The sequence below is a fragment of the Plecotus auritus genome (assembly GCF_963455305.1).
Source record: "Plecotus auritus genome assembly, chromosome: X".
Lineage (NCBI taxonomy): Eukaryota > Metazoa > Chordata > Mammalia > Chiroptera > Vespertilionidae > Plecotus > Plecotus auritus.
In genome coordinates, this window is record NC_137784.1 from 93,394,983 (window position 1) to 93,539,161 (window position 144,179).

A 144,179-nucleotide genomic window follows, 5' to 3' on the forward strand; every position below is an offset into this window, starting at 1 on the left:
CTGTCTTTGAGGTCCACAGATGGTTTATTGAATGATTACCCATCTCCCTAGGAACAACTGTACACCCTTATAAACCTGGAGACCAGGTTTGGGTAAATGATTGGAAAAAGGAGCCACTCAAGCCTACCTGGAAGGGACCCTATCCAGTCATATTAACTACCCCCACAGCTCTCAAGGTTGCAGGACTAAACACCTGGACCCACCACTCCTGGGTGAAGGCAGCCCACCAGTTGAGTGACGCCCAGCCTGAGTGGCAGGTGACCTCTGACCAGAAACACCCCCTGCGGATCACCCTCAAGAGCCAGGCAGACCTGGCTCATCAACCTGCTGCAAGAAATTCAGAAACACCCTGTTGAATTCTTCCTTACACTAATCTTTCTTATCTCCTCCTAAAGGTAATGTGCTCTGGTATTTCTGGGTAATCATTGGTTTTATCTTTCTAATAATTCTTATTTTGTCTTATTATGAATGCCGGAACCCGAGACTAGTACCAGGAGGTGAACTCATCTGCTCTTGCTGGGACACAGAAGCGCCATAAAATTACTGCTTCCCACACAGCAAGGAAACAAAAGCCTCATCATGAATCATTGGACTACACCTTGTCATGCCATCCTTGGCTACATCTGCCTTGCAGGAATAGTCATAATGCTACTCTTTGTTTTGGCGGTTCACTGTTGTGGACCCCCACTGAACAGAAAATAGAAGGAATAACATGTTCCCACTAATAATACTAGCCAGCACATATTTGCCTCCCATAGGGGCCACTGCCACATGTCCTTGCTTAGAAACTTGCTAACCTTGCTAGGCCAGGTAGTCTACGGGAAAGCCCAATCAAGCCAGATTTTTGTTAGCTATACTTATCAGCCAGTGGCATGTTACAACTCCACTACCAAATGCATTTTAAGGTTTGGGGATAAAGACAGCAAGGAATTGTATTGGATGGAAAAAATTAATAGGACCTGTCACAGCCAATGTGCAGCTAACTAATGTTGCTCCTATTTGTTTCAGCAGTACCCAGAGCCAACATCCAACAGGTTGCCTCCCAGATGAACTATGCAACTCTACCCTCAAGGCTGAAAACACTACCTACCCCTGGTGCCCCACTGCAGGAACATTCTACATGTATGGGACCGCTGATTATCTCTGCCTGCCTGCAAACTGGACGGGAATGTCTTTAAACTTCAGATGGTCCTACAAACCAGAATAATTTCCTACAAACCCCTCTGAGAGGAAGAAATGGGATGCTAACCCCTTGGTCATCACCCCTTTTCAGCATGAAGCAGCTAAGAGTGGTCATCATCCATGTTCACCATAACATCCCATAGTCGTTGTACCACAAGGCTAAGAGAAGCTTGTGGGACAAGGGAGGAGGGGAATGAGAAGGCTAAAAAGGGCTAATTCCAATGTAACCCTGATATTTGCGGGGCGGGGGGGGGGGGGCTAGCAATCTGGATCCGTGCTAGCAAGCCCAGTGTATATTCTTAATAACCTATAATTAAGTCATTGCCTCTTTCCCAGAAACTGGTCTTGCAGAACCTGTTACAGAGGCCATAAATCTGTGAACAGTGCACTGCCCCAGAGGGAGGGTTATTAATGCTGGCACCAGGCCAGACCATCAGATATGGCCTAGAGACCCCCAACACCTGGGGGCCTTCTTGCAAGGCCCGCGAAAAGGACTGGAAGCATAATCCATATTTGCGGGACAAAGACCCCAGGAAGATATAAAAGAGAAGCCCCCTGCATGTTACTTTACTTAGATTTGGAAAGTTATTCCCTGAGTCTGCTGGCGTAAATAAAGTGTCACTCCTTTTTTCTAAAAGTGTTGCTTGGTTTTTCTTTGGTCTTCTGCAACAACTTCAATGCAATTTTAGGTATAGAAAACCCATGAAAAGGAATCTGACTTACTCTAAATTGCAGGCTTCTTAGAAGGTCATATCTTTGAACTAGATGAAGTTTTATAAAACTTTAGAGAATTATTAATTGGAATTAATACAAAAAATATACAGAAAATGGTACTCCCTTCATAGCATGCCTAAGTGAAATATACAGATAAGCACTAGTCAGAAGAGAGTGATATTCAGAAGTACATTTCAACTTAACAAGGAGAAATTTTAAAATCTCTTCCACTACTATTTACAGAGTAAACTAAAAGTTACTATTCAAGCATTAAATCTCACCATTAATGAGACACCATAAATAAAAACAAAATTACCTTTACTTGAAATGTATACATTGCAGTGTCAGCTAGCATGTCTCTCTCCCAGCTGTTTTCCTGGGAGGCAATCAAGTTGGTTGCCCTATTTGAAAGAAAGTAAAAGTCTTTAAGGTGGCATTTTAAGGTTTGGGGATAAAGACAGCAAGGATTAAGGTTCAGTAAAAATAAAAAGTTAAGCCAGTGAATGGGAGGTTATAGTCTCAGGAAGTTTAAGGGACTAGATTTAGCTGGAAATAGATTCTACCCTTTCCACATTGTTAACAAAGCAGATAAATCAGGCAGAATATAAATCCTTTAGTAGCAGGGGCATATGTAAGAGTAGGACTAGAGCTGTTTGTACTCTCCCTGGATTTCTGGATATTGGCCAAACCAGAGTTCTGGCTATTGGGCAAGCTCTCTGAGTCCTCATCCTAGAGTCACTTCATTTAAACTCTTCTCAGAAATTCAGTGTGTACTTCAAAACATTAGAATCATCTCAGGCACTTTTAATCATGGACAAGGGGACCGAGAACAGGAGAGAAATGTTCCTATGGTTGGGCACCTCACAGAGAGCGAACACGGGGTATGCACGCTTCCCCTGCACATTTTAGGGAGACACAGGAGGACGATCTCTGCGTGAACGTGGGTCGTTACCACAGTGGTAAGTACAGTAAGTCCACCCGGCACCCTTATCTGTGCCCATACGCAGTAAGGTAACCTCTCACTCCTTGTGAGTGAGAGGCAACCCTCACTCCTAGTTTGTGAGTCAGGGCTCCCTGCACCCTTGGCTAGAAGGGGGGATGCCCCACTAGCAAGGGAGAGTCACAGAGACACCCTTGGTTAGGAGGGGGGACGCCCCCACTGGCAAGGGAGAATCACAAAGGATACGGAATGTCCTTTCGTGAGTTACAAGAATACTAGAATACTAGATACTAGACATCCCGGCACGTGTTTTTTTGTTGTGTTTTTTTTGTTTGTTTGTTTTGTTTTGTTTTGTTTTTTACATACAAATAGGAAGCATATCTTCATATCCACAAGCAATGAAGAAAAAGTACCCGATTTACTTTTGTACCCATGCTTGGCCCCAGCATCAACTAGCGAATGGGAAAGCTAGCCCCCAGAGGGAAGTTTTAGTTATAACACTATCCATAGTTAGATCTTTTCTGTAGAAAAGATGGGAAGGATAGGAAGTAGTCAGAAGTCCCATATGTCCAGGCTTTCTTTATTCTAAGGGACAAGCCATAGCTATACAGGAACTGTAAACTTGATCCCCCGCTCCTGGCAATAACAACCCAAAATCCCCCAAAGAAAAAGGCGAAGGCCACGCCTCCGCCCAGGGCTGGACCAACCTTAACTTGCCCCAAGACAGATGGAGGGTCTGGTCGTACTTTAGCCCAGATCCCCTTCTTACTCCAGGACATGAGACAAATAAAAAGTGATTTAGAAAAGTTCTCAGAAAACCCTGACAAATATATTAAAATCTTCCAAAACCTCATTCAAATGTGTAATCTCTCATATAGAGACGTCATGCTCATATTAAACCTGACCCTCTCAGCCACTGAAAAGCAAACTATATTAGAAAAAGTAAAAGAACTTAGGAATGAATATTTTATTACTTATGCACAGGGAATAACGGACTCTGAGAAAGGAAAAGGAATTTCTTAATAGGACAGGAGGCATTCCCTCCTGTAGACCCTCAATAGAACCCTGAAACCAAGAGATAGAAAATAAAACACAGCCAGTTCTATATTATAGAAGGCCTCAGACGTAATAAAACAAAGCCTGTTAATTACTCTAAACTAACCACCATTACTCAAGAAGCTGACCAAAACCCCTTGGCTTTTTTAGAAAGGCTCAGGGAAGCATTGGTTAAGTACACCAACATTACCACAGATTCAGAATTGGGACAACTCATTTTAAAGGACAAATTTATCACTCAGACGGCCCTAGACATCAGGAGAAAGTTGCAAGAATTGGCAATTGGTCCCAAGAGTACTTTAGAGAATCTCCTGAAAGTTGCCACCTCTGTGTTCTGTAATAAAGACCAGCAGAAGGAAAAGAGGAGAAACAAAAAAGACCAGGACAAGGCTACTAAGAGCCTCCAGTCAGGACCCAAAAGTAGGCAGTCAGCCTCAGTCACCTGTTACAACTACAGACAGGTTAGACATATGCACTGGAATTATCCCACAGGGCATGGTGGACCCCTGAAGGCCTGTCCTGTCTGTCAAGAAAACCACTGGAAGTCAGACTGCCTCTGGAGACAGAGGTCCCCTGTAGGGAGTGGCTATAGGGTTAAGCCTCAGACTGACCTGTTGGCAAAGCCACAAACAAGTCCCAGCTTAGAGGGCACAGCCCTCTTAGCATAATTAAGCTTGACCTTATGAAGCTCCCTAGATCCTTCCTGGGTAGCTAATGGGCTGTGGGAGGTGCAGCAAGTGCTGCCAAAACAAGTGAAACTCACAAGAACATTGTAACTATGGTGACCACTACCTTGTTTACCTCTGACTATAAAATAAAGCATCAGCTTGCAGTCTGGATCTGTTCTGTGGTCTCAGCCAGGCACAGAAGATCCACCAGCTTATTCTCTTTGTCTGTCTTTTCTACATCCTTCGCTGCCCTCCCTCAGGCTCGCAGAATCCTTGGCTGTGCTGGCGTGGCACAGTCCCCTGGGGTAGGACTGGTCATCCAGCTGGCCCAACAGGACTGATGGGGCTCAGGGTCTTCCAACCTGGCTCCTAATAGGACTGTCATTTCGACCCAGGAGCCCCAGGTAAGCCTGACAATTGGGGGTAATGAAATTAATTTCTTCCTTGATGCTGGAGCCACTTTCTCTGTACTCCTCTCAAACCCTGGTAAATCGTTCTCAGAGGCTGTAGCTGTTACAGGCGTGTCTAGGAAGCAGATAGAGAAGTATTTTTTCTCAGCCTTTAGGGTGCAGCTGGGGTAAGTTGCTCCTTTCCCATGCATTCCTGATCATACAGAAAGCCTCATATCCATACATCAAAGGCAATATCCTCTCAAACCTGAAGCTAGAGAAGGACTCAAGATTATAATAGACAATCTATTTTAGAAGCCTAAGATTTATTGAAACTATGTTATAGTCCTTACAATGCTCCCATCTCAGGAATACAAAAACCTAATAGGGATGGCCTAGAGCAAAGAATATCCTTACATGATATTATTCTACAATGTCATTAAAATTTTAGATATTTTACAACAGCATATTGTACAATTATCCCAAACAAACTTACAAACTAATTCTTGGAATGTTTGGCAGCAATTAAAAAAAAAAAAAAGGACATGAAAGGATATAATCCCTTTCAGAAGGAATTAAGGCGCTGGAAAGGCACTTAAACATTCTATATTGGCCCCTCTTGCCTTTTGTGCCAAGAGGGACCCTCTTCTCACAATCCAATTGCCCTCAGCTGTTGCCTGAGCTTTCTATTCATGCTGAGCTTGAAGCCTCATGGTGGCTGGTACCATGGATCTGTCTCTCGCCCAATCGTGTGAGCTGGGCCCTCCCTGGAGAAGAAACCTGAGTTCCCCGAGATATGTGATCAGTGCTGAGGCCCCACCAGCAGGCCAGGGGATCCCAAGGCAGGTACTGGGCGTGGAGGCCACGGGGGCATAGGCTACCAAGGAGACAGAACTGAACCTCACATCACCCTGCTTGGCCCCAGAGGATGACTGGTTAGCCAGAGATGGGTAAGATTCCTCAGAGAAGGAACAACCTAAGACAGGCACAGTCGCAGAGGGGCCATCAGGAGAGAACTTGGGGATCAACAGAGGTGGGGCACAGACCCTCACCCCCCCAACCTTGCAGGGGCCTGAACCCTCACCCCTTCTGAGCGAGGTCTCCTGCCCCCATGGCTGCTTTGCTTCCCACACCCAGCTCAGATCGGGACACAGGTGACAGACAGTGACTTGGCCCAGCTCAGATTGGGACCCAGGTAACAGACAGAGACTTGGCCGACAGCAGCTGCCCTATATCTAAATCCAGCCTAGCACCAGGAATGCTCAGGGCCTACTCAAGAATGCAAATAATCCTTTCCACTAATATTTACACAGTAAATTAAGATTGTTGGTAGAGTATTAAATTTGACAGTAAAATAATAATCAAGTTTTCAGATTAATTTAAATAGGCTAATTGAAATAAGTGAATATTCAAAAAAATTTAATTGTACTGGACAAAAAGCTGTTCCTAATGTGGTAACTAAAATTTCTATTGGTAGTTCATCTCATGGTAAAATTCCTGAACATGCAATGAAACTAAAGCAGTCATATTTTTGTCAAAAAATTAAAATTAAAGTCATCAAGACTGCATTATAAAAGTTACAAAAGCCTCCATTAATCAAAAAAGGGGGGATAGTAGGGTAATATCATGTAAGGAAAAATATCCTATAAGTAAATTACATCTAGAAAACTTTTACTTTACAAAATTATTTTTCATTTGTAATGCTAACAGCAAGACACCCATGAAAAACACACATGGTGTCTAAATAAGACAAAGGAAAATCGTTTGGGCAAAAATAAAAAGGATCCCAAATCAATTATCTAGAAAAGATTCCTTTATTAACTTTTGGTCGAGAATATGTTTGTATATTTTCAGAAAACAACTCCAAGACCATGTGGATTCCTGCAACAGAGAGGAATTGACAGGTCTGCTCCAACCACGAAGACAAGAGAAACAGTCCAGAGATGGAAGACGCTGACGACGCCTTGCCACGCTAGCAGTCAGCAGCTGTGCGATGCAGCAGGTTGCCTAGGACCAAACCAGAGAGGGTCGGACCTGCATTGCCACCATGTGCCCACCATCCAGATATCATTGCTGACATGTACACTTAAGGAACTGTTTGACATTGAAACGGGGACTCAGAACTGTTGGACATTGAAATTGGGACTCAAACATTTTTGGTTATTATATGTTTATTTCTAGTCTGCAGAGGCAAGATTTTTTAAAGGAATGAAATGAGGAAAAAAATAGATACAGAGGCAAAGAAGCATTGAACAGACTGTCAAACTACAGCGGGAAGGCAGAGGAGGTTGGGGTGGGGGGCTGTAAGAGATCAACCGAAGGACTTGTACGCATGCATATAAGCATAACCAATGGATAAAAAACACTGGGGGGGGGGGCAGGTAAAGGCATGTACTGGGGGGAAGGGGAGGCCGGGGGAAGGTCAATGGGAAAAAAAAAAAAAAGGAGACATATGTACTACTATTTGTAATACTTCAAACAATTAAAAAATAATAATAATAATAAATTAAATTAAATTAAATAAAAAAAAGAACTAGTTTAGGACTTACAACTAGTAAATGAAGTAGTAATTCCCATTTACCCCATTGTCAGCTATAGAGAAGTAACACTCTCTCTTTACCAACTAATCAAGGAGGCCCCAAAAAGACAGTCTCTCTGTTTTAGTCTGGAAACCCAAGACTGAGCAAACTTTTAAACTAAAAAGGGCCCTTTTACAGGCTATTAGGCAAGCTCTCTGAGTCCTCATCCTAGAGTAACTTCCTTTAAACTCTTCTCAGAAATTCAGTGTGTACTTCAAAACATTAGAATCATCTCAGGCACTTTTAATCATGGACAAGGGGACTGAGAACAGTAGAGAAATGTTCCTATGGTTGGGCACCTCACAGAGAGCTTTAAGTCTCCCAACAGGTCAGCAACATCAACTCCTGGATCCACCTGTCTCGAGTAAAGCCTTGAATACAAGCACAGAAGGAGGATGAAGCTGTATTGCCACCCACTGAATCATTGAATTTCTACTCGTGTGAGCCTCTGGAAGACCTAAAACTTCTCTTTCGAAAGAATCCTAAAGAGCCAATGAGTACCAAATAAGTAATATGCTCTGGTATTTCTGGATAATCATTGTCTTCATCTTTCTAATAGTGCTTATTTTTGTCTTTTTATGAGTGTCATCGGAACCCTAGGCTGGTACCAGGAGGAGACCTTTTCTGCCCTTGCTGGAACACAGAGACACCATAAAATACTCCTACTTATAGCCCTTTTCTTTACCTTCTATACAGATCACTACCACCAACCTAACCAGAGCTATCTCTCAAGTATCTGAGAATACTAGCCAAAACTTTAGGGACATTCAAAAGGTCTGTAGATTCTTTAGCACACATAGTCCATACTCACAAAGAAGCCCTCGATTATCTACTAGCTGAACAGGGCAAAATCTGTGCCATGATTAATACTTCTTGCTGCATCTACTTAAAACCCTCTAAGGTGGTAAAGGAATGAACTTGAATCCCTCAACAAGCAGCCTGACTGAAAGGAAAAGGCCTCACAATCGCTCTCCCCAGAAATTTAGACACAAATTAAAGAAATAATACCATCCTAAAAGGCTAGTTAGACCCTTTTCTTGGCCCTCTGTGCATACTTTCTTATTACTCATCTTTGACCATTGCCTGTCTAACCTTTTGGTATGTTTCATATCCTCAAGTTTAGAAACCCTGAAGCTACAGATGGTCCTCCAAATGAAACCACAGATGGAGGCCACTGATTCCTTCTTCCATGGACCCCTAGATCTCCCACCTCTGATGGGACCCTAACTGCTGCCCCAAACAATGTCCATTTGGCAGCAGGAAGTAGTCAGAAAGACCAGTATCCCTTGTCCCCAACAGCTATTGGGGTTTCCTAATCAGAGGGGAGACTGAAAGGCTTAGCTAGCTAGTTTATTTAGGCAAGTTTAGGAAGTTTTAGAAATGAAAGGGGTCTATAGGGAAGGAATATATAATGGAGACTTGAAGATGCCAGGGTGTTTATCTTGTACAGAGAGTAGAGAAATGGAATAGGCAAATAGAAATATATCTGATCCATGCAATTAAAGACAGCCATAAACCAAAAGGCATTTCAGGCCTGAGCAATTAAAGTGACCATAAGTTAGGCCAAAAGTAGCCCTGACCTGAGTAACTGGGAGGGCCATAAGATAAGGCTTGCTCTGCCGACACAATTAGGAGAGCTATAAGATAAATTAACAGTGACTCCAACCAACAAGATAAGAGGGAGAGAAAATGGGGGACACCATGTGGGATTTGAGTTTTGAAAACTAATTCTATGTAGCAAAATGACTAATAAGAAGAGGTCAGGTTCAGACAAAGAACTGCAGCCTATTTAATGCCTCAAGACAAAGAAAGCAGTGGTCACCCTTCTCAGGGGCTTCTCTATCTATCCTGGAGGGACAGAGTTTTAGGCTTAGAATTTAGAATTAGGTTTTAGAGGTAGTGTCTGCTTGCAATAAAGTTTCTGTACTTTTCACCTATCACCTTTCGTCGTGGCTTCATTCTTTGAAACCATCGAGACAAGAACCCAGGAATTCAGTACGTTCCATTTCATTTTTTCACGTTTCACTCCCAAACTTTTATTGTGTAGTTTGTGACATTTGAATTTTTCAAACATGATATCTAGTCATTTTATTATTTTCAGCCTTTTATGCACTGCATTCCTCTCACTTATTTCATTAAATGTGAAGCATACTTTAAACTGTGAATGTATTTAAAGCTTCTTCTGATGAATCCTCTCCACAGGTTGTTTATAAAGGCAAACAACCTTATTCATGGTGAACACTTTCATTTCAACTGCAATTTTTTTAAAAATTAGACTTTTACCTTTCAAGATTGAACACTCTCTCTATGGCTTAGTGCAAATTGCAACATCACATTGTTTTATTAATGCAGTAGGCAGTTATATAGGCATGAGCAGGGCAGGAAAGATGGGCCAGGTGAAGAGGGTCACCAGGGTGGAGAGCCTGGGTGCCTAGCAATGGGCAACCACTCCCTTAAGCATTAACCACTGGAGATGACAGCTAGGCCTCAGCTCTGTTCCAGGCCCAGTAAAGCAGCAAAACCAGGTGGAACGATGCTTTGGCTGACATCAGGACCAGCTTCATTGACTAATGAGCCCCTCCCCTAGTGCCAACCAATCAGTGGAGACAAAGACTTGAGGAGACACACCTGGAAAGCTGATGAATATTCTATTGAAATCCTCCACTGAGACCTCAAATAAAAGCCCTCAGGATGAAGGACCAGCATGGTTCTCACTATGGAGCATACCCTGTGGTTCCTCACCCCCATCTTTCCCTAGGACACAGGCACTCTCTCTCTTTTCTGAGGCACGCCCAAAGTTCATATCTCTCTCCCTCATTCTCCTAAGCACCAAAGGCCCTTCTACTACTCCTGTGATACTCTAAATAAACTTTCTCTTATAATTTGAGTCTTCACTCTGAATTCTTTCTTCTCTTAGCCAGAACTCAAGAACTGAGGTTGCTGAACTGAGGTTAACACCAGGTGCCATATTTCCACTGCTAACATTTAATACATCACTGAATAGAATCTGACCCATCCCTTGACTTCTGTATGTGCAGCACTCTCACCATGTGAATAGAATCTAGAAAATGTACTGCTACTTGAGGTTTTGAGTGCTATAAATACTTAAATAAAACAATGCCTTTATAATCAGATTTATTCAACACTTGTAGAGAAAATTCAGTTCAATAAGACTCATAGTTAACATTTGGCCATAAGACGAAATGACTGAGTCAACAGAGTGTCTCTTGACGAGAAAAAACTTCTTGTTTTTTCTGAAAAATCTGAAATTAAAAGAGAGCTTCATTATCAACAAATAGTCATTAATAACACAAACTATTTGATGTAATAATTCACAGGAATATGCAAAAAAAATCATTCAGCAGAGAAATAAAGAAAGTGAAACCTTTCATACACATTCAGAGCTCTCTTTATCTTTAAAAGACTTGACTTTGAGATATTTTCCTCCAAGCCACAATTCCTCCTGAAATCCCTCCAACCCACAGTGATTCACCTTCTGAAATTCTATTACATTATCTGTACAACTCAAATAGCAATCATCTAACATCAGCTCATAATACAAATTATATTTTTATATGAATTTTATCTCCCTCAACTATAAAATGAGCTCTTAAAGGTTAGGCACCCTGGTTTTGAATTTCTGTGGTCCTTTGCCTATGGTATATTAGTAATATATTTCAGAGTATGTCCATTTTAAGTCACTTTATCCTTTCTTTTCTCCAGTAACTCTTTCCTTGTATTTCCCCTAATCTAAAGGTAAATAGTATATCATGTTCTAAAGCATTATTCTTTTATTTCAGCAAAAGTAAATCCACCCCAAAATGTAGCTTTCTAGGGTTAATTTTTAAATTGTTGTATTTTCTGAAGACATTATCACAATCCATATATCAATTGTACACTCAGAGTATGCAGGCAAAATCATAAAATGCAGGTCCATCAGTCCTAAATGCAGGACATATTTTTGTTATCTACTGTCCCAGAGTGGGCATTATAATGTTATACAACTTACCATTCTCTGTAAAGCTTTTTGCTTATTCATAAGCATACAAGTTATTAACAAAATTAAAAACAAGATAAAAGCAAATGGTATCAAGAAAGTTAAGATTTCTTCCTTCTGGACACCTAGGTGGAAAAATCACATAAAAAGTGGGAAGGGTTAGATGTTTACAGTTATTTTTGAAACAAAATTATTTTATAAATAATCTAGTAAATGGTGAAGAGCTGAGTTTTAACTCAGAAACTGCTGCATCTTTGCCATTGCATAGATACCACAGTTCTGTTGGGTATAGCATTCCTTTCATTTGTGCACTTTTTATATAGAACAACTACCTTACTGGACTGTGACATCTCTTCATTTCACTTGGAAAAATAGCTCCCCAAAGCCCAATTCTTATTTTCTAATATGTTTTGTTTAAAAATTGACCTTGTAAATTTTTCATATGAACAAAATGATAAAACATTAGCCAAGTGATAAGATAAACATATCTTATGTATCTCTTTACTCTTAATAAGTCAAATGTTTATATCATATAATGCTATAGTGAGCAAAAGCTGGTCTTCAATAGAAGTCCAATAATAGACCTAGTCTTTAAAGGTCATGATTTTAAAGTTGTCTCACATTTCAGTGACTAAAGAGATAAAGTTTTTCTCTTTTAGGGATGAACTTTTAATGGTTCTTCTACATAGCAAAAAAAAATGAGCAATAACTAGACAGACTTAAAAAGTAACCCATCTGGTGCAGCTCAGTTGTTGACCATCGACCTATAAACCAGGAGGTCATGGTTTGATTCCCCATCAGGGCTGACATCAGGACCAGCTTCATTGACTAATGTCCAGGTTGTGGACTCAGTCCCCAGTAGGGGGCATGCAGGAGGCAGTTGATCAATGATTCTCTCATCATTGATGTTTCTAACTCTCTCTACCTCTCCCCTCCTCTCTGTAATAAATAAAACATGTTTAAAAACAAACAAAAAAAAAAGACAAAGCCTGTCCTTCAAAACTAGTATCTCTCACTTGTTTTGTAGTACTACTAGAGAGCATCTTGAATCCTAGGCTTTACCTGCACTTAACCCTACCTACTCCCAACCCAACCTTTTTCTTTGTCCTATTCCCTTAGGATCTTATTTTATACTAAGTTAAATTCATATGGTCAGTTCAGTTAAGATTTGCAAGGATATAATCCAGAGAAATGACTAATAGTGTAAGTTTTTGGCATGCAAAAAACAGTGGGAAAGCAGGCTTCTTTCCTGAAGTTACAGTTGCTTTCTCTCTCTATAGAATCAATCCAAGCCCAGCCAACATGGCTAAGTGGTTGAGGTTCAACCTATGAACCAGGAGGTGACAGTTTGACTCCTGGTCAGGGCACATGCCTGGGTTGTGGGTTCCATCCTCAGTAGGGGGCATGCAGGAGGCAGCCAATCAATGATTCTCTCCCATCATCCATGTTTCTATCTCCCTCTTCCTTCCTCTCTGAAATCAATACAAACATGTTTTTGGGGTTTTTTAAAAATAGCCTAAAGCCCTAGCTGGTTTTGCTTAATGGATAGAGCGTCTGCCTGTGGATGGAAAGGTCCCAAGTTCGATTCCGGTCAAGGGCACATGCCTGGCTTGCAAGCTCGATCCCCCCAGTAGGGGGCATGCAGGAGGCAGCCGGTCAATGATTATCTCTCATCATTGTTGTTTCTATCTCTCTCTCCCTCACCCTTCCTCTCTGAAACCAATAAAAAAAAATAGCCTAAAGAACTAAGACCACATGCATATCAAGAAATTGTTGACTCTTAACCCAAAGTTATTAAGAATTTACCAAGAGATACCCATCAGGGAAAAAGAAATCTCAGTCATCAATATCATGGTTAAGACTACATGTGAAATATATAAAAAGATGTATATTTTGAGGATGTGGCTAAAAACTCACCATACCATAAACTATGAATTGACAAATAACAAGATATTTAGGACATGACTTTTTCAATGCCATTCCCATAGAGCCCCAGATTTTTTATAGCAGTGACAAAAAGTAAAAAGTAGAACCAGTAGGTGCTCATTCTGATTTCATATGATCTCTTGGTTAATTGAGTTATCCCTTTCTCTATTTTTTCTCCATGGCCCTCCCTTAGTGATTATGCGATATATTTGGCTTCTTTGTTGCTTATCTCTACTCAACTTGGGAATAAAATATAAATTTCATGAGGACAGGGATTTTTTTTATTGCTATATCTCTCATGCCTGAAAAGTGTGCTTAATAAATATTTGATAAGTGAAAGAGAACAATGATAGCAGTATATTAATAGATATAAATATAAGTAGTCAAAGAGCAATCCTATATAATAAAAGCCTAGGTGGTGTCACATGACATCGTCACACGATGGCTGCATTGATGTCATCACAAGATGGCCACCACAAGATGGTCACCACAAGATGGTCAGCAGGGGAGTGCAGTTGTGCATGAACAGGCCAGCAGGAATGGCAGTTGGGTGTGATCAGGCCAGCAGGGAGGGCAGTTGGGGGTGACCAGGCCTGCAGGGGAAGGCAGTAGGGGGGACAGGCCTGTGGGGGAGGGAAGTTGGGGGTGAGATCAGGCCAGCAGGGAAGGGAAGTTGGGGGCAACCAGGCCGGCAGGGGAGGGCAGTTGGGAGCAACTGGGCCTGCAGTGGAGGGCAGTTGGGGGGGGGGGAATAGGCCTGTAGGGGAGGGCAATTAGGGGCTACCAGGACGGCAGGGGAGGGCAGTTGGGGGCCCTCAGGCCATCAGGGAAGGGCAGTTAGGGGCGAGATCAGGCCAGTAGGGGAGGGCAGTTGGGGGCAAGATCAGGCCGGCAGGGGAGGGCAGTTGGGGGCGAACAGGCTGTCAGGGGAGGGCAGTTGGGGGAAACCAGGCTTGCAGAGGAGGGCAGTTGGGGGCAACCAGATCTGCAGGGGAGGGCAGTTTGGGGGGACAAGGCCTGCAGGGGAGGGCAGTTGGGGGCGACCAGGCCTACAGGTGAGGGAAGTTGGGGGTGATTGGGCCGGCAGGGGAGCAGTTAGGTGTCAATCAGGCTGGCAAGGGAGTGGTTGGGGGAAATCAGGCAACCAGGCAGGCTAGTGGTTAGGAGCCAGCAGTCCCGGATTGTGAGAGTGATGTCTGACTGCTGGATCAGGTCTAAACCGGCAGTCAGACATCCCCCAAGGGATCCCAGATTGGAGAGGGTGCAGGCCGGGAGGGACATCCCCCCCCACACACACACAAATTTCGTGCACCGGGCCTCTAGTTTTAGTATAATGAAACAGCATGAAAGGAGATGAATGATAGATAGAAATTCCAGTATCTGTTTGTATCTATATCTGTATATATATTTTCTGTATATATATTTATATACCTGAAAGAGCAATGTTAGTTAATTTATTACGATATTTTCTCATTCTCAAGGCTTTTTTAGTTTATATTTCTATTTCAATATATATTTTATCATGTCACTTTAAATCAGTGTTGGAAGGGAATAGAATATGTATTTTACTAATGATTTCATATTAATTAGAAAAATATTCATTAGACACAGTACTAGACACTCAAAAACAAGTATATGCTGATGTATCCTTGTTTTAAGATTTCTGTCCTCCTAAAAATTAAAAGCATAGGAATATATTGTTAATATAGGTTTCTCCAAAAAAGAACTAATATGTTCTCTTTACTGACCATCAGAAACACAAGATTGTTGATAATAGAAATATAACAAGGATCTTAATTAAACTAGTTAAATTATTCCTAGTTAAAACTGAATATTAGATTTTCCATTAATCTATGTTCCATTGAAGTGCTTGCTAATTTATCTTCTCTGATTATAGGCTATATGAAAGAGCCTTTTGATTTCTATAATTACAAAATACACTGAAAGAAAATTAATTTTACTAGCAAATTGCTCCAGTTATTTAGTTGTTATTCTTTTATCTCATACCTCTCCAGCATTCTATTTCACTCCATTCACTCCAAATTCCATCATCTGTGCAATAAACATTCATTTTGCTTCTCACTAAAAAGCATACTTCTTGGCTTTCATTTGATGTTCTTGTGACATACATTTCATTTTCAAATGTGGTAGTCTAAAAGCCAAGAAAAAAATAAGATGGCATTATTTGATCTAATTGCAGCTAGACCAATCCCATTTATTTTGTCAATTTCAAAGTGGGTTTTGTTACATGAGATATATGCATCAAATGACTACAAATTTATATACCAAAATCCTAACAGTGATTATCTCCCTGTAAGGTGGGTTCCTTTTTTTTTCCTTCCCTTCCTTATCTATATTTTACATTTTTTCTATAGTAACTAGAGGCCTGGTGCATGAAATTCATGCACTCATGGGTGGGATCCCTCAGCATGGCCTGTGCCCTCTTACATTCCAGGAGCCCTTGGGGGATGTCCGAGTGATAGCGGGGAGCAGGCCTAAGCCATCAGTCAGACACCCTTAACACTGCCGTGGAGGCGAGAGAGGCTCTTGCCACCGCCGCTGTGCTCGCCAGCTGTGAGCCCAGCTTCTGGCTGAGAGGCGCTCCCCCTGTGGGAGCACACTGACCACCAGGGGGCAGCCCCTGTGTTGAGCGTCTGCCCCCTGGTGGTCAGTGTGCATCATAACGACCGGTCATTCCGTAGTTCGGTTGATTTGTATATTACCCCTTTATTATATAGGATAATGGATCACATGCAGTAAAGGGCATGTGTGACAGGACAAAATTTCTAGGTAGCTTTGGTGTTTATAACACCCAGTATTTGGATTGGTGTCAAATTTCCCAGATTCCATGAACTGGAAAATGCTACATACACAGAATTAGAAAAAGACAGCCATCATGTGAATGTTGTTTCTATGGAAACTATAAAATTCATACACATGAAACTCCTCCCCCCCACTTTATTCTTACTTTAGTTAACTGCTATAAGACCTGTGTAGCAGTGCTCAGGGCTTGGCATGAAACTACCCTTGCAGACATGAGAACACAAAGCTGGATGATCTCAAAGGAAAAAAAAATTACTGAAGCAATTACTTTAATTTTACATTTCAAAGAGCTGAAAAGTGTTTCTCATCGAAAATAACAGCTTTGCTTTTATTGTAACTTTTTCTCTGGTTAAAGTGGACTGGGAATAAGATCTGGATTTTAGTGCTAGCTGTGTAATTTGACTGTAAATCAATTTACACAGCTAGCACTTCCTTGGGATTTGTAAATCAATTCAACTCCATTTTTCTCATGTTTATTAAATAAATTGATCAGAACTAATGCCTCACCTAATCTCCACCATCCTCTAAATTGGAAACCAATGAATAAAATTAACATATAACAATGTGAGGCTAAAGGCATCATCACCACATTGTTGATGCTGGAGGGTAATCGGTCTTGCAAACATCGCCTACTTCCCCAGTTAGCCTCTCTTTCTTGCTACAAGCAATTTTCAGGAAGCACAACAAAACTCTAATTTTGACCTTATGGCTACTCCTCAAAAAGAGGTATTTATGTTTTCTTTCTTTCCTTCCTTCCTTCCTTCCTTCCTTCCTTCCTTCCTTCCTTCCTTCCTTTCTTTCTTCCTGAGATCTCTTCATAATCCATCTTTTTCATGTACTTGGCAACTTTAATTTATTGACACATTATTGAAAATAAGTGACTGGATTATATCTAAGATCCTATGTAGCTTTGAAATTGGTATGATTGATTATACTTTCAGACAGCAAAAGTCTCTTTTGTCCACTAGATGATTTGAATTTTTGGAAATTAAAATAACATAAACATCACATTCTATTCATTGTGTGACTATCAATTGATTGGTTTTCATGTTTGCTATTTTATTTAAAAGGCTAGATTTATGATTTTCCCAAATAAATATAATGTTCATACCACCCAAGTAGTATCATCTTCCATGAACTTAATTTCATAAATGAAACAATTTGCTGGAATGGGTCCTTTAGGTATGTTCCATTCCAGGTTAATATCCTCTGAGTTCTTCACAATAATATTAAGATAGTCTGGTGGCAAAGGTTTAACTGAAAAGCAAAAGGAAACCAGTTTAACATAGAGGTTACTGAAGTTTAGTAGTAGCACTTATTAAAGCAAAGGAAACCGGTTATTGAGGGGAGCTCTCCCTGTCCCCACCTGTTGCCGGGGGTATGTGGGTTTCTTGCAATGTCACAAGAAAAACAATTTCCTGAGACTCACATGGTAGAATGAGTGGAATTTATTTGTGTGGAATTAAATCCCTGAGTTTCCAAGGTCCCATTTCCCTCCATCCTGCCAAGGAAAAGGTCCAGCTGTGCCTTTAGCAGGGCTAGAATTAAAGCCATTGCTCAGAGTTTCCATTCCATATTTGCACAGTCTAACCCAGCATCAGGCTGGGTTAGTTTGTGTTCTGAACTGCAGTCTATCAATCCATTGCATATGGGGTCTGCAAGGCGACATGGCTATGGAAGGAACATGGGTAGGAGCAAAGCCAGAGGAGCAAGAGAGACAAGGCTGCCAAGACCATCAAGAGCCAAGAGCCAATAACAAAGAGCCAAGAGCATGAACTCCTTTGTCTTGGGATTATGTATCTCCAAATTTTTGTGGGCTTGCTCTAGTCATTGATCTCTGTTCCCAGGTTTGACTGGCATCAAGTACCTTACATCATCCCAACTCATTGAGCATATGCCCATTCCCCCTCTCCCCCCCTGCCCCAGTGATCTGCAGGGAATGGACCAGTGGTTCCCTGGTGAGTGTAAAGTTACAGCTTCCTGGTGAAGCTGCCAAGATGGCCATGCTTATAACGTATGGCTTCCTTTTGTTCCTTCCTATTATTAACTAGAGGCCCAGTGCACGAAATTCGTGCACGGGTAGGGTCCCTAGCAGCTGCCAGCTGCCGGCGGGGGCCTCCCTTCCCTGGCTGCCAGCTGCTGGTCTGGGCCTTCCTTCGTTCCGCACCGCCCCCTGGTGGTCAGTGCACGTCATAGTGAGCAATCAAACTCCCAGTCAGTTGAACTCCCGAGGGGACACTTTGCATATTAGGCTTTTATATATATATATATAGATAACTAGCTAATTACAATGGTATCAAACCTAGTAACCTAAGCCTTCAGGATAAATCAGGTGGCTCAAGACCATTCTCTATAATGTGAATGAAAATCAAAGTTGCTTGCCAACCAAGTTTGGGCTATTAATAAATCTTGGTTATTTTGGAAAGTAATTTTTGATGAGTCACATATTGACAAACATTAAAGCCCAAGAGAAAAGTTAGAAGATCCTAATCATTACAGGCATTTTTTTTTTTTCATTTTGTAGTGAAGGGACATAGAATACATTGCTCAAAAATGTGCCACTTCAACATGTGGATTGTTCTGAGCTTAAGACAATCAAGGTCCAAAAGACTCAGGAATAGTTTTATTTATTTTACTTTTTTAAACCTCCCCTTAACTGATTAAGAGAATTTAAATAGACGGCCTGGTCCAGGATGAGAGCTATCACCAGAGATAACTACAAAGAGTATGGGCCAGGTGTGGTGAGCTGGGGGAAGCTGGCAGGGATTATTTGTTCTAAATCCTTTCTGTGTCCCACTGTCTCTGTATGGTATTGCAAACATTTATTTACCAAACCTTTACTCTTCCCATCTTCCTGTGAATTGTTTTCCTTCCCTGTGAAGCCCCAGACCCTTAGCCCCTTCTCCTTAGCTCAAGATAGCATATAAGCCTCAATTGCCTTATTATCTTTGGGCCTTTCATATCTATGTGAGGCTCTCATACATATGTAATTAAATTTGTTTTTTTCCCCTGTAAATCTGTCTTATATCAATTTAATTATTAGACCAGTTAAAGAACCTAGAATGGTAGAGGAAAAAATTTTATCCCCTACAGCAGTGGTTGGCAAACTGCGGCTCGCGAGCCACATGGGGCTTGCGAGCCGTGGTTTTCCACTCTGTTGACTAATGAGTTTGCCGACCACTGGGATAGGGGCTTTAATCACAAGGAACAACAACAGCCTGTAATTATTGGAATCGAGAGTCTAGGTCAGTGGTCAGCAAACTCATCAGTCAACAGAGCGGCAAACCGCGGCTCACAAGCTGCATGTGGCTCGCGAGCCGCAGTTTGCCGACCACTGCCCTACAGTACCATTAGAAACAACTACTACAATCATAGAAACAACACAACCATAGCTAATTTATTTAGAGCTTATGATGTCTCAGGCACTGAACCAGGGATGTTATATCATAAATTCATTCATATTTCACAATAAATCTATGAGGTAGCCCTTTATTATCCTCATTTTACTGATGAGGAAATTAAATAGATGTTAAAAGTATCTTGCCCAAGGCCATATAGCTAAAAAGTGGTAAATCCAAGATTCAGACCACAGTGTGGCTGATTCTAGAACCTGTCATTGTTGTAACTGTTAGAGATAAGAACCCAGACTCAGAAAATATCCAAATATATGCTTATTGAGACCTGGAACTAATTAATTCCATAATTACTCCATCACTAACACTAGACAATAATACTGTATAGCAGACCAACCCTTTGAAGCTGGGTAGTAGATTGTGAGTTCTAAATGAAAATGACACTTTACCCATCATTCAATTACTTATCTTCCATACTTTTATATTTAATAAGAGTTTCCTTGATTGCTTCATTGGCCCTCATTTTTCTGGCTTTGAATTTTAGTAGGTATCTATCTCTATCAACTCTATCTCTATATCTCTCTCTATGTCTATCTCTTCTCTTCCAAGTGGTTGTAAATGGATTAAGCTAGAAACATTTTGAAGTTGTTTGTTTACATCACCTATATTTTGAAGCTGAAAAATGAAATAGCTGGGTCTGATAAGCTGGGATTTTGATGATCCATTAACACAGATGTAGAAATCTTTATAGTCTGGTTCCTCCAAATAGGGAAACCTGCATCCAATATTTTTTCCATTATCCTCAATGTAATCAGAACACTGTAATGCATGGTCCAAGCCCTCATACCTGTAAAGGGAAGTTTTGTAAGAATTGTTTTACTGATATCTTCTGATATTGTGGTGCCCAATTTTCAATTATCTTGAGTTACTAAGCGAATTAAAAATCACTTAATAACATGCAATGTTTATTGAGTACCAACTATGTACCAGATCCTATGATAAATGCTAAGGATTCCACAGTAAGGAAAGCAGACATAGCCCATGATTTCATGGAGCTTACAATCTGATGAGAACCTTCACAAAATGTCAAAGATAACGCAAGTTTATGTTGACTCACCAACAGGATTTGTGAATCAAAGAGTAAGATTTCTATTAAGAAAACCAGAAATTTATATAATTCTGGATTATACTGCCTTTTTTATTATTATAGTTGGTTTATAATATTATCTTAGTTTCAGATATACAACATAGATTCAACATTTGTATACCTTACAAAGTGATAATCACAATAAGTCTAGTAACCATCTGTCACCATGAAAAGTTATTACAATTATTGACTATATTCCCTGTATGGTACACTACATTTCTGTGGCTTATTTATTTTATAGCTGGAAGTTTATACCTCTTTTTCCCCCTCACTTTTTTCACCATTTTCAAGCCTCTTCTCCTCTGGCAACCTTTATGCACTGTTGGTGAAATTGTAAATTGGTGTAGACAATATGGAAAACATTATGGAGGTTCCTCAAAAAAATTAAAACTAGAACTACCATATGACCCACCAATTTGCACTTCTGGATACTTATACAAAGAAAATAAAACACTAATTTGAAAAGATATCTGTACCCTATGTTCACTGAAGCATTATTTACAATAGACAATCTTTGGAAGCAACCTAGGTGTCTATCAATAGATGAATGGATAAAGATGTGATATATATAAACATTACTCAGCAATAAAAAGGGATGAAATTTTGTGATTTGCAGCAAAACTTATGCTAAATGATACTTCCTCTTTTATATTGTACTGGAGAACTTACATTTGAAGAAAGCAGATTTACAAAATATTGTTATCTATACTAATAAAAGGGTAAGATGCTAATTAGGACGTTCTTCCAGACAAAGCCATGGTGGTGGGGCTGAGGCAGAGGCAGTTAGGGGGATCAGGCTGGCAGGGCAGAGCAGTTAGGGGGATCAGGCCGGCAGGGGAGAGCAGTTAGGAGGATCAGGCTGGCAGGGGAGAGCAGTTAGGGCAATCAGGCATGCAGGCAGAGGTGGTTAGGGGCGATCAGGCAGGTATACAGAGGCGGTTAGGGGTGATCAGGCAGGCAGGGGAGCAGTTAGGGGCATCAGGCAGGCAGGCAGAGTGGTTAGGGGTGATCAGGCTGGCAGGCAGGCAAGCGGTTGGGAGCCAGCAGTCCTGGATTGCAAGAGGCATGTCTGACTGCCAGTTTAGGGCCGATCCGGCAGAGATCGTACCTAAACAGACAGTTGGACATCCCCCAAGGGGTCCCAGATTGGAGAGGGTTCAAGCCAGGCTAAGGGACATCCCCCCCCCCCCCCCCCCGTGCACAAATTTCATGCACCGGGCCTCTAGTTTTTAATAAAATAAATGAAAATTCTCTGAGGATATAATACTCATCAAGAGATAAACCTCCAGAAGGCAGTGAGGGAGAAGGAATAATGGCGGCGGAATAGACAGACGTGTTCCGAGCCTTGTCCCGGAGCAGAAAGAAAGAACAGCTGAGGGTCACACAAGGAGTGTTTGTTGGCTGGTTGGGAGACAGCTGAATTCCAGAAGGAGGTGGGGGACTGCTAAACGGGGTTCCCCTGACCTGGCAGCACCAACTGAGGCTGGGTCCCCTCCCGGAGCTGCGGGGTTGGACGCGGAGTCTGTGCCACCTTGATCCGGAAAGTGGAGCTTATCGGAAGCCTGAGAATCCACAACTGCGGCACCCAAGGAACAGCTGCGAGCCCCAGAACAACGCTCCCCAACTGGCGCAAACACACGGGTTCAGAGGAGCTCTACACTCCACCACGGAAAGGTCAGATTTCGCCTGGGATAAGGTGAGGTCTCTGGTCCCGGAGGGAGAGAGGAACGCGCGTTTTGCGGGAGCTGGAGGACCAGGGAAGTCTGTGCCTAGAAAAATCCGTGGCTGTAGGGGCTGGCGTGATCTGTGATTGTGGAAAGGGGTCCTCAGAGCTGCTAAGAGAAGGGCACTCTAAAAAGCAACCCATTTTGATCTGAAGTGCAGGGACACCCTAAGAATTTCAGGCAGTCCAGACTTACGCGCAGCCCCTGCGTTCCCTGGGTGCCTGGGCTTATGCGCAGTCCCGGAGTTCGCACAACTGGGCTTTTTCCTCTTGAAATTCTTGCTTCTGATTACTAAGCCCAATACATAGGATCACCGAGTTGGGGACACCCTGGGAGACTGCAGGGGAAAGTTGTTTTTCTGGAACCTGGGGATCGGAGCAGGGAGTGACCATCGGAGAGTCAGCTCTGAGGGAGCCCACTCCCACAAACCAGTAGCGAGTGCCACAGGGAAAGAAGGCTCTAACACTGCCTAGAGAGGCCATAGATAGACCCGGAAGTCAATCCAGAAACACTGCCACCCAGGGGCTGAATCACAAATTGACTCTTGTGTAATCAAAAATAAAGGAATACGAGAAATTAAGACACACCGCCTGCTTAAAATCAGGACTGGCTTACAACACCGAAGAGCAGTGGAACGCAGGGAACTGCAATACTGTCTGGACTGAGAAACAGGCGTGCCAAACAGAAAAACAGAGGAAGTGAATGACCTTCACTACTTCACATTTTATTTTTACCTTTTATTTTTTTATTTATTTTATTTTTTTTAATTTTTTTTATTTTCATTTTTTGCATCTTTTAATCAAGAAAATTTTTTTTCTTTTTTCATCACTTGATTTTACCTTTTTAATTATTACATTTTTATTTTCAATCTGTATTATTACTACTGCTATTTTATCTTTTTTTTTTTTTTTAAGTGTCATTTTATTTTCTCTTCATTTTATTTTGGGATTAGGGTTCTACATTCTATTTTTATCTTTCCTTTAGCATCGTTTTACTCTATCTCAACTCTACCTTTAGGCCATCACTCTCTTCCTAACCTCCCCCTTTTCAGTGTCCTGTTTATCTTACCCTTTTACTGCTTTAGATTTTCCCTATTCTTTCTGTTTACCCCTTGTTAAAATTTCACCCTACTTACATATCTAATCTCCAATCACCTGCTCCAAGTCCACATACACCTCTCCCTTCACTGTCTGAGCTATCCATAAACTTGTCCTTCTCTCTGTCCTTTTGTTGTTGTTTGCTTGAATGTAGATTATACCAAATTTTTATGCTTTTTTGTGAGATTGTTTTGCTTATTCTTCTTTTGTTTATTTTTTGTTTGTTTTGTGCTTCAGCTTTCCCTTGCCTCACTCCATATTAGCTGGTGTTGTAGTTTGTATTGATCCCAGGCACTTGTTGCTGGCATTTGCTGGGATTAGTGATTGTTCTATTGGAGTTTTATCCCCAATATATATAGTCTGTTCCCCTTTCTCTCTTAGTCACTTTCTTGTCTCTCTTACTTTTTTTTTTCTCTTTACTTTCCCTTTTCCCAATTTCATTTTCACACTCCTTTTTTCATTCTTTCGTTCTTTCTTTCTTTTTTCCTCTTCTTCTTTCTCTCGTATCACCTAATTTGCCTTTCTCTGGTGGTCACCTTTATTGGAGGTTATTAATATCGTGAATACATTCCTGTTCAGTGCCTTGTGAGTTGTACCCGGTAGTGATGTATTTTGTGCCTTTAAATCAACCCAGGAGAGAGAGAACTACATAACCAGACACCCAGAGAAGAGAGACCATGGGGAGACAAAGAAGCAGCCTGCATATGAAAGAAAAGCAGGCATCACCAGAAAAGGAAGTAAACGAAATGGAGGCAAGCAACCTTCCAGAGAAAGAATTCAGAGAAATGGTCATAAGGTGGCTGAAAAGAATGGAAGACAAATTCGACAATATGAGCAAAAACCAAGAGGAAATGAAGAAGAACCAAGAAGAAATGAAAAATGACATCGCTGGTGTAAAGAACTCAATAGAAAGCATCAAGAGTAGACTAGAAGAAGCAGAGGACCGCATCAGTGAGCTAGAAGACAAGATGGAAAAAAGTACCCAAGTAGAGCAACTTCTAGAAAAAAAAAAATTAAAAGGCAGGAGGAGAGTCTAAGGGAACTTTGGGACAACACGAAACAAAACAGCATCTGCATAATAGGGGTTCCAGAAGGAAAGGAAGCTGAGCAAGGAATAGAAAACCTCTTTGAAGAAATAATGACAGAAAATTTCCCTGATATAGGGAAGAAAAAACCCACACAAATTCAAGAAGCTCACAGAGTCCCAAGCAAAATGAACCCCAAAAGACCGACGCCAAGGCACATTATAATTAAATTGGCAAACACCAACGACAAAGTAAGAATCTTAAAAGCAGCAAGAGAGAGACAGAAAGTTACATACAAAGGAACCCCCATCAGACTAGCAACTGCTTTCTCAAAAGAAACTCATCAGGCCAGAAGGGAATGGAATGAAATATACAAAGTCATGCAAAGGAAGGGTCTGAATCCAAGAATACTGTACCCAGCAAGGCTGTCAATCAAAATTGAAGGTGAAATCAAGAGCTTCACAGACAAAAAAGGACTACGGGAATTTATTACCACCAAACCAGCAATGCAAGAAATGCTAAAGGGTCTGCTGTAAAAAAAAAAAAAAAAGAAAGAAAGAAAGAAAGAAACAGGAAGCAAAGAAGTAACACAGGGGTAAAGAATAGGAATGGCAACAAATAAGTACCTATCAATAATAACTTTAAATGTAAATGGATTAAATGCCCCAATCAAAAGACATAGGGTAACGGATTGGATAAGAAAACACGACCCATATATTTGCTGTCTACAAGAAACCCACCTCAGAAAAAAAGACGCACACAGACTGAGGGTGAAGGGATGGAAAAAGGTTTTCCAGGCAAATGGAACTGAAAAAAAAGCTGGGGTAGCAATACTTATCTCTGACAAATTAGATCTCAAACTGAAGGACATAACAAGAGATAAGGAAGGCCATTTCATAATACTAAAGGGAGCAATCCAACAAGAAGAAATAACTCTGGTAAACATATATGCACGAAATACAGGAGCACACAAATACATAAAAAAACTCCTGGGGGATATCAAGGGAGAGATTGACAGCAATACAATCATAGTAGGAGACTTTAATACCCCACTATCATCATTGGACAAATCCTCTAAACAAAAAATCAGCAAAGAAACATCAATCCTAAATGACTCACTAGACCAGATGGAATTAATTGACATCTTCAGAACATTTCACCCCAAAGCCACAGAATATACATTCTTCTCAAGTGCACATGGGTCATTTTCAAAGATAGACCATATGTTGGGACATAGGCAAAGTCTCTTCAAATTCAAGAAGATAGAAATCATATCAAGCATCTTCTCAGACCACAGTGGCATAAAACTTGAAATCAACTACAATAAAAACAACCCAAAGAAATCAAACACATGGAGACTTAACAGCATGCTATTAAACCATGACTGGGTTACCAGAGAGATCAAAGAAGAAATAAAAAACATCATGGCAACAAATGACAATGAAAAAACTACAATCCAAAATCTATGGGACACAGCAAAAGCAGTCTTGAGAGGGAAGTTCATAGCTCTACAAGCCTACTGCAAAAAACAAGAAACAGGGGTAATAAATTACCTAACCCAACAACTCAAAGAGTTAGAAAAAGAGCAACAAGAAAAGCCCAGTGTAAGCAGAAGGAAGGAAATAATAAAGATCAGAGCACAGACAAACGACATAGAGACCAAAGAAACAATACAAAAGATCAACAAAACCAAGAGCTGGTTCTTTGAAAGGATAAACAAGATTGATGAACCTCTAGCCAGGCTCACCAAGAAGGAAAGAGAGAGGACCCAAATAAACAAGATCAGAAATGAAAGAGGTGAAATAACAACAGATCCTGCCGAAATACAAAGGATTGTTAAAAAATACTACGAACAACTCTATTCCAACAAACTGGACAACCTGGATGAAATGGACATATTCCTAGAAAACTCAATCAGGAAGAATCTAAACAGCTCAACATGCCAGTAACTATGGAAGAAATTGAAGCAGTCATCAAAGAGCTTCTGGCAAACAAAAGCCCGGGGCCAGACGGCTTCACAGGAGAGTTCTACCAAACATTCAAGGAAGAACTAAAACCTATCCTCCTCAGACTATTCCAAAAAATTCAAGAGGAAGGAACACTTCCAAGCTCCTTCTATGAAGCCAGCATCACCCTAATACCAAAACCAGATAAAGACAACACAATGAAGGAGAATTACAGGCCAATATCCCTCATGAATGTAGATGCCAAAATCCTCAATAAAATTCTAGCAAATAGGATCCAGCAGTACATCAGAAAGATCATACACCATGACCAAGTAGGGTTTATCCCAGGAATGCAAGGATGGTTCAATATCCGCAAATCAATAAATGTGATACATCACATAAACAAATTGAGAGATAAAAATCACATAGTCATATCAATTGATGCAGAAAAAGCATTTGACAAAATCCAACACACTTTCTTGATAAAAACTCTCAACAAGGTTGGAATAGAAGGATCATACCTCAACATAATAAAAGCTATATATGATAAACCCACAGCTAACATCATACTCAATGGGCAAAAACTAAAACCATTTCCCCTAAGAACAGGAACAAGACAGGGATGCCCACTCTCACCACTCCTGTTTGACATAGTACTGGAAGTATTAGCCACTGCAATTAGACAAGAAGAAGAAATAAAAAGCATCCAAATTGGAAAAGAAGAAGTAAAGCTGTCCTTATTTGCAGATGACATGATATGGTACATAAAAAACCCGAAAGACTCCATCAAAAAACTAACCAACTTAATAAATGAATTCGGCAATGTAGCAGGATACAAAATTAACACCAAGAAATCTATGGCATTTCTATACACCAACAGTGAACTTACAGAAAGAGAGACTAAAAAAGCAATCCCATTTTCCATCGCACCAAAAAAATTAAGATACTTAGGAATAAACCTAACCAAGGAGGTAAAAGACCTATATGTAGAAAACTACAGGACACTGAAAAAAGAGATAGAGGAAGATGTAAACAGATGGAAGAACATACCATGTTCATGGATTGGTAGAATCAACATCATTAAAATGTCCATACTACCCAAAGCAATCTATAGATTCAATGCACTCCCCATTAAAATACCAATGGCGTATTTCACAGACCTAGAAAGAACTCTCCAAAAATTCATCTGGAATAAAAAAAGACCCCGAATAGCCACAGCAATCCTGAGAAAGGAGAATAAAGTAGGAGGGGTCTCAATACCAGATTTCAAGCTGTATTACAAAGCCACTGTCATCAAAACAGCCTGGTACTGGCACAAGAACAGACATATAGATCAATGGAACAGAATAGAGAATCCAGATATCGACCCAAACCAATATGCGCATTTAATATTTGACAAAGGAGGCATGAACATACAATGGAGTCAAGACAGTCTCTTTAATAAATGGAGTTGGGAAAATTGGACAGATACATGCAAAAAAATGAAACTAGATCACCAACTTACACCGTACACAAAAATAAACTCAAAATGGGTACAGGACTTAAATATAAGACGGGAAACCATAAAAATACTAGAGGAATCCACAGGCAGCAAAATCTCAGACATATGCCGAAAGAACTTCTTCACTGATACTGCCCCTAGGGCAATGGAAGCCAAAGAGAAAATAAACAAATGGGACTACATCAAAATAAAAAGCTTTTTCACAGCAAAAGAAACCATCAACAAAACAACAAGAAACCCCACTGTATGGGAGAACATATTTGCAAATGGTATCACTGATAAAGGTTTAATTTCCAACATCTACAGGCAGCTTATACAACTTAATAAAAGGAAGATAAAGGATCCAATAAAAAAATGGGCAACGGACCTAAATAGAATCTTTTCGAAAGAAGACAGAAGGAAGTCCAAGAGACACATGAAAACATGCTCAAAGTCACTAATTATCCGAGAGATGCAAATCAAAACAACAATGCGATACCATCTCACACCTGTCAGAATGGCTATCATCAACAAATCAACAAACGACAAGTGTTGTCGAGGATGTGGAGAAAAAGGAACCCTCGTGCACTGCTCTTGGGAATGCAGACTGGTGCAGCCACTGTGGAGAACAGTACGGAGTTTCCTCAAAAAACTGAAAATGGAACTCCCATTTGACCCAGTAATCCCACTCCTAGGAATATATCCTAAGAAACCAGAAACACCAATCAGAAAGGATATATGCACCCCTATGTTCATAGCAGCACAATTTACAATAGCTAAGATTTGGAAACAGCCTAGGTGCCCATCAGCAGATGACTGGATCAGAAAACTATGGTACATCTACACAATGGAATACTATGCTGCCATAAAACGAAGGAATTACTACCATTTGTAGGCACTTGGATGGAATTAGAGAACATTATGCTAAGTGAAATAAGCCAGTCAATGAAAGAAAAATACCACATGATCCCACTCATTTGGGGATAATGAAAAACATTATAAACTGATGAACAAAAAGATAGTTACAGAGGCAGTAAAGCATCAAACAGACTGTCAAATTACAGTGGTAAGGTTAGGGAGAGGTGGGGGAAATAAGAGATCAACTGAAGGACTTGTATGCATGCATATAAGAGTAACCAACGGATGCAAAACATTGGGGGGTGAGGGTATGTATGGGAGTGGGGTGGGGGTGGGGGGCAATGGTAAGATATGTACACATATAATACCTTAATAAAAATTTGAAAAAAAAAAAAAGAGATAAACCTCCTAGCCAGTTTGGCTTAGTGGATAGAACATTGGCCTGTAGACCAAAGGGTCCAGGTTTGATTCCTGTCAAGGGCATGTACTTGGTTGCAGACTCCTCCCTGGCCAGGGTCCTGGTCAGGGCACATGCAGGAGACAACCAATTGATGTGTTTATCTCACATCAATGTTTCTCTCTTTCCTTCTCCCTTCCACTCTCCCTAAAAATCAATAGGAAAAATATCCTCAGGTGAGGATTAAAGAGATAGAGAGAGAGAGAGAGAGAGAGAGAGAGAGAGAGAGAGAGATTAACATCAGAAAAGCCAGAGCCTGGTCGGTGTGGCTCAGTGGTTGAGTGTCAACCTATGAACCAGGAGGTCACAGTTCGATTCCTGGCCAGGGTTCGATTCCCAGTCAGGCCATATGCCTGGGTTGTGGGTTTGATCCCCAGTGAGGGGCATGCAGGAGGCAGCCAATCAATGATTCTCTCTCATCATTGATGTTTCTATCTCTCCCTCTCCCTTCCTCTCTGAAATCAATAAAAATATATTTTTGAAAAATTCAACAATAAAGATTTTTTTAAAAGTTTGTAAAAGAGAGAGCCAGAGGTCATTCCAGATAGCAATGCACATAAGACATAAAGGAGCATAACATCAGGGGATGGTGGTTGGTTGGGAATAGATCAACCAAAGAACTTGTATGCAGATATACATAACCTGTGGTGGAAGCCTGGGGGGATGGGGAGATCGGGGGCGGGTTCTAAGGGGTCAATGGGAGATAAAAGGGGACATATGTAATAATTTCAACAATAAACATTTTTTTAAAAAAAGAGCATAACCATGTGTGAGGGAAAAAATGTAAAGATGGGTCTAAATGGAGAGGAACATTCACAGTGGTAATAGTAAAAGGTAATGCTGGAAAGGCAGTGATACAGTGAGGCAGAGACTTGAATGGCAGTTTAGATTTTATACTGGAGGCAATGAGTAGCCACTGGAGCAAAAGAGTGGCATATGCATATTGCAGTATAGGAAGATAAATTTGGCTACAATGTGCAGAATGAATGGGAAGGGAGAGATTGGCAGCAGAGGGACCATCATTTGGGGTGCTATGGCAATCATGCAGGTTTGGGATGAGGTGAGCCTAAAGTAGTATTCTTACAGAAGAGACAGAAAGTAAAGGACAGATATGACCTTGCAAAGGAGTTTCAGGACATGATCAGTGTTATCATGAAACAACTAAGGAATGAAGGAGATAGAAGATTCAAGCTGGCTCTAAGTCTCAAAGTCTCAGGGATAGTTACCAACGATGAGAAAGTCAGAAAAAGAATCCAGTCTTAATAGGTACTTGCTTTTTCAAAAACATGTCAATTTGTTTAGGTTATAACTCCCATCTATCTCAAGAATACAAAATTAAATCTAGTATAGAAACAGTGATTGCACTCCCTATATCACCCATAGAGTACCTTCCAGAAGCCACAGCCTAAACCTACTTATTCCCATTTAAAACCCCAAACAGCCCAGCTGGTGTGGCTCAGTGGTTGAATGTTGACCTATGAACCAGGAGGTCAGGGTTCGATTCCCAGCCTGGGCGGGGGTGGAAGGGCACATGCCCAGGTTGCATGCTTGATCTCCAGTAGAGAGCATGCAGGAGGCAGCCGATTAATGATTATTTCTCATCATTGATGTTTCTATCTCTCTCTCCCTCACCCTTCCTCTCTGAAATTAATAAAAATATATTTAAAAAAATAAATAAAACCCAAATAATTGTAAAAAAACACTTCATAAACACAGCACTGAAAAATATAATGAATTTAATTAAGTGAAAATATAGTTACTCATACTATGGATTAACTTTAATAGATATTTTCCTAATATGGAATTCTTATTATAAAAATACTTACCAGTAAAACAAGTAGTAATTGGTATCAAAGTTGGCATCCATACCAAGATTCCAAGAGCACAGTAAATATTGCCAGTTGTAATATATACAATCCATATCCTGAATTTTAGTTTCCAGATTTCCTAAGGAATAAATGAACTGTGAATGCTTGAAAGGCATGGTGATGAATCATTTCAGAAATCACTATATAATTTTTTTTCCTTTCCTTTTACCTCTCCATTTCATTTAGCAATCAGCATAACCAAGAATATTTCAAAGGGGCCCTTTGAGCCATCTTCGCTGACATCATGCTCCAGTTCCTGGTTGGATTTACTTTTGGCAACCTGGTTTTAATGTATCTGGCTCAAAATTATGTCATGCCAAACCTGGCTAAAAAACTTGAAGAAATTAAAAAGGACATGGATGCCAAGAAGAAACCCCCTAGTTCATGAGGCCAACTCCAGCACTGGCTCCAGGAAATCCTGACTCTACTCTTCTCCAGGGCCTCCTTTACATCTGAACCAAAGCTTCTGTCTTCTGTCCAGTCTCAGCCTTTGCTTGGAGCACATATGGGGCCACAAGGTAAGAAGTGTGCTTACTTTCCCAACATCCTCACCTCTTCCCTTCCTCCTTCTAGCACCTTGGGAGGTCCTAAGACTGGATTTATGGTACTAGATTAGTAAACATGATCTTAAATTAGCTGTCTCTCCCTTATTCTTTGGGATTTTTCACTGCCTTTTTCAAAAGAAAAATCAATGAGTTTTGTATAGCTGATCAGATATAAATAATGCTACTTCACAGGTTAGCAATTATAATGGGTGTTTAAACATTTGGTACTAAATTATGTTGTTTCAAGGTCAATAAAATTAAAATCTAGAAGCCAGTTTCTGGTAAATTATCCCTTTATTTTATACTGTTCTCAATATAACTGACATATATAACTCCATAGTTGCTAATTTAACTAATAAATCAATTTGCTACTCATCAACTGAGAAACTATATTCTGAGAACCCCATCAGGAATTGGGGAATTAAAAAATAATGGCCAGAAGAGGGAGAAAAATGGCGGTGGAATAGACAGACGTGTTCCAAGCCTTGTCCCGGAGCAGAAAGAAAGAACAGCTGAGGGTCGCACGAGGACTGTTTGTTGGCAAGTTAAGGGACAGCTAAACTCCAGAAGAAGGTGCGGGACTACTAGACGGGGTTCTCCTGACCAGGCAGCCCCCACTGCGGCTGGGTCCCCTCCCGGAGATACGGGCTCAGATGCGGAGACAGCGCCATCTTGAAAGGGAAAGTGGAGCTGATCGGAAGCCTGAAAATCCACAACTGCAGCACCCACAGAACAGCTGCGAGCCCCAGAACACCGGTCCCCAATTGGCGCAAACATGCGGATTTACAGGAGCTCTACACTCCACCACTGAAAGGTCAGATTTCGCCTGGGATAAGGTGAGGTCTCTGGTCCTGGTGGGAGAGAGAAACGTGCATTTTGTGGGAGCGGGAGGACCAGGGAAGTCTGTGCCTAGAAAAATCCATGGCTGTTGGGGCTGGCGTGATCCGTGAATGTGGAAGGGTGTCCTCAGAGCTGCTAACAGAAGGGATCTCTAAAAAGCAACCCATTTTGATGTGACGTGCAGGGACAGCCTAAGAATTTCAAAAGTGTGCCAGCTGCTTACACTTGTGCGCAGACCCATTATTCGCACACTTGGGCTTTTTCCTCTTCAAATCCTTGCTTCTGATTACTAAGCCCAATACATAGGATCACCCAGTTGGGGACACCCTGGGAGACTGCAGGGGAAAGTTGTTTTTCTGGAACCTGGGGGTCAGACAGGGAGTGACCATCAGAGAGCCAGCTCTGAGGCAGCCCACTTCCACAAACTGGTAGTGAGTGCCACAGGGAAAGAAGGATCTAAATACAGGCTAGAGATGCCAAATAGATCCCAGAAGTCAATCCAGAAACACTGCCACTCAGGGGCTGAATCACAAAATGACTCTTGTGTAATCAAAAATAAAGGAATACAAGAAATTAAGACACACCGCCTGCTTAAAATCAGGACTGGCTTACAACACTGAGGAGCAGTGGAACGCAGGGAACTGCAATACTGTCCTGACTGGGAAACAGGCGTGCCAAACAGAACAACAAAGGAAGTGAATGACCTTCACTACTGCACATTTTATTTTTTTATTTTAATTTTTTGCATCTTTTACTCAAGAAACTAATTTTTTTTCTTTTTTCCTTACTTGATTTTATTTTTTTAATCATTACATTTTTATTTTCAATCAGTATTATTACTACTACTATTTTAACTTTTTTTTTAAGTATCATTTTATTTTCTCTTTATTTTACTTTGGGATTAGTGTTCTACATTCTATTTTCATCTTTCCTTTAGCATCACTTTACTCTATCTCAACTCTATCTTTAAGCCATCACTCTCTTCCTAACCTTTCCCCTTTTGTTGTCCTGTTTATCTTATCCCTTTCCTGCTTTAGATTTTCCCTGTTCTTTCTGTTTACCCCCTGTTAAAATTTCACCCTACTTATATATCTAATCTCCAATCCCCTGCTCCAAGTTCATATGCACCTCTCTCTTCGCTGTCTTAACTATCCAAAAAATTGTTCTTCTCTCTGTCCTTTTGTAGTTGTTTGCTTGAATGTTAATTATATTGAATTTTTATGCTTTTTTGTGAGATTGTTTTGCTTATTCTTTTTTTGTTTGTTTGTTTGTTTGTTTGCTTTGTTTTTGTTTGATTTTTGCTTCTGGTTTCCCTTGCCTCACTTGATATTAGTTGGTGTTGTAGTTTGTATTAATCCCCAGGTACTGGTTACTGGCATTTACTGGGATTAGTGGTTGTTCTATTGGAGTTTTCTCCCCATATATATAGTTTGTTCCCCTTTATCTCTTAGTCTCTTTCTTGTCTCTGTTACCTTTTTTTTTCGTTTTCCCAATATCATTTTGACACTCCTTTTTTTTCTTTCTTTTTCCTCTTCTTCTTTCTCTCCTACCCCCTAATTTGCCTTTCTCTGGTGGTCACCTTATTAGAGGTTATTAATATAATGAATATATTTCTGTTCAGTGCCTTGTGTGTTGTACCTGGTTTGTTGTATTTTGTGCCTATAAATCAACGCAGGAGAGAGAGAACTACATAACCAGATATATGGAGAAGAGAGACCATGGGGAGACAAAGAAACAGCCCGCATATGAAAGAAAAAGCAGGCATCACCAGAAAAGGAAGTAAACGAAATGGAGGCAAGCAACCTTCCAGAGAAAGAATTCAGAGAAATGGTCATAAGGTGGCTGAAAACAATGGAAGACAAATTCGACAATATGAGTAAGAACCAAGAGGAAATGAAGAAGAACCAAGAAGAAATGAAAAATGACATCGCTGCTGTAAAGAACTCAATAGAAAGCATCAAAAGTAGACTAGAAGAAGCAGAGGACCACATCAGTGAGCTAGAAGACAAGATGGGAAAAAATACCCATGTAGAGCAACTACTAGAAAAAAAAATTAAAAAGCAGGAGGAGAGCCTGAGGGAACTTTGGGACAACACGAAACAAAATAACATCCTCGTAATAGGGGTTCCAGAAGGAAAGGAAACTGAACAAAAAATAGAAAACCTGTTTGAAGAAATAATGACAGAAAACTTCCCTGATATAGGGAAGAAAAAAACCCACACAAATCCAAGAAGCTCACAGAGTCCCAAGCAAAATGAACCCCAAAAGACCGATGCCAAGGCACATTATAATTAAATTGGCAAACACCAACGATAGAGTAAGAATCTTAAAAGCAGCCAGAGAGAGACAGAAAGTTACCTACAAAGGAACCCCCATCAGACTAGCAACTGCTTTCTCAACAGAAAATCATCAAGCCAGAAGGGAATGGAATGAAATATACAAAGTCATGCAAAGGAAGGGTCTGAATCCAAGAATACTGTACCCAGCAAGGCTATCAATCAAAATTGAAGGTGAAATCAGGAGCTTCACAGACAAAAAAGGACAAAGGGAATTTATTACCACCAAACCAGCAATGCAAGAAATGCAAAAGGGTTTGCTGTTAAAAAAAAAATAGGAAGCGAAGAAGGAACACAGGGGTAAAAAAAAAATGGTGACAAATAAGCACCTATCAATAATAACTTTAAATGTAAATGGATTAAATGTCCCAATCAAAAGACATAGGGTAACGGATTGGATAAGGAAACAAGACCCACATATCTGCTTTCTACAAGAAACCCACCTCAGAAAAAAAGACGCACACAGACTGAGGGTGAAGGGATGGAAAAAGGTTTTCAAGGCGAATGGAAATGAAAAAAAAGCTGGGGTAGCAATACTTATAACTGACAAATTAGATCTCAGTGTGAAGGACATAACAAGAGATAAGGAAGCCCACTTCGTAATACTAAAGGGAGCAATCCAACAAAAAGAAATAACTCTGGTAAACATATATGCACGAAATACAGGAGCACACAAATACATAAAAAAACTCCTGGGGGATATCAAGGGAGAGATTGACAGCAATACAATCATAGTAGGAGACTTTAATACCCCACTATCACCATTGGACAAATCCTCTAAACAAAATATCAGCAAAGAAACATCAGTCCTAAATGACTCACTAGACCAGATGGAATTAATTGACATCTTCAGAACATTTCACCCCAAAACCACAGAATACACATTCTTCTCAAGTGCACATGGGTCATTTTCAAAGATAGACCATATGTTGGGACATAGGCAAAGTCTCTTCAAATTCAAGAAGATAGAAATCATATCAAGCATCTTCTCAGACCATAGTGGCATAAAACTGGAAATCAACTACAATAAAAACAATCCAAAGAAATCAAACACATGGAGACTAAAGAGCATGCTATTAAACAATGACTGGGTTATCAGAGAGATCAAGGAAGAAATAAAAAACATCATGGCAACAAATGACAATGAAAACACAACAATCCAAAATCTATGGGACACAGCGAAAGCAGTCTTGAGAGGAAAGTTCATAGCTCTACAAGCCTACTGCAAAAAACAGGAAAAAATGGTAATAAATTACCTAACCCTACAACTCAAAGAATTTGAAAGAGAGCAACAAGAAAAGCCCAGTGTAAGCAGAAAGAAGGAAATAATAAAGATCAGAGCAGAGATAAACGACATAGAGATCAAAGAAACAATACTAAAGATCAAAAAAACCAAGAGCCGGTTCTTTGAAAGGATAAACAAGATTGATGAACCTCTAGCCAGGCTCACCAAGAAGCAAAGAGAGAGTACCCAAATAAACAAAATCAGAAATAAAAGAGGTGAAATAACAACAGACCCCACTGAAATACAAAGGATTGTTAAAAAATACTATGAACAACTCTATTCCAACAAACGGGACAACCTGCAGGAAATGGACATATTCCTAGAAAAATATAACTTTCCAAAACTCAATCAGGAAGAATCTAAACAGCTCAATGTGCCAGTAACTATGGAAGAAATTGAAGCAGTCATCAAAAAGCTTCCAGCAAACAAAAGCCCGGGCCAGACGGCTTCACAGGTGAGTTTTACCAAACATTCAAGGAAGAACTAAAACCTATCCTCCACAAATTATTTCAAAAAATTCAAGAGGAAGGAACACTTCCAAGCTCTTTCTATGAAGCCAGCATCACCCTAATACCAAAACCAGATAAAGACAACACAGTGAAAGAGAATTACAGGCCAATATCCCTCATGAATATAGATGCCAAAATCCTCAACAAAATTCTAGCAAATCAGATCCAACAGTACATCAGAAAGATCATACACCATGACCAAGTAGGATTTTTCCCGGGGATGCAAGGATGGTACAATATTCGCAAATCAATAAACATGATACATCACATAAACAAATTGAGAGATAAAAATCACATAATCATATCAATTGATGCAGAAAAAGCATTTGACAAAATCCAACACCCTTTCTTGATAAAAACTCTCAACAAGGTGGGAATAGAAGGATCATACCGCAACATAATAAAAGCTATATATGATAAACCCACAGCTAACATCATACTCAATGGGTAAAACCTAAAACCATTTCCCCTAAGAACAGAAACAAGACAGGGATGCCCACTCTCACCACTCCTGTTTGACATAGTACTGGAAGTATTAGCCACTGCAATTAGACAAGAAGAAGAAACAAAAGGCATCCAAATTGGAAAAGAAGAAGTAAAGCTGTCCTTATTTGCAGATGACATGATATTGTACATAAAAAACCTGAAAGACTCCATCAAAAAACTAACAGACTTAATAAATGAATTTGGCAATGTAGCAGGATACAAAATTAATGCCAAGAAATCTATGGCATTTCTATACACCAATAGTGAACTTACAGAAAGAGAGACTAAAAAAGCAATCCCATTTACCATTGCACCAAAAAAATTAAGATACCTAGGAATAAACTTAACCAAGGAGGTAAAAGACCTGTACGTGGAAAACTACAGGACACTGAAAACAGAGATAGAGGAAGACGTAAACAGATGGAAGAACATACCATGTTCAGTGATTGTTAGAATCAACATCATTAAAATGTCCATACTACCCAAAGCAATCTATAGATTCAATGCACTCCCCATTAAAATACCAATGACATATTTCACAGAACTAGAACGAACTCTCCAAAAATTAATCTGGAATAAAAAAAAAAAAGACCCCGAATAGCCACAGCAATCGTGAATAAGAAGAATAAATTAGGAGGGATCTCAATACCTGATTTCAAGCTGTATTACAAAGCCACTCTCCTGAAAACAGCCTGGTACTGGCCCATGATCAGACATATAGATCAATGGAATAGAATAGAGAATCCAGATATCGACCCAAACCACTATGCGCAATTAATATTTGACAAAGGAGGCATGGACAGACAATGGAGTCAAGACAGTCCCTTCAATAAATGGTGTTGGGAAAATTGGACAGATACATGCAAAAAAATGAAACTAGATCACCAACTTACACCATACACAAAAATAAACTCAAAATGTATACAGGACTTAAATATAAGACGGGAAACCATAAAAAAGCTAGAGGAATCCACAGGCAGCAAAATCTCAGACATATGGTGAAAGAACTTCTTCACTGATTCTGCCCCTAGGGCAATGGAAGCCAAAGAGAAAATAAACAAATGGACTACATCAAAATAAAAAGCTTTTGCACAGCAAAAGAAACCATCAGCAAAACAACAAGAAACCCCACTGTATGGGAGAACATATTTGCAAATGTTATCACTGATAAAGGTTTAATCTCCAACATCTACAGGCAGCTTATACAACTTAATAAAAGGAAGATAAATGATCCAATAAAAACATGGGCAACTGACCTAAATAGAATCTTTTCTAAAGAAGACAGAAGGAAGGCCAAGAGATACATGAAAACATGCTCATAGTCACTAATTATCTGAGAGATGCAAATCAAAACGACAATGTGATACCATCTCACACCTGTCAGAATGGCTATCATCAACAAATCAACAAAGGACAAGTGTTGGCGAGGATGCGGAGAAAAAGGAACCCTCGTGCATTGCTGGTGGGAATGCAGACTGATGCAGCCACTGTGGAGAACAGTATGGAGTGTCCTCAAAAAACTGAAAATGGAACTCCCATTTGACCCAGTAATCCCACTCCTGGGAATATATCCTAGGAAACTTGAAACACCAATCAGAAAGGATATATGCACCCCTATGTTCATAGCAGCACAATTTACAATAGCTGAGATTTGGAAACAGCCTAGGTGCCCATCAGCAGATGACTTGATCAGAAAACTATGGTACATCTACACAATGGAATACTATGCTGCCATAAAAAAGAAGGAATTATTACCATTTGTAGGCACCTGGATGGAATTAGAGAACATTATGCTAAGTGAAATAAGCCAGTCAATGAAAGAAAAATACCACATGATCTCACTCATTTGTGGATAATAAAAAACATTATAAACGGATGAACAAATGATAGATACAGAGGCAGTAAAGCATCAAACAGGCTGTCAAATTACAGCGGGAAGTTTAGGGAGAGGTGGGTGAAATAAGAGATCAACCGAAGGACTTATATGCATGCATGTAAGAGTAACCAACAGATACAAAACATTGGGGGGTGAGGGCATGTATGGGAGTGGGGTGGGGGGGCAATGGTAAGATATGTACACATACAATACCTTAATAGAAAAAATAATGGCCTATGTCCTCAGTAGACTTCATAGTTTAGTATGCATATTTTTCCTTAATGATGCATTTGATCTGGCTCTTTTTTTTCTCAAAAGAATCATACTTATTTTAAGGGATTATAGATGCATTTGACATTACATGATGGGTTAGTGACAAGTTGTCTTTAAAGGAAATTTTATGCCTTTTCACATTAAGAGAAATGTTTCAACATAACTATAGTGATTCTCACAATAAAACTTTTTGGCTGTAATCAGAAATTATCATTGTAATTTGTCAAATGTATAATTAGTTCATTTGAAAAAAATTAAACAAAAATGTTTTAATACATCATTTTTGGAAAAAAAGAATATTTCAAAGGGAAGTTGTTGGAAATCACTTCACTGTCAAAGGGGCTTACAAAATCAAAAAACCTTTGAGGGCTCATTTACTAGTGTAAATACTATTATAAGCATATACACAAGAACTAAACATATACACATTTGGCAAATGCTCACATGCATGTTTATTAATATGACCCCAAAACTGGGAACTATATTAGCCTGATAAGATATAGGTTTTGCCAAATGTGTTTGCTAATATAAAGAATTCAAAAAGTCCAATCACACACTCCTAAGAAGGATTCTATTTTGTGCCACACTCTCAACTGTACATGCACTCTCCTGTATAAGAGTTAAAGGACTTTTTCCCTATATGGATTGTTCTGACAGTATTAAATATGAAAGGAGAGCTTTGTTTTAACCTTGAGGTGATGTCCAATAACTAGCTTCTGACCATGAACTCTGAACTTCAGATCCATTTGTGCATTGCCCTTGTAGAACTGTATGTATCTTTGCTTCAACGCCTTTGTTAAGATCAAACCCGTCTTTGTAAAGGAGATTCTTAGTGATGATGGTCTGATAAAAAGATGAGACAAAGTCAAGTTTAGAAACAGTGATGGCATCATGAGCCACATTAATAAGGTTAATAGGTCATTAATACCCTGAGGAGTTTCAATATCTATAAAATTCATCATGATTATGTGATACAATGTCTCCGTTATATTTCTGGCAGAACTCACTTCAGTATAATATATTATTTGAAGAGATCATTTGAAACTTAATATCTCATTCAAAAAACAAACAAAAAAAATCTGGAAGAGAAAAAAAGGCTCTATGGCAGGATTTGAGCTTTAAGCAACTTGAAATCAACAGATACTTTTCACATACTATATACATATTACATGGCAAATGATTTATACCTTTCAAATGCCATATGAATTCTTCAGAAATAATATAAAATAAAATCTTGTGGGTAACTGGAGAAAGCAAGACAAATTGTGAGCTCCTAGGCTAAAATCATATATCATTAATCCTGGTATTCCTGATATCTAGCAGAGTGCCTGGCACAAAGAGTTGCCCAGTAAATGATTTGAATTGCCCCTTGAAACTACCTAGCTGAATTAAGAAGGTAACAGAATTCCTTGTACAACAGAAATCTTTAAACGAACATGCTTGTTGACTATGTAAATAGTTAATATTTCAACTTACTACAATATATGCAAAGAACCATGTTATGTTCTATGGGGTAAGTACAAAGATAAATAAGGCTTGATTCCCACAGAGTAAAATCTCACAGTTGAGTAGCATATATAAGACCCATATACAGGTATATAAGTATGAAATATGATAAAATATATAAGTACTCTTCAAGTTCATATTCCATGGAACCAAGTATTTTTCTATATACTTCCAATGGTAGTCTTAATACTGGATGGGGTGAAAATAGATGTGACAAGAAGCACAGTAGAGAGCAGCAACCATGGTGGCTTGTTATCCTATATAATAAAAGGCTAATATGCAAATCAACCCAACGGGGGAATGACTGGTCGCTATGATGAGCACTGACCAGCAGGGGGCAGACACTCAATGCAAGAGCTTCCCCTGGTGGTCAGTGCGCTCCCACAGTGGGAGTGCTGCTCAGCCAGAAGCCGGGCTCATGGCTGGCAAGCACAGCAGTGGTGGCGGGAGCCTCTCCCGCCTCCTTGGCAGAGCTAAGGACCCCTTGGGAGATGTCCAACTGCCAGGCAGACATCCCCTGAGGGGTCCTAGGCTGAGGGATCCCCCCCCCCCCCACAGTGCACAAATGTTGTGCACCGGGCCTCTAGTATCTTAATAATAGCTATTGAGATACAGAAATTAGAGTGGACACTGACATCAGGAATCATAAGAAAACTAATAATTGCTCTGATATCACAAATGCATGCTTTACTTACCCTCCAGTTTTCACTATCAATGCTTCGGTATTTTAATTCATATTCTACCGTGTGTTCCTCACAATTATCCAGAAACAGTGGAGGTTGCCATTGCAAATAGAGATAACCTAAATATCCAGGATCCACTATCTCAAAATCCTCAGGAGGATTAACTGAAATAAAATTAAAATATTTTTACTTTTTTCCTGTATCTAATGACAAAGATTGCTAAATCTAGATTACTTCCATATGTCCATCAACTGATGAATAGATAAATAAACTGTGGTTCATCTATAAAATGGGTACACGCTACACTATGAAGAACCTTGAAAACATAAAGCTAAATGAAATAAGCTACTACAAAAGATCACATATTACATGATTCCCTTTATATAAAATATCTAAAATAGGCAAATCCACTGACACAGAAAACAGATTAGTGGTTGCCAGGGGCTGGAGGGGAAGAAGAAAGAGGCATGACTGCTGAATGGATATGAGGTTTCTTTTTGGGGTGATGAAAATATTCTAGAATTTGATACTAGTGGCTGTTACACAACTTTATGAATATACTAAAAACCACAGAACAATGCACTTTAAAAGTGAGAGTTTTATGCTATGTAAACTATATCTTGCCCAGCCAGTGTGACTCAGTGGTTGAGTGTCGACCCATGAACCAGGAAGTCACGGTTCCATTACCAGTCTGGGCACATGCCCAGGTTGTGGGTTCAATCCCCAGTGAGGAGCATGTAGGTGGCAGCTGATCAATGATTCTCTCTCCCTCTCCCTTCCTCTCTGAAATCAATAAAAACATCTATAATAATAAAAGCATAATATGCTCATTAGACTGGATGACCTTCCAGACACAGCCAGGGTTGCAAGGGAAGCCCGGGTCCCAGGTGCCTGCCAGCGGCCAGAAGGAAGCCCAAGACCCAGGTGCTGGAGGGAATCCTGGGTCCCGGGTGCCAGAGGGAAGCCAGTGCCAGAAGCCAGGGGAAGGAAGGCCTACTCTTGCACGAATTTTTAGAAAATTATATTTCAATAGAGCAGTTTAAAAATCTGGATTACTGCTATATAGTTATCCCCTCTTTCAGAAATCGCATATGCAAAATGTGATTTTGCCTAGCTAGGTACTAAGTTTTCACAGAAACAAAAATTTCAACACAGAATTATCTCTATGGTCATATAGATCATAATTTGGTCTAGGATGGGAACACTTTATTACATAAATCTCTCTAATAGCAAGAACCAAACAGTATTAATTCAGTGTATACTATATCCATATAACATCATGGCACATACACAAAAGGAATCCTATCTAATAAAAGAGTAATATGCAAATTGACTGTCACTCCAAGACACAAGATGGCTGCCCCCATGTGGTCAAAGATGGCTGCCCCCATGTGGACACAAGATGGCCACCACAAGATGGCCTGCAGGGGAGGGCAGTTGTGGGCAGTTAGGGGTGACCAGGCCAGCAGAGGAAGGCAGTTGGGGGTGATCAGGGCAGCAGAGGAGGGCAGTTGGGGGAGACCAGGCCAGCAAGGGAGGGCAGTTGGGGGGGAAAACAGGCCTGCAGGGGAGGGCAGTTGGGGGAGACCAGGCCAGCAAGGGAGGGCAGTTGGGGGGAAACCAGGCCTGCAGGGGAGGGCAGTTGGGGGGGACCAAGTCAGCAAGGTAGGCAGTTGGGGGGGCCAGGACTGCAGTGGAAGGCAGTTGGGGGGGGACCAGGCCTGCAGTGGAGGATAGTTCGGGGGGGACCCAGGCCTGCATGGGAGGGCAGTTGTGGGCAATCAGGCCAGCAGGAAGGGCAGTTAGGGGTGACCGAGCCAGCAGAGAAGGGCAGGAAGGGGAGACCAGGCCAGCAGGGGAGGGCAGTTGGGGGGGACCAGGCCTGCAGGGAGGGCAGTTGTGGGCAATCAGGCCAGCAGGAAGGGCAGTTAGGGGTGACCGAGCCAGCAGAGAAGGGCAGGAAGGGGAGACCAGGCCAGCAGGGGAGGACAGTTGGGGGGGACCCAGACCTGCAGGGAGGGCAGTTGGGGGGTACAAGGCCAGCAGGGGAGGGCAGTTCGGGGGACCAGGCCTGCAGGGGAGGACAGTTAGGGGTGACCAGACTGGCAGGGGAGGGCAGTTAGGGGTGACCAGGCCTGCAGGGGAGGGCAGTTAGGGGCAATCGGGCCAACCGGGGAGCAGTTAGGCATTGATCAGGCTGGCAGGGGAGTGGTTAGTGGGTGATCAGGCTGGCAGGCAGAAGTGGTTAGGGGCAATCAGGCAGAGGCAGGCGAGCGGTTGGGAGCCAGCAGTCCTGGATTTTGAGAGGGATGTCCAACTGCTCGTTTAGGCCCAATCCTGTTGGGATCGGGCCTAAACAGGCGGTCAGAGATCCCTCAAGGGGTCCCAGATTAGAGAGGGTGCAGGCTGGGCTGAGGGACACACACACCCCTGTGCACGAATTTCATGCACCGGGCCTCTAATAGAAAATATAAAAGACAACTACATGACTAAGGGCCTTAAAATTAGGCAGATCTTGTTGGTTTAATCTCATTAATTAAATCTTTTAGTAAACTAAAGTTCAGAGTGATACCTAGAGTATGGCAAACCAGGGCCACTCTTTGAGAGGATTCAAGAAGGGGCAGGCAGACTGAATAGAGTGACACCTGGAAACAGCCCCTTTTATTTTGGGGGAAGAGGCAGTGGGAGGCAATGGCTTCCTGATCTGGTAACTTAAAAGCAACAAAAACAAACAAATCCTATATAATAAAAGGCTAATATGCAAATTGACCGAACGGCACAACTACCGGTCGCTATGACACCACTAACCACCAGGGGGCAGATGCTCAAGGCAGGGGCTGCCCCTAGTGGCCAGTGCACTCCCACAGGGGGAGCGCCACTCAGCCAGAAACCCTGAGCCAGGCTCACAGCTGATGAGTGCAGCGGTGGTGGCAGGAGCCTCTCCCGCCTCCATAGCAGTGCTAAGGATGTCCAACTGATGGCTTAGGTCTGCTCCCCGCAGGCCTAAGCCAGCAGTTGGACATCCCCCAAGGGCTCCCAGACTGCGAGATGGCACAGGCTGGGCTAAGGGACCGCCCCTTCCCCCCCGGCCGAGTGCACAAATTTCATGTACCAGGCCTCTAGTATTCTATAAACTTTTGTACTAGCAAAGCTAGCAGTTCTATACTATGACCCTCATGCTGGCTTTCTGTTGCTAAATCCCTCTCATTTCTTTTTTATAAAAAATACATTTTTATTGATTTCAGAGAGGAAGGAAGAGGGAGAGAGAGAAATATCCATGATGAGAGAGAATTATGGATCAGCTGCCTCCTGCAAGTCCCCCACTGGGGATCGAGCCCACAACCCATGCATGTGCCCTTGACCGGAATCGAACCTGGGACCTTTCAGTTCACAGGCCGATGCTCTATCCACTGAGCCAAATCGGCTAGGGCTAAATCCCTCTCATTTCTACTCTGTTGTTCATTTTAATACTTTATAACAGTGAGGTGATGAGGGGGGGGGGGGAATCCACAGGAAAAAAATGTGGCAGGATTTTAAACAAAAGTTAAGGATAGTAATTAAAGAGTTTCAGTTAGTTGGGTACTAGGCAGTGAGGTTTCAGATAATTAAGCTATTCATTGGATAGGACTATATAAAACATTTGGAAATGTTTTGGAATTAATTCAGGAAGCCAATAAACAAAAAGATATGTTCTTACTAGTCATCTCATGTATAAATAGCTATTGAGTTTGGCTTTTATCCCACAAAATGTTTATCATCAGTTACCTTACACATGAGGCTGACTAGTAAGAACATATCTTTTGTGCATGGACTTCCTGAATTAATTCCCAATAACAATCCACCTACTTTTCATGCATTTTCTTAGGGAAGGTTGAAAAGGCAGTTAATATCCTTAATTTTAAAACTTCTCCATTGTTGGTTTACCTTTTATCTCAGTGTTTGAAGACAAAGTAGAGCCAAATGCTGTGCAAATAAGAATGGCATATAGGCATCTGACATCCAAATGAATGAAAGCCATTTCTCTAAAATTGAATACCTTGAAATTCCACTCTAAGAAAAAAAAATACATTTTAACTTTATCTTACTTCAAATAACCAAATGACTAAATGTGAGTGAAAACACATTTGAGAACTTTCTGCATGCCTTCCTACCAAGATTTAGGAAAATTGTGCCTCTCTGAACCATGAACAACAACAACAAAAAATCAAGTTTGTAACCAATATATTTGGAAATTGAGGATTCTAGTCTCATACTTCTTATAAGGCTGAAAACAAAGCAAAACCTGTATCCCTTCACCCGCCTCCAACTCCCACACCCACACCCACACTTTTCTATACATTACATCTGTGGCCAGGATGGGATGACTTAGCCTTCAGCCTGAAGACTGAGCCAGAACCACCAGAGTGCTCTAACTGGTTCACCGGAGGGAGGGATTATGACATCATTAGTCTCCATAGCAACCCTCTCCCCTAGCAACAAAGAAAACACTAATACAAACTTTTTTGAAATAAAAAGTATTTGAAAGTTATCTGACTACTAAGAATGCTCAGAATCCACACCAAAAGCCTCAAATAACACAAAGCTTTGTTCCATTTCTTCATAAATATTAAATCATCATTACCTCTCATATCTGTTTCACTCTTCCCTGTGTTTTCTGTATCAGTAAATGGTATCATTATCTTCCCAGTTGCCCAAAACAGAAACCTGGGAGTTTTCCTCAATTTCTCTCTCTCTCATCTAATATCTCAATTATTACTACCATTTTCTAAATTGATCTTTTCATCAAGGATCTCCTTATCCAGTCTTTCCTGCCTCCAAACCATTCTCCACTCATGTAGCAAAATGACTTCTCTAAAAGGGAATTCTGAACTTAATAGCCTTTTCTTAAAGCAGTATTTCACTGCCACAGAATACAATTTAATAATCTTTTTGGAGATTCCAACATGGTGGCTAGCAGAACTGGAGTGAGGGAGAGAGTGAGTGAGTAAGGGAGTGAGAAGGGAGTGCGTGGATGTGCAGTGTGTGTGTGTGTGTGTGTGTGTGTGTGTGTGTGTGTGTGTACCAGTCAGATCTCATAGGAGTCTCCGGGGTGGGTGGTTAAGGCTTTCCTGGGCAAAGAGCCCCTGCTACCACCATAGGTATTCCCTGGGTGGGCACGGGTCTGGCTCAGAAACCACACCATCTTGAAGGGGGGAGTGGCAGCGTCTAGGAGCACAGCCTCACCACCATCCAGACTAGCCTTGGACACTGACTCTGACCATGCAGTAAGTTGAAGGACAGCAGGACCTCACCTGCACCCTGCTGCATCCACTGCTCAAGACAGGCAGCTAGTAGAACACCAGTGGGACCTCACAAGCGTCCCCTGACACAGGCACTGACTGAGAGAGCCAGCGAGTGGAATGGCAGCTGGACCTCATGCATGCCCCCACCCCCACCACAGGTACTGCCTGGGACCACCAGAGAGTGGAATGCTAGTGGGATCCCTAGCACCTGTAGCTGACACCTACAGGTCCAACTCCATGGGGAAAGGGAGTACAGCTCAGAACAGGAACAATCAAGGTGTAAGACTCAAGGCAGACCCAGCCTCTGAGCCAGGGAGTCCTGACCACTGGACTACTAGGGGCTGCAATCTCTCAGACCTCAATCAGGTTGCAAAAAGGGCAGTGATTCAGGATAGACACACCAAGGGACCAGATTTAACATCAGAACAAAATCCAGCTAGCCCCACAAATCCAGCTAGCGGACCTAAAGGTCTTTGAGTATGTGAGTATGTGTGGTTTGGTTTTTTGGTGTGTGTGTGTCTGAGTGGGTTTTTTGTTTTTTGTTGCCCCCCCCTTTTTTTTCTTTCTTCTTTTTTCTTGCATATCTCTAATTTCTCTCTTTCTTTTGATTCTATTCTACTTTAGCCTTTTATTATTGTTATTATTAATTTTTCTTATTTGTTTTGTTTTTCTCTTTTTTCCCGTTTCTTTTCTGTTTTTACTTTTCCTATTTATGAATTCATATACCCATTATTACTATGCTTTAATTTTATTATTATTATTTCATTTATTTTCTGTTTCCTCTTATTTTTTCCTCCTATATTAGTTCTTTTACCTTCTTCCTTGCTTCCATATAGCCATTTTTTTGGTCTTCTTCTTCCTTCCTTTTTCTTTATATACCCTCTAAGTCTTTGGTCATGTGTCTTTTAGTATTCTTTTTATTTCTTCTGTGCTTTGCTTTGCTTTTTCTTCTTTTTCCTTCTTAGTCTTTCCAGTTGTTGATGCACTGAGTAGCTTGATTTTTGTGGTGTTTTGGTTTGGCCCTGTTGTGTCTTATTCCATTCTGTCAGCACTATATAACAGCTGGCACAAAGATGTTGGGGTTGAACCTCACTGGCAACAAGTCCAAGGGGGAGATCCTTCCCAGGAATGGGACATCAACAATCAAGTCCCAGTTACAACAGGAGATCCCAAATAATGCACACAAGGAGTATTCCTAGAGCATGTAGTTCAGGTGAACAAAGATACTGCACCACTGGACCCCTCAAGATACTTTCTACACCAGGCCATCCCACAAAGACTGGAAGGCATAACAGTTCTATGTAATACATAGAAGTAAATACAAAGATAACAGGTAAAATGGAGAGACTCAGAAGCAACCCCCAAATAAGAGAAAAGAAGGAATCTCCAGAAAAAGAAATAAATGAGATGGAGGCAAGCAACCTATCAGACATGGAGTTCAAAGCAATGGTTATAAAGATTCTTAAGGAACTTAGTGCTAATTACAATATCATGAAAAGGGAACTAGAAGCCATGAACAAGAACCAGGCAGAAATGAAGAATGATATATTTGACATCAAGAACACACTGGAAGATATTAAAAGTAGATTGGATGAAGCAGAGGATCAAATCAGCAATTTGGAAGACAATTTAGAAATAAATACCCAATTAAAGCAGCAAATGGAAAAAAGAATTAAAAAGCAGGAAGATAGCTTAAAGGAGTTCTGGGGTGACATGAAATGTAACAACATCCACATTATAGAAATACCAGAAAGGTAAGAAGTTCAGCAAGGAACAGAGAACCTTTTTAAAGAAATAATGACAAAAAAGTTCCCCAACCTGGTGAATAAAAATGTCACACAAGTTCAGGAGGCACAGAAAGTCCCAATCAAGATGAACCAAGGAGACCCACACTTATACACATCATAATTAAAATGGCAAATGTTAAAGACAAAAAGAATCTTAAAGGCAGCAAGAGAGAGAGAGAAAAGTACCTATAAAGGAGTTCCCATTAAAATGTCAGCTGACTTTTCAATAGAAACATTTCAGGCCAAAAGGGAGTGGCATGAAGTACTCAAAGTAATGAAAAGCAAGGGCCTATATCCAAGAATACTGTATCCAGCAAGGCTATCATTTAGAATTGAATGTGAAACAAAAAGCTTTCCAGACATAAAAAGGTTAAGTAGTACATTACCACCAAAACAGAAACACAACAAATGTTAAAGGGACTGCTCTATGAAAAAGAAAAGGGGAGAGAGGATCATAGGCAAAAAAAAAAAAAAAAAAAAAATGGCAATAAATAAATACTTATCAATAATAACCTTAAATGTAAATGGATTAAATGCTCCAGTCAAAAGACATAGGGTGACTGAATAGATAAGAAAAGATGACCCATATATATGCTGTCTACAAGCAACCCACCTCAGAACAAAAGATGCACAGACTGAGAGTGAAAGGATGGGAAAATATATTCCATGCATATGGAAAGGAAAAGAAAGCTGGGATAGCAACTCTCATATCAGATAAAATAGACTTCAAAACAAAGGCCATAACAAGAGATAAAGAAAGCCACTTCATAATACTAAAGGGAATGATTCAACAAGAAAATACAACCCTTATAAACATATATGCACCTAATACAAGAGCACCAAAGTACATATAACAAGTACTGATGGACTTTAAGGGAGAGATTGACAGAAATACAGTCATAGTAAAGGACTTTGACACCCCACTGACATCACTGGATAGGTCTTCTAGACAAAAATTGAATAAGGAAACAGGCCTTAAATGACATACTAGATCAGATAAATATATCTGATATTTACAGAACATTTCTCCCCAAAGCAACAGAATATACATTCTTCTCAAGTACACATGGGGAATTCTCAAAGATAGACCACATGTTGGGCACAAAACAAGTCTATACCAATTCAAGATTAATATAAAACCAAGCATCTCTGGTCACAATGGCATGAATTAGAAATCAACTACAATAAAAAATTTAAAAACACTCAAATACATGGAGACTATATAGCATGTTATTAAACAATTAGAGGCCCAGTGCACAGATTCGTGCACTGGTGGGGTCCCTCAGTCTGGCCTGCGCCCTCTCGCAATCCAGGGCCTCGCAGGGGGATGTTGAAGAGTTGGTTTGGCCTGATCCCTACAGGCCAGGCCAAGGGACCAAACTGGTGCATGAATCCATGCACTGGGCCAGTTTCGACTTGATCCCTGCAGGCTAGGCCGAGGGACCCCACTGGTGCATGGGCCTCTAGTATGCATATAAGATCTTTGGTTAATATCTTCCCACCCTCCCTCTCCCCCCTTCCCTATGAGATTCATCACTCTGTTCCATGTTCCCATGCCTGTGGTTTCCACTCCTGCATTGAGCTTCTGTCCCCTGGTGGTCAGTGCACATCATAGCTACCAGATGGTCAGCTGGCCAGCTAGTTGGCCAGTTGGCCAGTCAGCCAGTCACTTAGGCTTTTATATATATAGATGAATGGGTTACCAATGAGATCAAGCAAGAAATTAAAAACTTCCTAGAAACAAATGAAAATGAACATATAACCACCCAAAACCTATGGGAAAGCAGTCCTGAGAGGGAAGTTCATAGCACTATAGGCCTACTTCAAGAAACAATAAAAACAACTAATGAGCCATCTAATCCTACAACTAAATGAATTAGAAAGAGAGCAGCAAGAAATGCTCAGAGGGAGTAGAATGAAGGACATAATAAAGATCAGAGCAGAAACAAATGACATAGAGACTAAAAAAAAAATAATACAATAGATCAGTGGTCAGCAAACTGCGGCTCACAAGCCACATGCGGCTCGCGAGCCACGGTTTGCCGCTCTGTTGACTAATGAGTTTGCCGACCACTGCCTTAGGGAAAAACACTTAAAAAACATTTTAATAATGTACTAATGTCTTTAACCTGAAGTCAAAACTTCTGGGTAAGGGTAATGCCTTACGCAGTGGTTGGCAAACTCATTAGTCAACAGAGTGGCAAACAACGGCTCGCGAGCCGCATGTGGCTCGTGAGCCGCAGTTTGCCAACCACTGCAATAGATCAATAAATCCAAGAGCTGGTTCCTTGCAAAGATAAATAAGATTGTTGAGCCCTCCCCTAACCGGTTTGGCTCAGTGGATGCAGAGCATCAGCCTGCGGATTGAAGGGGGTCCCAGGTTCGAATCTGGTCAAGGGCATGTACCTTGGTTGCAGGCACATCCCCAGTAGGGGGTGTGCAGGAGGCAGCTGATCAATGTTTCTCTCTCATCGATGTTTCTAGCTCTCTATCCCTCTCCCTTCCTCTCTGTAAAAAATCAATAAAATATATTTTTTTAAAAAGATTGGTGAACCCATAGCCAGACTCATCAAAAAACAAAGAGGACTCAAATAAACAAAAATAAACAAAATCAGAAGTGAGGAGGAGACAAAATGGCGGTGGAATAGACAGACGTGTCCTGAGCCTTGTCCTGGAGCAAATAGAGTGAGCGGCTAAAACAAGTGGAATTCAGCCCAAATTTCCGAAGGAGATACAGCTGGTGAGACAGTTTGCAGCCGGAAAGGGCAAAGGTCCCCTGGATAAAGGTGAAATCAAGGATCTAGGCAACAGAGTCTGCCGGACCTCTGTGCCCAGAGGGTCGGTGAGAAGCTACATGGTGCCAAGCTGCGTCCCTGAGGACAGGCAAAGCGTCTGACTGTGAAAAAAGGGTCGATGGGACTGCGGGAGGTAGGGGATTTTGGACCTTGGAGTCTGGATTTTGGATCTGAGCTCAGAGGCAGCCCTGAAGGGCTGGCTGAACCACGCAGTGCCAGCAAGAGAGGAGCTTGCAGGGACGCAGTCCCTCCTCGCTCTGGGGCCTGTGCCTTTCTTCACTGAACCTAGTTCATAGGACATTTCAGATACAGACACTTACCTGTGGCTGAGGTGCGGGAGAAGGTGTGGACTTGTGGAATCTGGGGAGAGTGGGCGGCATTCCAGGAAAGGTGGTAGCGAGTCTGGCGCTGAGTCATACCTGAGCCCCGGTGGCCATTTTCTCCTGAGAGATAGCCCCTCCCTCCAGTCTCCAGGCAACCAATACAGCCACACCCAGATCCCACCCTGAATAATACAAAGGAATCTGAATACTCCCTGAGGTCACAGGAACTGGCCTAAAGAGAAATCTTTAGCCCCAGCAACCGGAAAATGAGAAACAGTACAGTACAGAAGACTGGGATCATAAGCCAGCCAAAGGAACAACACTTTACTTTTTTCACTTTTATTTTTATTTTTTATTATCCCTTTTCTTTCTTTCTTTTTGTTTCTTCTTTTCTTCTTTGTTTTCCTGTTTTTGTTTGTTGCTTTATTTTCTATTTCTTTTCGCATTATTTTTCCATTACTATTTTTATTTGCTATTTTTAATTTTTTATACCATTTTTAAATCCATTTTTTTGTAAATTTATTATTATTTTCTTCTCATTCTCTTTATTCTTATCCACTTTCTACTTCCTCAATACTAAATTGAGATCCTCTCCATACTCATCCAATTCTTAATCTTATTTTCAGTATATAAGCCCAACCTCTACAGATTCTGTCCCAACCCTCTTTGCTGGGTGTGTGGTGTTTCTATTTTTTTTGTTTTATCTATTGGTTCTATATATATTCTCCTTTTTCTTCCTTTGTCTTTTATCTCTTATCTTTTTTTTCTCTCTCTGATAGCATTTGTGCTCTCTTTTCGCTGCCGTAACTCTCTTTTCTCAGGTGGTCACTTATATTGCGGTTATGGGTGTTGTGAGTACATTTGTGCTTAGTTCCCTCTGTGTTGTGTTTTGTTGAGGTGAATTTTATCCGGTCTGGCAAAGGGGCCTGAGAGCAAGCCACATAATCAGACACTTGGAGAGGAAACTCCATCCACTAACGGCTCAATAACACCCCAGACCCAACTATAAAGGCAGGAAGAATGCAGCAGTGAGGGAAAGAGCATGAGTGAGTGAGGGAGTAAAAGAGGAGTGTGTGGTCAGGTGGTGTGTGTGTGTGTGTGTGTGTGTGTGTGTGTGTGTGTGAGTGAATGAGGCAAAGTTAGATCCCACAGGACCTTCAGGGGCAGGCTAATCAGGCTCACCTAACTAGGCAGCTTCTGCTACCATTGCAAACAGAACCAGGAGTCCAGCTTGTCCTCAGAGGGCTAGACTTTTTGAAAGGAAGAGCTGATATAACTGGGTTCCCAGCCTCAACTCCACCCAGAGTGCCCTCAGATAACACTTCTCCTCGGACGAGGGGCAGTCTGCTCATGTGGCTGCTGCTCCTCATGTGGGAGTTAGCTGCTTGTGCTGTTGATGCTCCTCAGACAGGGACAGGCTGCTCACCCGGCTCTACAGCCACCCCTGCCACGGACATGCTACCTAGGCTGTGATCCCACGGTCAACGAGGCTCCAGCCACCCTGGGTGCAGGCTCCTGTGAGTTCAGAAGCAGGCTCCCCTCTGACCAGCCCAACGCTTTAGCCCAGGGCACTGCAACCATGTGAACAGCAGACACGTGAGCAGCTCGCTCCTGTCCAAGGAGCAGCAGCCCCGCAAGCAACCCGCCCGAGGCCTAAGATATGCAGCTTCACATGGCCTGCCCCTGTCCAAGGAGCAGCAGCTGTGTGCGCAGCCAGTTCCCCTGTCTGAGGAGCAGTAACCATGCGAGCAGCTCGCCCCATCTGAAGAGCAGCAGCCGCTTGAGCAGCCCACCCATGACTGAGGAGTGGCAGCCCCACACAGCTGGACCCCATATGAGGAGCAGCAGCTGCATGCAGCCCGCACCCTGCACCTGTCCGAAGAGCAGCAGCTGTGCTGCACGAACAGCCAGCACCCTTCCAAGGAGCAGCAGCTGTGAGAGCAGCCCAGCCCCATCCGAAGAGCAGCAGCTGTGTGAGTAGACAGCCCCCTTCTGAGGAGCAGCAGCCGCACAAACCACTTGCCCCCATCTGAGGAGCAGCACCTGTGTGAGCAGCCCACCCCCTTCTGAGGAGCAAAAGTTCTATGAGCAGCACACCCCCTTCTGAGGAGCAGCAGCCACATAAGAAGATGGCCCACATCCAAGGAGCAGCAGCCCTGTGCAGTCCGCACTGGTCCGAGGAGCAGCACCCACATGCAGCCTGCACCTGTCCGATCAGGAGCCTGGTGAGCAGCCTGTCCCTGTCTGAGGAGCATCAACAGCACGAGCAGCTCACTCCCACATGAGGAGCAGCATCTGCATGAGCAGACTGCCCCCGTCCAAGGAGAAGCAGCTGAATGAGAAACCCACACCTGTATGAGGAGCAGCAGCCCTGCAAGCAACTTGCCTTGTCCCAAGAGCAGCGGCATCACGAGCAGCCCGTCCCATCTGAGGAACAGCAGCAGCATGCAGCCAGCCCCCATCCAAAGAACAGCAGCCACATGAGAAGTCCGCCCCTGTCCGAGGAGCAGCAACCACGTAAGCAGCCAGCCACCGTCCAAGCAGCAGTGGACACGAGCAACCCATCCCCATCCGAGGAGCAGCAACCTCATAATCAGCCCACCCCCATCCAAGGAACAGCAGCTATTCGAGCAACCTCCCCCACTAGCCAGAGGAGGCACCATTGCTGCGAACAGCACCCACCAGAGGAACCGCTGCCAACTGAGAAGCAGCTGCTACCATGACTGCCCAAGGAGCAATTGCAACCCGAGAAGCCACTGCCACCCAAGGAGCAGCCCTTGCACGGCTCGACAGCTAGATCAGTTGGTGAGACCAAAAATGGGTAGAAAAAGATACCACCAAAGGAAAGGAAAGGAGGAATCGCCAGAAAAGCAGCTAAGTGAAACAGAGGCATGCAATATGTCAGAAAAAAAGAATGCAGAATAAGGGTCATAGAGTTCATAAACCAGATGTAAGAAAAAATCAACACCTTATGTAAGAATCAAGAAGAAATGGATGAAAAAATCTACAACATATGTAAGAATCAAGAAGAAATGAAGAGTGATATAGCTGAAAGAAAAATCACCATGGAAAGTTTCAACAGTAGACTAGGAGAAGCAGAGCATCGAATTAGAAGACAGGGAAGTAAAACACAGCCAAACTGAATTGCAATTGGAGAAAAAAATTAAAAGACAGGAGGAGAGCCTAAGGGAGCTATGGGACAACATTAAACGAAGCAACATACGAATAATAGGGGTGCCAGAACAATAGGAAGAGGAACAAGGGTTAGAAGACCTATTTGAAAAAATAATGTCAGAAAACTTCCCAGATGTGGTGAATAAAAAAGTTACACAAGCATAGAGAGTCCCAAACAGGATGAACCTGAAAGACCTACACCAAGACACATCATAATTACGATGGCAAATATTCAGGACAAAGAGAGAATCTTAAAGGCTACAAGAGAGAGACAGAAAGTTACAAGGGAGCTCCCATTAGATTATCAAATGATTTCTCAACCGACACACATCAGGCCAGAAAAGAATGGAAGGAAATTCACAAAGTGATGCAAACCAAGGGACTGAATCCAAGAATACTCTAACCAGCAAGACTATCATTCAAAATTGAAGGGGAAATAAGGAACTTCACAGACAAAAAAAAGGCTAAGGGAGTTTATCACTTCCAAGCCAGCAATGGAAGAAATGCTAAAGGGACTGGTGTAAAAAGAAAAAATAAAAAGGTAAGAAGGAACACAGACACACACAAAAAATGGCTACAAACAAGTACCTTTAAATAATAACTTTAAATGTAAATGAACTAAATGCTCAAATCAAAAGACATCAAGTGGCTGAATGGATAAAAAACATGACCCATATATATGCTGTCTACAAGAGACCCACCTCAGAAAAAGGGACTCACACAGACTGAAAGTGAAGGGATGGAAAATCACATAGTCATATCAATTGATGCAGAAAAAACATTTGACAAAATCCAACACCCTTTCTTGATAAAAACTCTCAGCAAGGTGGGAATAGAAGGATCATACCTTAACATAATAAAAGCCATATATGAAAAACCCACAGCCAACATCATACTCAATGGACAAAAACTAAAACCATTTCCCCTAAAAACAGGAACAAGACAGGGATGCCCACTCTCACCACTCCTGTACAACATAGTGCTGGAAGTACTAGCCATTGCGATCAGACAAGAAGAAGAAATAAAAGGCATCCGAATTGGAAAAGAAGTGAAAGTGTCCTTATTTGTAGATGACATGATACTGTACATAGAAAACCCTAAAGACTCCATCAAAAAATTATTAGACTTAATAAATGAATTCGGCAACGCAGCAGGATACAAAATTAATGACAAGAAATCTATGGCATTTCTATACACCAATAATGAACTTACAGAAAGAGAGACTAAAAAAGCAATGCCAATTACCATTGCACCAAAAAAAAATTAAGATACCTAGGAATAAACTTAAACAAGGAGGTAAAAGACCTATACACAGAAAACTACAGGACACTGAAAAAAGAGATAGAGGAAGACATAAACAGATGGAAGAACATACCATGTTCATGGATTGGTCGAATCGACATCATCAAAATGTCCATACTACCCAAAGCAATCAATAAAATCAATGCACTTCCAATTAAAATACCAACAGCATATTTCACAGACCTAGAACAAACTTTCCAAAAATTCATCTGGAATAAAAAAAGACCCCGAAGAACTACAGCAATCCTGAGAAAGAAGAACAAAGTAGGTGGGATCTCAATACCAGATATCAAGCTGTATTACAAAGCCACTGTTCTCAAAACTGCCTGGTACTGGCACAAGAACAGACATATAGATCAATGGAATAGAATAAAGAACCCAGAACTCGACCCTAATCACTATGCTCAATTAATATTTGACAAAGGAGGCATGAACATCCAATGGAGTCAAGACAGTCTCTTCAATAAATGGTGTTGGGGAAAATTGGACAGATACATGCAAAAAAATGAAACTAGACCACCATCTTACACCATACACAAAAATAAACTCAAAATGGATAAAGGACTTAAGCATAAGACGGGAAACCATAAAAATACTAGAGGAATCCACAGGCAGAGAAATCTCAGACATATGCCAAAGCAATTTCTTCACCGATACAACTCCTAGGGCAATGGAAACTAAAGAGAAAATAAACAAATGGGACTACATAAAAATAAAAAGCTTTTGAACAGCAAAGGAAACCATCAATAAAACAACAAGAAAGCCCACTGTATTGGAGAACATATTTGCCAATGTTATCACTGATTAGGGTTTAATCTCCAACATTTACAGGGAACTCATACAACTTAATAAAAAGAAGATAAATAACCCAATCAAAAAATGGGCAATGGACCTAAATAGATACTTTTCAAAAGAAAATAGAAGGAAGGCCAAGAGACATATGAAAACCTGCTCAAAGTCACTAATCATCAGAGAGATGCAAATCAAAACAACAATGCAGTACCATCTCACACCTGTTAGAATGGCTATCTTCAACAAATCAACAAACGACAAGTGTTAGCAAGGATGCGGAGAAAAAGGAGTCCTCATGCACTGCTTGTGGGAATGCAGACTGGTGCCGCCACTGTGGAGAACAGCATGGAGTTTCCTCAAAAAACTAAAAATGAAACTCCCATTTGATCCAGTGATCCCACTTCTAGGACTATATCCCAAGAAACTAGAAACACCAATTAGAAAGGATATATGCACCCCTATGTTCATAGAAGCACAATTCACCATAGCTAAGATTTGGAAACAGCCTAAGTGCCCATCAGCAGATGAGTGGATTAAAGAGCTGTGATACATCTACACAATGGAATACTACGCTGCGGTAAAAAAGGAGTTCTTACCATTTGCAACAACATGGATGGAGATGGAGAGCGTTATGCTAAGTGAAATAAGCCAGACAGAGGAAGATAAATATCACATGATCTCACTGATTTGTGGAATATAATGAACAACATAAAGTGATGAACAAAAACAGATCCAGAGACAGAGAAGCATGGATCAGACTGTCATCCTCAGAGGGAAGGTAGGGGAGGGTGGGGGGAGGGGGAGAGATCAACCAAAGGACTTATATGCATGTATATAAGCCTAATCAATGGACACAGACAACAGGGGGTTGGGGACATGAATGAGGGGTGGGGGTAATGGGGAATAAGGACACATATGTAATACCTTAATCCATAAAGAAATTTAAAAAATAAAAGAAAAAAGTAACACATTCTTGCATCTAAAAAAAAATAAGTGAAAGAGGCAATATAACAATGGGCACCACAGAAATACAAAAGATTGGAAGCAAATACTATGAACAACTATATGCCAACAAACTGTACAACCTGGGTGAAATGGACAAATTTGTAAAAAAATACAATCTCCCAAAACTAAATCAGGAAAATCAGAAAACCTAGGTAGGACAATAACCACTGATGAAATGGAAGCAGTGATTTAAGAACTTACTGCAAACTAAAGTCCTGGACTGGATGGATTCAGAGGAGAATTTGATCAAACATTTAAAGAAGAACTAACACCTATCCTCCTCAAACTATTCCAAAACATTCAGGAGAAGGGAAGACTTATAAGCTCCCTTTACAATGCCAGAATTATTGTAACTCCAAAACCAGATAAAGACACTACAAGATAGAAAATTATAGGCCAATATCCCTGATGAACATAGATGCTAAAATCCTCAACAAAATATTAGCAAATCGGATCCAGCAATATATTCCAAAGATCATACACCATGATCAAGTTTAATTTATTCCAAGGATGCAAGGATGGTACAATATTCACAAGTCAATAAATGTCATACATCACATAAAGAAATTGAAAGATAAAACCACAGCCCACTGGCATCTGGTTAGGTCAGTGGTCTGCAAACTGCGGCTCGTGAGCCACATGCAGCTCGCAAGCCGCGGTTTGCCACTCTGTTGACTAATGAGTTTGCCGACCACTGACCTAGACTCTCAATTCCAATAATTACAGGCTGTTGTTGTTCCTTGTGATTAAGCCCCTATCCCAGTGGTCGGCAAACTCATTAGTCAACAGAGCGGCAAACCGCGGCTCAAGCCACATGTGGCTCAGGAGCCGCAGTTTGCTGACCACTGGTGGTTGAGTGTTGATCTATGAACCAGGAGGTCACAGTTCGATTCTTGGTCAGGTCACATGTCTGGGTTATGGGCTCAATCGCCAGTGTGGGGCATGCAGGAGGCAGCCAATCAATGATTGTCTCTCACCATTGATGTTTCTGTCTCTCTCTGCCTCTCCCTTCCTCTCTGAAATCAAGAAAAATACATAAAAAAAGGAAAAAGAAAAGCCACACAATCATATCAATAGATGCAGGAAAAGCATTTGACACAATCCAGCACCCTTTTTAGATAAAAACTCTCAGTAAAGTGGGAATAGAAGGATCATACCTCAGCATAATAAAAGCCATACATGACAAAACTACAGCCAATATAATACTCAGTGGGCAAAAACTAAAAGAAATTCCCTTACCAACAGGAAGAAGACAAGGATGTCCTCTTTCACCACTCTTATTCAACACTAGTGGCCCGGTGCATGAAATTCATGCACATTAAAAGGGGATTAATTAGAGGAAATAATTTAATATTGCTATTTGCCCTTTCTCTATAATAGAAGTGTCAGAGATGAAAGAAAATTAGTAAAATGTATATGAAACCCTTCCTCCTGTCAGAATCTGGGGTACACCACGAGACCCAGAGTCAAGTCCCCGCCCACCCACATGCGCCTCAAAATCACATGAGACCCAGACCCAGCCAGCCCCCGCCCCCATTGGGCTAGATCCAGACCTGGCCCGTCCCACCCTTGTCAAGCCCTGCCAAGCAGGGGACGTAGCCTCAGGTCCCCTGACCCAGCGCCAGGACAGAGGGCGTGGCCTGAGGTCCCCCAGCCCAGACTGGGGCAGGAGGCATGCCTTGGGGTCTCCCGTCAAGCCCCACCAGGTGGAGGACATGGCCTGAGATACCCTGTCAAGCCCTGCTGGGTGGGGGGCATGGCCTGAGGTCCCTCGTCAAGCCTTGCCAGGTGGGGGGGGGGCGCAGCCTCAGGTCCCCCGGCCCAGCACTGGGAGGGGGGCACAGCTTCAGGTCCCCTATCAAGCCCCACCAGCAGAGGGTGCAGCCTCAGGTCTCCCGTCAAGCCCCTCTGTGCAGGGGGTGCAGCCTGAGTTCACCCAACCCAGCACTAGGGGTGCACCTTGAGGTCCCCTGTCAAGCCCCGCCAGGCAGGGGGGCACAGCCTCAGGTCCCCTGGCCCGGTGTTAGGGTGGGGGGTGCGGCCTGAAGTCCCCTGTCAAGCCCCACCTGGTGGGGGGCGCGTCCTAAGGTCCCCTGGCCTGGCGTTGGGGTGGGGGGAGCAGCCTCAGGTCCCCTAGCCCAGCACCAGGACAGGAAGTGCACCTTGAGGTCCCCCATCAAGCCCCACCGGGTGGGGGATGTGGCCTGAGGTCCCCCGGCCTGGTGCCAAGGTGGGAGGCGCAGCCTGAGGGCCCCTGTCAAGCCCTGCCAGGTGGGGGTGTGGTCTGAGGTCCCCTGTCAAACCCAGCCAGGCAGGGGGGGCACAGCCTCAGGTCCCCTGGCCTGGTGTTGGGGTGGGGGACATGGCCTGAGTTCCCCCGACCCAGCACTGGGGGTGCACCTTGAGCTCCCCTGTCAAGCCCTGCTGGGTGGGGGGCATGGCCTGAGGTCCCCTGTCAAGCCCAGCCAGGTAGAGGGGCGCAGCCTCAGGTCCCCTGGCCTGGTGCTGGGGCGGGGGGCACAGCCTGAGGTCCCCTGTCAAGCCCCACTGGGCTGGGGGTGTGCTCTGAGGTCCCCCGGCCTGGTGCCAGGGTGGGGGGTGCGGCCTGAGGTCCCCCAGCCTGGCACTGGGGTGCGGGAGCAGCCTGAGGTCCCCTAGCCCAGCACCAGGACAGGAAGCACACCTTGAGGTCCCCCATCAAGCCCTGCTGGGCGCAGGGCATGGCCTCAGGTCCCCTGGCCTGGCACCAGGGTGGGGGGCGTGGCCTGAGGTCCCCCAGCCTGACACCAGAGCAGGCGGCGCAGCCTGAGGTCCCCTGTCAAGCCCTACGGGAGTGGGGGAGAGCGTAGCCTCAGGTCCCTGCTGATTGCTCATTAAGGCTCCTTCTGGGAACTTGGCTTCAGCTGTAGGTGCAGCCATCTTTGTGATGGAGTGATGGTCAATTAGCATATTCCCTCTTTATTAGATAGGATAGTACTGGAAGTCCTAGCCACAGCAGTCACATAAAAAGAGGGATAAAAAGCATCCAAGTTGGAAAGGAGGAAGTAAATCTCTCATTATTCAAAGATGACATGATATTGTACATGGAAAACCCTAAGGACTCCTCCAGGAAAATACTAGACTTAATAAAGGAATTCAGCAAGATAATAGGATACAAAATCAACATCCATAAATCAATGGCATTTTTATGCATCAATAATGAACTCTCAGAAAGAGAAACTAAAAAAGCATTCCCATTTACAATTACAGCAAGAACAAAAAAAAAAAAAAAAAAGATACCTAGAAGTAAACTTAACCAAGGAGGTAAAAGACCTGTACTTGGAAAACCATAGGATATTGAAAAAAGAAATAGAGGAAGATTCAAACAAATGGAAATATATACTATGTTCATGGATTGGAGGAATTAACATAATTAAAATATCTATACTACCCAAAGCAATCTATAGATTCAACACAATCCTTATTAAAATACCAATGGCATACTTCACAGATCTAGAAGAAATACTTCAAAAATTTATATGGAACCATAAAAGATCCCGAATAGCTACAGCAATCTTGAGAAAGAAGAATGAGGTAGGAGAGATCACAATGCCAGATATCAAACTATACTACAAAGCCATTATAACCAAAATAGCCTGGTAATGTCACAAGAAGAGGCATATAGACCAATAGATCAGAACAGAGAGCCCAGAAATTGACCCACACCATTAAGGTCAATTAATGTTTGACAAAGGAGGCAAGAACATACAATGGAGTAAAGAGAGTCTCTTCAACAAATGGTGTTGGGAAAACTGGACAGACACATGCACCAACTTACACCATATACAAGAATAAGCTCAAAATGGGTAAAAGAATTAAATGTAAGGCATGAAACCATAAAAATCTTAGAGGAGAACATAGGCAGCAAAATCTCAGACATCTCACGTAGCAATCTGTTTGCAGAAACATCTCCCAGGGCAAAGGAAACTAAGGAGAAAATAAACAAATGGGACTATATCAAAATAAAAAGCTTCTGGACAGCAAAAGAAACCACCATTACAATGAAAAGGGAACCCACTGTATGAGAGAACATATTTGCCAATGATACATCTGATAAGGGGTTAATATCCAAAATACATGATGTACTCATTCATATCAACAAAAGGAAGACAAACAATTCAAATAAAAAATGGGCAGAAGCCTGTATAGACATTTCTTAAAAGAGGACATACAAATGGCCAAAAGACATATAAAATAATGCTCAGTCACTAATCATCAGAGAAATGCAAATTAAAACTACAATGATATATTACCTCACACCTGTCAGAATGGCTATCATCAATAAATCAACAAACGACAAGTACTGGCAAGGAGGTGGAGAACAGGGGACACTAGTTCACTGGTGGGAATTCAGATTGGTGCAGCCACTATGGAAAACAGTATGGAGTTTACTCAAAAATTTTAAAATGGAACTTCCATTTGACCCAGCAATCCTACTTTTGGAAATATATGCTAAAAAACCCAAAACACCAATCAGAAAGAATATATGCACCCCTATGTTCATAGTAACATTACTTATAATAGCTAAGAATTGGAAACAGTCCAAGTACCCATCTGTAGATGAATGCTTTAAAAAGCTATAAGACATTTACACAATGGAATACTATGCAGCTATCAAAAAGAGGGATTTCCTACCCTTTGGGACAGCATGGATGGATCTGGAAAATATTATGTTAAGTGAAATAAGCCAATCTGAGAAAGACGAATATCACATGATCTCACTTATTTGTGGAATCTAATGAACAGAATGAATTGACCAACAAAATAAGACCTTAAGGAAGGCATGGAACAGACTGATATACTTCAATGTGGGGGTGGGGAGACATGAAGAGATAAACCAATGAACTTATATACTTATATGCATAGCCCATGCACATGGGCAATAGGGTAGTGAAGACATGTGGAGGAAGGTAGGTAAAGGGGTAAATGGGAGATATCTGTAATACTATCAACAATAAAAAAGTATATTTAAAAAAAAACAAAAATAAAAATTCTCCCCCCCCAAAAAAAAAATAATCTTATCCTTGAAAAATATTGGTTTTATGATCAAACTTAAAGGATTCAAGCCCTAGCTGGTTTTGCTCAGTGAATAGAGCGTCAGCCTGCAGACTGAAGAATCCTGGGTTTGAGTCCAGTCAATGCCACATGCCTTGGTTGCAGGCTTGATCCCTGGGCCCCAAGTGGTGTGTGTCTGGGAGGCAACCAGTCCATGTGTCTCTCTCACCTTGATGTTTCTCTCTGTCTTGATGTTTCCCTCTGTCTCTTCCCTTCTCTCTAAAAAAGAAGAAGAAAGAAAGAAAGAAAGAAAGAAAGAAAGAAAGAAAGAAGGAAGGAAGGAAGGAAGGAAGGAAGGAAGGAAGGAAGGAAGGAAGGAAAAGAAAAGAAAAAAAATTCAATAAAAAAATGTCCTTGGGCCGAAACCGGTTTGGCTCAGTGGATAGAGCGTTGGCCTGCGGACTGAGGGGTCCCGGGTTCGATTCCGGTCAAGGGCATGTACCTTGGTTGCGGGCACATCCCCAGTAGGGGGTGTGCAGGAGGCAGCTGATCGATGTTTCTCTCTCATCGATGTTTCTAGCTCTCTATCCCTCTCCCTTCCTCTCTGTAAAATATCAATAAAATATATTTTTAAAAAAATGTCCTTGGGTAAGGATTAACAAAACAAACAAAACAAAAAACGTAAAGGATTCATATCCCCACATATCTATTCAATCAAAATCTCTCCTTTTGAGAACCAAAATGGCAACTTAGGTAAATACCAGTACTTGCATCCTTCCACCACCACATCAAAATTACAACTAAAATAGAAACAACCATCATTCAGAACCACCTGAAATCTGGCTGAATGGAAGTCCTACAACTAGAGAAGTAAAGAAAAAAGTACATTGAAACTAGTAGGAGGAGCAGAGTTGCGGAACGGGCTGGTTTGACACCCACATGTGGCATGTTTTTAATCGGGAAGGATATCTTGGCCATAGAGGTCCCCTGTGAAGAGCAAGAGGTTCCAGCCCCACATCAGACCTCTAGTCTAGGGTTCCAGAGCTGGGAAAAGAAGTCCCTGTAACTTCAGGCTGTAAAAACCAGCTGGGATTGTGGCTGAGTGACACAAAGGATTCCTCTTAATGGGCCAGTGCACACACTTACATGGTCTCACTTCCTCTGAGTTCCAGCACTGGGCAGCACCATTGTGGGGAGAAGGGATATAAGGGGAGGAACTGTATTGTCTGGCATTGAGGCAGGAACTCGAAGGGGGAGCTTTCTCCCAGACAGAGGTCCTCACAGGGGTCATTGTTCACTCAGGCTCCAGACTTTCTTAAAATCTCTTTAAAAAGAAGCAGCTGGAGTCAGCATGCCCTATACCAGTGGTCGGCAAACTGCAGCTCGCAAGCCACATGCAGCTCGTGAGCCATGGTGTGCCGTTCCATTGACTAATGAGTTTGCTGACCACTGACCTAGACTCTCGATTCCAATTACAGGCTGTTGTTGTTCCTTGTGATTAAGCCCCTATCCCAGTGGTCGGCAAACTCATTAGTCAACAGAGCGGCAAACCGCGGCTCGTGAGCTGCAGTTTGCTGACCACTGCCCTATACCTATCAGTAAGAGGGTTGAGACCTGGCACTAGCACCAGCCTGCCTTGCTTCACAGCTTGGCCTCCCCTGGTTACTTCCAAGCCCAATACAAAAGCAGCCATCAGCAGATCGCTCAGTAGTTCCTGCTTGGTGGCCCTAGGCAGTGGCTGACTTTGCACCTCCCGGGATACCCAGAGCCAGTGCATCCTATGGACAGCTTCAGACCATACCGGATTATAACTCTACACATCTATAAGCAACATACTCCAGAGCCCCACTGAAGCAAGTCCTGCTCCATAAGAGTGTCTCCTGTACAGCTGCTCTTCCACTGTAGTAATAGCTGGTCCTTATAGCCAATTGGACTGAAAGTAAAGTCCTTGTAGGGACACCATCAGCAATCAAGGCTCAACTACAACAAGATTGTGCACACAGCCCACATAGGGGTGCACCTAGAGGGCCCAGCTTAGGTGACTGGGGAGGCTGAGTCACTGGGCCTTAAGGACCTACTATACAAGACCACTCTACCAATCCCAGCAGATATAGCAGCTCTACCTAAGATATAGAAACAAATACAGGGAAGCAATGAAAATGTGAAGACAAAGAAACATGTCACAAATGAAAGAACAAAAAAACTTCCAGAAAGGAAAATAAATGAAATGGAACCAAGCAACCTACTGGATGCAGAGTTTAAAACAATGGTTATAAGGTTGCTTAAGGATCTTAATGAGATCTTCAAGGGACTTTCTGAGACTTTCAAGGATCTCAGTGAGAATTTCAAACACATGAAAAAGGACCAGTCAGAAATTAAACATACACTAACTGAAATGAAGAATAATTTACAGGGATTCAACAGTAGAGTAGAAGATTCTGAGAATCAAATCAACAATGTGGAATATGAGGAAGCAAAAAATACCCAATCAGAAGAGCAAAAAGAAAAAAGAATCCAAAAATATGAAGATAGTGTAAGTAGCCTCTGGGACAATTTCAAGTGTACCAACATTTGCCTTATGGGGGTGCCAGAAGGAGGTGAGAGAGAGCAAGATATTGAAAACCTCTTTGAAGAAATAATGACAGAAAATTTCCCCTACCTGGTGAAAAAAATAGACTTACAAGTCCAGGAAGCACAGAGAGTCCCAAACAAGAGGAATCCAAAGAGGACCACACCAAGACACATTATAATTAAAATGCCAAGGGTTAAAGACAAAGAGAGAATCTTCAAAGCAGCAAGAGAAAAGCAGTTAGTTACCTACAAGGGAGTACCCATATGTCTGTCAGCTGATTTCTTAACAGAAACTTTGCAGGCCAGAAGGGAATGACAATAAATATTCAAAGTGATGAATAGCAAGGACCTATAACCAAGATTACTCTACCCAGCAAAGTTATCATTTAGAATTGAAGGTCAGATAAAGAGCTTCACAGATAAGAAAAAGCTAAAGGGGTTCATCACCACTAAACTAGCATAACATGAAATTGTGAAGGTTATTCTTTAAGAAGAGTAAGAAGAAGAAAAAGAAGGAGAAAAGGGTAAAAAATATGAATAAAATGGAAATAAATAAATATCTATCAACAATTGAATCTAGAAATAAAAATAAATGAACAAAAAAATCAAACAAAATAAACTGATGAATGAAATAGAATCAGACATGGAACAGAATGACGAATCTCAGAGGGAAGGGGTGGGGGATGTGTGGACAGATTAGCCAAAAATCTTATATGCATGTATGAATTACCTATGGACACAGACAATAGAGTGGTGAAGGCCTGGAGCAGGGCAGGAACAGGGTGGATAGCGGGGGGGTGGTGGGGAAGAGGGGTTCATCTGTAATACTCTCAACAATGAGATAGCACCTCACACCTGGCAGAATGGCTATCATCAATAAATCAACAAACAACAAGTGCTGGCAAGGATGTGGAGAAAGGGGAACCCTCATGCACTGTTGGTGGGATACAAACGGGTGCAGCCACTGTGGAAAGCAATATGTAGTTACCTCAAAAATTAAAAATGGAGCTGCCTTGTGACCCAGCAATTCTAATTCTGGAAATATATCAGAAGGAAACTGAAACACTAATTCTAGAGAATATATGCATCCTTGTGTTCACTGCAGTGTTGTTTACAATAGTCAAGATTTGGAAGCAGCACAAGTGCCCATTAGTGGATGAGTGCATAAAAAAGCTGTGGTGCATTTGTAAAGAAGGGGATCTTACCTTTTGTGACAGCATAGATGGACCTGCAGTGTATTATTCTAAGTGCAATAAGGCATCAAAGACAAGTATCATATGATTACACTTATATATAATTTAATTAACAAGATAAATTATCAAACAAAATAGAAACATGCATAGATACAGAGAACAGACTGACAGTAGACAAAGAGGAGGGGGTTTGGGGGGCTGAGAAAAAGGTGAAGGGATTAAACAAAAGAAACCATCTCAGACACAAACATTATGGTAATTATCAGAGGAAAAGGGGGTGGGTAGAGGTAGAAGCGGTTACTGGGGGGTAAATGACTTGGGGTGGTGAACACACAATACAATGTACAGATGTATGATAGAATTGCACACCTGAAAACTATATAATTTTATTAACCAATGTCAATAAATTCAATTAAAAATAAAATAATTTTTCAAAACACTCTCCTTTCAAAGAAAAATCACAAGTCATATACTTCTCTTTGAGTCTGTATTCCTAGAACCAACAATTACACAAGAGGTTAAGGATTAAAAGTCACTTACCCCAACATTCAGGGATGTTTCTTTTCTCCTATATAAATTAATTGAACTTAGCAGACACTTCTCTCTCTCTGCACCACTGTCTTTATCTGTAATGTTCTAATGTTGCTAGGCTTCAATTATTACATAATAGAATCTTGGGATTAAAGTGTTACTAGTAGAGAAAGCTGGTATATTAGAGACAATGGTTGTCCAATCATCCTTTATATAATGAAAAGTAAAACTCAGACTTGCCTGAGACTATACAACAAGTTAGTAACAGAGCTGGGAGTAGGACAGAGATACGATTTCCAGTCCAGTGCACTTCCACCCTACTCCGCTGGATCCCACACGTTTGACTCAGGATTATGAAAGCTTTTCCTCTGGGGCTCCGGTATTTAAATCTTCCTTCAATTAGCTAGCCAGGCTGAATCAACACCATGCTATTCTTTTTATGTCTCATAAAATCAAGAGAGGAGCCCTAGCTGGTTTGGCTCAGTGGATAGAGCTTCAGCCTGCAGAATAAAGGGTCCCTGGTTTGATTCCAGTCAAAGGCACATGCCCGGGTTTTGGGCTCCATCCCCAGTGTGGGGCGTGCAGGAGGCAGCTGATCAATGATTCTCTCTCATCATTGATGTTTCTATCTCTCTCTCTCCCTCTCCCTTCCTCTGTGAAATCAATAAAAAAATATTTTAAAGAAATCAAGAGAGGATTCCATTTCTCTTACTGAGGTCCAATAAATCTCTCTCCCCAATTCCTCCCTCCCCACTCGCCAGTCTATTGCTTCCTACTAGTTATTCAGCATTCAGAGCATCCCAGGCACTGCCCTACACTAAGCACTTCATATACATTATCACATGTAATACTCACAGTCAGTCTTGGATTTATGTATTCCTTTCATCTTATTTTTTTTCTTTTTGTCTTTTAAAAAAAATCTTTATTATTGAAAGTATTACATTTGCCCCCCTTTTTCTCCCATTGACCCCTTCTAGTCCGCCCCACCCCCCCACTCCCATCCCTGCCCAAGGCCTTAACCACACTATTGTCTGTGTCCATGGTTAATGCATATATGCATACAAGTTCTTTGGTTGATCTCTTCCCACCCATACCATCACCACCACCATGACTGCCAGCCCCCTTCCTTCTGAAATTCCACAGTTGGTTCCATGCTTCCATGTCTCTGGATCTATTTTGTTCATCAGTTCATTTTGTTCATTAGATTCCACTTATAAATGAGATCATGTAATACTTGTCTTTCTCTGATTGGCTTACTTTGCTTTGCATAATACCCTCCAGGTCCCTTTATGCTGTCTCAAGGGTAAGAGATCCTTTGTAAATATATTTTTATTGATTTCAGAGAGGGAGAGGTAGAGAAAGATAGAAACATCCTATCTAATAAAAGAGTAATATGCAAATTAACCATCACTCCGCTACACCCACAAGCCACGCCCACCAGCCAATCAGGAGCAAATATGCAAATAAACCCAACCAAGATGGCTACGGCCACAGAGAGCAGGAGGGAGGCTTGGGTTTCCCCAGCAAAGGAGGAAGCCAAGCTTTCCGCCTGCCCTTGCCAGCCTAGGCCTCCACTCAAGGCTACAAAGTTTCAATGATAGAAGATACATAAACCCAAACAGAAATGGTGGCAGCCACGGAGCTGGAAAGAGCAGGAGTCTAGGGTTGCCCGCGGGGATGGAGGAAGCCAAGCTTTCCACACACCCTGGCCAGCCCAGGCCTCCGCTTAAGGCTACAAAGTTTCAATTATAGAAGATACATAAATCCCAAAAGAAATGGCTGCCACCACGGAGCAAGCAGAAGGCTTGGCTCTGCTCCAGGCTACAAAGTTTCAATTGTAGAAGATAAATAAACCCCAGATACCAGGGCCTCCACTTGGGTCGCCGGGGGGCATGGCCGGCCTGCAAACCACCACAGACCCCTCACCCAGGCCACCTCATGCCCCAAGGGAACCCCCACCCTGATCCGGGACACCCTTCAGGGCAAACCAGCTGGCCCCCACCCATGCACCAGGCCTCTATCCTATCTAATAAAAGAGTAATATGCAGATTGATCATCACTCCAACACACAAGATGGCTGCCCCCATGTAGTCAAAGATCCTGCCCCCATGTGGACACAAGATGGCCACCACAAGATGGCCAGCAGGGGAGGACAGTTGGGAGTGACGAGGCCTGCAAGGGAGGGCAGTTGTGGGCAATCAGGCTAGCAGGGGAGGGCAGTTGGGAGGGACCAGGCTTGCAGGGGAGAGCAGTTGGGGGGGGACCAGGCCTGCAGGGGAGGGCAGTTAGGGGCGACCAGGCCTGCAGGGGAGGGCAGTGAGGGGTGACCAGGCCTGCAGGGGAGGGCAGTTAGGGGTGACCAGGCCTGCAGGGGAGGGCAGTTAGGGGCAATCAGGCTGGCAAGGGAGCAGTTAGGCATCAATCAGGCTGGCATGAGAGTGGTTAGGGGGTGATCAGGCTGGCAGGCAGAAGCGGTTTGGGGCAATCAGGAAGGAAGGCAGGTGAGCAGTTGGGAGTCAGCAGTCCTGGATTGTGAGAGGGATGTCCGACTGCCCGTTTAAGGCCAGTAGGACATCCCTCGAGGGGTCCCAGATTGGAGAGGGTGCAGGCTGGGCTGAGGAACACCTCCCCCCCACCCCCCGTGCACAAATTTCGTGCATTGGGCCTCTAGTTAATGATAAGAGAGAATCATTGATTGGTGCCTCCCAAATGCCCCACACTGGGGATGGAACCCACAACCCGGGCATGAGACCTCACTGAGAATTGAACTGTGACCTCCTGGCTCATAGGTTGATTCTCAACTATGGAGCCAAACCAGCCAGGCTCCTTCTTTTACTGCTGCATAGTATTCCATTGTGTAGATGTGCCACAGTTTTTTTATCCACTCATCTACTGATGGGAAGTTGGGCTGTTTTCTGATCTTAGCTAATGTAAATTGCACTGCTAAGAGGTGTATATATTCTTTCTGAATGGTGTTTTGGGTTTCTTAGAATATATTCCTAGAAGTGAGATCACTGGGTCAAATGGCAATTCCATTTTTAGTTTTTTGAGGAAACTCCGTAATGTTTTTCACAGTGGCTGCACCAGCCTGCATTCCCACAAACAGTGCACAAGGGTTCCTTTTTCTCCGCATCCTTGCCAGCACTTGTTGTTTGTTGATTTGTTGATGATAGCCATTCTGACAGGTGGGAGATGGTACCTCATTGTTGTTTTGATTTGCACCTCTCAGATGATTAGTGACTTTCAGCATGTTTTCATATGTCTTTCAGCCTTCTGTATGTCCTCTTTCGAAAAGTGTCTATTTAGACCCTTTACCCATTTTAAAATTGGATTGTTTGTCTTCTTTTTGCTAAGTTGCATGAGTTCCTTATATATTTTCAATATTAACCCTTTATCAGATGTATCCTAGCCAAATATGTTCTCCCACATAGTGGACTCCCTCTTCGTTTTGTTGATGGTTTATTTTGCTGTGCAGAAACTTTTTATTTTGATGTAGAAACATTTGTTTATTTTCTCCTTAGTTTCCCTAGCCTTAGGAATTGTATCTATAAACATATTGCTATAAGAGATATCTAAGATTTTGTTGCCTATGGTTTCTTCTAGGACTTTTATGGTTTCACAACTTACATTTAAGTCTTTTATCCATTTTGAGTTTATTCTTGTATATGGTGTACCAGTAAGTTGGTGGTCTAGTTTTTTTTTCTTTGTTTTTTTTTTGGCATGTATCTTATGTATTCCATTTATTAGCATTTTAAAGACCAGAAGCTGAGACATAAAGAAATTAAACAATTTCCTGCAAGTCACACAGACAATAAATGGTAAGGCTTACATTTGACTCCCGATAGTCTCATTCCAGAGCCCTTGAAGATAACCACTACACTAGGCATTTTCCATGTTTAAGGTCAATATGGAAGGCAGTTTCCAGTTCCTCCCTACTGTTTCACACACAAGGTACTATTGCTTAGACAGTTTCCCAGTGAGAAGCTCCTTTGGAATGGCAAGCCTAAAACTAGTTCCTGTTTTCAGCCTCACTTCCCCACCTCTTCAAAGGCACATTATATAATCCCTGTTATAAGAGTTGGCTGGGATAATCCTTGCATTATTGGAGAAACTCCAGGTACTGACCAATAATATGGTATCTCCAGAAATAAGTTATCATAGGTGATTATCACAGGCTCTCTTTTTTTTCTCTCCTGTCCACTTTAGAGACATTAACTAGAATCTCTAAAATTTATTTCCCTTCCTGTCTGATAATCAAGCACACTGAAAAAAATTAGATAGGTGATCCAGAAACCACAAGTCACAAGACAGGTGAGGTTATGGGTGGGCCTAAAAGCCATCAAAAGCAAACTTAGCAAGGTGTCATACAAGCTGATAGGACTGCCCTGGGCAGGTGTTCAGTTGGTTAGAGCGTCGTCCAGATACTCCAAGGTTATGGGTTCGATTCCTGGTCAGGACACATATAAGAAGCAACCAATGGATACATAAATAAGTGGAACAACAAATCAATGTTTCTCTCTCCTTAAAATCAATATATTTTTTAATTTTAATAAAAATATTTTTAAAAAGCTGACAGTAGGGGCTGTAAAAAGGGGGGTTAAAAGGGGGAATAGGAGATATCTGTAATAGTATCAACAGTAAAAATGTATTTTTAAAAAGCTGACAGGACTAATTAATTCTTGCATAAATAGATATATAGCTAAGGAGCTTGTTATAATAAAAGGCACAATGGTATAAGTATCAACCTGAATTTCAGCCCTGCCTCAACCACTAATGTGCTAAGAGGCAAATTGTAACTCAATTTCCATCTATAAAATGGAGATAATGACAGACTGGCAGATTCGTGTTAAAAGTTAAATGAGATAATGTATGTGAAAGTGCTATGCGAATAGTAAATCTACACTAATAAAAGAGAACCATGCAAATTAACCATCACTCCACTACACCCACCAGGAGCGAGTATGCAAATTAACCCCACAAAGATGGCGGCAGCCACGGAGCTGGAGCGAGCAGGAGGCTTGGGTTGCCGCTGGCAATGGCTGGCCCTGGCCTCCGCTCAAGGCTACAAAGTTTTAATTACAGAAGATAAATAAATCCCAGATACCTGCTTCCAGCTGGCCCTGGCCTCTGCTCAAGAAGGTGCTGAAAAAAAAAAGAAAAAAGAAAAAAAGGAGGGGCTGGGACTTGGGTTGCCGGGGGGCATGGCCAGCCTAAAAATGGCCATCAGCCCCTCACCAAGGCTGACCAGGCACCCCAGCGGGACCCTTCCACCCTGAAGGGGCTGTGGCTAGCCTGAAAACAGCCCTCAGCCCCTCACCTAGGCTAGCCACACCCCCATGGGGTGAAGGTCCCCGTTGGGGGGCTTGGCCAGCCTGAGAACAGCCCTCAGCCCCTCACCCAGGCTGGCTAGGCACCCTAGTGGGGACCCCCACCCTGAAGGGGGTGTGGCCAGCCTGAGAACAGCCCTCAGTCCTTCACCCAGGCTGGCCACACCACCATGAGGTGAGGATCTCCCCTGGGGGGCTTGACCAGCCTGCAAACAGCCATCAGCCCCTCACCCAGGCTGGCCCCCCACCCTGATCTGGGACACCCTTCAGGGCAAACCAGCCGGCCCCCACCCGTACACCAGGCCTCTATCTATACTAATAAAAGGGTAATATGCTAATTAGACTGGGAGACCTTCCAGGAGACCTTCTGGACGTTCTTTTGGACAAACCATGGTGGCGGGGCCGAGGTAGAGGTGGTTAGAGGCCAAGAGGGGAGGGCAGTTGTGGGTGATCAGGCTGGTGGGGGGCGGGGCTGTTGGGGGTAAGCAGACCAGCAGGGGGGCCAGTTGGGGGTGAGCAGGCCATCAGTGGGGGTCAGTTGGAGGTGATCAGGACAGTGAGGGGGGGCAGTTTGGAGTGAGCAGGCCAGCAGGAGGGCCGTTGGGGGCGAGCAGGCCAGTGGGGGTCAGTTGGAGGTGATCAGGACAGCGGGGGGGTCAGTTTGGAGTGAGCAGGCCAGCAGGGGGGCAGTTGGGGGTGAGTACACTGGCATGGGGGGTAGTTGGGGGCAAGCACACTGGCATGGGGGGAAGTTGGGGGTGATCAGGCTGGCAGGGGAGCATTTGGGGGTGAGCAGGCCAGCGGTGGGGGGCATTTGGGGGCAAGCAGGCTGGCAGGCAGAGTGGTTAGGGGCAATCAGGCAGGTGAGTGGTTAGGAGCCAGCAGTCCCAGATTGCAAGAGGGATGTCTGACTGCCGGTTTAGGCCCGACCCCTGTAAATCGGCAGTAGGACATCCTTTGAGGGGTTCCAGATTGGAGAGGGTGAAGGCTGGGCTGAGGGACACCTCCCCCCATGCACTAATTTCGTGCACCGGGCCACTAGTTATTCTATATGCTTGAAAGGGGCTTGCTTATGAGCATCTTGCCACTAAGCAAAAACTTGAAAATAACTTGCTCCAACCTACACATTTGCCTTTAGTAATTCAGCAAAATTGACCTGACAGTTGATAACTAGGCACTTATATTAAACTCCAACTTCCACCTCCCTTGTTGATCCATCATCTGCCTTTACTGGTCTTTGTCTTAATAACAGTAACTTCTTACATTTGTTTAGCTTTTTATGGTTTACAAAGAGTTTATTAAATTTATTGACATCAATAACATTGGTGTTGCATGTTTATAATCAGTAAAACTGGGGCTTAGAGGAGTGATGCAACTTGTACAAGATCCCATAGCTGGTACGTTTCATAGCAAAAGGAAAGTTAAAAGAAGGAAGGGATAGAAAAATGTTGTAAGGCTAATAATCTAGTCACTCACATAATATGGTTTTGTAGAAAAGTTCCTTCTCTACCTTGACAAAGAAAGAAAAGATTTCTCCAAAGTATCTGAAATAAGCACAGATTCTTGTTTTGTTTATAAAAGCAGTGACCAAGTTGCAGAGACAAAGAATTATGTGTTAGAAAATGATGAATGGACTTTTTCAATGTCACTAAAGTGCCTTCTAAAAAAAACATCCAAAAGAATTATGGCATGTTATTTATACTACTTTTAGTGTGTGTGTGTGGGGGGGGGGGGTGTTAAAAATCAGTGTTATAAAATTTGATACTTTCCATTCATATTATTTAAAATATCAAAAAATATCAGCCAAATCAATTAGAATAAGGTTTAGAAAAGAGGAAAATGAGAAAATTGAGAAGTAGAGCTTGAGAAAAAGAAAAAAATGAAGTAGTGTGATTATAAAGGCTTAAATATCACCTATGGGAGAGATGATAAATTTATATGGCCTTACATGAGAAGGCATTGACCAGGAGATCTGGGCTCTAGCACCAAATTTTGCAGGAGATTTAGAAATTACTGATAATAGGGACCATAGTTTATTAAGCTCTTACCAAGTGTCAAGCTCTGTGCCAGATGCTTGATATGGATAGCTTATTTACATTTCACCAACATTGATAGTTACTATTATTATTGTCCCAATATCACACATGAGTCTTTTGAGGCTCAAAAATGTTAAGTAAATTACTCAAGGTCATACAACTTAAGTAACACAAGACATGTATATCTGATTCTAAAAACTGTGCTCATTTTAACATATAATATTGTCTTTCAACTAATTTCACTTTAGAGAAGTTCAATTTCCTCTCATATAATTATCCCTGGGATATCATTTTGTTTCCTCAGTTAATCTGCTGTGTATCCATCCACAGTTCCAGGATGTGACTCAAAAGCACTGGCTTCCTGAATGACTAATCTTATTTCAAGGACACCATTCAACATGTACAAATGTGTATGTAGAGCTTCTAGAGTATGACCATGACTCAGCATCATAATCAGCACCTCTGGAACCTGCCAGATCGTAGGGCCTGACAACATGCTGAGATGAAATGCATTGCTCAGTAATAATACAATCAGCCTATGACTAGTGGTGAGTCAAATCTAATTTAGATAATAACTAGCAAATATTATATCCTGCAGTAGAGTAGTTTATAAAGAATGAAGATGACTTTGTGTACTCTCAAACACAAAAAGACTTTGAATCAAACAGATTTGTCATGCTCACCACTAGTCAAGCAGTGAGTCATTTCCCACAAAAATACAAAGTTAAGGACATATTGAATGATGGAAATCATTGTAGACAAATGAAATACAGGTAGGATCTCTTTTTAAACAAATATCACTTTAACATCCAGTTATGTATAATAAAGTTATATTTATCTCCCTGCCAATATTACATACTCATATTTTTATTGATATTTACAAAATACATGTGATACATCTTGTAAAGCATAGGTAGTGTTCTCATTCCCTAATTATTTTTTTAATTTTTTATTAATTTCAGAGAGGAAGAGAGAGGGAGAGAGAGATAGAAACATCAATGATGAGAGAGAATCATCGATGGGCTGCCTCCTGCAGACCCCCTATTGGGGATTGAGCCCGCAACCTGGGCATGTGCCCTTGACAGGGAATCAAACCCGGGACCTTTCAGTCTGCAGGTCGATGCTCTATCCACTGAGCAAAACTGGCTAGGGCCCTAATTATTCTTTAGATGTTTTCCTGTATGGCATCCTGAATTTATCCAGTTAACAAATTTCCAGAAGCACTGTCAAAGCTAGAGAATTTAGTTTTGAGCTACAATAGCAACTGCCAGGTTAACAGTGTTAATTCACAAAGCAGTTTACACACTTCAGAATCTGTTCCCAATCCGAGCAGACCAGAGCTTTATTAGTGTATCCAACATACTACCAACAGGATTTTACAACCCTTTAAACAATCCTCCAAGGCCATCAATTTCTTAACACAGGTTAAATTATTATTAAACGTGCCTTACATTCTATTCAAATGCAGTCATGGCTGAACAACAATGCAGTATCTTGAAAGTCTCCACTGCTCTGGAACTAGCAAAACAATTTTTATGATCAACACCCTTCTCCCTATTCCCAGATGCTCTCAAATACTTGTTAGCAAGCAAACACTGTGTACCCAAAACATTCATTTTGTGGAATAAGTAATAAACAATAGAGTGTTCTCTACTCCCTCCATATTAAATGAGAACAGAACACAAAATGTAAAATAGCAGGTTTTATTTATATTAAGGTTATTCTACTAGTATGCTCTTTCATGTCCATAAGATATAGATTATAAATACATGGGAATAGGGTATTACATTATATATAGTAGCATTCATTATGAAAAAAATATTAACAAAACATGTAAATATTTCTATTATGTATTCATTATTCAACAATTATTTTTGGAAGCCTATTTATTACATGCCAGGCACTGTTCCAGACACTGGAAATACAGCAGTGAGCAAGACAAAGAACTTGCCCTCTTGGAATTAACTTTTTGGTGTGGGAATCAGACAATAAACATATCAGATAATTATAAGTTCTATAAAGAAAAATAAAGCAGGACAATATGAAAGAAAGTAATGGGGGTTTATTTTAGAGAGGTGTTCAGGGATTGCTTGTCTGAGAAAATGACATCAAGGACCTCAGCGAAGTGAGAAAATGAGCCAGGTGAAAATATAGAGGAAGAATTTTCCAGATAGAAGGAATAGCACTTCACAAGCCCTGAGATGGGAAGCAGCACAGCAGTCCTAGAAATAGCAAGATCAGTACAATAGGAAACAGAAAAGGTTAGATGATCTATAAATAGGCACAGGGTAGGTCATGTTCCTATCTATTTTACAATTTATTCTTAGTAAAATGAGAAGCAATTAGACAGTTGTAAGTTGTGAGCTGAGTGACATGATGTAATTTATACCTTATTTTTTAATTGATTTTTAGAGAGAAAGGAGGAGAGAAGGAGAGAGAGAAACATCGATGTGAGAGCAAAACATCGTTCGGCTGCCTCCCTGCACACTCCCTTCCAAAGATAGAACCAGAAACCCAGACATATGCCCTGACCAGGAAGGAATCTAACCAGCAACCTTTTGGTTCACCAGACAACACCCAACCAACTGAGCCACACCAGTCAGGGCCTAACTTATATAGAAGAAAAAAGTAGAAGCAATAATCCAGGCTAGAGTTGATGATGACTCAGGCCAAGTTGATAGCAGTGGAGATGCTGGTAGGATTTACTGATAGATTGAATGTGGAGTATCAGAGGATGATGTCTTTATTTTTGTCATGGGCAACTGGATAATTGTTTATGGGGTCTGGAGATGATGCACAAGAGTTCAGTTTGGATGGTTCAGTTTGAGCTACCTGACTAAACATTCAAGGGGAAAAGATGAATAGGCAGTTAGCTATTTTACTCTGGATATTAGGGGAAAGACCAGAACTATAGATATATATTTGAGAGTCATCAGCATATAGATAGTATTTAAAGCCATTTCAATTGAAGTCACCTAAGGTAAAGTGGAGATGAGATTAAAAAAGAAAAAAAAAGTTCCAGCCAGTGTTGCTCAGTGGTTGAGCATTGACCCATACACCAAGAGGTTCCTGGTCAGGGCACATGCCAGGATTAGGGCAAAATCCCCCATAGGGTGCTTGCAGGAAACGGCCAGTCAATGATTCTCTTTCATCATTGATGTTTCTATCTCTCCCTCTCCCATTCCCTCTCTCTAAAATCAACAAAAACATATTAAAAAAAAAAGAAAGAAAAAAGGACCATGGACTGAGATGTGAGACCCTCCAATATAGAGAGGTCAAAGAGATGAGGTGGTACCAACAAAGGAGACTAAGGAGAAGCCAAGAAGGTAAGAGGAAAACCCAGAGTTTGTGGTATCCCAGAAACCAAGTGGAGAAAATGTTTCAAGAACTGAGTGATAGACAATGTCAAAAACTGTTGACAAGCCCAGTAAGATGAAACCTGAAAATGGCCTAAGAGATCTAGCAAATTGATGATAATTGGTGAAGTTGATAAGGTAATAAGTGAAATTAGAGATAAGGAGTATAGATAACTCTTTTGAGAAATTTGCTATGAAGGGATAAAAAGTATTCTAAAAAGGAGTAAATTACTCATTTCTTCCCCCTTAAAAACATGAATGGAGAATATCTCACATAAAGTTTTGCTCCTGCCCTTTCTTAGATTTCTACCAAACCTGTTTACTTATGGTGGATGTTGTCTAAGGAACACAGGTCAGTGTACATTAGGATCATATTTATCAAAGGGTAACATACCAAGACAGAATATTTTTCTAAGACAATTAGACACTACCAAACTTTAGTTTCACCAGTGATAACTTTAACAAATATTTTCTGTCTGCTCAAAATTATCTCAACTTCTTGCATTTCAAATGAAATAATATTTTTTAAAGCCTGCAAATTCTCCACATTACTGCACATCTTTACATTGTTGTTGTTGTTGTTGTTAATCCTCGCTTGAGGATATTTTTTCCATTGATTATTTTTTAGAGAGAGTGGAAGGGAGGGGAAGAGATAGAGAGAAACATTGATGTGAGAGAGATACATCGATTGGTTGCCTCCCATGAGTGGGCTGGGGAACCTGCAACCGAGGTATTTGCCCTTCAATGGAATCAAAACCATGACCCTTCAGTCTTTGGGCCAACGCTCCAACCATTGAGCCAAACTGGCTTGGGCAGCACATGTTCACTTTCTATGTGAAATCTGAATTTTTTTTTCCTTCTGAATTTGTTTTCTACAGCAAATCTTCCGAAACAACTTTATATTTTTACTAGAGGCCCGGCACATGCATTCGTGCACCAGTGGGGTCCTTCCGCCTGGCCTGCAGGGACACGGCCAAAACCAGCTCTCTGACATCCCCAAAGGGGTCACAGATTTCTAGAGGGTGGTTCTCAGGTAATGCACCCCATAATCAGGCTCCCCCATCTCTGGTTCCAGATGTGTCACCCAAGAACCGCAGCTGCCAAGTCACTGCAGCTCTTGTGTTGAACGTCTGCCCCCTAGTGGTCATTGTGCACCACAGCTACCAGCTGGTCGGCTGGTCAGCTGGTCACCTGGTCACTTAGGCTTTTATATACATAGACTAGTGGCCCGGTGCATGAAATTTGTGCACAGGGCGGTGGGGGGTGTTCCTCAGCCTGGCTTGCACCCTCTCCAATCTGGGACCCCTCGAAGGATGTCCTACTGCCGGTTTACAGGAATCGGGCCTAAACCGGCAGTCGGACATCCCTCTCACAATCCAGGACTGCTGGCTCCAGCTGCTCACCTGCTTGCCTGCCTGCCTGATTGCCCCTAACTACTCTGCCTGCTGGCCTGCTTGCCCCCCAATGCCCCCTGCCAGCCAGATCACCCCCAGCTGCCCCCCATGCTAGCCTGATCACCCCCAACTTCCCCCCCTGCTGGCCTGCTCACCCCCACCTTCCCTCCCCACTGGCCTACTCACCCCCAGCTGGCCCCCTGATGGCCTGCTCACTCAAACTTGCCCCCTTGCTGGTCTGCTTATGCCCAATGGCACCTGCCATCCCATCCTGGCCTGATCACCCCCTGGTGACCCAAGGTCCCAGCCCCTCCTTTTTTTCTTTTTCTTTTTTTTTTTGCAGAGCCTCCTTGAGCGGAGGCCAGGGCCAGCTGGAAGCAAGTATCTAAGGTTTATTTATCTTCAATAATTGAAACTTTGTAGCCTTGAGCGGAGACCAGGGCCAGCCAGGGCAGGTGGAAAGCTTGGCTTCCTCCATCGCTGGGGGCAACCCAAGCCTCCTGCTCAGCTCCAGCTCCGTGGCCACTGCCATTTTTGTTGGGATTTATTTATCTTCTATAATTGAAACTTTGTAGCCTTGAGTGGAGGCCAGGGCTGGCCAGGGCAGGCAGGAAGCTTGGCTTCCTCCATTGCCGGGGCAACCCAAGCTTCCTGCTTGCTCCAGCTCCGTGGCCGGCTGCCATCTTGGTTGGGTTTATTTGCATATTCATTCCTGATTGGCTGATGGGCGTGGCTTGTGGGTGTAACAGAGTGATGGTTAATTTGCATGTTTCTCTTTTTTTTTATTGTTTAAAGTATTACATATAGTAATATATATATCTCCTTTTTTTCCTCCATTTTTTCTCCTTCCCCCAGCCTCCCCTACCCCCTATCAAATGCCCTCATCCCACCCCCCCCCCAGTGTCTTGTGTCCATTGGTTGAGCTTATATGCATGCATAAAAGTCCTTTGGTTGATCTCTTTCCCCCCCTCCCCAACACTCCCCAGCCTTCCTGCTGTAATTTGACAGTCTGTTTGGTGCTTTACTGCCTCTGTATCTACCTTTTTGTTCATCAGGTTATAATGTTCTTTATTTTCCATAAATGAGTGAGATCATGTGGTATTTTTCTTTCATTGCCTGGCTTATTTCACTTAACATAATGCTCTCCAGGTCCATCCATGCTGCTGCAAATGGTAAGAATTCCTTCTTTTTTATAGCAGCGTAGTATTCCATTGTGTGGATGTACCATAGTTTTCTAATCCATTCATCTGCTGATGGGCATTTAGGTTGTTTCCAAATCTTAGCTATGGTGAATTGTGCTTCTATGAACATAGGGGTGCATATATCCTTTCTGAATGGTGTTTCTAGTTTCTTGGGATATATTCCAGAAGTAGGATTACTGAGTCAAATGGAAGCTCCATTTTTAGTTTTTTGAGGAAACTCCATACTGTTCTCCACAGTGGCTGCACCAGTCTGCATTCCCACCAGCAGTGCACGAGGGTTCCTTTTTCTCTGCATCCTTGCCAGCACTTGTCGTTTGTTGATTTGTTGATGATAGCCATCCTGATAGGTATGAGATGGTACTGCATTGTTGTTTTTATTAGCATCTCTTGGATAATTAGTGACTTTGAGCATGTTTTCATATGTCTCTTGGCCTTCTTTCTGTCTTCTTTCGAAAAGATTCTATTTAGATCCGTTGCCATTTTTTTATTGGATCATTTATCTTCCTTTTATTAAGTTGTATAAGTTCCCTGTAGATGTTGGAGATTAAATCTTTATCAGTGATAACATTTGTAAATATGTTCTCCCATACAGTGGGCTTTCTTGTTGTTTTGTTGATGGTTTCTTTTGCTGTGCAAAAGCTTTTTATTTTGCTGTAGTCCCATTTGTTTATTTTCTCTTTAGTTTCTGTTGCCCTAGGAGTGGTATCGGTGAAGAAATTGCTTCAGCATATGTCTGAGATTTCTCTTTTATTAGTGTAGATAAGGCAGTTTTAAAATGTGGTTATTAGTCTAGGAACATGGTTAAATATTTTAATTGAGAAACATCAGAAATTCTGGTTCCAGTCTCAAAACATATAGCCTTTATTGTATTTTGAAAACTTTGAAACTGAGAGTTCAAACAATACAACTGAAAATACTCCCAAAAGGTAAGTGGATATCTCTAGACAAGAGGGTTTGTATTCTGATTTACATAAGCAGTCTGTTTGAAGCTAATACCATGGAGGGTAGCAATTTTGTAAGGTCAGGCTCTTACTGTTGGCTTCTCCTTCATGCCCCTCTCTTTCTCTGGCTCCTTCCTATTCTTTTCTTCTCTCTACTTTTCTTTTTCCATTTTCTCCCTTTTTTTCCTCTCTCTTGCTTGATGTCCCTCTTTTTCATTAAGTGGAAATTAATATATTTTTGGATCACTGGCCTTATTTTTAAAATGCTGAGACATTCTCTCTTCTCAATACATTTCCATCAGTTCTTTGCTTTCAGAATATTTTCCATACAGCACTTAAGAATTAAACCAGTTTTGCAACTTTGTAAGCTTACTTTTTTAAAAATTGACTTTAGAGATGGATGAAAAGAGAGAGAGAAACATTGATGTGAGAGAGAAACATTGATTGGTTGCCTCCCATATGCACCCTGACTGGGCATCAAACCTGCAACCTAGGTATGTGCCCTGATGGGGAATCGAACCCATGACTTTCCAGTGCATGGAATGATGCTCCAACCAACTGAGCCACACTGGCTAGGGCTCGTAAGCTTACTTTTTAAAAGTGCTTATGACAAAGTTATTTTTTACTTGTATGTGGCCAGAGCTTTATTGTTTTCCACTGGACTGATTGCCCTTCATAAAAATGAATTTCCCGCTTTCTGAGGACTGATTATTTATAATCACCAGCTTAAAACCTCTAAATCCACTTCATTATCTTAAGTGGTAGGTCTGCCTACTCATCTATTTTCTCACTGTTTTGATAGCTGTTTGTGAGCCTGGGTTAGACAATGGTTTCCTAAGTGACTTTAGAGCCTTCTCATCAAAACAGAACCTTAGAGTGTCTATTTTTATAACCTGTGCCTTTGATTGCTGTATTGGTGCTGACATGGTCATAGGCATCCATCCAGATCTTCATTTCACAGACATTTCCTGAGCATCAATTTTGCACTAAAGGCTGCAGATACGAAAACAATCAAGAAACACTGTTCCCTGCGCTCAAGTCTACTGAAGGAGCAGACAAAACAAAACAAAACACCAGTTACTCACTGCACACCTATTAAAATGAACAAAATCCAGAACACTGACAACAACAAATGATGGCAAGGATGTGTAACAATAGGAACTCCAATACTTTGTTGGTGGGAATACAATATGGTACAATCTCTTTGGAACACAATTTGGCGAATTCTTATAAAACTATATTCTCACCATACAATCCAGTATTCATGCTCCTTGATATTTACCCAATGAAGTTGAACACTTATGTCCACACAAAAACTTGCACATGGATGATTATGGAGGTTTTATTCATAATTGCCAAAACTTGGAGGCAACCAAGATGTCCTTCAGTAGGTGAATGGATAAATAAACTGTGGTGCATCTATACAATGGAATGTTATTCAGTGCTAAAAAGAAATGAGCTATCAAGCTGTAAAAAGACATAGAGAAACTACATGGAAATTACTAAGTGAAAGAAGCTAATCTGAAAAGGTTACATACTGTATGATTCCAACCATGTGACTTTCTGGGAAAAGCAAAGCTATGGAGACAGTGAAAACAGGAGGGGTTTCCAGGGGTTGGTGTGAGCAGGAGAAATGAATTGGCAGAGCACAGAGCATTTTTAGGACAATGAAAATACTCTGCACGATCATGAATATGTGTCATTATACATCTGTCTAAACCCAAAGGATGTACAACATTAAGAGTGAAAGCCACCTTAGCTGGTTTGGCTCAGTGGACTGAGTGTCGGCCCTCAGACTGAAAGGCTCCAGGTTCAATTCTGGTCAAAGGCATGTACTTTGGTTGCAGGCTCAATCCCCTCCCTGGTTGGGGCTATATGCAGTAGTCTATCAATCAATGTGTTTCTCTAACAGCGATGTTTCTCTCTCTGTGTCTCTCCACCTCCTTTCCACTCTCTAAAAAAAAAAAAAATCCTTGGATTAACAAAAAAAAGAAAAAGAGTGAAAGCCAATGTAAACTATGGACTTCAGGTGATTATGCTGTGTCAGTAATGTGTCAATAATCAGCTGTAGGAGAAACCAAGATGGCGGCATAGGTAATCACCTGAAATTGCTGCCTTGCACAACCACTTCAAAACTACAACTAAAAGACAAAACGGATATCATCCAGAACCACAGGAAGGCTATCTGAGTGGAAATTCTACAACTAGAAGGAAAGAGAAAAGCACACTGAGACTCAGAGGAGGAGTGGAAGTAAAGTCCAGATTACAACTCCTCAGATCCATAAGGGACACACTCAAGGGGCAGACTCAGTGAGCACCAAAGCCCCACTGAAGCAAGTCTTGCCCCATAAGGGTGTCTCCAGCACAGCAGTTCTCCCATTGTAGACACAGCTGGTCTTCACAGCCAACTGGCCTGGAGGTCAATTTCTCCCAGTGATACCAACAACAATTAAGGCTTAACTACAACAAGACTGTGCACACAGCCCACAAAGGGGTGCACCAAGAGTGTCCACCTCAGGTAACTGGGGAGGCTGAGCCACTGGGCCCTATAGGACACCTAGCACACAAAGCCACTCTATCAACACAGGGAAGCAGCCAAAATGTGGAGACAAAGAAACATGTCACAAATGAAAGAAATGGAGGAAAGCAAATGACTGGATAGAGAATTCAAAACCACAGTTATAAGGTTTTTCAAGAATTTTCTAGAAACCACCGATAAATTGTGAGACCCTTGAGGATATGAAAAAGGACCAACTAGAAATTAAGCATACACTGACTGAAATAAAGAATAATATACAGAGATCCAACAGCAGACTAGAGGATCGCAAGAATCAAGTCAAAGATTTGAAATACAAAGAAGCAAACAACACCCAACCGGGAAAAGAAAAAAGAAAAAAGAATCCAAAAATATGAAGATAGTGTAAGGAACCTCTGGGACAACTTCAAGCATACCAACATCCAAATTATGGGGGTGCCAGAAGAAGAGAGAGAGCAAGGTATTGAAAACCTATTTGAAGAAATAATGACAGAAAACGTCCCCCACCTGGTGAAAGAAGAAATAGACTTACAAGTCCAGGAAGCACAGAGAACCCCAAATAAAAGTAATCCAAAGAGGACCACACCAAGACACATCATAATTAAAATGCCAAGGGCAAAAGACAAAGAGAGAATATTAAAAGCAGCAAGAGAAAAACAGTTAATTACCTACAAGGGAGCGCCCATACGACTGTCAGCTGATTTCTCAACAGAAACTATGCAGGCCAGAAGGGAGTGGCAAGAAATATTCAGAGTGATGAATAGCAAGAACCTACAACCAAGATTACTTTATCCAGCAAAGCTATCATTTAGAATTGAAGGTCAGATAAAGAGCTTCACAGATAAGAAAAAGCTAAAGGAGTTCATCACCACCAAACCAGTATTATATGAAATGCTGAAGGGTATTCTTTAAGAAGAAGAAGAAGAAGAAAAAGGTAAAGATAAAAATTATGAACAACAAATACCTATCTATCAACAAGTGAATCTAAAAATCAAGTGAATAAAAAATCTGATGAACAGAATAAACTGGTGAATATAATAGAATCGGGGGCATAGAAAGGGAGTGGACTGACAATTCTCGAGGGGAAAGGGGTGTGGGGGGTGCGGGAAGAGACTGGACAAATATCGTACACCTATAGATGAGGAGAGTAGGGCAGGGGGTAAGGGCAGAGGGTGGGGTGGGAACTGGGTAGAGGGGAGCTAAGGGGGGGTAAAGAAGAACAACTGTAATAATCTGAACAATAAAGATTTATTTAAAAAAATAAATAATCAGCTGTAACAAATGCACCACTTCGAAAGGGATGTTGATAATGGGAAGACTATTCGTGTGTGGAGATATGGGGATATGGAAAATTTCTGTACCTTTTTAAAATTTTTGCTATGAACCTAAAAGTGCTCTAAAAATTCATCTTTAAAAATTAAGTTATATAGACTTCCTGTTAAATAAATTATAATACAAGCAAAATAAATAAATGCTAGTAAAGTGTGAGCCTTTTCTCAGGCTTCTGGTAGAAATGTGCATTGCTACAATCATTTTTGACATGGTGCAGCTGAGACTACTAGCTGTCCTCTAATATTCATTATTTTCTCCTTCAACAGTAATGGAACCCCCAAGTTTTAGCTGGGCATATTGCCACACAAAATGAAGAATTCATTTCTGAACAGCCTTTCTGCTATATGTGACATCCCATTTAATCCTGGCCTAAGAGACGTAACGGGAACAGTTATCTTCAATCTCTGGGTCATGACAATGGACCTTTTTTCTCCCCTCCCCCTTTCTTTTCTCCTTTCTCCATCCTGCTGCTTAGAATGTGAGCCACCTTTGTTCAAGCAATCAGAAGATGAGAGAAACACTCTAGGCTGGGCAGAAGAACACATTCTGAGTAGCCCAAGACCCTTGTCCTCCTTCAGTAAAATTGCATACTCTTCAGGCATCCCTGGATTATCTACTTTCAGGTATCTGGGAGCAAAATAAATCACTTTTTTATTTAAGCAAAACCTGTAACCTAATTAGAGGAGTATTTAGCATTGTGTATCAAAATCCTTTAAAAGTTCATAACTTTTGGGGCGCAAATTTTCAAGTAATCAAAGAATTATCCCAATATATAAAAACTCAGGGTCGTAACATCCAAAATGACCGAAGGCTCGACCGACCAGAAGTATGGCAATGCAGCACTGACTGCCCACTGCTATGGGTAGCCGCAACCCAGTACTGACTGCCAAGGGGGCTGCAGATCAGGCCCAAAGAGAGGTCTGGGGAGAGAGAAGCAGGGTCTGATCTGTAGCCTCCATGGCAGCTGTTGATCAGCCCTTGCCTCTCTTTTTTTCTGGGGACCTGGCCAGCAGCCATGCCTCTCTTTCTTTCAGGCCTCTGCTGGGTCTGTTGATCAGCCCGCCTCTCTGATCAGGCCTGTTGATAGGCCTGGAGATCCTGACTGGCATAGAAACAGACCAATCAGAACCAAATCTGGGTGAAGTGTGAGGAATCAATGGCTGCCTAGGAGGTGGAGCTTTTGATGCTGACTGGCATAGAAACCAACCAATCAGAACCTAATTTGGGTGAACTGCAAAGGCAGAATCTAAGGTGGGGGCTGAGGAGGGGTTTTAAGGGCAACAGCTATTTGCTGTAAGGTGTAAAAAAGTGGTTCGATTTTTTAATGACTGGTTTGACAGTATAGTGCATATGGCTGACTATCAGTCCAGATATAGGGATTATGTATTTTTGTCTGCCAAGAGCATCTCCTCCTGATGAAAAAGGCTTCCCCCCCCCCTTTAAGCAATCCTATCTTTTATAATCTATCTATACTACTAAAAGGGTAATATGCTAATTAGACTGGGTCAACTGGCCATCTTCCAGACATCCGACTTCCTTCCGGACAAATCCATGGTGGTGGGGGCCAAGGCAGAGGCCGTTAGGGGCAATCAGGCCAGCAGGGGATGGCAGTTAGGGGCCATCAGGCAGGCAGAGGCAGTTAGGGGCGAGATCAGGATGGCAGGGGAGGGCCATTGGGGGCGAGATCAGGCTGTCAGGGGAGGGCAGTTAGGGGCAATCAGGCAGGCAGGCAGAGGCAGTTAGGGGCAATCAGGCAGGCAGGCAGAGAGGTTAGGGGTGATCAGGCAGTCAGGCAGAAGGATTAGGGGCAATCAGGCAGGTAGGCAGAGGCAGTTAGGGGCAATCAGGCAGGCAGGCAGATGAGCAGTTAGGAGCCAGCAGTCCCAGATTGCAAGAAGGATGTCCGACTTAAACCAGTGGTCAGACATCCCCCAAGGGGTCCCCAATTGTAGAGGATGCAGGCTGGGCTGAGGGAACCTCCCCCCACGCATGAATTTCGTGCACCGGGCCACTAGTCTATACACTGAGTGGCCAGATTATTATGATCTCTGAACGTATAATAATCTGGCCACTCAGTGTATATTCTATATTATAAAAGGCTAATATGCAAATTGTCCCCTCAACTAGGAGTTCGACCAGCAGGCAGGCCAGCCAACCGCCCATGTCCCCTCCCCCTGACCAGGCTGGCCGGACCCCACCTATGCACAAATTTATGCACTGGGCCTCTAATATATATATATATGCGTTCAGAGATCATAATAATCTGGCCACTTAGTGTATATATAAAAGCCTAAGCAACCAGTAGCTATGACATGCACTGACCACCAGGGGGCAGACACTCAATGCAGGAGCTGCCAAGCTGCAGTGACTTGGCAGCTCTGGTTCTCGGGTGACACACTCAGAACCAGAGAGGAGGGAGCCTGATTCCAGGGTGTGCCACCTGAGAACCGCCATTTCGCAATCCGGGACCCTTTGGGGGATGTTGGAAAGCCACTTTCAACAGGCTGAGGGACCCCACCAGTGCAAGAATGCACTGGTCCTCTAGTGTATTTTTATAGTCCAATACTTCATTTTCTGCATAGCCTTTGAGTCAGAAGATTATTTTTGAAAAGGGCAACATTGAAGATATGTAGTCCTTCCCTGGGCTAACGGGGGAGACTTACTGAAGTACTCTACTTGCAAATATTATAACCATAATGTACTGAAGTAGAAACTTTTCACAGTGACAAAATACAGTGTAACAATACATCAATGTCCCCCTTTGAAGCCTTCCAAGTCCTTCCTGTTGTAAACAAGTGGATGTAAGTGCTGGAGGGGCCTCTCTGGGTGTCTGCAGGTTTTGCTTATATGAGCTGCTCTTAGTACCATAGCACTTCTCCCACCATCATGAGCTGCTGTCACAGTTTTCTGAATGATGTCCTGATGGTACACTCACACATCTTTAATCCTATGCTGTTTCACATTTTCCAGATGTTGACGGCTCATTCCACATGCTTTGGTTATTATCAGAATGACCTAGAGTTCAAGTTTTCTCTCAATAAATCAGTACTAATTCCATCAATAATGTATACCCTTCTTCCTACAAAACTGCTAGATAAAAGAGATGGTTGATTGCATAATCAGAAGTTAATCACTGCTGGCTGAGTAAAGCTAAACTTGCCTAGAGAATAGAGAACTTCTTGTAGTAGAATCATACGTACAGAACATGGCTTTGTACTTCTTTCAATGAGCATCCATGGGAAGGTTAGAATGACCACCCTCCAAGCCTGATTCAGTCCTTAGAAGTAGGTGGGATGTTCTCCAGGAAGGAGCTCCTGGGCTTTCCTGATTTTCTTGATACTGACTACCAAAAACCAATGAGACACGTGTAAATTTACACATACAAACACATACGTGGCTTCCACCCTCTATGACCTTGGCTTATCCACCAGTGAAAAAAAAAAAAAAGAAGCCAGATAAGTTAAATGATTTTCCCATAATGTCCTTTCATTCTAGCTTACATTTTTTAGTACAATTGTGATCATTGCTCATCTTTGCAAAGACTTGACTGCTTTTTCTATATTCGTCAGCCAGATTTGTCTTCTTTCTTTATTCAATCCAGATTTGCTTCCATACCTCAAATTCAGCTTATTTGCCTGACTTTTTGTCATAACAAAACCACAACCCTAAATGAATCCAACTCTCAGGTTTTCTTAGTGCCTATGCCTAAGTAGATGAGTGCTGGAAGAAGTCCCACAATAGGCTAGTTCCATACTAAATTCATAATATTCCATTCCATTTTATTTTATTTTATTTTATTTTTATTGATTTTAGAGAGGAAGGGAGAGGGAGAGAGAGAGAGATAGAAACATCAATGATGAAAGAGAATCATTGATCAGCTGTCTCCTGCACGCCCCCTACTGGGGACTGGGCCTGCAACCTGGGTATGTGTCCTGACCAGGAATTGAACTATGGTCTCCTGGTTCATAGGTCCACACTCAACCACTGAGCTATGCCAGCTGGGCCATAATATTCCATTTTAAATAAACTCACAATACTACTCATAAACATTACTACATGTCTCTGTTCAACTTTATTCCATTCTTGACAACAATTACAAAATTTTTTTTAGTATCCTCAATTTTTTCATCCTCTCTCCCCCATCTCAGCTCATGACTTTGTCTCTTCAAAAAAATAAATTGAAGCTATCTGATAGAAATTCTCTCATCTTCCTGATTCCGCATCCTTTTTCCTTTCTTCCTGCTATAATAAAGGGGGTATATTTACCACTTTCTAATAATTTTTCTTGAGAGACAGAGAGAGGGAGAGAGAAACATTGATCTGTTGCCTCTTTCACTATCCCTGACCAGGGATTGAACCAGAAACCTGGTTAAGTGCCCTGACTGGGAATTGAACCCATCACCTTTTGGTACACAGGATGACGCTCCAACCAACTGTGCCAAACTAGCCATGGTGTATATTTCCTACTTTCTAAGTTAAAACTCCTCGTGTGTATTTTGAATTCTAGCTTTGCTGACATTATAAGAAATCTTACCATTTAAAATGTTTCTTCTTTCATATATCTTCAACATGCATAAGATACATAGTTGGATACATACATCTCAGCTGCACACATCCCATTAGCATTTAAACATGCCCTATTCTCCACAAACTTAAAAAAATATAAGCTACCTTGCCCACATATTTGCCTCCAGCTACTACTCCAATACTCCCATCTTCTTCACAGCCAAATTTCTAGAAAGAGTTGTCTATACTTGCCATTTTCTTCACATTTCCCACTCACTCTTCATCACTCCATTTCATTCTGGCTTTTTGCTTCATCCCACCACTAATTCATGTCTCTCCTGAAGGAGGTCCCACTAGAATAACTAATGACCTCTTCATTATGGAATCCAATAGGTATTTTTTTTATCCCAATCTTGTTTATCCCTAAGGCTTAGGGTTATTCACCTGTTTGCCACCATCCGTCTTGACATACTCTTCCCTTGTCTTTTCTGATACCATCTTCCCAGTTTTCCTTTTATTTATCTGGCAACTCTTTTAATTTCATTTTTAGGTTCATCCTTTACTTATCTTAATATTAAACATCAGAGCTCTTTGAGGCTCTCATCTCTTTTGATATTATGTTTTCCTTAGATAATTTTTCCATTCCCACAGCTTCCACTGCCATTGATATTCCAAGGACTTTCATACATATATCTTTCACTACTGTACTGAGCTCAAGACATATATTTAATTGTTTTCTCAAGATCTTCACTTGGAAGTCTCAAACACAACTCAAATACAAAATGTCAAACACGAACATCATGATCTTTTATCTGAAAATGGCCCCTCTTGACAAAGCTGCATTAATTTCGAAGTGTAGTGGTCTCATCTCACTATTGGCAGTGGTGCCCATTCAACAGTAAGAGCCAGAGACCAGAGAGTCACCTTAGACACCCAACACCTACAACTCCCATGTCCAATCCATAAACAAATTTGATCAATTTTTTAAACATCACTTAAAAATATTTATTTCTGTCTTCCCTCCCAGGCTAGTCCAAATTATCATCATAACTTTCCACAACTACTTCTTAATACATCTCACTAAATTTACTCTGGTGCCATTTTATTTCCATGCTATAGGCAGAGTGACTTTTTTTTTCTGTTTTCCAAATGAAACCTTGGTTATACAACTTCCCTGCAAAATGTTCTTTATAGCTTACTTTTTATCTTGAAATAAAGATAAAAATTATTTTACTTGGTCTTCAAGGTCCTAAATATTGTGGCACCTGACAACTTCTGCAGACACTTTTTATGCATTCTCACCACATGTCCTGTGCACATGCTGTTCCATGTGTTTGGAATATTCATATTTCTCTCTATCCCCCTTGGACTAGTTAACTTTTACTCATATTATTATCTCAATTTTAGACAAAAAAACTAAGACACAGAGAGGTTAAATAACTGATCTAAATGATCAGTTAGTAAGCAGGAGGAAGCAGAATTCCAGCACAATCAGTCTGATTCTAGAACATGTGCTTTTAACTTATAATATAATACCATTGGAAACTTTCCTTTCTAGTAGTTAGAATTTCAAACTACATATTTACAATTGAGATTATTTGAATAATGTCTATCACTTCTGGTTAATTGCAAGGTCTATGAGAACAGGAACTGCTTCTGCTTTCGTGTTAGCATAATACTTATCACATAGCAGACAATAAAAATTTGGTGAATGAATGAACTGATGTGTCTTTGAGAGTGTAAGCTAGCTATTTCCAGAGATCCCCTCATTTTGGAAAGCTGACAGGCTCCTGATCCAAAGTAAATGTACCATGCTCGATCATGTTACCTTGATAGTTCCACAACATCATTCACCAAAGGATTCTTCTCGACAATATTTTTAAGCTATGTAAATAACAAGCCCATACTTATCAAAGAAGTCATGGAAAGGAAAGTATATCTTTCCTGGAACAGTGATAAATTCTACTTATGCAGATTATCTTGAAATATCTAGATAATCCTTCAAAGCATGATTTCAAAACAGAGATGATGTAAGTCAGTTTTCTGTTTCAAAGAATATGAATACACATGGAGATTATGAAATCAGAACATTAATGCAACATATCATCATCTTCCTTTCCTCTATTTGGGATTCATCTATATCACTCCATTTTCACTTCCATGACCCTAATCCTAGTCATTACCATCTCTTGACTGATCAACTGCAATGACCTCCTGATGTATTTCCACCTTACAATAAGTCAGATCCAGTTAATTTTTTATGCTGTAGTCAGTGTTTCCTCCTGAAAACACAAATATGTCCTTTAAAACTCCTTTACACTCTTCTCACTGCTCCACAGAATAATTTATAATAACAGCTCACAAATCAATGTGTTCGTGGTGTGCCAGTACTTATATAAGCATTTGACTGTATTTAATTCATTTAATCATCACCACAGCATTATGAGATAGGTACTTATGTCATCCCATTTTACCAATAAGGAAATTGACACATAGAGAAGCTAAATGATTATGCTAGTAAGTGATGTGGTCAGATTTAAACTAGGCAAGTGTCATTCCAGAGTCTGTACCTGAACCTCTATGATGTAATTGCATCTCATAAAATATTTAGCATGACAATTAACAATTTTTATTATCTAGACCTTGCCAACACTTTCAGCATCATCTCCTTCCTATAGATCTTGAAAAGTCAGGTCTTGTTTCATCTCTAAGTTTTTGCCCAATCAGGTAACCTAATAGTAATTCTGCTTTACCTAGCCTAGTCTTGATTACTTTCAGTCATTGAGATTTAGCTCAGGTAGCACTTTTTATTTTAATAAATCTTTATTGTTCAGATTATTACAATTGTTCCTCTTTTTTCCCCCAATAGCTCCCCTCTACCCGGTTCCCACCCCACCCTCTGCCCTTATCCCCCCCCACACACACTGTCCTCATCCATAGGTGTATGATTTTTGTCCAGTCTCTTCCCACACCCCCCTCATCCCTTTCCCCCACCCCCAGAGAATTGTCAGTCCACTCCCTTTCTATGCCCCTGATTCTATTATATTCACCAGTTTATTCTGTTCATCAGATTTTTTTATTCACTTGATTTTTAGATTCACTTGTTGATAGATATGTATTTGTTGTTCATAATTTTTATCTTTACCTTTTTCTTCTTCTTTCTCTTAAAGAATACCTTTCAGCATTTCATATAATACTGGTTTGGCGGTGATGAACTCCTTTAGCTTTTTCTTATCTGTGAAGCTCTTTATCTGACCTTCAATTCTAAATGATAGCTTTGCTGGGTAGAGTAATCTTGGTTGTAGGTTCTTGCTATTCATCACTTTGAATATTTCTTGCCACTCCCTTCTGGCCTGCATAGTTTCTGTTGAGAAATCAGCTGACAGTCGTATGGGTGCTCCCTTGCAGGTAATTAACTGTTTTTCTCTTGCTGCTTTTAATATTCTCTCTTTGTCTTTTGCCCTTGGCATTTTATTTATGATGTGTCTTGGTGTGGTCCTCTTTGGATTACTTTTGTTTGGAGTTCTCTGCACTTTCTGGACTTGTAAGTCTATTTCTTTCACCAGGTGGGGGACGTTTTCTGTCATTATTTCTTCAAATAGATTTTCAGTATATTACTCTCTCTCTTCTTCTGGCACCCCCATAATTTGGATGTTGGTATGCTTGAAGTTGTCCCAGAGGTTCCTTACACTATCTTCATATTTTTGGATTCTTTTTTCTTTTTTCTTTTCCCGGTTGGGTGTTGTTTGCTTCTTTGTATTTCAAATCTTTGACTTGATTCTTGCGATCCTCTAGTCTGCTGTTGGATCTCTGTATATTATTCTTTATTTCAGTCAGTGTATGCTTAATTTCTAGTTGGTCCTTTTTCATATCCTCAAGGGTCTCACTAAATTTATCAGCGGTTCCTAGAAAATTCTTGAAAAACCTTATAACCGTGGTTTTGAACTCTATATCCAGTAGTTTGCTTTCCTCCATTTCTTTCATTTGTGACATGTTTCTTTGTCTCCGCATTTTGGCTGCTTCCCTGTGTTGACAGGGTGGCTTTGTGTGCTAGGTGTCCTATAGGGCCCAGTGGCTCAGCCTCCCCAGTTACCTGAGGTGGACACTCTTGGTGCACCCCTTTGTGGGTTGTGTGCACAGTCTTGTTGTAGTTAAGCCTTGACTGTTGTTGGTATCATTGGGAGGAATTGACCTCCAGGCCAATTGGCTGTGAGGATCAGCTGTGTCTATGCTGGGAGAACTTCTGTGCTGGAGACACCCTTATGAGACAAGACTTGCTTCAGTGGGGCTTTGGTGCTCACTGAGTCTGCCCCCTGAGTGTGACCCTTATGGATCTGAGGAGTTGTAATCTGGATGGTCCCACTCTTATCCCTGGGTACACTGGCTTTTGGATCTCCAAGGAGGTGCTAATTTAGCCCCTGCCTGAGGCCACCCAGCAGCATCTATGGAGAGATCTGCAGATTCTTCTTCTTTGTTTGGGGTTTGGAGGTTCCCAGAGGAGGACCAGCTGTGAAGCAATGCAAGCTGCTGTGGGGCCTTGGGCCTTCTTTTGGATGTTCTGGGTCTCACTGACTCAGCTGCAGTTTGTTAGGTAAGTTTAGAATTCAAAGGACCAGGCCATTCATATGCAAAAGCCTCTGCGCTCAGCTTGGATGGGGCGGAGTCTCAGGGCGGAGCAAACAGCAATGGCTTTGTGGGGCGGGATCTCAGGATGGAGCAAACAGCAATGACTTCCCGTCATCCCTGCCCTAAGAGGCCCCTGGGTCTCAGTGTCCTGCAGTAATCGCTGCAAGCACCTCTAAGAGAAAGCCGCCCTCGAGTTTTGCCCGCTGCCAGACAGTCCAGTTTCTCCCCGAATGAATCTGGGTCCCCAGAGTCTCACCCAGAACTGGAATTCAGAGCAGTCAGGAGCTTTTGTCTCCCTCCAGCTTGAAAAAGCCAGTCGCATACTCAGTTGCCAGCTCTCTCCGCATGCACGTCTCTGTACCTTTGCCTTCCGCAGCTCCTGTGAGTCTCAGTGTGCTTTTCTCTTTCCTTGTAGTTGTAGAATTTCCACTCAGCCAGCTTTCCTGTGGTTCTGGATGATGTCCATTTTGTCTTTTAGTTGTAGTTTTGAAATTGTTGTGTGAGACAGCAATTCAGGTGTTTACCTATACCACCATCTTGGTTTCTCTTCTCAGGTAGCACTTTTTTTCTAAGCTTTTTGTACTCCCTTTCCCAGACTGGATTTTGTGAGAGTCCTCCATATTTTTTACAGAAATATTAGAGAATGAAGTTTTGCAGTATATCAAAAGGTACTCACAATTTACTGAAAGAGAGAGTTTCATAAACAGATAAGTATGTGGCAGCATGATTTGAGATAATTATCTGTGGTTTGCTCTAAGTTTTTTTGCTTCACCCTCACATTTTAAGAAAACAGCCAGGTCTTTTTATTCTTCCTTATCTCACCGGAGGGATTCCTCATTCCCACTGCCACTGCCAGAATCAAAAGCAGAAATTGTCCACAGAGACTTAATTTCCTGGCTTTGTATTTCCCAAATCTAAGGTAATGGGAGAGATTATGCTTGGGAGTGTCAATGATGATCTCAAAAGGACAGATGAAATTTCTTTTAGGGTATTGAGAAGGAAAAAGGAAATATACTTTAGACAAAAAGAAGTTAAAAGTCTGGTAGGGGTTAGAGGTGGCAGGGAGAACAACCTAACATTTGATGTCAGCAGCCTAGGAAAGGGGCAAAAGTTCAGAGGAATTTCAGTTTGTGTGCTGGGTCCTAGACACAGGGAACCCTATTTCAACAGTCATCTAGTCCCCCAAGCATGGCATAGAAGCAGCAGCAGTAAACCTGAAAGGACCATTTCACGTTGAGACAAAATTGTATCTCAGACACTATCTTAGAGAGTTGACAAAAAATTAATGATCAGTGACCAAAAGGGCCTCCCTAGTGCTTTGGCTGTTGCCTAAGGTCTCAGAATATTTGCATAATCTAGGAGAAAGCTCAAGTGTTGGCTCAAATTTCATAACCTTACTTTCCTGACAGAATGTTAAATACAAGATAGCTTTAAAAATCTTATTTTTTAAAATATATTTTTATTGATTTTTACAGAGAGGAAGGGAGAAGGATAGAGAGTTAGAAACATTGATGAGAACAAAACATCGATCAGCTGCCTTCTGCATGCCCCTTACTGGGGATTGAGTCTGCAACCAAGGTACATGCCCTTGACCGGAACTGAACCCGGGACCCTTCAGTCCTCCGGCCAATGCTCTGTCCACTGAGCCAAACCAGTTAGGGCAAAAAACTCTTATTTTAAATGTGAAATTTCTTGCATACCCAAGTTTGTGGATTAATTTCACACTAACTTCAATTATAATAAAATGTGCTAAGTTCCAAGAGAGAGGCAAGTGTTTAGAAGTACAAAGGACAAGGACGTAACCTGATCTTGGGAGTAGTAGTGGTCAAGTAAGAGTCCTTAGAGAAAGTAGTACCTCAACTATCTCATAAATAAGGAATAGGTGTTTGCCAAGGTGGTGAGGGGAAATTGGTAGGGGTAGAGGATTTTGCTTCAATGGTAATTGATGAAACAAAAGCAAGCAAGAGAGAATGTTTAATGAATTCAGGAATCTATCAGTGATTTATGTTGGTTGCAATGTAAGATGTACATAGGCATGCTTTCTGAGACATGTTAAAAGACTTTGGACTTAATCCTGAGGGTAATAAGTGGTATTGACAGTAGGAAGTAGTATCATGGAAACTAATGAAGTAGAAGAATTCAAGGGGAAAATATTCAAAAGCCTCACATGCTTAAAAAAGGAGGACATGGAGGAAAGTAAGACAAGAACTGAATTGAGGAGTTAAGAGCGGCTAGGCAGTTATAGGGATGGGACTATGGGAGAAGAATGTAAAGGGGAGGTACAGTTGAATACTGTGGATGTGGACAGGAACCAGTTCACCAGCCACACCCTGTCCCATGTAAAATCCCAAGAACAAAGGGCCCTGATCCCAGGCTGAACACACAGGCAGGAATATAGACAGAACCCTGAACCTTACAGTATGGATGTTGCTAGGGCTGAATTTTTTTAACCAACCAATGGGAAGTTAGCAGGGCATATATTGACCCCTAAATGAAGGAGCTGCCATGGCAACCCATTCAGGTCCCCTCCCTGCAGCAGGGAGCTTTTCTGTAATAAAAATTTTGCTTTCACTTATCTCTTTGTCCATGGAACTCAATCTTAGATTTCACGAGACAACAAACTGGCCTCAGCTTGAATTTTGGTTTCAAAGTGTGTCTGTTTTATGTGGAAATAAGAAGTAATTGTTGACTTTGGTAAAAGCAGTTATATGGATGGACCACTTTTTATAGAAGCTTGATTGTATAGGTTGTGCAGGTCTTGGTTGTATAGGAAAGGGTCAAGAAAAGGAGTCTTTTATTTACTTTGTTTACAAAAGCACTCGTAGAGGGGAAAAGCTTAAAAATACAGAAGAGAAAAAGGATAATTATGTACAGAGATCTCTGAAAAAGCAAGAGGGCGGCATGGAATTTAAACAAAGATAAGGAAGACCATCTCCTGGGGAGGCATTTGTCTGGGCATCAGATAGGCAGTTGTTAGGTTGTGTGGCTAAAACACAAAGGGCCACTCCTATCTCCTCTGCAAGCTCAGTTCATGTTATTTCAGGAAAGGGAAAAAGTTTCCCGCCCCCCCTCCCCCCCCACGCCTATACTGCAGGCTTGCTGGCATCACCCTCAACAAGAGATTGTTTGGATATTTCCCCCAAGTCCTGGTGACCCTGCTCTGCTGACCTCAGTTCTGCAGGAACAAGGGAGGACGGGAGGACTGCTCAGATCTGGGACATTTAGAGTGTGTCTCCATTGGAGGCTATTGTCTGGGATCAGGTTGAAGTGCTTAGCCGCCTTCTACTGACTCTATCAGCACCACCCCCAACCTGAGCCCCAGTGGCTCCACCTTCTTGAGCTTGCTCCTGCAGAGGGGCTGGCTGGCTGCACCCAACCTTAACCTGCAGTGATCTCCTCATGGGGGAGCTAGAGTTGAAGATTGTGGCAGAGAATGATTGGTTTGGCTCTGAAGAAGGGCCATTTTACTGTCATTGAGTGCCTAACTGCATGGTCAGCAAGTAGAGGACACACAGGCCCCATCCTTCCAACCCTAATTTGCCCACCCTACCAAGCTCATGACATGTGGAAAGGTCCATCAGTCATGGTCAGCCTGGGCCCACTCTACAGTCCTTTTTCAGAAAGCTTTGGAGGAAATTAAGCTACTCAGAGGGAGGCGAAGGAGGCAGACCTCAGGTAGCCTCAGACTTCTTATTGATCTGCCCCCAGGTCTAAGCTGGAGGAAGCCAAACTTTGTACACAGATTGCCCCCCCCCCCACATGCCACACACATCCAGACCCAGTAGATGCAGCCACAGTGAATAGTGTGGTAGCTCCAGACAGGTAACCCAAGGCCAGTTACACACAACATGTGACATTGACCTGTACCTGAACCCCACCCAAATAGACCCAGAAGCAATACAACCAGTGGTGGGCTTCAGATTACACCCAAAACTTGACTCAACTAGCCACAAAAGCAGTACACCCAAAGGGAAATTCTGGCAGACACCAGAACCTTCTGGGAACAAATCCACCTCGGGGGGGTGGGGGGAGTATGGGCAGTCCCTGCACAGCAACTCATATATGGTGATTGAGGTTTATCCTTATAGTCAGCCAGCCTGAAGGATTAACTCTATCCATGAAAGGGCCAACAGCATTCAAGGGCCTACAACAGAAGGGTGCACATAACCTACAAGAAGTATTTCTGGAGCACTAAGTTCACATGATCTGGAAGATTGTACCACTGAGCCCAACAAGATACCTATATCATAAAGTCATCATAACAAATTTGGAAGACATAGCAGATCTACCTAATACACAGAGACAAAATGGGAAGACAATTAAATATTCCCCAAATGAAAGAACAAGAGAAATCTCCAGATAAAAAATTAAATGAAATGGAAGCAACCAAAATATTAGATGAAAAGTTTAAAACAATGGTTATAAGGATGCTCAAGAACCTTAGGGGAAGAATGCATGATTTCAGTGACAACTTAAATATAGAGATAGTAAGCATTAAAAAAGTCATAGAAACCATAAAAAAGAACCAGTCAGAAATGAAGAATACTATATCTGAAATGAGGAATACACTAGAAGGAATCAATAGCAGGATAGATGAATTAGAGGATCTGATCAGCAATATAGATGACAAGATAACAGCAAGTACCCAAGCAGAGCATCAAAAAGAAAAGAATTTTTAAAAATGAGATAAAGCCCTGGGTGGGTGGCTCAGTTGGTTGGAACATCTTCCTGTACACTAAAATGTTTGTGGCTTCAATTCCCAGTCAGGGCACAGGGCACATATCAGAGCACATACAGGAGGCAATCGATCAATGTTTCTCTCTCATATTGATGTTTCTCTCTCTCTCTCTCTCTCTCTCTCTCTCTCTCTCTCTCTCTCTCTCTCTCTCTCCCCCTTTCTCTTCCTAAACATATACTTGGGTGAGGATTTAAAAAAAACATGAGGAAATTCTAAAGGATTACTGGGACAACATCAAGTGCAACAACATGTGCATCAGAGCAGCACCAGGAGAAGAGAGTAAGCAAAGTATAGAGAAGTTGTTTGAAGAAATAATGAGAGAAAACTTCCCTAACCTGTTGAAGGAAAAAGTCACAAAAGCTCATGAAGCACAGAGAGTCCCAATCAATATGAACCCAAAGAGACCCATACCAAGAAACATCATAATTAAAATGGCAAAAGTAAAGATAGAGAGGCAATTTTAAAAGCAGCAAGAGAAAGATAGTTATTACAAGGGAGCTCCCATAGACTGTTGGCTGATTTCTCAACAGAAACATTTCAGGCCAGAATGAATTGGCACGAAATATGCAAAGTGATGAAAAGCAATCACCTACAAATAAGACTGCTTTACCCAGCAAAGCTATCATTTAAAATAAAAAGCTAAAGAGATTCCCAGACACAAAGAAGATAAATGAATTTATTGCCACCAAACCAGTATTGCAAGAAATATTAAAGTGACTGCTTTAAAAGGAGAAATCAAGAGAGAGAGAGGAACATAGGTATAAAAAATAAAATGGCAATAATTAAGAACCTATCAATGATAACCTTAAATATAAATGGATTAAATGCTCTATTCTAAAGACATAGGATAGCTGAATAGATAAGAAAACATGACCCATATACGTGTTGTCTACAAGAGACCCAACTCAGAATAAAAAATATACACAGACTGAAAGTAAAGGGATGGAAAAATATTCCATGCAAATGAAAACAAAAATGATCTGGTGTAGTAATACTTTTATCGATAAAATACTTTGAAACAAAGGCCATATAAAGAGGCAAAGGTCACTACATAATACTAAAGGGATCAATACAAAAAGAGTATATAACTCTTGTAAACATATATGCACTCAACATAGGAGCACCTAAATATATAAAGAAAATCTTGGTGGACATTAAGGCAGAGATCGGCAACAGTCATAGTAGGGGATTTTAACATCCCACTGACATCAATGGATAGATCTTTCAGACAAAAAATCAACAAGACAATAGCAACCTTAAACAACACACTGAATCAGATGTATTTAATTGATATTTATAGAACATTTCAACCCAAAGCAGCAAAATATACATTCTTCTCAAGTGCACGTGGAACATTCTCAAAGATAGACCACATGTTAGGACACAAAATAAGTCTTAATACACTTAAGAAATTAAAATCATATCAAGCATCTTGGTATGATTTTTAGTATGAAACTAGATATAATTTACAATAAAAAATTGAGAAACATTCAAACACATGGAAGTTGAATAATATGTTATTAAAGAATGAATGGGTTAACAATGAGATCAAGGAATAAATCAAAATTTACCTAGAATCAAATGAAAATGAACAAACAACATCCTAAATCCTATGGGACACAATGAAAGCAGTCCTGAGCAGGAAGTTCATAGCATTACACGCCTACCTCAAGAAGTAAGAAAAACCTCAAATAAACAATCTAACCCTACACTGAAAAGAACTAGGTAAAAGACAATAAACAAAGCCCAGAGTAAGGAGAAGGAAGGAAATAATAAGATTAGAGCACAAATAATGACATAGAGACTAAAAAATATATATATTACAAAAGATCAGTGATACCAAGAGCTGGTTCTTTGAAAAGATAAACAAGATTCATGAAGTTTAACTATACTCACAAAAAAAAAGAGAAAGAACCTAAATAAATAAAATCAGAAATGAAAGAACAGAAGTAACAACTGACACCACAGAAACACAAAGGATTGTAAGAAAATACAATGAACAATTATATGCTAACAAATTGAACAACCGGGGCAAAATGGATATATTCCTAGAAAAATACAATATTCCAAAACTGAATCAAGAAGAATCAGAAAATCTGAGTAGACCAATTACAAATAATGAAATTTAAAAAGTAATGAAAAAACGCCCAGCAAAAAAACAAAAAAACATCTTGGACCAGATGGCTTCACAGGCAAATTTTACCAAACATTCGAAGAACTAGTACCTATCTTTCTCAAACTATGCCAAAACATTCTGGAGAAGGGAAGACTTATAAACTCTATTTACAAGGCCAGCATTATTGTAATTCCAAAACCAGACAAAGAAAGAAAATCATATGCCAGTATCCCTGATGAATAAAGATGCTGAAATCCTCAAAAAAAAATTTGGTATAACAAATCCAGCAACACATTAAAAAGATCATACATCATGATCAAGTAGGATTTATTCCGGGGATGTAAAGTTGGTACAATATTTGCAAATCAATAAATGTGATGTACCACATAAATTTTTTTAAAAAAGGAAATCTTATCTTTTGCTAGAGCATGAATGGACTTGGAGTTTATTAGGTTGAGAGAAAGACAAATACCATATGATCTCACTTATATGTGGAATCTAATGAACAAAATAAACTGACCAACAAAATAGAAACAGAGGCATGGAGCATTGGAACAGACTGACAGCTGTGAAAAGGGAGGGGTGTTAGGCTGGATGAAAGAAAGTGAAGTGTTTGAGCAAAAAAAAAAAAAAAAACAACAAAACAAACACATATAAATAACACATAGACACAGACAACAGTGTAGTGATAGCCAGAGGGAAAAAGGGGTGGGAGGTAGGTGGAGGTGGGCAAAGGGGTGGGGGAAAATGGGGACAGAAAGAATGTTTACTTGGAGCAATGGAAGCATGATGCAGTGTGCAGATGATGTTCTATTGAGGTGCACACTTGGAACCTGTATGGTTTCGTGAACCAATGTCACCCCAATCCTATCTAATAAAAGAGTAATATGCAAATTAACCATTACTCCACTACACCCACCAGCCATGCCCATCAGCCACGCCCACCAGCCATGCCCACCAGCCACGCCCACCAGCCAATCAGGAGCAAATATGCAAATAAACCCAACCAAGATGGCTACAGCCACAGAGAGCAGGAGGGAGGCTTGGGTTTCCCCGGCAATGGAGGAAGCCAAGCTTTCCACCTGCCCTTGCTGGCCTAGGCTTCCACTCAAGGCTACAAAGTTTCAATTATAGAAGATACATAAATCCCAAGAGAAATGACTGCCGCCACCGAGCAAGCAGAAGGCGTGGCTCTGCTCCAGGCTACAAAGTTTCAATTGTAGAAGATAAATAAACCCCAGATACCAGGGCCTCCACTTGGGTCGCCGGGGGGCGTGGCCGGCCTGCAAACCACCACAGGCCCCTCACCCAGGCTTCCCCATGCCCCAAGGGAACCCCACCCTGATCCAGGACACCCTTCAGGGCAAACCAGCTGGCCCCCACCCATGCACCAGGCCTCTATCATCATATCTAATAAAAGAGTAATATGCAGATTGACCATCACTCCAACACACAAGATGGCTGCCCCCATTGGTCAAAGATCCTGCCCCCATGTGGACACAAGATGGCCACCACAAGATGGCCAGCAGGAGAGGGAAGTTGGGAGGGACCAGGCCTGCAAGGGAGGGCAGTTGGGGGCAATCAGGCCAGCAGGGGAGGGCAGTTGGGAGGGACCAGGCCTGCAAGGGAGGGCAGTTGGGGGCGATCAAGCCTGCAGGGGAGGGCAGTTAGGGGTGACCAGGCCAGCAGGGGAGGGCAATTAGGGGTGACCAGGCCTTCAGGGGAGAGCTGTTAGGGGAAAACAGGCTGGCAGAGGAACAGTTTGGCATCCATCAGGCTGGCAGGGGAGTGGTTAGGGGGTGATCAGGCTGGCAGGCAGAAGCGGTTAGGGGCAATCAGGAAAGCAGGCAGGTGAGCAGTTGGGAGCCAGCAGTCCTCGATTGTGAGAGGGCTGTCCGACTGCCCCTCTTAAATGGGCAGTCGGACATCCCTTGAGGGGTCCCTGATTGGAGAGGGTGCAGGCTGGGCTGAGGGACACACACCCCCGTGCATGAATTTCGTGCACCGGGCCTCTAGTAAATTTAATAAAAAACTAAGGCAATAATTCTTGGGGTTCAGATAATAATTAAATGAGATCATACATATAAAATGTCTGCAATATAGTGGGCATATAACTCAAGTGTTATTAGTTGCCTTCCACTTCTCCCATGTCCAGAAGCCACCTCCTATAAATTCCTTGAAGACACTCTGAAAAATATATCAAAAGGAACAAGCAACCCACCCTACCCCCAACTTATCCAAGCTGTAGCAAAACACGAGTGATATTTCTCTCATTATCGAAAAACACCTTGAAAAAATGTTTTCATTTACAGGTAAGATCTTTGCATTAAAACAAAAAATGAAAATAATCTTAACAGTTGTTCCACCTCTTTTTGTTTAATCCTGCTGTTTAAATAATTGTTTCTAACTTTTTCTATTGCCTTTCATGACATTAGGCAGAGTCAGGACATCTGATTTCTCTTACAAACTAATAAATTACAATGGAGACGGAATGGGATGTCCCTCCCAAGTTCACAGGGTTATATGGGGGAGAGCTGGGACTGAAAACCAGAACTCTTAGTCCTTTAGGTTATTATTCTATAACAACAACAACAAATCCATGCACTTTACTTAAGTCTTGAACTCTCTAAAACATTCTATATTTTGATAAGATTTTTAAAATAAAAAACTACTGAAAAATTCCCTATATTCATGTCCTTATTTCATAAACCCTTTTACATATTAAAAATGAAAACTAATCTGGAAGCATCTGAAGTGAGTGCAATGTATAAAAGTGATGTGTTTTTAAGTGTTAACTGTATTTTTTCAGAGGAAAACAAGCAACAAATGTATAAGATTCTAGTTCATTTCACAGCAAAAACAGTGAAAATTACAATTTTTATTTTCATAAACTTAGTATATATGTAAAAACACTATACAAATAAATACTACATATAGAGGATATGTGGGTTCTATAAAGTCAATCAAAACATCATATAAAAATAAATTAAATCATTCATTTTAGAGGAGTTATATGGTTATTTCTGAACTTAAGAAAGAAAAGTTATTGCAAAGTGGAGATTTTCAGTTTTAGAAAACAATCACATAGAAAATATTCTCAGAAAACCTCTTAACTCTAAAATGCAACTATCCTTATATTTCCAAAGGACCAGGTTTGCTTATAAGAGGTATGATGATTTTTATAGAAAATAGAGGTTAGTAAGGAAACAATAAGAATTACAAGCAATTGTGTTATTTATGCTGATTATCCAGTACCTATGAATTAGCTTCATGCAAAAAAAAATGCAGAATTTCCCCAAATTTATATCAAGTCAAACAAACAATTTTTGCTACAAAAATATTTGACTCTATTTTTAAATGGTGAAGAAAGTGAAATAATGATTCAAAACAAGTTACCTCTCACTCCCACATTCCCTACCCCAAATTTAAGTTCCAGACTTACTGTAAGTGAATAATGTGTCCAGTTATCATCAAATCTTCTGTAATATCAATGTAATATGTCTCAATGAACAGCTTCTTAGTTTAATGAATTTTAAATGACCTTAGAACTGAAGTCTTTATGTAGGAGGAGCTCTGCTTTATCCACCAAAATTTACCAACTGTCATGAGAAAATGTGCAGGTCAGCATCTGAGACTATATTTGTCAAAAGATTCAGAGGAAATCACGAAGTTCATCTGAGTGATTTTCTTTTCCTTTTAATTAGTTCCTGACTGGCATTTCAGAGTGCCAATATTATTTTAGTATGTGACTCACCACATTGGGAATTAGCAAGATAATCCAAAGGTAAGTGTGTGATTGCCTGGTTTATGTTGTTCCTTCAGAGTGCACTATCCAAAATTACTCCACTGTTTTTTTCAAATATCTTTAAGTATGAAGAGTCATAAATGAACAAGAAACATGAAACCTGGTTCTACTCGAGGCTCTCCCTCCCACAATCAGTTTATGTGACCTTGGGGAATTTCCTTAACATCCTTGGACTTCAGTTTCAATAAAAATATTCAACGAAACCTCAGAAGTCAACTAATCCAACCTTCAAATTGCCTCCTCTTTTGCCCCCAAGGTATCTCTAATTTCTAAAATCCTTGAGGTTGTGATTAAAATTCGGTGTCATGTACCTTTTTTCCCATTGAAGGTTTATCAAATATTTCTTTACATAACCAAACAAGGTTTTTTTTCAGCCCAGATAAAATTAAACAGACAAACTCAGGCCACCACCAGATTGTCCTTTGTCCTTCAAGCCCCCACTGAGTTTTCAATTCAGCCCTGATTGAACCTCCATGCCCAGAAACTATGAAGAGACATAAGAAGCCAGAATACTTTGATGCTTTTCTAAAGTAGCTGAAATGTTAGTGATTTATTCCAAAATAGGAAGGAATTGAGATTGGATCCAGTTTACGTACCACCTAATATTCCAATGGATAAAAAGCATCTTCCTTGTAATAATTTCCCTCAGATACCAAAGATATATTTTACACTAAATATGTGAATAAACAACAACAACAAAAAGCAAGCAGACTGAATAAAGAGGGGATCATAGACAGTCCATTACTAACTTTATGTTTACCCTATGAGGTTGTTTTCTTTTTTATTCATTTGTACAATTAATGTTTTACCCTAAATTGAAGTTGAAGGTGGGAAGAAACTGAGAATTGTTTAGAGAGTTTAGTATCTGCTTTTCAGATGTCAGCTAGTTTGGCTCGTTCACAATTGTTTTTGTCAGAATTATTTATCAGGCCTACATGAGGTATTTTATAATGAGAATTTGCTCACATGATGGGGGGAGGGGGCGGGCAGGAGACCTAAATTTAAAATCCTTTTCCTGTGATTGCAATTCCAATGAGCTCATTTATCTTCTATCTAAAATTTTAAAAAACTCTCCAGGAAGTTTTCTTCAAAATTCTGTTTCCACCAAATCTTCTGGCTCTTGCAAATAATTCATCATATCATACTTTGTCGTATAATAAAAAAGTATGAGTCAAAGAAATAGAACCATAATATTATCTTGGAATGATGTAGTGTATTTATTTGTTGACATGCAAACCTTAAGTTAAATATAGTTAATAAGATGTAGTTGGAAACAATGCACCATGCCTCAGATGTTAAAATTGATTAGATACGATCTTCCACCCTTTACTCAGTGAAAGCATAAGGCTATGCTTTACTTCTTGGTGTAAAGAGCAAGACACTAAAAAGCCAACTCATTTTAATATTCCAAAAGCCCCATTTGGTGGCTTTCTGGTGACATCAATTGAAGCTGTCAATGATACTTGTGTGCTTGTACCTTAGCACTCTCATTACTCTGCCCAGATACAAGGCATGTCGTAACTCTTAAGAATAAGAGAATTTGAGAGTAAACCTGTTTGGTGCAGAGAAAGGACTAGTTGGAAGAGCCCCTCCCTGGCTGGAAGCAGGTCTACACCAAAAGGAAGCAGGTCTACACCCACATATGAAGCAGACCAGGGTTGCTGTCACCCAAGGGGTATGGAATCAAGAGGTACCTCAAAGCCCCAGGGTGGGAAAGTTCTTCAGCATAGTTGGGATTAAGTCATTCTTCTAAAAGAACTGGGAAAAATTATACAAGCGATTCTGCCAACTGTCTACCAGAAAGTAGGCAAAAAGATTTAGGTCAGGGCCCCAATTTTAACAGAGACACGGGAGAAGAATTGAGCTTCCAGATCAGAGGCAAAGTCCAATTAAACAACCAAAAGCAGATGGCGGGGTAGGAGATAAAAACTAAAGCTTGATGCTTGTAAAGTCTCCTGGGGGCCCAAATCAATTCCAGAGGCAAAGCACACACTAGGCTATTGCTAGACTTTTTACCTACTAAAAGACAATGGTTCTCGCTGGGCCAGGGCTGCTTCAGAACTGAGACTATATAGGCTGAAATCATGAAGTGAAGCTGGGATGGGCCCAGGGTAGACAAGTACTGCCTTGGCCTCTCTAGCAGGAACATGCATATATTATTTTATTTTATCCATTATCCCCCCAAGATAGCTAAGGAGATAATATTTCAGTTTTACAAATGAATATGAATCAAGTTGCCATAGGTTAAGTCACTTTCCAAAAGTCCAAAATTCAGGAGTAATAAAATCTAAGTGGACTTGACACCTAGCCCAGTGCTTTGCCTGCAGAATCACGCCACTGGTGGGATACTTTTAGATACCTCACTAGCTAAAACAGTTAGCTTAGAAGGGATCATATTTCTTTCATTGTGTAAAGCTCTGTAACTTCCATTCTGTTGACCATCAAAATAGGAAATGGGTATTCCTGAACTTCTGTTCAAATTAGGCAATTAGCAAAGGCAGTATTTAATTTAACAAAGTGTTATTTCCTTTGTAAGGTTAAGGGACATTAAATAAAGAAAAACAATAAAAATATAAAAAATAACCATTGACTATATAGTTTGTATGTATATACACATGCATACTATCCTTAACAAAATTCTTTGGATTTAACAACAGTTTTTAAATATGCAGGCATATGCCAAACTTCTAAGGTTCTGAGATTTTTTAAATCATAGCATACCCAGAAAACTAATTTGAAAAATTATTTAGTAGAGTTGGCTATTACACAGAAAAGCAGTGTCCTAAGAAGAACACACTGTGAGACAGAGGACATCTCAACTTGCCTGCTTTCCCTGAAACCCAGTTTTTTTTATTATTTGGAAACAAACTAATTTATGAACTCTGAATTCCCCTCCAGACAACCACAGATTCAACAGCAGGACACCAGAGCTGAGCTTCTCAGGAAACCCACATGAGCTGGGAAATACATGATCCAGTGCCCAGATTAGCACCAAACAGTTTTTAAAAGACTCACAAACTGCAGAGGTCAGCAGTGCCAGACTCTAATGTTTATGCACTCACATTCATTCAATGGTTTACAAAGCAACAATGTACCAAGCACTGTGCTAGATGCTAGGGGTACAAAGATGAGTTAGATACAATCTCATACAGTCTACCTTCTAGTTAGAGGGATAGAAACTAGAAATACTGAATAACTACTCCTGCTCCTGACAATATCAAGTTGTGGCATAATAAAAAAATATATTTGGGCCCTGGCTGGTGTGGCTCAGTTGGCTGGAGTGTCATTCTGTATACAGAAAGGTTGCAGGTTCGATTCATGATTAGAGCACATACCTAGGTTGTGGGTTCGATCCCCAGCTTGAACAGGACGCAACCAATCAATGTTTCTCTCTCGCGTTCTCTCCCTCTCTTCCTAAAATCAATAAAAACATATTTAAAAAACAAATGAACAAACACCATATCATCAGGTGTGCATTAAATATATATAGTTGGTCTTTGTCCCCAGTTCCTGGCACAGAGATCCTAAAAACCTTGAAATTTTCTGAGTGATGGGAGTGTCTTTTGTTATTCCTAATGAGTCCCTTTCAGCCATACCTAAGTTTATGCTAATAAAGTGACTACTGGTGAGCCCCTGGATACCTTCAAGAAGAGGGCTGAATGCCAGAGGAACCAACTGAGTGATTAGAGGGTTGGAACTTTCAGTCCCACCCCCTGACCTTCAGGGAGGGGAGAGGGGCTGGAAGTTGAATTCAATTACCAATGGCCAATGATTTAATGTATGGAAGTCCCATGTAATGAGACTTCCATACAAACTCCTAAACTTGTGCAAATTGCTTCCACATTGGTGAACACATCAAGGTACTGGGAAGGTGACATACCTGGAGAGAGAATGGAAGCTCCCCAAGCTGTGGTACACCACTCTCACTCCCAATACCTTGCCCTGTACTATATATCTCTTCCATTTGGTTGTGTCTGTTGTATCCTTCTTAGTAAACCACTAAAGTATTTATCTGAGTTCCTTGAGGTGTTCTAGCAAATTATCAAACCTGTAAGGGGTCATAGAAATTCCTGAATTTCTACTGGCATCTGAAATGGGTACAATCTTGTGAGACTCAGCCCTTAACCTGTGGGGTCTTTGCTAACTAACTACAGATACTAAGTGTCAGAATTGAATTGAATGATAGGATACCCCGTAGGCATCAGAGAATCTGGGACCATATAATTGGTTGATGTCAAAAAAAACACCTCAGACGAGTCTACCTTCTTTATAATCACTTCTTTATGAGTCTACTTGTTTGGAAAGGCTTAGGTCTTTAAGGAAGCTTATCAAAAAAGTTGGGGTGAGTGGGTGGGTGGGAAGGGATTAACCAAAGCTCTTATATGCTTATACGCATAACCCATGGACATAGACAATAGTATGGTGGCCTGAGGTGGGGGGCAGGTCTGGGCGAGAAGGGATCAATGGGGGAAACAGGGGGGTATCTGTAATATTTTCAACATTAAAGATAAATATTTTAAAAAGTCATCTGATAGCCCTAGTTGGTTTGGCTCAGTGGATGGAGCATTGGCCTGTGGACTGAAGGGTCCCAGGTTCTATTCTGGTCAAGGGCACAAGCCCAGGTTGTGGCTCGATCCCCAGTGGGGTGTGTGCAGGAGGCAGACAATCAATGATTCTCTATCATCATTGATGTTTCTATCTCTCTCTTCCTCTCCCTTCCCCTCTGAAATCAATAAAAATATATTTAAAATAAATAAATAAATAAAATTCATCTGATAAACTAAGACAGATACTGCTAATTGTTTCTCGGTATCCATTCTCCTACCCTTCCTTTTAGCCATAGAAATTCATTAGTTTTATCTGTGTTCATGGCCTCCCATCCAGACTTCATTTTTCAGACTCCTTTGCAGTTTGATATGAAGATATGAAGAAATGTAGACATTGTAGATATGCAAGCAGCAGTGATGCGTGCAACCTTTGGATCGTGTTTTGACAGGAAAATCTCTTGTCCTCTTCTTTCTCTCCCCTCACTCAACCAGCACAAAGGCAAAGTCAACATACTAAGAGATGACAAAACAACAAGGTAGAATGATCCTGGGCCTTGGAAGACTTTCTGTATCAATGCTGCCTTGCCACCTTTGGTCTGTTGCTTGAGCCATAATATTTTGAGATTGCTTGATTATAAGTATTTACCTTGTACCTTAAATAATATAGACATAAATTTTAATTAAAGAGCAATTCATATTAATGTGTTAATCTTTCCACAGACATTTGCACATGGGTTCCAAAAATCTATATATATGAAAGGCTAATATGCAAAATGTCCCCATGGGAGTTCAACCAGGAGACCTGAAGTTATACTGCTCACTATGACGTGTGCTGACCACCAGGGTGCAGCGCAGATTGGTACTTGAGCTGTTTCCAGATCTTAGCTATTATAAATTGTGCTGCTATAAATATAGGGGTGCATATATGGTATTTCTTCTGATTGGTGTTTCAGGTTTCTTAGGATATATTCCTAGAAGTGGGAACACTGGGTCAAATGGGAGTTCCATTTTTAATTTTTTGAGGAAACTTCATACTATTTTCCACAGTGGCTGCATCAGTCTGCATTTCCCCAGCAGGGCATGAGGGTTCCTTTTTCTCCATATCCTCGCTAGCACTTGTCATTTGTTGATTTGTTGATGGTAGCCATTCTGATAGGTATTAGGTGATACCTCATTGTAATTTTCATTTGCATCTCACTGATGATCAGTGCCTCTGAGCATTTTTTCATATGTCTCTTGGCCATCTGTATGTCCACTTTGAAGATGTGTCTATTTAGGTTATTTGCCCATTTTTTAATTGGATTTTTTTGTCTTCCTTTTGTTAAGTTGTATGAGTTCCTTATATGTTTTTGAAATTAACCCCTTACTGGATTTATCATTGGCAAATATGTTCTCCCATAGAGTGGGCTCTCTTTTCACTTTGTTGATGGTTTCTTTTGCTGTGAGGAAGCTTTTTATTTTAATGTTGTCTCATCTGTTTATTTTCTCCTTAGTTTTCTTTTCCCTAGGTGATGTATTGTTAAACATACATAAAGATATATGACTACAAGAGATGTCTGGTATTTTTCTGCATATGGTTTTTTAAAAGATTTTTATGGTTTCACAGCTTAGATTTAGGTCTTTTATCAATTTGAGTTTATTCTTCTGTATGGTGTCAGTTGGTGGTTTAATATTTTTTGCATGTATCTATCCAATTTTCCCAACACCATTTATTGAAGAGATTGTCTTGAGTCCATTGTATGCTTTTGCCTCCTTTGTCAAATATTAATTAGGCATAGTGATTTGGGTCAATTTCTGGGTTCTCTATTCTATTCCATTGATCTATATACCTGTTCTTGTGCCAGCATCAGGCTGTAGTGGTTTTGCAGTATAACTTGATATCTGGTATTGTGATTCCTCCAATTTTGTTCTTCTTTCTCAAGATTGCTGAAGCTATTTGGGGTCTTTTTTGGTTCCATACAAATTTTTGCATTGTTTGATCTAGATCTGTGAAATATGCGATTGGTATTTTAATAGGGATTGCATTGAATCTATAGATTGCTTTGGGTAGTATGGACATTTTAATGATGTTGATTCTATCAGCCCATGAACACGGTATTTTCTTCCACTTGTTTATATCTTCCTCTATCTCTTTTTTCAACATCCTGTAGTTTTTTCAGTACATGTCTTTTATTTCCTTGGTTAAGTTTATTCCTAAGTATCTTAAATTTTTTGTTGCAATGGTAAATGGGATTGTTTTTTTTTTAGTTTCTATTTCTGAGAGTTCATTATTGGTGTATAAAAATGCCATCAATTTATCTATGTTAATTTTGTATCTTGCTATGTTGCTAACTTCATTTATTAAATCTAGTAGTTTCTTGGTGGAGTCTTTAGGTTTTTCTATGTACAATATCATGTCATCTGCGAATAATGGTTGTTTTATTTCCTCCTTTCCAATTTGGATGCCTTTTGTTTTTTCTTCTTGTCTGATCACTGAGGCTAGTATTTCCAATACTATCTATATATATAAAAGCCTAAGCTACCCAATGACTGAATGACCAGTCGACCAGTCGCTATGATGCACACTGACCACCAGGGGGGCAGACACTCAATGCAGGAGCGACCCCCTGGTGGTCAGTGCATTTCCACAGCAGGAGTGCCACTAAGCTGACCTTTGGGAACCAGACGCCGGGTTCATGGCTGACAAGCACAGCTGCAGCTGTGCTACCAAGCAGTGGGGGCAGGCACAGTAGGGCCAGGATAAGTGGGAGTAGCATGGCGCCCACTGGGGCTCTGCCCCAACCGCCTGACACTTCACACACTACTACATCTCTCAGTCCCAGATTGTGAGAGAGTGCAGGCCAGGCTGAGGGACACCACCAGTGCATGAATCCATGCACCAGGCCTCTAGTATTGAATAATAGTGGTGAAAGCAGACATCCCTGTCTTGTTTCTGTTCTTAGGGGAAGTGGTTTTAGTTTTTGCCCATTGAGTATAATTTTGGCTGTGGTTTGTCATTTATGGCCTTTATTATGTTGAGGTATGATCCCTCTATTCCAACTTCGCTGACAGTTTTTATCAAAAAGGGATGTTGGATTTTGTCAAATGCTTTTTCTGTGTGAATTGATATGATCATGTGATTTTTGTCTTCCAGTTTGTTTATGTGCTGTATCACATTTATTGATTTGACAATACTGTACCAGCCTTATATCTCAGTACTAAATTCCACTTGGTCATAGTGTATGATCTTTCCAGTGTAATGCTGGATCCAATTTGCTAATATTTTGTTGAGGATTTAAGCATCTATGTTTATCAGAGATGTTGGCCTGCAATGCTCTTTCTTTGCAGTGTCTTTATCTGGTTTTGGAATTAGGCTAATGCTAGCCTCACAAATAGCTTGGAAGTGTTCCTTCCTCTTGGATTTTTTAGAATAGTTTGAGGAGGATAGCTGTTAGTTCTTTTTTGAATGTTTGGTAAAACTCCCCTGTGAAGCCACCTGGACCAGGGCTTTTGTTTGCTGGGAGTTTTTTTTACTACTGCTTCAATTGCATCAGTAGTTATGGGCCTATTCAAGTTTTCTGATTCTTCCTGATTGAATTTTGTAAGATTGTATTTTTCTAGGAATATTTCCAGTTCTTCCAGGTTGTCCAGCTTTTTGGAGTATAGTTGTTCATAATGTTTTTTTCCAACCTTTTTTATTTCTGTGGAGTCACTTGTTAATCACCTCTTTCATTTCTGATTTTGTTTATTTGGATCTTCTCTCTTGTCTCTTGATGAGTCTGGCTAAAAGTTCATCAATCTTGTTTATCTTTTCAAAGAACCATCTCTTGGTTTTGTTGATCTTTTGTATTATTTTATTAGTCTCTATGTCATTTATTTCCACTCTGATCTTTATTTCCTTCCTTCTGATCACACTGGGCTTTTCTTGTTGCTCTCTTTCTAATTCTTTAAGTTGTAAGGTTAGATAATTTATTACCAGTTTTTCTTCTTTTTTGAGGTAGGCCTGTAGGGCTATGAACTTCCCTCTCAGGACTGCTTTAGCTGTGTCCCATAGATTTTGGATTGTTGTGTGTTCATTTTCATTTGTTTCCAGGAAGTTTTTTATTTCTTTCTTCAGCTCTTTGGTAACCCATACATTGTTTAATAATGTGCTAGTTAGCTTCTATGTGTTTGAATGTTTCTGAGTGTTTTTATTATAGTTGATTTTTAACTTCATGCCATTGTGATCTGAGAAGATGCTTGATATGATTTCAATCTTCTTGAATTTGTAGAGAGTTAGTTTGTGTTCTAACATGTGATCTATATTTGAAAATGTCCATGTGTACTTGAGAAGAATGTGTATTCTGTAGTTTTGGGTGAAATGTTCCATAAATGTCAATTAACTCCATCTGATCTAGTGTGTCATTTATAATTGCTGCTTCCTTATTGATTTTTTATCTAGAAGATCTATCCAGTGATGTCAATGGGGGTGCTGTCCACCTCCTTTTTTTAAATCCTCCAGAAGTTTTTTTTAAATATATTTGGGTATTCCTGTATTGGGTGCATATATGTTTACCGGAGTTATATCCTCTTGTTGTATCAATTCCTTTTATTATGAATTGACCTTCCTTTTGAAGTCTATTTTGTCAGATATGAGTATTGCTACCCCAGCTTTTCATCAGAAAACATAATTCATGTCTTCCACCCACAAATATAATGCCTTTTCTATCTTAACTGAGCACTTACCAGGCACTGTAGCTTTAACTTTTGCAGCTTGAGGTGGGATAGCAAAATGAGGCCAAATTTCTTTTTTCTTCTTTGCAATTTCATGGATACAAGATTCATTCTTGTCATATTTCTTAGCAACCTCAGCATACAGATTTGTTTTCTTTCCAAGAACTTTCACCTTTTCAATTAAAGGAAATATTTTGTGGCTTCTTTTTTGGCACCTCAGAATTGCCGCATCACTAGTCTTGCACTTTGGGGCCATTATTAAGTAAAATAAGAATTACTTGAATACAAACACTGTGATACCATGACAGTCGATCTGATAACAAAGATGGGTACTAAGTGACTAAAGAGCAGGTAGTTTATACAGCATGGTATGCTAGACAAAGAGATGATTCACTCCCCATGCAGGACAACACATGTTTTCATAAAACAACTCAAAAGGACATGCAATTTGAAACTTATTAATTATTTATTTCTGCAATCTTTTATTTAATATTTTCATACTGCAGTTGACCACAGATAACTGAAGCCGAGGGAAGCAAAACCACAGATAAGAGGGAACTGCTGTCTGTGTTCTTAAGAATAAAAAGTGTGCCTTACTTGCCTCTATAAATCCAATTCCTAGAGTACAGCAGATGTTCAATAAATATGTATTGAATACTTCTAGTGAAGGTAACCAAAATAGCCACATTTCTTCCCTTGGTTTTTTTTTTAATTCTTTCACACATACATTTTATTCTACTACAAATAACTAAATGAAAAAATAATGATGACATAAATAGGCTGATATTGTTTATTTAAGCTGCTTACCAGGTAGTATGTTCAATAATTAACCATGTTCTTTAGTCCTCACTGTAACCCCATGATATAGACACTATTATTGACATTCCTATTTTACAGAAAAGATAACTGATGCTCAGAGAAGTTAAAAAAATTTCCCAGAGCCTCACATTTAGGGAAAAGGTTGAAATAGGAATTTGAACCAAGTGGTACTTAACATCAAAAGATACTTTTTTACCTGCAATGTAGTCTGTCACGTTATCTTCTAAAAATGGCCTGGCAATGTGTAGGTTGGCAAGAGGAAAAATCAGCCTATATCTCAGAATGTTATAGATAATTAATCCAATCTATTACCATTCACCTGAAAAACCTTTTTCCATCCCTTCACCCTCAGTCTGTGTGTGTCTTTTTTTCTGAGGTGGGTTTCTTGTAGACAGCAGATATATGGGTCATGTTTTCTTATCCAATCCGTTACCCTATGTCTTTTGATTGGGGCAATTAATCCATTTACATTTAAAGTTATTATTGATAGGTACTTGTTTGTCACCATTTTTATTCTTTACCCCTGTGTTTCTTCTTCGCTTCCTATTTCTTTTTTTTACAGGAGACACTTTAACATTTCTTGCATTGCTGGTTTGGTGGTAATAAACTCCCTTAGTCCTTTTTGTCTGTGAAGCTCCTGATTGCACCTTCAATTTTGATTGATAGCCTTGCTGGGTACAGTATTCTTGGATTCAGACCCTTTCTTTGCATGACTTTGTATATTTCATTCCATTCCCTTCTGGCCTGATGAGTTTCTGTTGAGAAATCAGTTGCTAGTCTGATGAGGGATCCTTTGTAGGTAACTTTCTGTCTCTCTCTGGCCACTTTTAAGATTCTTACTTTGTTGTTGGTGTTTGCCAATTTAATTATAATGTGCCTTGGCATCAGTCTTTTGGGGTTCATTTTGCTTGGGACTCTGTGAGCTTCTTGGATTTGTGTGGGTTTTTTCTTCCCTATATCAGGGAAGTTTTCTGTCATTATTTCTTTTTTTTTTTTTAAACATTTTTTATTGATATTTCACAGAGAGGAAGGGAGAGGGATAGAGAGCTAGAAACATCGATGAGAGAGAAACATCGATCAGCTGCCTCCTGCACACCCCCCACTGGGGATGTGCCCGCAACCATTGTACATGCCCTTGACCGGAATCGAACCTGGGACCCCCCAGTCCGCAGGCCGACGCTCTATCCACTGAGCCAAACCGGTTTCGGCTCTGTCATTATTTCTTCAAACAGGTTTGCTATTCCTTGCTCAGCTTCCTTTCCTTCTGGAACCCTTATTATGCGGATGTTGTTTTGTTTCATGTTGTCCCAAAATTCCCTTAGGCTCTCCTCCTGCTTTTTAATTTTCTAGAAGCTGCTCTACTTGGGTATTTTTTCCTACCTTGTCTTCTAGCTCACTGATGCGGTCCTCTGCATTTTCTAGTCTACTCTTGATGCTTTTTATTGAGTTCTTTACAGCAGCGATGTCATTTTTTATTTCTTCTTGGTTCTTCTTCATTTCCTCTTGGTTCTTACACATATTGTCGAATTTGTCTTCCATTCTTTTCATCCACCTTATGACCATTTCTCTGAATTCTTTCTCTGACAGATTGCTTGCCTCCATTTCGTTTACTTCCTTTTCTGGTGATGCCTGCTTTTCTTTCATATGCGGGCTGTTTCTTTGTCTCCCATGTTCTCCCTACTCTGCGTGTCTGGTTATGAGTTCTCTCTCTCCTTATCCCAGGCGAAATCTGACCTTTCTGTGGTGGAGTGTAGAGCTCCTCTGAATCACGTGCTTGTGCCACTTGGGGACTGGTGTTCTCGGGTTTGCAGCTGTTTGGTGGGTGCCATCGTTGTAGATTCCCCGGGATTTTCAGGCTCCTGAAACATCCACTTTTCCTTCTAGATGGCGCAGTCTCCGCATCTGAGCTGGTCGCTCCGGGAGGGAACCCAGCAGCAGTGGGGGCTGCCCGGTCAGGGGAGCCCCGTCCGACAGTCCCCCATAGTCTCCTGGAGTATAGCTGTCCCTCAACTCACCAACAAACACTCCCTGTGCGACCACACACTCTCCCTTTGTTTTCTCACTCACACACTATCTTGTAGTCTGCCTTCCTGTCAGCAGCCATCTTTGATTCTGTGCAATTTACATTTAAAAGCGAAGTTGAACTCTTAATCCAATCTAAATTACATGTTGTGAGTTGCCAAATCAATGTAAATTATATCGTATTTGTAAGAAAAGTTTGATAGCTTCCTGAGCAATAAATACCTTCACCTTGAAAATCTGTACTATATATTGGGAAATTTGGTAATCTTGTCTGAATCTTGGCATAGTTACCTAAAAACTGAAGAAAACTGCTCTGGAATGCATAATGGCAGTGTAAATGCAAAATCATAAGAGGGACTGCTATTTTGTGTAACTGGTTCAGAGGACAATGGAAGAAAACAGCATAGACATGAAATAGACTTCACAAGATCAGTTTGAATGTAGTATATTATCTATTGTCAAGCATTTATTAATCAATTAATTTCTAAATTCATTATTGTTTAAGAAAATTGAAACATACATAAAAGTCAAAATAGTACAATGAAATTGCATGTACCCATTATCTAGATTCAACAGTTATCAAGATAAATATTAATATTTATTGATCATAGCATGAGAAATGATACTCCTACTCTCAAAGATCAGGAAGTATCATGTTCACATAATCTTAAACTGGTGAGGCTGAAACAAATCTAAGCACTCTAATCTAACACCTTCTTTTTACAGCCAAGGAAACCAAGGCCCTGAACTGAGAGATGGTCTAATCAGGTAATTCAATTAGTAATAACCTATATAAGAATCAATTTCCACTCTATCACACTGCTATTTAGTAGTAACCACTTTAATTTATTTTAATCCTTTAAAAATAATTGATGAAATATAGTAAAAGCCTTTTCTCCATAAATTCATTGAAACAGACTAGGCTCTTCTCCAGATATAACCTTTTCTACCTAATGAGTTTTTTCTACCTACATTATTTTCCAAGAATACAATTTACAAAACAACTCTCTCATTTGTCCTCTCTTACATCTAATTGCATTATAAGTAGTTCTTCAATCAAAACAGCTCAAAGAAACAATCACATTGAATTTTACCGTAACGTAGTGATCTTTTCCAATTTGTTTCTTAATAATGCTGAGACAGGAACAAACACATGATGAACTTGTTAATGAACTAGTAATAGGAAACCAGAGTGTACACATGTGTGTCCTTGGATTGAGCCTTAATAAAATTAGGAAGTTAAGTCTCAGCTGAACACTGGACAACCAACAGAAAATTCCTAACAGCCAGAGCACACCAGATTTTCAGGAAAAATAAAGATCAACAATACACATTAATTTTCTCAAGTTGTCATTCCATTAGTGGTATATAGGTTTTAAAATGCTTAAATGGGTTACCAAATCAGGTTTCAAAACCATCTCACCTATTAAACTTTACATTTGATTTAGAATAAAATCACAGATTTTATGGATCATATTAACATTTGCCTTTAAAGTGGCTGTATGTCCTGAAAAGAGAACTGCTGGATCTTTTACACTAATACTGAGGTGATCTTGTGAACTATATTTTATATTGGCAGCATATCTTTGAAGAAATGTTTTATTTCTTTCCTCAGACTATGACCTACATTCTCCCTAAGTTACTGCCATTGAGTGATTCATTCATTCAGTCTTTCATTTATTCAACAAATAGTTATTGAGTTCTGTGCTAGGTTATTGGGATACAACTATGAAAAAAGACAGACAAATTCTTGCCCTCATTGAACTTACATTCCAGTAATGGAGATAGACCATAAACAAATAAACAGGCAAAAATATGTTAGGTATTCTAGCCAGTATGGCTCAGTGGTTGAACATCGGCCTATGAACCAGGAGGTCACAGTTTGATTCCTGTCAGGGCACATGCCCAGGTGGCAGGCTCTACCCCCAGTAGGGGGGGTGCAGGAGGCAGCCGATCAATGATTTTCTCTCATCATTGGCATTTCTATCTCTCTTTGCCTCTCCCTTCCTCTCTGAAATTAATAAAAATATATTTAAAAAATAATAAATGAATAAAGCTCTATCTGTCTGTTTACATGCCAAGATTTACCCCTTGTCACTTACTGGGGTTACAAGTGCCAATATTGGCATCACTCCTTTGAGATGTGTTCCCAAAGCATGAATTATTTTTTCTAAAAACCCATTGAGAAATTCAGTCAGAGAAATGTCGGTGTGAGAGATCCCCTTGGTCTCTCCCCTTGAAGTTTCAACTATTTAAACAGCTATAACTCAGCAAAAGGATTCCCTGCTCAAAGTGCAGTCACACTTGAGAGATTTGTGCATTGAAGCATCTAAAGATGGGCAACTAGGAACAAATGGGAAAGGTGAGTAAGGGCTGAGACTAGCCAGGGACACAGCCCTTAGCAGGGAGCTCATGATGGCAGGGCTCCCCCTGGAGAGAGGATGAAGCCAGTTATGGTGAGCGCTCCCTTCAGCTAGGAGGAGCAAAGATACTCAGTGGGCATCTCTGCAAGCATGAGCAGTATGAGATGCAGGTGAGTCCAGAGATCTAGGGAAGGACACAGCACTAGGGTGCTGCCACGGTTGTTAGGGCCATCAGCAATTTAGACATAGAAGCAAAGCCATGGAGCTTTGCCACCCTGTAGACTCCCAGAGCTTGCCTCCCTTCACATTTGGTGTCAGGTTGCAGAGCACATTATCTGCAAACCTAGAACTGGTACCACAGCATCACTATCTCCCCTCCCCCCCCCACAAGCAAAGGTTGTGCTCTGTGACTGGTCCTGGGTTGGGGTGCAAGGGGGACCCCATGGAGGCCCAAGGTTGGCATTACCAGAAGAGCAAAACAAAGAAGGTGACCAGGTTCCCCCAACCAACCCAATCCTACACATCATGGCTTCACTGGCTGCAGCCAGAGATGGCAGGGTTAGCATTGGGATTTCACAGAGCTAAAAACTTGTGATTCAGCACCACTTACTGGAAAATAATAGAAAGACCTTTTCATATTAATCTGTTAGAGAGGTGCCACTCATACACAGTTGCCTAAAAAGTGAAAGAATTCAACAAACACCATAAATAACCAAGGTAGCAAGGTAGTTCAGAAAGAAAATGAAAAATTTCCAGAAAGCAAACTGGAACCCATGGAAATGTGTGGTATAAATGACAGAGAATTCAAGATTGCCATTCTGGAAATACTCAATGAGATGTGAGAAAATACAGACAGGCTATTTAATGAAACAAATTAGTGAACAAAATGAGTAATTTACCAAAGAGATTAAAACTTCAAAAAAGAAATTCTGGCTAGGAAGAGCTTAAAAGAGATCAAGAATGAACTAGTGAGCACAGGAAATAGAGCTGACCAGATGGAGAACAGAATTAGCGGTATCAAAGATAGAAATCTAGAAATGATACTGAAGGAAAAAGGGAGAGACTTGAGAAGAAAGAAAGAAAGAAAGAAAGAAAGAAAGAAAGAAAGAAAGAAAGAAAGAAAGAAAGAAAGAAAGAAAGAAAGAAAGAAAAAGAAAGGAAGGAAGGAAGGAAGGAAGGAAGGAAGGAAGGAAGGAAGGAAGGAAGGAAGGACTCTATGAGAACTATCTGACTTCATCAGAAAGAGCAATTTAAGAATAATAGGCATACCAGAAGGAAAAGAGAAGGAGAAGGGAACAAAGAGCTTATTCAAATAATTGATGAGAACTTCCCAAACCTAAGGGAAGAGCTAGATTCCCGAATCCAAGAAGCCAACAGAACAACCAGCTCTCTCAATCCAAAGAGGCCTTCTCCAAGACACATTGTTTTAAGACTGTCAAAAATTAATAACAAAGAAAGAATTCTCAAGGCAGCCAGGAAAAAGAAGAAAGTAATCTATAAAGGAAAGCTCATTAGGTTATCATCAAACTTCTCAGAAGAAACTCTACAAGCTAGAAGAGTGTGGAACCAAATATTCAACCTATTGAAAGAGAAACATTACCAGCCAAGAATAATATATCCAGCAGAGTTATCCTCTAAGTATAAAGGAGAAATAAAGAATTTTACAGACATATAGAAGCTGAGAGAATTTATCACCAGAAGATCTCCATTGCAGGAAATACTCAAGGGGGTTACTCTACCTGAAACAAAGAGCAAAAGGTCACAAAACAATGAGTAAGTTCACCATCAAACTTACAGCACAAACAAGGATAATTTGTGACAATAAAAACATATAAGGGGAGGGGGTAAAGGTCTGAATTTGCAAAGGAAGATGAAGATCAGATGCACTCAAAAGAAGAAAAAAAATTATGGGATATATGCAACTTCATTTTTTATAAACCTAATGATAACCACACACAAAAATCCCAAACCAGGACATATAACTTTAAAAAAAAGAAAAGTACGGAATACCACCAAACAAAAACAACAGACAGAAACACAAAGGAAAAGAACCACAATGGAGGCACAGAGCTACAAAAAAAAATAAGAGCCCTAGCTGGTTTGGCTCAGTGGATAGAGCGTTGGCCTACGGCAGTGGTCGGCAAACTGCGGCTCGCGAGCCACATGTGGCTCTTTGGCCCCTTGAGTGTGGCTCTTCCACAAAATACCATGGCCTGTGTGAGTCTATTTTGAAGAAGTGGCGTTAGAATAAGTTTAAAACATTTGGCTCTCAAAAGAAATTTCAATTGTTGTACTGTTGACATTTGGCTCTGTTGACTAATGAGTTTGCCGACCACTGGCCTACGGAATGAAGAGTCCCGGGTTCAATTCCGGTCAAGGGCACATGTTTATGTTGTGGGCTTGATGTCCAGTAGGGGGCATGCAGGAGGCAGCCAATCAATGATTTTCTCTCATCATTGATGTTTCTATCTCTCTCTCCCTCTCCCTTCCTCTTTGAAATCAATAAAAATATATCAAAAAAAGATAAAATGCCTATAGGAAATCCTCATATATCAATAATTACCCTAAATATAAATGGACTGAGCTCACCAATAAAGAGGCACAGAGTAGCAGATTGGATCAAAAACGAAACCCAATCATATGCTGCCTTCAGGAGACATACCTAAGCTTCAAAGACAAAGTTAGACTCAAAGTGCAAGGGTAGAAATGATTCAAGCAAATAACATTCACAGAAAAGAAGGTGTAGCCATACTTATTTCTGAATAGATTTCAAGGTAACAAGAGACAAAGATGGACATTTTATAATGATAAAGGGGACATTACATCAAGAAGATATAACACCTTTTAATATATATGCACCCAATCAAGCAGCACCAAAATATATAAAGCAACTACTAACAGAACTAAATGGAGAAACTGACAAAAACACAATCATAGTTAGGGCCCTTAATACTCCATTGACAGCTCTAAATAGAAGATCTAAACAGAAAATCAATAAAGAAGTATCAGCCTTGCCCAGCTGGTATGGCGCAGTAGATTTGAGTGTCATCCCATGACCAAGAGGTCCTGGGTTTGATTCCTGGTCAGAGCACATGCCTGGGTTACAGGTTCAATCCCCAGTGTGGGGCATGCAAGAGGCAGCCAATCAATGATTCTCTCTCATCATTGATGTTTCTATCTCTCTCTTCTCTCTTCCTCTCTGAAATTAATTTTTAAAATATTAAAAAATAAGTATTAGCCTTAAATTACACATTAGACCAAATGGACATAATTGACATTTACAGTCTTTTATCCCAGAATATAAAGTATACATTCTTCTCCAGTGCACATGGAACATTCTCAAGGATAGGCCATATGTTGGGTCACAAAACTAAGCTCAACAAATTCAAGAAGACTGAAATTATACCAAACATATTCTTTGACCACAATGCTTTAACATTAGAAATCAACTGCAAAAAGGAAGTAAAGAAACCCCCAAATATGTGGAGATTAAAACCCTTCGATATTCCCATATATTACTTAAGAGGTCAGTGTGGGAAATAAGCAGGTAAGTGTTTGTCTTTCACATTTGCACAACATGACTAATTCTTACATTAAGTATTTTGCAAAGTACAGAGACTAAGACTGGTAAATTTTATTGATGTGTAAGAAATAAACGTGTGAATACATGGATGTATGCATAAATGAAATTAAAAAGTCCTGGAAGAGGGAGGGTAAACATCATGAACAAATATCAAAAGGGGAGATGGGAAAGTGAAAATTACTAAGCCATCAAAGACCTCATTCCCACACTTGACAAATGTGCCTAAGCCTCCTGCATTTTTTTTAAGTAAGAGGAACCATTCACTGTAAATGCTTAACAGAAATCCCACATATATTCCATTGTTGATATAATAGAAGTCCCTCCTTTGGCAAAAACGAAGCAGAGAGTGTCTCAGGATACCACATTCACAGATAATTCTGAGTCCCCAAATATTAAATAACAATGACCTGATTGACCCCTTCCCTGGTTTATTAATTTCATCTCTAAAGTCAGGAAATATCTTCTGTATTCCAGAGTAGGATGCAGAATCTCAAGGACCCGGAAGGTAGAATAAAGAATTGTAAAAAAGCCAGTATAGAAAAGCAGTTATCATTCCCACTTCTTGCTAAAGGTTGAAAAACCTAAATTAGGAAAAGGGAGTAATGGAAAATATTCTACTAATCTTTGAAGTAAAATTTGTCACACATATAAACCTGGCTTGTGATATTTGTAACTATTTATAAACACTTAAATATCCTTTGCACCTTTTAATAAGTATTACCATGTCATTTTTTTTCCTGAATGACCTCAATGGTGAGATGGCCAAATGCAAGTCTTCAGAAGCCTTTACAAAGTCCTCACTCATATACCCACAAGTCAGGTAAGCATTGTAAAAAGTACAGGTGGATATACAATATCTGCCTTTGAGAAGTAGAAGGAAATGAAAATAAAGGGTGAGTCCAGGGCAGTATGGGATCAAGGGCTAAGTGTTTGAGGATGATCTCTAAGGGCATTTGGAAGAGGCAAAGAAGGAAAAATACATACTACTCTACTGAACTCCATTATATCAAATTGTTTAGTAAAAAAATTTCACCTGAATATCTCACAGGCAAGTCAAACTCAACATGTCCAAATCTGAACACATCATTTTCCTCCCCCACCTAGAACTGATCCTCCTCCTGTGTTTCAGATTTCAGAGAATGATACTGCTATCTAGTTGCTCAATCCAGATAAGATATCCTTATTCTCTCCCTTTATTTCATCCACCACAATCAACCCAACATGAGGTCCTATCAATGCTATTTCCTCAAGCTCTGCCATCCCAGATAAGTCAAGTTCTGGCTCACATGTTTGCTCCCTCTGACCCATCCTCTCTGGCTCCACTGGATATGTGCTGTGTGTCAGACTCCAAGAGCTCAAAGATGGATAAAAATATATTTCCTCTCCTCAAGGCAGAACTTGAGGTGGGTCCAGGAAACATGGTTTTTATTTAGAACAATATTGGTTGATTGTGTGTAAATTTGGGCTATCTGCCTTTTCTTTCATTTAATGTTTCAGTAATATTGGCCTTCCACATTACCATAAGTCTTTTAGAGTGCCACACTGCTTGACAATTCTCATTTTCTATGTCACTCAAATACTTAATGACTACAAATAGACTCTAATTCCAAGCTACATGGATGCTGCTTACTATGAACACCTTAGAAAAAAATCAATAGCTGTGAAAAATGTAATTGTTGTGAAACCTTTTTCATAAGTTTTGATGGAACACATTTAATTTCTTAACTACCATCTATAATCTTTATATATAAAAGGCTAATATGCTAAGTGTCCGACCATTAGACCATTCGACTGGTAGCTATGATGTGCACTCACCACCAGAGGGCAGATGCTCAACGCACAGGCATGGAAACATGGAGCAGACTGATGAATCTCAGAGGGAAGCGGGGAGGGGGGTTGGGAAGAGATTAACCAAAGATCTTATATGTATACTAGAGGCCTGGGACACGGATTAGTGCACCGGTGGTGGGGTCCCTCAGCCTGGCCTGCGGGGATCAGGCTGAAACCGGCAGTCCAACATCCCCCAAGGAGTCCTGGATTGTGAGAGGGCACAAGCCAAGCTGAGGGACCCTACTGGTGCACGAATCTGTGCACCAGGCCTCTAGTATTTAATATGAGCCATGGAAGGTTGCTGGTTCTATTCTCTGTCAGGGCACATACCCAGGTTGCAGGTTTAATACCTGATCAGGGCGTGTGCAGGAGGCAACCGATTGATGCTTCTCTCTCTCTCCCTCTCCTTTCCTCTCTCTTTAAAATCAATAAAAACATATTTTTTAAAAATAAAAACATAATATTTAATATAAGTCAAATTTCCATTATATCAACCATTTGATTATATTTTCATGCATGGTAAATTAGTATCTCTCCCTTGTTCTCCTCACCCCTTATTCTAGAAGAGTCTCCCCCAAAAATTTCATCTCTAAAGTCAGGAAATATCTTCTGTATGAGTTTCCCTTTGCCATGTTCCCTTTCCTGTGTCCCTCTACTTTAAAGAACACACTCTTCTGAGTCGTCTATCACTTTCATATGGCTGTCACACTTCTATAGACCAATAGATTCTTAGCTCTAACAGACATGCAGATACTCATGCCACCTCACCAGACAATAACCACCCAAACAGAGAAAGATTTAGTGAAGTGTGTTGTAAAGAGCACTAGACTGTGAATTAAGGGACCTGAGTTTTGGACCTAATACTACCATTGTTATATTGGATACAAACGTCCTTTTCTCAGGACCTCAGTTTTCTCAACAGTAAAATAAGTTTTATGACCTTCAAAGTCATACCCTATTCTAATTGTTCTCCAAAAATACTTTAAGATTAAATTTGCTTTATTACAAATATATTTATTTTATACAACTTTATTATAAATTTTAAGAAAATTAAAGCTTACCTTTCCAAATGTGTGTGAGATTCAGCCACTTCTTCTGAATTGTCTCTACAAGTCCTATGTAAGGAGAGTAATACAGGTTAAAAGCAAATAAAATTATAGGAAAATAACATTAAATGTCATAACTTTCTGACAATATCTATGAACATTATTCAAATAAATGCTGTTTTCTTTCACAAAAAGAAAGTAACAAAGTAAAAGAAGATATACTAAGAAGTTACTCAGACTGTCATGACATGTTTGGAAATGAGAGGAAACTACTAAAAGTTATAATTTGTTTACAGAAGGTCTATGTATATTTCAAATATCACTTAACCAATAGCTTAAATACAAATCATGGCAGTCTACTCCAACCTTATGCAAAGACAACATGATTCCAAAAGACCTGGCGCACTAAGTGTAGTCCTGCAGAAGAAACCTTAGAGTCTCCAGGTCTTGCTGCCACACTCTACTCATCACAGATGAATGAGACTTTCTCCTATTTATAAGCCTCTCTAGTAAGAAGAGTCCTCAGGACTTTCCTCAGGAACCACTTCCAGTGTTTCACAATCAATATTCCCAGTTAAGTCTAACCAAAATCTCCCATGGCCTCTCTTACGTCTATTGAATCATCTAAGAAGAAAGAGACGATTTGTTGACTATCCTCTCCATCTGAGTCATTGCTATTTTAAGATAATTACTAAATTATCCCTCAGGCTTCTCTTCTTCTGGGTTAATGAATACTGTTCCCGCCACATTCCTTTCAGAGTACATCTCATCCCCTATGACCTATCCTCTGTTTCTGCAGGCAAATGCCTGGCTTCAGGGTTCTGCTAAGGTCATCCTGGATTTGAGTTTCTCTATTCATGTTTTGCCCTCTAAAACTCATGAGACTGTATTTAGAATTTCCATGGGGGTCTATAAAATCTGTTCCTTCCTTAAAATTTTATCTCCCAGAATCATATTGAGCAATATTGCCCAGAATATCCAAAATAAAACTGCATTTACCACAGTGCAAAAAATATATATTAAAAAAATTAAGTCCTGACTCCAGCTCATAAATTAAGTTAGGGCAATACAGTTTAGCTTTGCGGTATCCTTGTCCAGAGGCCAAGAAATTATTCAAGTGGTATTTCTCAGGAAACAAATGTTTAGACTCCTGGGAGGAAGCCAGAAATCTGGAGTGGTTAATTTGGTTCTTGGCTACCCCTGGTTCTTATGTCACCAAAGAAATATTCTGGCTGAGCATTCCGTCTTCATTTCCAGACTACATCATTTTATGAAGTTAGATTCTTTGGAGAATTTCACAGTGCATCCCAAGGTGCATTTTTATGGTCTAATTGCCATATGTTATATATTTAAAATTTGAACTTTTGGAGTGTATGAAGGTCCTGCCAATATAAAAGCTGATTTTCTATATATTACGCAATAGCATAAGAACTAATGCCTCTCCAAAGCATCTGTCTTATATTGCTGAATCAGGCTCTCAGCAGAGAAAAGAACGGTTGCCCTCTGGGTTTAACCCTGACATGGCTTACAATTGGGACCAACCCTACACATAGGCAGAATAGGCATCACTTCTGTAGTGAGATTTGAGGGGACCTAAAAGTTCAGTCTGGTTCAGTATATGACTTGGTCCTCTGGGTTCTCAAATGTCTCCTTCTCAATAAGACCTACACCATTGCCATATTATTTAGAACTAAAGGTCCAGTAAACCAGTGGGGTCCCTTGGCCTGGCCTGCGGGATCAGGCTGAAACCAGCTCTCTGACATCCCCCAAGGGGTCCTGGATTGAGAGAGGGTGCAGGCCAGGATGCAGGTCCCCACCCGTGCACGATGGGGGTGTGGAGGGACGGGGGAGGTTGGCCAGCCAGGGAGGGACTGCGGGGGGGCTCCAGGGCATGTCTGGCTCTTCTCTCTCAGTCCCGATCGGCCGGACTCCAGCAGCAAGCTAACCTACCAGTTGGAGCATCTGCCCCCTGCTCGTCAGTGCACGTCATAGCGGCTGGTTGACTGGTCAACTGTCTGCCCCTTGGTGGTCAGTGCACATCATAGCGAGTGGTTGAGCGGCCTTAGCATATCATTAGCATATTACACTTTGATTGGTTGTACAGACAACTGGACAACAGGACACTTAGCACATTAGGCTTTTATTATACAGGCAGTCCTCGGGTTATTTCAGATTCTACGTACATTGTTTCGTGGTTACATCGCCATCTCCCATTTATTTATATAAAAAAAGTTCCGTCATTTCAATGTATGTAAATATATGCTTTATGTTTTTTATTATTTATTTACCACAAGAAAAGCTCAGGAATTATCTTTCTTTTAATTTTTTTTTACTGTTTCACTTCATTACTGCTGTGTATGTGCTCCATGCGAGTGATGTAGATGCTTATGAAGGTGGGTTCCGACTTACGGCGAAAATCGCATTACGTGGCGCCATAGGAACGGATCTCTGGTGTAACCCAAGGACCTACTGGATAAGATTGCAACTTGTACCAACCCCACCACCACCACCACCATCACCACATAGCACACCATCTCTATATTTTTTCTCTTTTCTATATTTCTGAGAATTTTATTTTCCCCCTTTTTAAATTAATTTTATTGGGATGACATTGGTTAATATGACCATATAGGTTTCAGGTGTGAGTTTCTATGTTACAAGAAATGTATAAGTCAAATCTTCTTCTGTCACCATATATTAGTACCTCCTTCTCCCCTCTATGTTTTTCAAAGCATGTATTTCCTAGTTAATGAGTTGGTTATTTTATCATTTATTGCCCATTTCCGTCTTCTTGATTGTAAGCTCTAGCAGCAGGCATTTTTGTCTATTTTTTTCACTGATAATGCCCAGATACTTAAAACAGTACCTGAGGCACATTAATGCTTAACAAATATGTTCTAAATATATGAATGAGTTAAACAATCCCTATAATAGATAGCTAGTGTACAGATTAGGACTATGACAAGCTCTATTTTCATATACTAGTGAAGGCATCAAACATTGGTTAAATCATTAAGTTGAAAATAGAAATAGTAAGTATATATCCAATTGCATTCATTGGATGTTGCTTTTATTTTAAAAACATTTATTCAGCTCTTACAAATTGCATTTCATCATTATTTAATAAGATATATCTATTTATATACATAATCACATATGTAGTATTTATAAACACTTAGACAAGGACACACATGCAAGAAACAAGAGGAATAAAGGAGGAGAATAGTAGGAGGCAAGTGAAAATAAAATAGAGACAATGATGGATGGATTTGTGAAGTGGTAGTAGCAAGTGGTTTGCTGGGAGCTGAAAAGAGCACAGAAATGTTCCGGGAGGGGGAAAGAGAGGTGGGGTTAGAGCATAATCAGAAAATTTCTCACCTGGATCTCTCATGTACCTTAATTTTGATCAGGTGGATAAGTCAGCCTCACTCCATATAAACCTCACTCCTTTTATTCCTGCTTCTGGGAACCCTACCTATTAAAAACCTGAGATTTTATTACCAGACTCTTTTCTCCCAACGTGACACATATCCCTGGTTTCATTAAACTACTATAGTTCATTTCCACACACCTCAAAAAAAAAATCCAAACAAAGGTATTTGGTTACCTTAGTTAACAAACTAGAAATGAAGTATTAGACTTGCCTTCTCATGTGACTGTAAGCCTTCATTATCAGGAAATTAGTTCTCACACAGAACAGGAAAGCTGCCCCATTGGTTTCCTTTTTGTGCTGTCAATTTTTAGTTCTTATCTCCAAATGAGTGATTTTTAAGTAGAACTGACTAAAACAAGAACAAAGGGAATGCTGACACCACTTGGTACTCTAAGACACTTGGTAATGGTAAGCAATGTCTATATCTCCCTCTCTCTCCTTTTCAAAAAATCCTGTAACATTAACAGCATGTTTGTTGAAACAATTTAAACTATTGAAGGAAAGTGCCAACATTTCAAAGGCTAAACACACTAGAAGACACTTATTTTAATCTTCAGAACACAGTTACTATTTTTCGCATCTGTCATTTTCTAAGCTTTCAATGTAGTTTATATTTGAAAAATAATATGAATACATCATATCTTTATATGGTTTTCAAATTTATTTTTGCATGTGAGTTTCATAAGCAACCATTAAGAAAGGTAGAAAAGGAAGTATTCACCGCATTTTCTATATGAGGAAAATAAGAGCGCATTTTCCAAGATCACATGACCAAAAATGATCTATTTGGTAACAGAACTCAGATGTTTTATTTTTTATTTATTTATTTATTTATTTATTTATTTATTTATTTATCTATTTATTTATTTATTTTATTAAGGTATTATATGTGTACATATCTTACCATTGCCCCCCCCCACCCCACTCCCATACATGCCTCACCCCCCAATGTTTTGAATCCGTTGGTTACTCTTATATACATGCATATAAGTCCTTCAGTTGATCTCTTATTTCCCCCACCTCTCCCTACCCTTACTGCTGTAATTTGACAGTCTGTTTGATGCTTTACTGCCTCTGTATCTATCTTTTTGTTCATCAGTTTATAATGTTTTTCATTATCCCCAAATGAGTGAGATCATGTGGTATTTTTCTTTCATTGACTGGCTTATTTCACTTAGCATAATGTTCTCTAATTCCATCCAGGTGCCTACAAATGGTAGTAATTCCTTCGTTTTATGGCAGCATAGTATTCCATTGTGTAGATGTACCATAGTTTTCTGATCCAGTCATCTGCTGACGGGCACTTAGGCTATTTCCAAATCTTAGCTATGGTAAATTGTGCTGCTATGAACATAGGGGTGCATATATCCTTTCTGATTGGTGTTTCTAGTTTCTTAGGATATATTCCCAGGAGTGGGATTACTGGGTCAAATGGGAGTTCCATTTTCAGTTTTTTGAGGAAACTCCATACTGTTCTCCACAGTGGCTGCACCAGTCTGCATTCCCACCAGCAGTGCACGAGGGCTCCTTTTTCTCCGCATCCTCGCCAACACTTGTCGTTTGTTGATTTGTTGATGATAGCCATTCTGACTGGTGTGAGATGGTATCGCATTGTCGTTTTGATTTGCATCTCTCGGATAATTAGTGACTTTGAGCATGTTTTCATGTGTCTCTTGGCCCTCCTTCTGTCTTCTTTCGAAAAGATTCTATTTAGGTCTGTTGCCCATTTTTTTATTGGATCATTTATCTTCCTTTTATTAAGTTGTATAAGCTGCCTGTAGATGTTGGAGATTAAACCTTTATCAGTGATAACATTTGCAAATATGTTCTCCCATACAGTGGGGTTTCTTGTTGTTTTGTTGATGGTTTCTTTTGCTGTGAAAAAGCTTTTTATTTTGATGTAGTCCCATTTGTTTATTTTCGCTTTGGCTTCCATTGCCCTAGGGGCAGTATCAGTGAAAAAGTTCTTTTGGCATATGTCTGAGATTTTGCTGCCTGTGGATTCCTCCAGTATTTTTATGGTTTCCCGTCTTATATTTAAGTCCTGTACCCATTTTGAGTTTATTTTTGTGTATGGTGTAAGTTGGTGAACTAGTTTCATTTTTTTGCATGTATCTGTCCAATTTTCCCAACACCATTTATTAAAGAGACTGTCTTGAATCCATTGTATGCTCATGCATCCTTTGTCAAATATTAAATGCGCATATTGGTTTGGGTCGATATCTGGATTCTCTATTCTGTTCCATTGATCTATATGTCTGTTTTTGTGCCAGTACCAGGCTGTTTTGAGGACAGTGGCTTTGTAATACAGCTTGAAATCTGGTATTGAGATCCCTCCAACTTTATTCTTCTTTCTCAGGATTGCTGTGGCTATTCGGGGTCTTTTTTAATTCCAGATGAATTTTTGGAGAGTTCTTTCTAGGTCTGTGAAATACGCCGTTGGTATTTTAATGGGGAGTGCATTGAATCTATAGATTGCTTTGGGTAGTATGGACATTTTAATGATGTTGATTCTACCAATCCATGAACATGGTATGTTCTTCCATCTGTTTACATCTTCCTCTATCTCTTTTTTCAGTGTCCTGTAGTTTTCCGCATATAGGTCTTTTACCTCCTTGGTTAGGTTTATTCCTAAGTATCTTAATTTTTTTGGTGCGATGGAAAATGGGATTGCTTTTTTAGTCTCTCTTTCTGTAAGTTCACTGTTGGTGTATAGAAATGCCATAGATTTCTTGGCATTAATTTTGTATCCTGCTACATTGCCGAATTCATTTATTAAGTCTGTTAGTTTTTGGATGGAGTCTTTCAGGTTTTTTATGTACAATATCATGTCATCTGCAAATAAGGACAGCTTTAGTTCTTCTTTTCCAATTTGGATACCTTTTATTTCTTCTTCTTGTCTAATTGCAATGGCTAATACTTCCAGTACTATGTCAAACAGGAGTGGTGAGAGTGGGCATCCTTGTCTTGTTCCTGTTCTTAGGGGAAACGGTTTTAGTTTTTGCCCATTGAGTATGATGTTAGCTGTGGGTTTATCATATAGAGCTTTTATTATGTTGAGGTATGATCCGTCTGTTCCCACCTTGTTGAGAGTTTTTATCAAGAAAGAGTGTGGGATTTTGTCAAATGCTTTTTCTGCATCAATTGATATGACTATGTGATTTTTATCTCTCAATTTGTTTATGTGATGTATCACATTTATTGATTTGCGGATATTAAACCATCCTTGCATTCCTGGGATAAACCCTACTTGGTCATGGTGTATGATCTTTCTGATGTACTGCTGGATCGTATTTGCTAGAATTTTGTTGAGGATTTTGGCATCTACATTCATGAGGGATATTGGCCTGTAATTCTCCTTCATTGTGTTGTCTTTACCTGGTTTTGGTATTAGGGTGATGCTGGCTTCATAGAAGGAGCTTGGAAGTGTTCCTTCCTCTTGAATTTTATGGAATAGTCTGAGGAGGATAGGTTTTCGTTCTTCCTTGAATGTTTGGTAGAACTCTCTGTGAAGCCGTCTGGCCCCGGGCTTTTGTTTGCCGGAAGTTCTTTGATGATTGCTTCAATTTCTTCCATAGTTACTGGCATGTTGAGCTGTTTAGATTCTTCCTGATTGAGTTTTGGAAGGTTATATTTTTCTAGGAATATGTCCATTTCGTCCAGGTTGTCCAGTTTGTTGGAATAGAGTTGTTCATAGTATTTTTTAACAATCCTTTGTATTTCGGCGGGATCTGTTGTTATTTCACCTCTTTCATTTCTGATCTTGTTTATTTGGGTCCTCTCTCTTTGCTTCTTGGTGAGTCTGGCTAGAGGTTCATCAATCTTGTTTATCCTTTCAAAGAACCAGCTCTTGGTTTTGTTGATCTTTTGTATTGTTTCTTTGGTCTCTATGTCGTTTATCTGTGCTCTGATCTTTATTATTTCCTTCCTTCTGCTTACACTGGGCTTTTCTTGTTGCTCTTTTTCTAACTCTTTGAGTTGTTGGGTTAGGTAATTTATTACCCCTGTTTCTTGTTTTTTGCAGTAGGCTTGTAGAGCTATGAACTTCCCTCTCAAGACTGCTTTCGCTGTGTCCCATAGATTTTGGATTGTAGTGTTTTCATTGTCATTTGTTGTCATGATGTTTTTTATTTCTTCTTTGATCTCTCTGGTAACCCAGTCATGGTTTAATAGCATGCTGTTTAGCCTCCATGTGTTTGATTTCTTTGGGTTGTTTTTATTGTAGTTGATTTCCAGTTTTATGCCACTGTGGTCTGAGAAGATGCTTGATATGATTTCTATCTTCTTGAATTTGAAGAGACTTTGCCTATGTCCCAACATATGGTCTATCTTTGAGAATGACCCATGTGCACTTGAGAAGAATGTATATTCTGTGGCTTTGGGGTGAAATGTTCTGAAGATGTCAATTAATTCCATCTGGTCTAGTGAGTCATTTAGGATTGATGTTTCTTTGCTGATGTTTTGTTTAGAGGATTTGTCCAATGGTGATAGTGGGGTATTAAAGTCTCCTACTATGATTGTATTGCTGTCAATCTCTCCCTTGATATCCTCCAGGAGTTTTTTTATGTATTTGGGTGCTCCTGTATTGGGTGCATATATGTTTACCAGAGTTATTTCTTCTTGTTGGATTGCTCCCTTTAGTATTATGAAGTGGCCTTCCTTATCTCTTGTTATGTCCTTCAGTTTGAGATCTAATTTGTCAGAAATAAGTATTGTTACCCCAGCTTTTTTTTCAGTTCCATTTGCCTGGAAAAACTTTTTCCATCCCTTCACCCTCAGTCTGTGTGCGTCTTTTTTTCTGAGTTGGGTTTCTTGTAGACAGCAGATATATGGGTCGTGTTTTCTTATCCAATCCGTTACCCTATGTCTTTTGATTGGGGCATTTAATCCATTTACATTTAAAGTTATTATTGATAGGTACTTATTTGTCCCCATTTCTATTCTTTACCCCTGTGTTACTTCTTCGCTTCCTGTTTCTTTCTTTCTTTCTTTTTTTTTTTTTTTTACAGCAGACCCTTTAGCATTTCTTGCATTGCTGGTTTGGTGGTAATAAATTCCCTTTGTCCTTTTTTGTCTGTGAAGCTCCTGATTTCACCTTCAGTTTTGATTGACAGCCTTGCTGGGTACAGTATTCTTGGATTCAGACCCTTCTTTTGCATGACTTTGTATATTTCATTCCATTCCCTTCTGGCCTGATGAGTTTCTGTTGAGAAATCAGTTGCTAGTCTGATGGGGGTTCCTTTGTATGTAACTTTCTGTCTCTCTCTTGCTGCTTTTAAGATTCTTACTTTGTCGTTGGTGTTTGCCAATTTAATTATAATGTGCCTTGGCGTCGGTCTTTTGGGGTTCATTTTGCTTGGGACTCTGTGAGCTTCTTGGATTTGTGTGGGTTTTTTCTTCCCTATATCAGGGAAATTTTCTGTCATTATTTCTTCAAAGAGGTTTTCTATTCCTTGCTCAGCTTCCTTTCCTTCTGGAACCCCTATTATGCGGATGTTGTTTTGTTTCGTGTTGTCCCAAAGTTCCCTTAGACTCTCCTCCTGCCTTTTAATTTTTTTTTTCTAGAAGTTGCTCTACTTGGGTATTTTTTTCCATCTTGTCTTCTAGCTCACTGATGCGGTCCTCTGCTTCTTCTAGTCTACTCTTGATGCTTTCTATTGAGTTCTTTACAGCAGCGATGTCATTTTTCATTTCTTCTTGGTTCTTCTTCATTTCCTCTTGGTTCTTGCTCATATTGTCGAATTTGTCTTCCATTCTTTTCAGCCACCTTATGACCATTTCTCTGAATTCTTTCTCTGGAAGGTTGCTTGCCTCCATTTCGTTTACTTCCTTTTCTGGTGATGCCTGCTTTTCTTTCATATGCGGGCTGCTTCTTTGTCTCCCCATTGTCTCTCTTCTCTGGGTGTCTGGTTATGTAGTTCTCTCTCTCCTGGGTTGATTTAAAGGCACAAACTACAGCACTACCAGGTACAACTCACAAGGCACTGAACAGGAATGTATTCACGATATTAATAACCTCCAGTATAGGTGACCACCAGAGAAAGGCAAATTAGGTGATAGGAGAGAAAGAAGAAGAGGAAAAAAGAAAGAAAGAAAGAAAGAAAGAAAGAAAGAAAGAAAGAAAGAAAGAAAGAAAGAAAGAAAAAAGGAGTGTGAAAATGAAATTGGGAAAAGGGAAAGTAAAGAATAAAAAAAAAGTAAGAGAGACAAGAAAGTGACTAAGAGAGAAAGGGGAACACACTATATATATTGGGGATAAAACTCCAATAGAACAATCACTAATCCCAGCAAATGCCAGCAACAAGTGCCTGGGGATTAGTACAAACTACAACACCAACTAATATGGTGTGAGGCAAGGGAAAGCTGAAGCCCAAAACAACAAAAAAATAAACAAAAGAAGAATAAGCAGAACAATCTCGCAAAAAAGCATAAAAATTCGATATAATCTACATTCAAGCAAACAACAACAAAAGGATAGAGAGAAGGACAAGTTTATGGATAGCTCAAACAGCGAAGGGAGAGGTGTATGTGGACTTGGAGCAGGGGATTGGAGATTAGATATGTAAGTAGGGTGAAATTTTAACAAGGGGTAAACAGAAAGAATAGGGAAAATCTAAAGCAGTAAAAGGGTAAGATAAACAGGACACTGAAAAGGGGGAGGTTAGGAAGAGAGTGATGGCCTAAAGGTAGAGTTGAGATAGAGTAAAACGATGCTAAAGGAAAGATAAAAATAGAATGTAGAACCCTAATCCCAAAATAAAATGAAGAGAAAATAAAATGACACTTAAAAAAAAAAAAGATAAAATAGCAGTAGTAATAATACGGATTGAAAATAAAAATGTATTAATTAAAAAGGTAAAATCAAGTGATGAAAAAAGAAAAAAAAGTTTCTTGATTAAAAGATGCAAAAAATGAAAATAAAAAAAAATAAAAAAAATAAAAGGTAAAAATAAGATGTGAAGTAGTGAAGGTCATTCACTTCCTCTGTTTTTCTGTTTGGCACGCCTGTTTCTCAGTCCAGACAGTATTGCAGTTCCCTGCGATCCACTGCTCTTCAGTGTTGTAAGCCAGTCCTGATTTTAAGCAGGCGGTGTGTCTTAATTTCTCGTATTCCTTTATTTTTGATTACACAAGAGTCAATTTGTGATTCAGCCCCTGGGTGGCCGTGTTTCTGGATTGACTTCCGGGTCTATCTATGGCCTCTCTAGGCAGTGTTAGAGCCTTCTTTCCCTGTGGCACTCACTACCGGTTTGTGGGAGTGGACTGCCTCAGAGCTGACTCTCCTATGGTCACTCCCTGCTCCGATCCCCAGGTTCCAGAAAAACAACTTTCCCCTGCACTCTCCCAGGGTGTCCCCAACTGGGTGATCCTCTGTATTGGGCTTAGTAATCAGAAGCAAGAATTTCAAGAGGAAAAAGCCCAAGTGTGCGCACTCCGGGACTGCACATAAGCCCAGGCACCCAGGGAACGCAGGGGCTGCGCGTAAGTCTGGACTGCCTGAAATTCTTAGGGTGTCCCTGCACGTCAGATCAAAATGGGTTGCTTTTTAGAGTGCCCTTCTCTTAGCAGCTCTGAGGACCCCTTTCCACAATCACAGATCACGCCAGCCCCTACAGCCATGGATTTTTCTAGGCACAGACTTCCCTGGTCCTCCAGCTCCCACAAAACGCGCGTTCCTCTCTCCCTCCGGGACCAGAGACCTCACCTTATCCCAGGCGAAATCTGACCTTTCCGTGGTGGAGTGTAGAGCTCCTCTGAACCCGTGTGTTTGCGCCAATTGGGGAGCGTTGTTCTGGGGCTTGCAGTCGTTCCTTGGGTGCTGCAGCTGTGGATTCTCAGGCTTCCGATAAGCTCCACTTTCCGGATCAAGGTGGCGCAGACTCCGCGTCCAAGCCCGCAGCTCCGGGAGGGGACCCAGCCGCAGTTGGTGCTGCCAGGTCAGGGGAACCCCGTTTAGCAGTCCCCCACCTCCTTCTGGAATTCAGCTGTCTCCCAACCAGCCAACAAACACTCCTTGTGCGACCCTCATCTGTTCTTTCTTTCTGCTCCGGGACAAGGCTCAGAACACGTCTGTCTATTCCGCCACCATTATTCCCTCCCTCCAGAACTCAGATGTTTTAATCCTTGCTTCATGTTAATGCTGGCTGGGAACTTCTATTTCCATTTAGCAGAAATTAATTGAGCACTTACTTCTGCAAAACCAAGAGCTACATAATCTAGATACAAAAATAGACATTGTTCCTCTCCCATCAAGGACTTTAGTACTTAGCATAGAAAACAAACATGTAAATAAATATTGTTAATATGGTAAGATAAGAAATTGTATGCTAAGTGAAATAAGCTCGTCAGAGAAAGATAAATATCACATGATCTCATTCATTTGTGGAATATAATGAACAACATAAATTGATCAACAAACATAAATCCAGAGATAGAGAAGATCGATCAGACCGTCAAACCTCAGAGGGAAGTTAGGGGAGGGTGGGGGTAAGGGAGAGAGATCAACCAAAGGACTTGTATGCATGCATATAAGCCTAACCAATGGACACAGACACCAGGGCAGTGAGGGCACAAATGGGAGTGGGGTGGGGGGGGGAGCAATGGGGGGATAAGGACACATATGTAATACCTTAATCAATAAAGAAAAAAAAGAGTTTTAAAAAAGAAATTGTATTAAGACAGTGGTCTCCAAACTTTGTAGGTAATAAACTCCATTGTATTTTTTCTTTTGAACACATCCTTTCACTAGATTTATGTTTATTTATGTTATACACATGAGGTGTCATAATTAGCCAATATCTTAAGGTAGAAAACATATTTAGGGTGAAGTTTACTGTTACTATACAGGAAAAAATTATGTATCAGTCTTCTTGTTAATTTTGAACTTCATAGGTCAACATTTATCAGGCCTAATTAGATCATGGTTTTGGGATTTGTTTTGTATTTAAACTAATAATGTGGTTGACAAAGAATGGTGTCAGTTTCTTGTCCACTTGTACTTACATAAGTAATACCATCAATACTCTTTGGAAGAATCTTTTCTTTTTTTAGTTAATCTTCACCTGAGAATATTTTTTCCATTGATTTTTAGAGAGAGTAGAAGGGAGGGGGAAGAGGGAGAGAGAGCGAAGCATCGATGTAAGAGAGACACATCAAGTGGCTGCCTTCTGCACACACCCTGACCGGCCCGGGGATTGACCCTTCAACCCAGATATGTGCCTTTGACCAGGAATGGAACCCTCAACCCTCTGGTGCGCAGGCCAATGTTCTAACCACTGAGCAATGCTGGCCAGGGCTTTGCAGGAATCTTTTGAAGTTGTTTGTGAGGGTTAGTTTATTTAAAACTTAATAATGTGATTAAGATATCTAAGTGACAACATGTAAACTGCAGTATCTTGCAGTATGGTGAAATTAAACTAATAAAGGAGTTTTCTGTCTACTCCTCCACACTTTTGCTCCAGGATACCTCATAAATTTTATATGACATCACATGTGACCCTCTCTTATCAAACAGGCTAGGTAAGTGGCAATAACACTTATTTTATAAATATCTGTGTTTGGTATGTGTATATATTATCTTATTAAATATAAAAGAAAATATTTATTATTTGTATTAAAATAAATATAAATAGACATACATTCTTTTATGAGTATTCAACCTCAATGTCTATCTAAAAAAACAAAGAACCCTATAGGGTGTAGACTCAGAGTTTTTTGCAAGGTTACAATAAAAATGTTGGCTAGCATTGCAGTTATTTAAAAGCATGACTAGGTCTGAATGATATATTTCTGAGATGGCTCACTTATATAGCTGCCGAGCTGGTGCTGGCTTTTGGCAGGAAGCCTCAGTTTCTCCTTCTGAGTGTCCTCACAATATAAGTCCAGCTTCCCCCAAAGTGAGTGGTCTGAGAAAGAGACCAAAGAGGAAGTAATAATACCTTTATGACCCAGCATCAAAAGACACATATTGTCACTTCTGGGACATTCTATTTGTTAGAACTAAATTGCTAAGTCTGAGCCATATTCTAGGGAAGGAGATTTAGGCTCAACCTTTTGAAAGAAAAAAATGTCAAAGACTTTTGGGAGGCATGATAAAACCATCAGAGTCTGCCCTTGGACTACAAATTATTAACCTTCTTCCCACATACAAAATATGCACACCCCATCCAAAATCGGCCACAAATCTCATTTATGACAGCAGCAACTGAGACTAAGTTGTGTTGGAGAGTAGCTGCACCTCACAAAATAACCTTGCAAGATAGAACACTGTCAGCTTTCTGAAGAACAGGATGACCCTGTAAATAACATAGTCATCAATAACATGACCCTGACATTAAAACTGTTTTGTCTTAAGTTGCCTGCTCTGCAAAAACAGGATGTGGTAAATGTGCTTAAAAGTGGTCCTGCACAGAGGGAGAAACCAAGATGGCGGCACAGGTAAACACCTAAACTGCTGCCTCGCACAACAATTTCAAAACTACAACTAAAAGACAGAACGGACACCATCCAGAACCACAGGAAAGCTGGCTGAGTGAAAATTCTACAACTAGAAGGAAAGAGAAAAGCTCACAGAGAATTGGAGGTACGGCAAAGGGTCTTTGTGCGTGCAGAGAGGAAGGGCGGCTGAGAGCCTGGCTGACTTTCCCTGGCGGAAGGGGGAAGGAAGCCCCCGACCGCACTGAACCCCAGTTCTGACTGCACTGTACCCCAGTTCCGGGTGACCCCTGGGGACCCACGCTCTTACGGGGGGAGTCTGGACTCTCGGGCGGAGACTCGAACTGGGAAAGGCAGAAGTCTGAAGGCGCGCACGTGCCAGTGCACACAAAGGCTGCGGAGGTTGCCACAGGCTTTCCCTAGTGGAAGGGAGTCAGAGGCTCCTGACTGCACTGAGCCCCAGTTCTGACTGCAGTGAACTCCAGTTCCAGGCGAGCCCCTGGGACCCACGCTCTTGTGGGGGGAGTCTGGACTCTCAGGCGGAGACTCGAGCTGGGAAAGGCAGAGGTCTGAAGGCGCGCACATGCGCACAAGGGCAAGGCTGACGGGAAGCCAAGACTGAGACTCCACCCCATCCAAGCTGAGCACAGAGGCTATTGCAATTTGACAAGTCTAATCCTATAAGGCTGTCTCCAGCACCGAACTTCTCCCAGCATAGACACAGCTGATCCTTACAGCCAACTGGCCTGGAGGTCAATTCTTCCCAGTGATACCAACAACAATAAAGACTTAATTACAACAAGGCTGTACACACAGTCCACAAAGGTGTGCACCAAGAGTGTCCACCTCAGGTTAACTGGGGAGGCAGACCCACTGGGCCATATTGGAAACCTAGCACACAAATCTACCTTACCAACTCAGGGAAGCAGTGAAAATGTGGCGTCAAAGAATCAGATCACAAACGAAAGAAATGGAGGAAAACAAACGACTGGATATAGAATTCAAAACCACGGTTATAAGGCTTTTTAAAAATATCCTAGAAAAGGCTGATAAATATAATGAGACCCTCGAAGATATGAAAAAGGACCAACTAGAAATTAAACATACACTGACTGAAATAAAAAATATTATACAGAGACCCAAAAACAGACAAGAGGAACACAAAAATCAAGTCAAAGAATTGAAATACAAAGAAGCAAAAAACACTCAACCGAAAAAGCAAAAAGCAAAAAAAAAAAAAATCCAAAAAGTTGAAGATAATGTAAGAAGACTCTGGGACAACTTCAAGCGTACCAACATCAGAATTATGGGGGTGCCAGAAGAAGAGAGAGAGCAAGATACTGAAAACCTATTTGAAGAAATAATGACCGAAAACTTCCCCCACCTGGTGAAAGAAATAGACTTACAAGTCCATGAAGCCCACAGAACCCCAAACAAAAGGAATCCAAAGAGGACCACACCAAGACACATCATAATTAAAATGCCAAGAGCAAAAGACAAAGAGAGAATATTAAAAGCAGCAAGAGAAAAACAGTTAGTTACCTACAAGGGAGCACCCATACGACTGTCAGCTGACTTTTCAATAGAAACTATGCAGGCCAGACGGGAGTGGCAAGAAATTTTCAATGTGATGAATAGCAAGAACCTACAACCAAGATTACTCTACCCAGCAAAGCTATCATTCAGAATTGAAGGGCAGATAAAGAGCTTCACAGATAAGAAAAAGCTGAAGGAGTTCATCACCACCAAACCAGTATTACATGAAATGCTGAAAGGTATTCTTAAAGAAGAGGAAGAAGAAAAAAGTAAAGATAAAAATTATGAACAACAAATACATATCTATCAACAAGTGAACCTAAAAATCAAGTGAATTAAAAACCTGAGGAACAGAATAATCTGGTGAATATAATAGAATCAGGGGCATAGAAAGGGAGTGGACTGATAATTCTCAGGGGGAAAGGGGTATGGGGGGTTCATGAAGAGACTGGACAAAAATCATACACCTATGGATGAGGACAGTGTGGGGGAGGTAAGGGCAGAAGGTGGGGTGGGAAATGGGTGGAGGGGAGCTATGGGGGGAAAAAGGAGAAATAATTGTAATAATCTGAATAAAGATTTATTTAAAAAAAAAAAAAAGTGGTCCTGCGCAAAGGGTCGGGGCTGCTCTCTGGACTCCCTGCATGGAGAAAGGCAGAGCAGTTGCTGGCCGGCCGGCCAGCTGGCTAATAAAGGCTCCCTAAATTTTAATTTGGTCTGGACTCCAGTGGTCGTTCACTCGCGTTCGCTCCACAAGTTGGAGAAGAGAATCTTGGCATCTAAATCAAATCCTGCTGCAAATGAAGCTCTTCAAATGTGATGGTCCCTTTAGTTCAGCTCCTTCTTAGCTGAAGACCTGTCAACTAAAGGGACAGTTATCTGTGTCACACACCTATATATAATGGATTGGAATATTTCTCAGAAACCTCAATCTTGGCTAAGAAATAAAATTTTCCTTCAAGGGAAGAGAGAGAAAGACAATCTCGGTGAAGAAAACAAATTGAGCCGAAACGTGGACACAACTGCAAGCACCAGGATCAGGACCCAGGTGGAGCAGGTTCTTTAATGTTGGGCCATCCTAATTGTAGCAGTGCTTTCTCAGGTTTTGACGTGCTGGTTTTTATTTTTCTCAGAAAAGAGACATCACAGGTATATTTCGTTGAACATGACAGTACTATTTGGTATGATATCATCCCCTGAGAAGTGTTCCTGAAGGGAGATTACAGGATGAGCTGCAGTGCCTTAAAGTAAATTGCGTAGTTAATTGTTGAAATTCAAATTTAATAAGTACCATCTGATGATTTCTCCCAGAAAGTTTTTTCCAGGATTACCGGCACAAGACACAGTCCAGGCAAATACTGCAGAGCTACTTAATAAAGACAGCAGCAGAGTACCTGAAAAGACAGGTTCCTAGTGAGAATCTTCCTTCTTCCTATTTGAGAAGCACCCATAGTTGTGTTTATAACCAGAAATGAAGAAGGTGAAGCACTCAAGCAACCATGAGCCAACAAATGCGATTGCAATTGCAAGTTCAACACGGAAGAAAAAAAAATACCAGAATGGGCACATAGGAGGCTTTATTTCAATAGATTAGCTCTAGACGTGCAAGATGTTCTCAGAAAGACCAAAGAACTGCCCAGCTGGTGTTGCTCAGTGGTTGTTGACTTATGAACCAGGAGGTCACAGATTTGATTCCCAGTCAGGGTACAGGGTTGCAGGATCAACCTTCAGTAGGGGACGTGCAGAAGGCAGCCAGTTATGATTCTCTCTCATCATTGATGTTTCTATCTCTCTCTCCTTTCCTCCCTGAAATCTTTAAAAATATTTTTTACAAAAAGAGAGCACAAAACTGAGTTTATATTTGGAATGTAACACATTTTTTAAAATGACAGGAAAATCATAAATACATAAATATTTCACAAGGGTGATAAACTCTCTCTTACTCCTATTTATTTACATTTAATCTTAACAACACCAAGAGAAAAAAATAGCCAAGTTCACACAAATATAAATATCCAGGCATCTTTTCCTAATCTCCCCATGGTAACCCTAAGATAGAATAAAACTGTAAACATCATTCATTGATGTTAGCAGCAACCATTCTAGAATAAATATATTTCTGTTTTAATGGTCACATTTGAGAAGGACTTCATCTCCTACCCTCTCTTACGCAGTGTGTTCCTTCAACATTTCAAGCACAGTCTTCCACTCAGGACTTTTGCTCATGCTATTTCCTTTGAGTAGAACACTCTATTACACTAGCTCAGTGGTCGGCAAACTCATTAGTCAACAGAGCCAAATATCAACAGTACAACGATTGAAATTTCTTTTGAGAGCCAAATTTTTTAAACTTAAACTTCTAACACCACTTCTTCAAAATAGACTCGCCCAGGCCATGGTATTTTGTGGAAGAGCCACACTCAAGGGGCCAAAGAGCCGCATGTGGCTTGCGAGCCACAGTTTGCCGACCACGGGTCTAACATAATTGCAAGAGAAGCTGGGAAATGTAGTCTAGCTGTATGTACATAAATAAGGGGAGAACAGAGATTGGTAGACAGTTGTCAGTCTGCAGTTGATTTTTGAAAAGACATAAAATCAACAA

General features: G+C 40.8%; 2 protein-coding genes across 2 annotated transcripts; one reads left to right on the forward strand and one right to left on the reverse strand.

Moving 5' to 3' along the window:
* Positions 1–10,647: 10,647 nt before the first annotated feature.
* IL13RA2 (interleukin 13 receptor subunit alpha 2) lies at positions 10,648–105,214 on the reverse strand. The gene is made up of 10 exons (XM_080652364.1): positions 104,910–105,214; positions 45,493–45,618; positions 41,581–41,732; positions 40,069–40,222; positions 31,188–31,308; positions 20,290–20,474; positions 17,386–17,531; positions 15,459–15,603; positions 11,538–11,650; positions 10,648–10,791 (listed from the first exon to the last, which is right to left on the reverse strand). The coding sequence occupies exons 2-10, from the start codon at positions 45,584–45,586 to the stop codon at positions 10,741–10,743; spliced, it is 1,161 nt and encodes a 386-aa protein (XP_080508490.1). The 5' UTR covers positions 45,587–45,618; positions 104,910–105,214; the 3' UTR covers positions 10,648–10,740.
* LOC308239597 (short transmembrane mitochondrial protein 1-like) lies at positions 31,474–31,617 on the forward strand (the record flags this gene model as incomplete). Its single annotated transcript, XM_080652365.1, has 1 exon — positions 31,474–31,617. One exon carries the CDS (start codon positions 31,474–31,476, stop codon positions 31,615–31,617), a length of 144 nt encoding a protein of 47 aa, XP_080508491.1.
* Positions 105,215–144,179: the final 38,965 nt, after the last annotated feature.

What these genes read in the sequence shown, in the direction of transcription:
- IL13RA2 (XM_080652364.1), bottom strand. Translation starts at nt 45,586, where the DNA reads ATGGCTTTCATTCATTTGGATGTCAGATGCCTATATGCCATTCTTATT. An exon ending in AATTACTACTTGTTTTACTG is followed by an intron (nt 20,475 to 31,187) that starts GTAAGTATTTTT and finishes TTCCCTTTACAG; the next exon opens with GTATGAGGGCTTGGACCATG. An exon ending in TTTTCAGCTTCAAAATATAG is followed by an intron (nt 17,532 to 20,289) that starts GTGATGTAAACA and finishes TTTGCTTTTCAG; the next exon opens with TTAAACCTTTGCCACCAGAC.